Genomic DNA, 144,179 nt, shown 5'->3' on the forward strand with positions numbered 1-144,179 from the left:
TGTCAGGACAGACAGAGGTGTGTGAATGCATAACCTATGTGGGCAAATGTATACCAGTAGTTACGTGTTATACCCATCTACATGGCTGTTAACATCCACATTGTCAGGCTTGGTCCACATGTCTTGCACTAAGAGGTTCTGTGTATACCTCTGGACTGTCCAGAGTGTGTCAGACTGTCCACATATATTGGCCATATCTCTGCTGTAGTCCACAGGAGCATTACTGTGCTAGCAGTGGTACTGTAATATGATGTCCTTAGGATGTCTGTCAGTAGCCAATAGTGCACATGATAAAAGCAGATGTGACCTCACACACACACCATGTCTGTGAAGATAATCCCTATTACAGTAGCAATATTCTACAAATATAGCTGCAATACATACCTGACATCCCCTTGCACTACAAAGTTGGGACTATTGGGGCTGATGTAGGGCTCCACTCCGTGTTTAGGACATATGGTGAACATATATGTATATTTAATTTTATATATATATATATATATATATATATATATATATATATACACACATATACATATTGCCATACATAGATGGATATGTATATGTGCATAATATATATATATATATATATATATATATATATATATATATATAAACACTCAGATATATACATATACAGAGCAATATATGTCTACATATATACAGATAGGGATGTATATGCACATATACATATGGATATCTACATATATATTGACAGTAGTAGGTATATCAGAATAGATATGTATGCACATATAGTTGTACATATCGACCTATATACCAACATAACTAGGCATAAATGTGCACATAGGATGTGCATACATATATATAGCTATATATACATATATCTATATATACGTATATGTATATGTATATATATATATATATATATATATATATATATATATATATATATATATATATACATATGTATGTACATATGAAGAGATGTACATATGGCCATATAAATGTTGCACTATACAGATGTGTATACATACATATGTATGAGTATACATGTGTATTTACATGTAGACATATATAGACCTATTATATGTATATAACCATATCTCTGTCATGTGTAAACCTCACGGTTGTGTATACCCTCCCAGGTGTATCTCACCATATGTATCTGCTATGTGTACATCATGATAAAACAACATATGTGATGCAGTAGTCATATTAATAACAAGGACTACGCAATTTAAGAAGTAAAGGCAATTGTTCAGTAGTACTCAATATGTGTATTGACAGCTATATTGGTAAAACAACAGCTATTTTCACAGTGGTCATGGCATAGTGGGTAAGTGTTGTGACTTTAGTGTACAGGGTCCTGGGTTCAAAACTTACAATGGTTTTTCATTTTGTTACTGGGCAGAACAAGGGCTCTCAGATACTGAGTGGTTAAGGCAGTTCTGAGCAGCTTGAAGCATGTTTGTGCGGGTTTGCACAAAGCTAAGCAGTGCTAAGCTATGGGTAAACATACGGGCTCTTACACAATGTAAGCTTCACTTAGCAGTGCACAAATCCGCTCGGCTGTTATGTTGCAGCAATGCTTAGACGTGTTAAGCATGGCTTAGCCCTGGTAACCAGGTCACACCACCCAGTCTGATAACATAGCATGGTAATGACATCTGTAATGAGTGTATGTAATGCCATGTACATGACATGCGCCTATATGCTGTCATTATGGTAGCTAGGGGTGTGTGTGGCATGTGTTGGACACAGATGTATATGAAGCCTGTACAGCACTGTTATCTGTGTGAATGTGTTACATACAGGGGTTGTAGCCCAGGGTACATGCTTTCACACTGGCATGTAGTGTATCATGGCAGTACTACTGTTGACAGTGCTTACCCAGGCAAGAGCAGAGTGTTAAATGTAGTACTGACAACAGACATACCTGCAGGCATAGCTGGACTCTGAGGCCTCCCTTTTGTATCCCTGGTGTGTGAGCTGTGTCACAGTATATACCCCTTACTGGGTAATGATCCATCATGTGAAATGTAACTGTAAACTACCATCTGTACAGCAAATGTTACTGAGGGCTTCTGACATGTAGTTATGGCATACATATTGTTGTCAGACATCTAGCTGTCAACACACTCATGCTACTGCATAGCTACTTGCCAAGTTGATGACTGTCAGTCCCTGTACAGATGTGCACATGGCAGGTATTCTGCTGGGATATGTACAGGCAACCTAAGCCTGATTGTCACTGACATGTCTGCCTAGCTGTCAAAGAAGTGGCACATATAGGAGATGTCACCCTGTATGCACCACATGACACAGGTACCTCCCCTACACTACCACAGTCAACCAAACATGCTTGGGTACAGGTCACCATCACAGCCAATAACCATGTGTTGTGATGCATGTTGCATACATGTCAACTTGATCACCTCAGTGGCCATGTGCAGGAGGCACCTGGAGGATTGGCTGATGCATGTCATTCACATTCTGAGGGTCATGACAGTAGTGTCTGTCGATAGATGCCCGCTACCACCTGGCAGCTGGCAGATAACACTGTACACACAACCCCTACACAAACCATCTCCCCTTGGACAATAGCCAGGTACACAGCTATGACCACCTGCAGGGATGCACCCCTGTACTGACACATGTGCATGTGTGCATGACTGACTATAGCAGTGTCTGTGTGTGTGTTAGCACACCTGTACTTGGGAATTCCATGAGGGCCTTCACAACTAATGCAACACCCATTGCCATAGTCAGTTGTGGCTGCTGCTATATGGGACATTACATGTACCCTGTTAAGCTCCCCCCTTACTAGCTACATGAGCTTTGCCGTACCAACTCAACAGTGTTTTACAAATGAGGTGATAGACATGGGATACCCATTGTGTTCTGGCATGTGTGTGTAGGTGTGCATGTCCTTATATCTGTAGGGGACAGCATTCTGAGGCCACATACTCCAATTGTAAATACCCATTGCCACACAGTAATACAGATAGTGTTATTGATGCCCATAGGTGAGACATGACAATGCAACACATGGGGCATGTGCATGAGATGGATATCCCTGTAGTACCATTGTTGGGGTATACTATGGGTTGTATCACAGTCGCAGCCAATGTGTGATGGTGGGTATGGCAGAGTGTCTTCATGGGTTTCAGGGAGTACAATATCCACTGGGGGATGTGGGTGATGTGTACACTGTCATTGCACCAAGGTACACCCGGTATATGTCCCATGTACCACGTTATGGTTACCACTGTCACCATCAACCATATAGGTAACTGTTACCACAATCCAAGTCAGTTATGCATGTGATGTGTGCAGCCTACCTGTAACACATTGGACACATGGTCAGGTTAGTTAGCAGCGATAGGCCCTGGTATCTTGTATGTGAGTCTGGCTGTTATGTGTCTGTAAATGTGTATATGATAGTATGTCACACTACGTATTGTCCAAATACACCCATCACATCCCCCATTAGCATACTGTACATGTCTAGGGATGTTCTGCATGTAACATGTAACCTGGGACACGCCTCACCCTAAAAGCTGTGTGGGGTGTGCAATGTAAGCCACACACTTCAGTATCACTACATAGCTAGGTAGGGGGCTACTCTCAGTGTTGCCAAATAAGAGTGTGCATGCATCTTGATGAGTCTACATCAGGTTGCAGGGTATATATGCCTCAGCGAGTCACCCATCAATGTGACACAAGAAATAACCAGTTTAGTAACCTGTGACATGTGTTTATCTGTACCCCAGATATGTCACAGCCATGGTGTCACAACAGTGCCATAACCTGTTGGGGAATATGACTACAGACCATCCCCATGCTGACACATGTCCACCTACAACACAAATGGATAACATTATAGAGACCACATCCAACCGGTGTTACTAACAGCTATAAGGCATCATTGCTGGATGGCCACACTACCAGCCATATATGCATTACACTCTACTCCCTACAACATGTTACACTGAAGTACTGTGGTACACTGTAGTGCAGTCACCATGTGCATCAGGACCATATCAGCCTGTCCCTGCATTAATGGTATGAATGACATGGATGTGGCACAGGTATCATATGCATAGGGTGTGATGTTGGTTTGCCAGAGGCTGAGAGTGGGCCATACCTTTGACACCAAGTGTGTGGGTGAGGGGTGTACTGTGGAGAGCTGGGTGTGGTGATGTGATGTGTGTAAGTATGGGGTTGCTCTAGGTGTGTTTGCATAATGTGTGGGTATGCATGCACACAGTTCTGCCATGTGGCTGCCCAACACACGTGTTTTTGGACAGCTGCAGGCCATACCTGGCAGGGTGTGCAGTTCACTGCCACTGACTATGGAAACGTAGACTCTGCCTGCCAGGGGTTCCATGGACATGGTCAGGTGCAGGCCTTGATGTTCTACTCCCACCAGCTGATGACAGTTGTCTGTTGATACCAAGTCCCTCCTGGGAATGGCTAGGACCATGTACACATGGCCTGCTGTGGTGTGCTGTGGACTGGGGCTGCCACTGCCACTACGGGAGTCCCTTGGTATCCTAGCACATCCACGTTGACTGCCAGCTGCTGGTGTTGCTGGCCTACATCCATACGGACATCGCCGCATCCCCACCACACGTTTAAACACAGACACACCATATCCGATGAGGGCCATCATCTCATCATGCCGTCTATCTGTGTGCTCAGTATAAGCTAGGATGGCACCTGACAGTTCATGGAGGTTGTCGCCACTGATGGGAGAGCACCCTTCTGCAGCCTCAGGCCCTGTCTGGTGTACTATTCCATATGTGCCTGCACTTCCATGACAACCTGAAACATGCGCCTGCTGGTACCAGCTATGTCACCTATGCCAGGGGTATGATGCCCAGCGGCCCTACCATGAGCACCCTGAGACATCCACCTATATGGTGCCCTGCCAGACATCTGGCTATGTCTGCAGTGACCAATCAGAGTAGGCATGGTTACCACACTTCCCTCTGAACTGCCACCAAATGCCAGCTATTCCTCCACTATGGCCACTGGTGATGGGGTATGTGTAGGCACTGAAACTGTGTGCGGGACTGGGGTGGCTAAAAGGGGGATGTCAAATGTTGGCACAGTGTCGGCCCCCTGATAACCCCACCTGTGCCTCAACAGTACTATCATCTTCGGTGTCTGTAGGGACACCAACATCAGATTGCATGGAGGAGGGACCCTGACCCACCTTGCCACCTGTGAGGGAAAACAATAAGCACACTTTAAAACCTGCACTAACAACACTGCCTAACAGTAAGCACACACACACACACACACACGCACACACACACACAGACACACACACACAAACACACACACTCACATACACACACCTCCATAATACCTACCTGTCCATGGCTTTACAGACAGGCCCACGTATATGTCCATGTGTTACCCCATCCTGCATCACACTTGTTAACAAACACACATTGATACCACTCATTAACATCTCAGTCTTCTAAATGCCCACACAAGTGGCCACAACACAAGATCTGTTGCTACTTTACCTGCCTTACCTGTGTGTAGTGGTTTTACATGGCCACACTGCTGTCATTAGGTATGCACCCTCTGTATGTCTGGGCATGATGTGCATGGCCCCATATGTTGGGCTACTATTTTGTATCCATAATATCTCGCACTGGTATGTCATGTGTATGTAATGCTCAGTACATGCCAGATATGCTGCTCCTTCTCCCTATCATGTGCTAAGTGTAGTATTTGGATACACACCCTGGTGTTGACTAGTACTTCCCCAATGCATATGTAGTGCTGCATACATGGGTTGTCAGTGACCTCTCTGCTGACTGCGATATTAAGGGTGTACCTGGTGTCTACCTTCCCTCTGGATGCCTGTTCCATGCTACAGACCATATTATACTATTTGCTGTCCTGTGATTACACACATGCCAGGTATTCCTGGTGTGTAATGTGGCAGTCCATGTCCATCTACTGCACGGTCCCAAAAGGAGGTAAAGCTGTATGAACACCCCACAATCACACATGGGCATACATGGCCTCCCACACAAATACACACATGCACACACGCATCCTACATGCATCTACCTCCCTTCACTTCACCAGAGTGACCCTGCAGACAAACTAAATAACTACCAGGACGCGCACACACACACACACACACACACACACACACACACACACACACACACACACACACATACAGGTGAGGTTTCACAATGATAGTACACAAAGTCCTCTTATTACCCATCTGACAACATGCAGAACATATGGTACAAAACAGCATGCAGTTCAGCTATAATCAATCCAAGCTAGCAACAGTATACATGTGTGTGATGCATGTGCTGTGTCACTAGGTGATGCCCCTTCCCCTGGATACCACTGCACCCATGTACACAGTATTGCTGTGCACCCTGCCATATACTGTGCACCACAACTCACAGTTGTACAACCCATTGCGGAATGTTTAGTACTGTGTCAGTTATGTCAGCTTTACTTCTCACAGCCCCTATGTTTTTCAGCAACACATACCTGGGATGATATGTGGATAGTTGTCATTGGTGAATGCCTGATGCCTGATTTACAGCTGCCAACATCAACAGACCATGTATGACAACTCCAATACTTTTACACTGACAACCATCAGAACATACCGTGGCTGGGGGTGTACACACCTTTATTGATTTGACACACACATCCTTGCTCTGCCATGGGATCACATCACCGCATATCTTAGCAGTACATGAGCCCGATATGTGGCATATGTTCTGTACTTTCACATACAGTGTCTACAGATTGTATTAGGTTTGTGGCTGCTGACGGCAATGCATACACACCATGTGGGCATATGTGTGCACACCCTTATCATGACAGTTTATTGCACCTCTTGTTGTGTGTACTACAGCAGTCACTACTCCTGGCAGGGGTATACCAGCGTGGGCCATCTGCATTTGCCAGTGTATGTTCAGTCTGCCCTAGACTTGTCCCCCTATTCTGCATGATTGCAAGGTCTACTCATGTGCACATCCCACAGTGTTCACACACTGCCATCAATATTGTTGTGTGGGTAAGGTTATGGCTACCACAAGTCCTGAACCTGACTATGTGCAGATAGAGCCATTGCTAGCATCCTTAGGATCCCTGCTGCAGTGCACTGGTGTGTCATGCTGAAACCCCCCACTCCTTCAGCTATTACGGAGATGCATGACAAGTAAGCCCTACACATGTGTGTCAATTTGCAGTGTCCCATACACTGAACACCACATGTTGCAGCCTAGACCAAGCTGATAATGTGGACGACTGTAATGCCTTATGCCAGAGTGTATCTCTGCAGCAGTTGCCATTGTCCTACAGGTATATACACTGGTGTTGAACTGAATATGGGTGTTGTTCCGAACATGTCCCTACTGTAGGCCATGTCTATAACCAGTATGTGACTCCCTGTGGAAATATTCCACAATGACAGGATGTTAGTTATCATGCAGGTGTGTGACATACCCTTCCAATTCCCCATCATGGTCACCCCTGTGAGACCATGTATTTCACAGCAACAGTACATGCACATGTACAGCATGCATTCAGGATAGGTGTGTTAGATGTGTGCATGGAATATACCATCGCCACTACATGCCCGGTGTGTTAGCAAGCATCTACATAAAACATACTCACTGGCTACAGGCTTCTGCCTTGGTTGTATCCCAGAGGGACCTACATAAGAGGGTAAGAGATGCAATGTCAGTGGCCACACCTGTGGCAGTGCTACAGGGTGGGTGCAGTATTGCAATACATCAACGGTACATTCCCATGATACTACCACATCTGGACATCTGTTTATCACTAAAATGCAGCAACACACTATATCTATGACATTTCAGATGTGCATGATCTACCTATACCAATGCTGATGTATACACAACAGTGGTCTACTGATGTGCCCTGTGTCCTTACCTGCATGCTCCTCGGCCAGTGTGTGGGTGACACCCACCTCCACAAAGGTGTCCAGTGGTTGATGGCTGGCTGGACTGGCAGGTTTCACGAGGCTGGCCAGAAGCTCCTCCACACGTGTCAGGGGGGGGTGAATGGCATGGCCCCCCATGGTGAGGTGATCCCCTGGACTACAGCAGCACACTGATGGGCATTGCGAAGCTGGTCAGTACAGTGATGCCACACCTGTTCATAACTGCGGTTGTGCAGTCTGACATCATTGACCCTGCGGACTAGGTCATTCCACAGGGTGGCCCCCTCCTGCTGCTCATGTGCAGCCCTGCCAAACAGCACTGGCTAGTGCTGGATCACATTCGATTTCACCCCATCATTCTCTGCTTGTGAATAGGTGGGCAACTGTGCATGTGACATCTTGGCTGAAAGACATAAAGATGGAAACAGGTCTAAGCAACTCATTCAGCAAGGTTACCACAGTTCGTAATACACATCTCTGTCACCCTCCCACCATATCGGCTTCAACAAACTGGCACACAGCTCATTAGGTATGGCTACAGCTTACTTACCAGTGGGACAGATATTGTATTGTGCCACACTTTCTGCTATGTGATTGTAGCCATGACCCCTGTGTGGACACTGTCTTTACATACATATATGTTTGTGTGTGTGTTTGTACATATGTAGACATGCATATAGGTATATATCTATATATGTGTAGATATATGTGATGTATATATGTGCACATATATATGTCTACACGTGGGTATCTGCATATTTGTGGACATACATGGTGATATACATATATATCTTTATATATTTTATATGTAACATATGTACACATATGCATACCTATATGTGGGGTACATTCAGACATCAGCTCCACAATCTCACAACACCTTCCTGCACAGCTGCACTGTTCTGCCTTGCTACAACACAGATAGATACCACATATGGACACAGTCTGACATTAGAGAGGTATATGTAGGATCCGATTTCAGGTAACCCTATTACACACTTAAGGCATTCTGGCATGCTACATTACAGATTAACCTGAGTATCCTGTCAGTGGTGGGCCATGGGGTCTCATGTGTCCATCATAATGGCATTACTTCCACCACCAGCTATTGGCCACGTAATATACATACTTCCCATTACACAACACAGACTATGATGGCTTACATCTTGTCAGTCAGTGCTGACCTGCACAGTTGATGGCTATGGCCCACTACCCACAGGGACAGATGCTATTGTCCACAGCAGTTGTTCAGTTGAACATCATCACAACATCTGATGGCACATATAAATTATTCCACATCATCTATCCCCTTATTATGGACCAGGTACTACATTCTATTACATGCATATGTACTTCACATACCTGTCGTGGGAATGATGTCTTGATGAATGAATGCTGAATAAATGCCTTTGTCTTAGGTTTTATTCTTTGAAGTTATTTTTTTCTTTTGCCTCTCTCTCTCTCTCTGTCTCTCTCTCTCTCACAATGAGCTGCTTTGAATAGATTGCAGCATGGCTTTAGTAGGTGATGCATATGATCAGGTGATGGCTTCTGCATCAGTCAGTGTCCTCCATTTGCTAATTGCATGCAACTTGCTGTGTAGTACTTCCAATTACCACTGTCATGGCAACAACCTACTATAAATCCCTACATCATGTTGGCGTGGTCCCTTTACCTTTCCTGTGTGATGGACATCCTTCCTGTGTGTGGGCATCAGTGTTACAGACAGCAAGTAGCAATACCTCTTACAGGAGAACCTGCACACTAAGGCCAGCTACATATTTGTAGGAGGTTCCAGAACTACAGACAGAGTGTGAGTAGAGTTGTGTTATGCTTTGTATAGTACTGGTGTTACAGGGTTTGTGTGTACATACTAGTTTACCTTGGCATGCAGTCTGTCTGCATAGCTCTCAACTGTGGGCCTATCCTCTTGATGGCCAGAAGTGTGCCTATCATGTTTTGTCTATCCACCACACAGGTCCTGTGTCAGATATTTCATTAGCAGTGTGTGTGTTGAGTGCTATCAGTACATGGCTACATCCATTTATGTTTCTAACCTCAAATTCCTGACTAAGGGTATGTTGCAGACTATCCTGTAACACCAGTGACTTGCTTAGTGTATGGCAACAGTTTTCCACATATGGGTCTGTGTTCCAGCCTCTGTCCTCCACCTACATACCAAGCTTTGCACATATACATGGTGTCAGGGGTTGTTCTGTAGTGGGCTGTGAGTATATCACGCAGCCATTCCTTCCATCAGTCCTCTGCTGTTGTATCTACCACATACGGTAGGGCTGGGGCCATATATGTGTGGACTTTACCTACATGATACATGTGTGACCTGATGCACTCCAGAGGCCAGTGTATGTAACAGTGGTATATGGCCCTGTATTATTGAGTCTAGTGGAGATTGCAGCATAAATAACCTAGGCTGTTACAAAATGTGGGGGTATCAGGGATGAACTTCCTTAAGGTATCTGGATGTACAGTACCATACAATTCACCTATATTTAACTTCGTTACATAAATTTGGTTTATGCAGGCCTACTGCCTCCTGCCATACAGACTGTTCTGTTTGTCAGTGTGCTTGTGATGGCATCAGTTATGCCTTGTTAAGTAACAGTTGCATCCCATTGTGTCAACTGAAATCTTTACCACCTAGTGATTATGTACAGAGTGCAGATAGAGGCTGCTGAACTATATACCTGCATTACTTACTGTTGATTGTTTGGTATCCTGTGGCCCAGCCTGTCTTTACTATTGTACTGTTTGAAGGGCTTGTCCTGGACAGCAACATGTATTAGTATAACTGTTTCACAGTTGCATTACTCTGTTTATATGGATGTCAGTGTCTGAACAGTTATATGACATGGCATATAAAACTGTAATAGTACACAAATAAAGGTTTTCCATTTATGCAAACCTGTGTGTGGTGTTATATCCTATGACCTCTCGTGGGCATATGTTGCAGGACACGATTGTCATTTATATAGGTGGCTCATACAGTGTCCAGTTGTTAAGGTGTTAACTGTAGGCATAGAGGCTGTTCCATATTGTGTGTACCTTCTACATATGTATCTTACTGTACATCTGTGTGTGTATGTGTAGTCACATATATATCCATATATATATATATATATATATATGTATACATATATATATATATATATACATATATATATATATATATATATATATATATATATATGTATGTATCTGCATATATGTGTCTTATATGTATGTATCTGCATATATGTGTCTCTGTATATGTATCCTGGGGATGTTGATAGCTTCTACATTGTACATTTCCTATGGGAGCCAGACTGTACTGCATGATATGTTACCAATGCCAGCCTGACATCATACAGGCGGGATGTAGTACTGTTAACATAATGTGCCCATGTCATGTCAGGTCCTGGTTATGGGATCTGCAACATTTGGTAGTGTATTGCAGGGAGGACTTGTTTGGCTGTGGGGGGTATACCTATTCGTACAAGACGTATATTGTTTGGGGCCTCTTAACACCATTAACGGTGCATGTGGACATATATGTTTTACTTATTTTCCTATTGTTATCTACAGATGTATGCCCATATATACCTATATATATATATATATATATATATATATATATATATCTGCTTACATAATGATATGTTACCAATACCAGCCTGACATCATACAGGTGGGATGTAGTACTGTTAACATCTTGTCCCCATGTCATGTCAGGTCCTGGTTATGGGATCTGCAACATTTGGTAGTGTATTGCAGGGAGGATGTGTTTGGCTGTGGGGGGTATACCTATTTGTACAAGATGTATATTGTTTAGGGCCTCTCAACACCATTAGCGGTGCATGTGGACATATATGTTTTACTTATTTTCCCATTGTTATCTACAGCTGTATGCCCATATATACCTATATATATATATATATATATATATATATATATATACTTACATAAATATAACTATGTCTGTATATACCTACATAGATGTATATATCTGCTTACATATATGTAACTTGCTGTATATATTTAGACATATAGACGTAGACATATATATCTATAGATGTAGGCATTTGCATGTATACATGTTCATATATATTTATATATATGTATATATTTAAAAAAAAAAAAAAATATATATATATATATATATATATATATATATATATATATATATATATATGCTGTATCTGTTTAGATATTAATATATTTAGACACACACACATACATCTAAATGTTGGAATACATTTTCTGTACTGTTGACTGTCTGGGCTGGATGATATGTTTGTGAATGCATCAGGGTTATGTATATCTGACACGGCTTAGTGGTAAATCACTTTGTCTGTAGTGTACAGGGCCTGGATTTGAGCCTTGCAGAGGCTATTTATTTTGTTGCTGGGCAGAACAAGGGCCATTGGATACAGAGTGATTAAGGCACTTTTGATCAGTTGTAAGCGGGTTTGCGTGGGTTTGCACAGAGGTAAGCACTGCTAACTTCCAGTTACAGTTTCTTATACTCAGCTTCTAAATTGCTTAACCAGTGTAGGCATTGCTTACCCCCATGCAAATAGGCTTAAACCCACTTACTGATGCTTAAAAGTGCTTACTCTCACTTACCCCTGTGCTAATTTTTTTAAAAGAAAAGAAAAAGTGGTTGATAGGAAAGTGGTGAAAAAAGGGTCAGAAAGAGGGAAAGACAGTAGGGAAACTAGGGAAACTAGCCAGGGATGTGCAGGAAGGGTGTAGGGAAGGTCCATAGCTGCCCATTTCTTCTACATCAACAGCTGTATATATACATTGAATTTGGAGGTAGATTTGGACACTCACACCATTGGGAGGGGGTGAGAACAACAATAATAAGTTGTGATGCCAATTAGACTGGATTACATGTGTCCAGTGGACACGTGTGAAATGGACAGCTATGTATGTGGCAAGATTTTTTTTTGTGGGAACAGATTGCCCTTTTTTTTTAGGTGAGAGTGGGATGTTGGGGAGGGGTAGTAGGTATAGTTGAGGAGATAGGTTGGGTAGGTTAACAGTCAAGACAAACAAGTTGCATACAGGGTGGTATTTGACACATATGGGGGGTAAACACCTTGATGGGGAGGGGTGTTGGAAAATCAGAAGCTCATGAGCCCCCTAGTGGAAACAGTGGGACTGAGTCCCCACCCATGGGCAGTCACCACTGCATCTTCACAGCCCTGAAGGTGGCTGTGCTGGGGGCTGAGTTGCAGAGCCAGTCTTACCCACTATTCACGACACGTTAGTCTCGAGGTGGCATAGCAGGTCACCAAACTGCTGGTTGATCTCTCTACGCACTACGATCCCGACCTGCGACAGGTGACAGTTGCCTTTCTGCACCCGGTCCCGGGGGGGGGTGAGCCCCATCCTCTGAGGCAGTTCCACCTGAAGGTGGTGCAGGCCCAATGGACAGGGAGGTCCTAGGTTGGGCCCCAGACATGCTGGTGCCATGGCCAGCTGTGGTGGGACAGGTGGGTCTGCAGAGACAGGCCTTCCCAAACATGCTATAGTGTTTAGATGTCATCATCATATGTGGGTTAGTAATAGTCAACACGTTCCAGGGTTAGGTATAACAGCATGCATAGATATTCCCATTAACCCAGACACCAGATATGGAACAGTTGCATAGCAAACAGAACACATGCATATGTGGGACCACAGTGGTAATAAGAACATCATGAAGGTACATTGATGGTGCCATGCCACCAATGTTGGAATAATTCATTATAACACATGCATGGGAACCATTAGAATATTTATCAAACAATTGACATTATCAGAACATAGGTATCATTACATACCAGTTGGGGTGGGTATGCTGATTATTGTTGGAGATACGGTGGGGGGGAGAGAAAGATGTCAATTAACAACTAGTATTTTCCTGTAGTCCACATTACTTTCCTAGTCAGTGCTGTTATCTGCATCTTACAAGTCTTACTACACTACCCTATAGCCTTATTTTAGACAGTGATATGGCTGTCACCATCGTTACACATGAACTGGTTTTACCTGCAGTATACACCTCTTACCTTGTATACCTGTGAAGGGAATGTTTGTTAACACTAACTAACTATTTCTACACATACTCCCAGATTCCAGGTTAATGTTGTGCACATAGCTATCCAACTCTTTCTGCACAGACTCTGGCCATATGTTGACCACATGCTGGTGTGCCGGGACATATCTAGAATATTGCCCTCTTCTACCTTTAGTCACCTGACACACATATACATGCTTTCCTACACAGCTGTATTATGTAGTACAGTGTGGGTGACAGTGATCAGTGATACTTTATTACTCAGAGAAACTGTAACACTCACAATTCCCTAAAATACCAGAGTGAACAGTACCAGTACAGGTTATAATGGTCTGTGTTTCACAGCACAGTATTCGTATCCGATGTACCTGTGGGAGCAATGTTTGTTAACACTACCTGACTGTTGCCACACAAACTTCCAGATTACACATTAGTATTATGCACATACATCTCACTCTGTTACTGTATGCACTCTGGTCACAGCTTTATAACAGGGGAGTGTAGATAGGACATACATGAAATATAACTCTCCTAACAGTTTCAGCGGTTGCTGCAGTGACAGATTTGTTCTCATAGTTGTTTGACAATCACTTGTATTTACTGTTTGCTGGCTAAACATCTGGGATCATCCCACAGACTTACCAGGGGGTCGGGGAGACAGGCAGCAGATGTGGGCCCATATACTGGACATTCTGGCCTCATCTGTACAGTTATGGGGTATGATTCTGTATGCAGCCTACATCCACTCTCTGGATTCTGACCACAGCTGTGTCTGCTACAACTTAAACACCGTACATCACAGTTGTGTCTGCTATATAGATATTGCTGTATATCTCCTATCTGCTTTCTGTCTTATTAATGCCCTGTGCTTTTGCATTCTGACCTTGTATTACAACACTCTTATACAGATTTCATTATATGTTGTAGGACGGTATGGGCAACAGTGATGCGTGATACCTCATTATTCTACCAGTACTGGGTATCATTCTTGTATTTCTGGGCACAGTGTTGGTATCTGACAGACCTGTGGGAGAAATGTTTATTAGCACTACCTGAATGTTTACACACACAGTACTAAATTCCACATTACTATTATACACATACATCTCACTCTGTTACTGTACAAACTCTGACCACAGCTTGACAAGTTGGGGTGTAAATGGGACATACATGGCTTCTTAGTCTCATAAGGTATTGGGGAGTTTGTAGTGTGTTAGCTTTGTTCTCATAGATGTGTGTCAATCAGTTGTATTTCCTGTTTGCTGTCTATACTTCTGGGATCATCCCACTGATTTCACAGGGGAACTGGTTGATAGGCAACAGATGTGGATCACTTTACTGGACATATCTCTACAGTTATGGGGTATGATTCTGTATGCAGAGTACTAACACTGGCAGGATTCGAACTATGGCTGCGTGTGCTAAAAAAAACAACAGTTCACATCTCAGTTGCATGTGCTATTCAGGTTGTGTTGTCTACGTTTTCCCTGTTTACTGTCTATGTGTCTCACAGTTGTAGTACATGGCCTCTGGGGATAACACCTATCATATACAGGCATTCCTACCCATTCAATTTATGGTGCACGGTGTGGGTAACAGTGCTTACTACAACAGTACTATTACATGATTGTGAATCTACATTACCATATGATACCAGAGTATACACATGCAGTCCAGCAGCTAGACCTTTATTGTCAGGCTATTACACTTTTATTAACATACAAACGATATGAGACTCTTCCTGTCATATTCTCTAGTGTATGCAGTACTTGCCTTGAACAATACAGGATTTATACAGGCAACTAATTTATTACTGCTTTTAGTTTTATTTCCTATGACAGTAAATGCATGAGTATTACTGACCTGCCTCATGTCGCAACCTTGCCAGGTGACTGACGTGGGCCTTCTGCTTTGTGGCCTGCTCCATTACTGCTGTGGGGGACATAAGAGGATTATTTAGCCATACCTATCCATGATATACCTGAGCTGGCAATTATTACATACATAATGCGGTGATACTTGCACACAACTGGAACATCCCCTGCTGCTCTAGCCTCTTGGATCCACTCCTCCAAGTGGTCCCCCTTACACTGCTTTAGGTTGGCATAGTGATGCCTGACTTGCTTACCAGTTTGAGGTATGCCAGTGGCACTGGTGAGATCACATGCAAGATGGTCCCAGGCCTCTGCCTTATATCAGGAGCTCTGGTTCTGGCCTTGCAGCAGTCTCTGATCATGGTGTTTGACAAGGAGTCCTGCCATGACTTTGGGCTCCTGGATGCACCAACACTGTGCCTGAAAGCAGACACCTTCTCCTCTTACTGCCATTGTGCCTGCAAAGAGAAGCTACAACCAGTTATGAGATGTATTCTCACCTCTTTGGTTTAAGTAGGGCCGATTTCCCGCACTTTTCCATGATTGGCCAGTTTTGAAAAGGCTAGGCTATGGGCAAACCTGCTTACCTAGGGTTTGCATTGTTTAAAGGGGTATAACACTGGGCACATTGAGTTAGCTGGCCTACACATTGCTTACACCTCCTAAGCTGGCGAGTACAATGCTTAGCATTTCTTACATTAGACTTTGCATTATAATTCCTTTTTGGCATTGAGTTATTATTCATTACACCTTATATGTATGCCTGGTATCCATGATTCATGTATACATACACTGTATGGGGTCCTTGTGTTTTATTGGGGACTTCAACACTCTATAAAAATTACACCTGACTTCTGGCCTTGCTGCTGAACTCCGGTTCACATATTTATGTTATTTAGTGGTGGTGGTGCTGCGGTAGTGTTGTCGCCTCACAGTAAGATGCTGTCCGATTCGATTCTCAGTTAGAGTGTCTTCTGCATGGAGACATGCGTGAATGGGCATACCTTTGTTGAAGGTTGTGTGTCAGGGCTGGCAACTTGGCACATAAAAATCAACTGCCAATCATTAGTGGACTGGAGTTCTGCTGTGGCGACCCCTAACTGGGAAAAAGCCGAAAGACACACACACAGTGGGTTAAGGCACATATGTCTGCATGCTGACTCCTTTCACAGGTTCATTTTTGTTTTAATATTGTGAAGACTTGTTTTCTGATACCTAATTTTTCTGCACTTCTGTGATGGCTTGCTGATTAACTACTGTGACTATGGTGTATAGGGTCCTGGGTTTTAGACCTGCATGGCTGTTTATTTTGTTGGTGGGCAGAACAAGGGCCGTTGGATACAGATTCATTAAGGCACTTTTGAGCATTTGTAAGTGGGTTTGCACAACAGTAAGCACTGCTAAGGTGCAGTTACATCTGCTTACAGAGAGTTAGCTTCGGAACTGCTTAACTAGTATAAGCCTTGCTTACCGCCATGCAAACGGGCTTAAGCTTGCCTATTAATGATTAAATGTGCTTACTACTGCTTATTGGTGCTTAAAGCTACTTACTACTGCTTTATTCATTATGTCACTGACACCTCACATGTGCATTTACTGCAGTACTCCAATTCATAAAAATATATTATTTAGTGGATTATGCAACATAAATATTAATCACAACGTGCTTTGCCATGGAAAATGGAATGTGCTGCAGTTGGACTTAAAACGGGAATGCCTGCTCGTAAGGCAAATGCTGTGCCCACTGCACTATTGCTATGCTGCTTCATTTGCATATATCTTCCTTGTTATCATCTTCAGCCATTTAAGCTGCATTAACTGTAGCTAAGCGATGGGCACACCCACACACCTACGGTTAACTTTAATCGGATTTTAAAATAAAAATAAATACAGGGTTTGTTCATTTTATTTGTAATTACTTGCTGTTGTACATGAGGGGGAATATTGGTGGTGATATGCAGACACGTACAAGTGGTCTCGCTCATTTCTTACCCCTTTCTGCAGTTTCATTGCAGGGGCGTGTATATTCTGAGAGCTTTGCTCTCAGACATGCCACCTGCACTCTTACGCACTCCACGTAAGATTAGTAGCTCAGGCAGCACACCTCATTACTATGCATGGCATGCTGCCATCCTGGTTCTAAATGGTTGCCTCTGTGCAGGACTAAGCTAGTCCTGCACAGAGGAATAGTAAATCCGGGGGAATGTTATAATATGAAAGTTTTTACAATTTCTTTTTATTAGTCAGCAGTCAGATTCATTAAATTTATTATAGCTATACACTTTTAAACTGTAAGAAGAAATGTGTCTTTAATAAATAGCTAGGTATTATATCTTACAGTGTAAAAATGACATATCAAATGCAGTGAGAAGCTATACAGATGGTCAGAATTCCATTCGCCAACTTTATGTCAAGATGATTGTATCAGGTTTTTTTGGGGGGGTGGAGTGGGGCACAACATTGATTAGCTGTTCTATTTTGAGAAACAAGCTGTTTTAAAAAATGGAAGGCTGTGTTTCTTTTTTGTTAAAAAGATTGTGGTAAAGGCTGGCAGGATCTTGTTAGAACATGTACTGCTAGAAAATACTGCTACTTTTATAGCCATGTCAGAAATATTTTAGATGAGGGATTTGTGAGGCAGGATCCTTACTTTCAGTCCTTAAGGCTGTTAAGCCTTCTTAACTAGACTGATTGTCTAAGTCTTATTAAAAGACTGTGAGGATTTTTTGAAAGAGAAACAAGAAAGCAATCATGTGAGGTCACCTGTGTTGCCCATCATAGCAGTATATAGTTGTCCGCATTAATTTCTTACCAAGTATTTCTTTCTTCTGTCTCCCATTGTATGGTTTGTACTTGCTTGTTACTTGCCTTTTGCCCAAAATCTTAATGTTATGCTGAAAAATAATCATCTGGGTGAATACTGCAAGTGTGTCAGGTGGCACAGCGGCCGATCATGCCATGTGCCATGTAGGGTAAGGTGACAGGAAGTGTACTTTCTAGAAAGTCACCACTGAGTTAATGATGGACAAGACTGACCTGTATGGCATGCTTATCAGGAGAATCAGATAATCATTTCTTCAATGCTTTATGAAGAAAAGGAGTGAGTCAAAGTTTATAGAGTTTATGTTTTGAGACAGGTTCAGAGATATGAATGTATGGTCATCCCTGTAGTCTATCAGTCTGGTTGTTAGAGGCTAGCTGTGCTACCAATGAGCCATAGAGCATGAGGAAGGGGACAAACTATTGCCAAAGAAATTTGGAGTCAGAGTAGTGGTACCTGCATTAAATGGCATGCAAGGAATTGAACATATAGAAAAGGTAAAAGCAATATATTACTTGCGCAGGTAGTTACTCCATATTACCAAATTTAATTTCAATAAGCTGCTGTAAAGTTGTATTTCCATTTCTATCTTAAGCTGTTCAAAACATTTCCTATTTATTTAACTCCATATACATAAGTTATTAGTCTTCAAATTATGGTTTGTAAACCATCTGTAATATTCCCTGACAAAAAATGCAACATTTACAAATCTTGTGTATCCCTTTTTAAAGGGAAAACATGCTGAAGTATTTTGTTTTTTTCTAGTATATTATGTAAATAATGACTGCTACTATTGTTGCTTGTCTTTGAACTTCTAGTCCAAAGAGCTCACTAGGTAAGTAGAGCTTTTATCTATGCTAAGTGTGAACATACATTGTAACATGTAACCTTTGTCATTTTCTTGCAGTATTATACTTGCCAAATTAACTAAACAAAAAGAAGCTCTTAAAACAGAAAAACTGACAATGTAAATAAAAACAACCTGAAATGGCATGTACTGCAGATACTGAATAAAACACTTCTGTTCCACAGATAATACATTTCAATGGCACTATTATTCAAAACTCCAAAAGAAATACAAGTGCAATCTCAAGCACACTCAGCCTGAAGTAAAAGCAAATTTGAAATGATCATAAATGTGGATTGGATTCATTTAGAAAGCATTATGAAATCAAATGAATTTATAGATACACAATGCAGAGCACTTTCATAATTTTATTAATAGTTCAAGTCTACAAAATTAGAGATCAGGTGTACCTCATTATGTTTGTATTAAGTAGCATAGAGCAAGGTTATGTGACCTTATTAAATCCCTGAGTTCAGTCTCTGAATGAATTAGGGACCATTGTAATAATAAGTGAGATTTTATATAGCAGCCATTTAACGTAATGCATCTGCAGGTTCATAAAGTTTTGCATTATTAAACTTCTACTTGTAAAAATAAATTCAGAGTGGGCTACAAAATGATTTTAAGGACATTTTATGTACTCTGAGGATATAATTACTGTACTATATAGTTTAGACATCTGTATTGCATTGCTTCACTTGTAATATTTTCCAACAGATTCTAAAAGATTTGATCTCAATGTAAATCTATTCTGATTCCAAATTACTTGCTCTCAGTGAAAGTAGCTAACTTTGGTGTAAGACTTATCTATAAATAGGCTTAAACCAAGGACCAGATTCCAAAAGACCTGCTCTTAGCCTACACTCAGTGCAAGCTGTCACTTACACTGAGAGCATATCTATTAGAATTGGGCCCTTTATGTTAAACCAATCAGAATTCAGACTTTATTTAAAGAAACACGAGTTTTATTTGAATGATTCTTTTTTTTAGCAAGATGTAATTTGCTCCTACCCTTTTTAAAGATCCCATTTCCAGTTTTATCTCTGTTACTTTATTCATTACTTCTGGTACAGTTGGTTTAGAACTAGCAAAAAGTTCTCCAGGACCACCAGGACTTCAGGCAGAAACAAACCTTTTATTAAAATGTAAGCGCTTTCATGCCTACAACACGGCACTTCATCAGACATAAAACAAATGAATCACAAGTTTATTATATACTATAATTAATTAAAATCAATTGATATAAAACAATTAAATAATTAATTAATTAATCAATTTATGTTCCTTTAACAAAGATTTTAGAGGTACAAATGCATTTAAACCAGGATTTCTATGTGCTTGTTATTTCGTTACCCACCTACTCTCAGATTTCTCTAAGATATTGTTAAAATCTCCACGTCTTTTACTGGAATTAAAACACTGTAATACTAAGAACTCAAAACAATGATCATTAAAACTATAAATATGTTTAAATAAAGCACTATTCATGAAATGGTTTCTAATATATCCAACATGCTCTAAAATTCTCTCTTTTAACATCCTTGTTGTTTTACCAATATAAAAACTTTCACACTTTGTGCAGGAAACAAGATACACCAAACATTTTGTGGTACAATCAGCATAAAATCTAGGGATAAAAGTAAACCCATTATATGGGTGGGTAAATGTCTTAACATCTGGTATAAACTGACACGCTGAGCAATTCCTACATTTAAATGTCCCCTTTCTATCAGAAATGGGAGCAGTATTAGTTATTTTACCACAGCAAAGCTGTCTTTTAAGAGAAACCCCATTCTTGAAACAAAAATGAGGTTTGTCTCCTACAACATCAAAAATAGTATTATCAGATGTCAAAATAGGCCAGTTGCTACGTATAACATCACATACAATTCCTACATCATTTGAAAAAGTGATAACAGGTCTTAAAAAATCATTTTTATATTTACTAGAGGATGTAACTACAGCATGTCTACCAGAAAAATAGGGTCTGGCTGACCCAGTCCTATCTACAGAAGTCTCTCTTAATATAGGGCCCACTTCATTGTCTGAAAATCCACGGGCTAAAAACTCAGTCTTAATAGTACTTAGAGTATGCCTAAATCTATCATTATCAGTGTTCAATCTAGAAGTTCGACAAGCTTGATTTTTAGTAATGTTATTAAAAACGTGAGAAGGATACATACTACTATGGTGAAGCAGTTTATTTCTCCTACAAGGCTTCCTATTATACATAGATGTCTGTAAATTTGCACCATCTTTAAATAGATGGACATCTAAAAAGTTTATCTCAGTTTCATAAACATTAAAACTAAATCTTAAAAACTCTGTAGTAGACTCTAAATAGGAAACAATAATTAATTTGCTTTGCACAGTTGGTTTAGACTTTGATTTCCATTTTTTAGTTATTGCTTTTTCGGCAACAACCAGAATTAAACTCAGCAAGAACTTACTATGTTTAGGCAATTCTGATTCTGTTTCATAGCTAAAAAAATTATTTACTTAGTTGCACCAATTTGCTCACCCACCATTTCTGATAGAGTACCCTGCAGGGACTTTTTAAAGTATGCTAACTCATTACCCTCCCAAAACATGTTGCCAGTTACCTCTTTCTTCTCCATCACAACCTCCAGAATTTTCACTCTACCAGAGGAAAAATTCTTTGGAGTCTGCTTGAGGTATTAAAATACAATATGTATGCAAACATTTCCAAGCAAACATCTTAAATCTTCTAGACTTTATTGCATATTTGGGAACCGTAGATATATTCTCCCGTTGTTTCTTTGTGAACTGCTTATATAGTTTCTCTCTTTACAATCCTTTCTAAAGTCCTCTGATAGATTCCTATAGCTAACATGCAATATTTTATAAGTTCTGCTAATTAACCCTTTTTTAACATCAGCTTCTCTTCTAGATTCTACTAAAAAATCTACCAGTACTGGTCTTTCCTTTAGAATCCCCCTATTTCTTTCTCTTTGCCTATACTCTATCAATCTTTGATAGGGAAGGCACTCTCTAACCTTCAATCAAAATTAATTCTTGTCCTGTTCCCATTCTATTACATTTTCCTTTGCTCCCAATACCTTGATTCCTTTGCCAGTTTTCTCCAATAAATTCCAGATCCTTCTTGCCTATTCTCTGCACCCCTAATTGCAGTCATCCCTATCAGCAAAATCTCATTTTTTCCACCCCATGTTGACTTATTTCTTAGAATACTGTTACTTTTTTCATAAATTTTGATGCAAATGCTTACTGTCTTGTTATAAAGACAGACATTTTACTTCATGTAGAAAGTACCCAAAGAGTACTATTTTAATTATGGTATATTTTTTCAGAAAGTGTTTGGAATTAACTGTTTTTTTCAGTAATGTAGACTGAAACAAGGATTTGTAGAACTCCTCAGCATAAGTCTGTACTAAAGTGCTTTGCTTGTAGTCTGATGGTTTCCTGTGTGGTACAGACAACTGGGGATTCACCAGTATTAAGTCCAGGGTTTATATCACAAGATCGAAAGCGTAAAATATCAAATGCAAGAACATTAAACTTCTAACCTCAAAATCTGACATCTTTGAAAGCTGAGAACATCGAAAACAGAAACCCCAGATGCTCATAGTTGGCCTTCCTGAACACAAACACCCTTACGTCACTGTGAAATGATGCACATGCATAACATATGGTACAAACTGCAGTTGTATAGCACCAGAACCAGTAAAAATGTGCTAGTATACAAAGATGTCATACACATATTAGGATGTGTTCTCATTATACACCATAAAAGTATTAGTATGTGTTGTCAGTACACACTATAAAAGTAAGCCTTCCACGTCCACTCCCTGTGTGCTTAGCTGTGACCGAATAGCAACATGGCTGCTGCTGCTTATCATTCTGCTCCCGGAGTACTTGGGACAATATATGACTGTGTAATATCTCAGCAGACATCAGAACCCTAACCCTAAGCCTAACCCTAATCCTAACCCTAACCCTAATGGCCGACCATTGTCGGAGGTTCTGTTTTTGATGTTCTTAGCTTTCGAGGTTATCGGGTTTCGAGGTTTGAAGTTCGATGTTCTTGCATTTGATATTTTACGCTTACGATCTTGTGATATAAATGCTTAAGTCCATTGTCCCTCCCTCTTCATTAGTTTTAAGGTTGACGTTTTGCCCTGCCAAATGTGTGCAATTTTGGCTTTAGATGTCTACTCACTCATAGCCTCTCTACTTTGTCATTGCAAACTAGTTGAGCGATATCAGTCACGTGCTGAGTAGTCGTGCATGTCATCTAATATGAAGGAGGGGATTCTGTTCCAGAAAATTCACAAAACTTAAGGTTGATTGTCACCAGCTGGTTTTCTCAATTTTCTTACAGATGATCAATAGAAATGTATTTTGTAAAAATGATTAGTCATAAATGAGAAATGTGATTAGACAACAATGCCAATGTATTAGGAGTCAGTATAGGAATGTTCAAAAAAATTACCAGGCAGGGTTCTCTTTAGGCACTTGAGACCCAGCTGCTCAAATTCCGATAATTCACAGCCAGGGACTTGAATGGCTGCAAACACATCTGGTCAACTGCTCTTACTTGAACTCAAACGTAAGTTCATCAATGCAGCTGCAACACAATCTATTCATGTCCTAGGAGATGGATACAAGCGAGTGCTCACCATGGATCAGGAAAGTGGGGAAAGGGGGAAGGTGATCTTAGTTTTAAAAAGGCGGATGAGCAGTAAAGCATGGACATAAAGGTTAGGGGAACAGAGATTTTAAGTTTAGGGACAGATAGGGACTTTAGGCTTAGGGGATGGGGATTTTAGATTTAGGGTGAAATCATGGACAGTTGTGGTAGGGGATACGGCATTTCAGGATTAGAAATAGGAAAGGTGATTTTAGGTTTAGGGAGCCATACAGGCTAAAGAGCTAGGGAGGGAAAATGTGATTTTAGTTTTAGGGAGTGATAGGGGCTTAGTGTTGGGGATGGGGACTGGGATTTTAGTTTTAGGGAGAAATCATGAATGTGAAGAGGAAGCCCATTCTAGGTTTATGAACTAATAAGGACTATAGGGTTAGGAAGGAGTGAGTTCAGGGAGAGAAATGGACTTTAGAATTAGGGAGGGAAGGGAATTTTAGGTGTATGGACGGATGGGGGATTTTATCTTTAGTCACTGTGTGGGAGTTTCTAGGGTTAGGATCAAGATTCTGGGATTGATAGTTAATGTTACAGGAAATTTGTTAGTGGGAGAGCATTGCTGAAATTAGTGAGTGGCAGAAAAGATATGTTTTAGTATCTCAATTACATGTAGAAGACCTGATTAGGCAGACTGAGTTGTCAAAATAAATATAATTTCACTGCACTGCATTTTTTGGTTTGGTTTGTGTGCATGCATACGCAATATATTGCCATAGTAGAATTTCTTCAAAGGCAATATACATAGTAATCAAAACTTCAAATAAATCATCCAGCAGAGTAAATTGCTGTAGAAAATGAGAAAAAGTATATTTTGCTAAATAAGACAAACTGTCATGATATTCTAATGGCAGCTTCTAAGAGATCTTTCAATACTGCTGTTGCACTGAATGTGCCACAAATTCACAACAAACACACTGGGTTTAGAGACAATGGAAATTTTAAGTTTAGTGTTTTCATCCCTCAGCTGTACTGGGACTTCATCAGAACTGAGTACTGCATCATGGTCACTCTCTTTAAATGCAAACCAAATCATGTGGTCAAATCTCATTATTTTTGAAATTACACAGCATTAATATCTCAATAAGTTCTATTATTTAATACATTGTCATAAATGTGTTTAGTAAATATAAGAATAAAAATCAAAGATGATTCCTATTAAAAAAATAGAAAACCATTAAAAAACACTATATTGACTTAAGCCCCCCTCCAGTTTAAAGCTTAGCTCTAAGTTGTTTTAAATCATAATTTAAAAATACAGTATAATTTAAACCTAGTAACGTGGTCACATTAAGCATAAGCTATCAAATAACTTTGCGTATTTCAATTTTATTCTGCCATGCTCCTCACCATGGGTTGAAGGTATTTTTTTCCAAAATAGCAAATATGAATATATATGGGGAGGTACAAATCTAACTATGCCTGTATGAAACATTTATGATACTATTATTCACCATCTCATAATAGTGTTCATAGATCCTTTTTCTTTTGTTTTTTTTTCTGTTTTATCAGTGTAATATGATTGGCAATGTATGTATCTGGCAATGTACACTAGCCCATTAGTATTACAATTCCACAAATAGATCAAATTTAAGTTATATTTTCTGTCTTTAATCTAATTGTCTCACCCTTGTAAATGCATTAATGACAACTATCACAATTCCTGGTTCCAGTATTACTAATAGTTTGATTTCCTGTAGAACAGTGTCTCTTAAATTTGTTCAGATTTAGGCCTTTTTTGTATGTGCAAATAATGACTGATCACATAAAATATCCAGCTGGTTACCATTAGCTATAAAAAATATTCCAAAATTTAAAAATGATGTCCTTAACACAATTTGTCATAGAATTATATTCCAATACAATGGTTTCATCAAATGTAGATTTACTGTTAATCTTCACACTGTTTTTAAAGTTCATTAATCCCCTGCCTAATAAGGGTAAATATTTTGTCCCTCTACCCTCTGTGACTTCATTATTGATGTATAACATTGCAATATTTGGATATTCATGTTAAGACAGTGTACTCTCTACCACACATTTTAAAATCTGCTCCATAACCACTGCCAGAAGTTGATTTTGAACCTTTAATATTCACAGTTGGTCAAACAGTGGGTTGTTAATGTCTTTCTTAACCTCTGGTACACAAAAGGGCAAAAGAATTATAGATCTTTCTAACCCTGCAAATATACATGGCTCTTTACAAAAAAATCTTACCTAAATCCAATAAAGCAACATGTAATTACTTTTAAGCATATTCTGATCACCTAGGGTCTTTTATATTCTTTGAACATTTCCTTCTGCATCTGTGCTCTAATCTACTATCATATAATGATTAGATTTGTTTGCATTGATTCATTAAATTATAGTATCTGAATCTAGAATTGTGAGAAAATAGAATTCTTATTTGTCAGTCTCAAATGTCTTCAAACATGTTAATAGTAGATGCAATGAAGATACAAAATAACTGGATTATTTTTATATTAATCTTTCTGATGAAGATTTTTTTTTATCTCAGCTGTTCTATAGTTGAGTTTATGTATTTAAGGAAGGATGTACTGGATGCATGTGATGCACCCACTGCAAACATATTTTATTTCATTACTTTGACAGTTAATTAGGGGTATCACAGTTTCATAGCAGTTAGCATTGCTTCCTCATGGTGCTTTGTTCTCAGTTTCAGTTCTGATCAGGACTGGCTTCTGTATGGAGTCTGCAAACCCTTCATGTTGTACAAAGGGTACAATTGTGTTCTTCTAAACTGGCCATTGACATGTGCACATATGCTCTTGTGTGCAGTTGTGCAAATGAAGTGTGTGTGTGTTCTGTGAATGCATGTGTGTATTTTGTAATGGCTTGGCACCATATTTGGGATTAATTACTCTGCCTTATATCTGGTGTGTCTTTTGTTACTTGCTAAACAAAACAGTGTTTTGCAATGAGCCAGTGTCTTTATTTGTGACCATGTTAAAGAATTGATCATCTAGCTAAAATTACTTACTATCTGTCAAGTTAAATATGTGTGAGTATTCCCCATGTTGTAAATATGCAGATGATATATTAGAAAATAAAATGCAATTGATTCAATAACTTTACTGCAAACTTTCCACACATTATTTATAATAGTTGTCTTATAATTGTCGTTGCCTGTATTTTAGAGTAGTTAAGAGTAATAGGAGATTCAAGGCTACTAAACTTGTAACAATTATGCCTTGCCATTCATGCCCAGGGTGAATTTATGAATACCCATTCAATTATCCAGGTCTTGTATGAAAAGATATAATGCATCACACTGCATTATCTGTGAGGAGGAGTGTCTAATTCACAAGTGCAGGAGGCGCTAAGTTATATTATTCATTGTGCCCTGGTGAATGTGATATTATGTTTTTTTTATTTTGTATGCTGAGTTAAGACTCTCTCCCTCTCTACCTTGTTTCATTGATCTGCTGAAGCAGGTTTACATTCTTTTTTTCTGGTGTTTGTGGGACTGTTTGATTTGTGAAGCAACAAGAGATCCTGAAATTCTATGTCCCTAATTGCTAAGGAGGTAAGGCATAGGTTTTTTATAATAGCTTATTTTAAGCCTATGATCATCTTTGTTAGGAACCTCTGGGATCTTTATAGTTGTCTACTATTTATATTGAGCTACAGCTGAATGAGAAAACTGTATTCTATACCAGGTCTGATTACTGCTGTATACAAGAGGGACAATAACCTTTTTAGATATGGATGCTACTCCCTTGATTATCAGCTGCTCCAAGTACAAGGATTTCCTGACAACTATTGATCAGATTGTCAAGTATCTAACTACTTTTTTTCATTTTAAAGTAGGGTATTATGAATGCCATGAGGATGGTTGTCTGCCAAATGTGATAATGTTGCATTTTTTCAGCATTTAATTTAAGCACATTTTTAAAACACCAGTGTAAGTTGTTACTGGAAAGCTTCAGTGACAGAATTTTGACAATGACTTCCAGTTTGCTGTCATCCACAAACCTTGTAAGCCATATGTCTGATTTTAGTAGTAGGTCACAGAACTGATACGAAACAAAAATTGCCCTAGCAATGAACATTGATAGAAAATATTGGCCACTTTTATATTCAGTGATGCTGCCACAGCCACCCACATCATGTAGGTTCTGACATTTAGCCAGTCTGGTACCCATTTTACCAAATACAGACCTTTTAGTAACACATTTAATGACATTAGCATAGAGAATGGTGCCAAATACCTTGGCCAGATCAAGGTAAGCTGTGCATACAATGTGACCCGTCAGCTTTTGTTACTTTCTCAGAGAAGTTAACCAAGTTCATTAGACAACACCTACCTATACAAAAACAAATTGTTATGGATCTGGGCTAATGAGATTTTTAATATCAATATTAATCACATCTGTAATAATGCGTTCCATAATCTTAAAAAAGAAACGTATGAAAGCTGATGGGCCTATAGATTTTAGAGTTAGTTGTACGGCCACCTTTATGGATTGATGTCAGCATTGCTGTATGCCACATTTCTGGGACTGAACATGTATCCAAACTCAGGTTAAATAGCTTATGAAGAGGTTCCACCAGGTCACGGTTAGTTCTAGTTCTTAAACAGCTGGAAATGGCATCTGCTTCTATGCAGGAAGTGTCTTAGTCTTGACAACACTTTCAGTGTATGTTGTTTACTCATCATGGGGGGGATTGAGAGCTAGAATGATTGTGGTGCTTTAAATAGTTATCTTAGGAGTGGAATTTGCACTATATTTATTTGCTAGGGTATTGGCAATGTCCAATGGGATTGAATAGGTGATGTCATTTTGCATGGGTTCTATACATTGTTTCCTAGTTTTCTGATATAACCAAATAAGGATTTGTAATTGTCCTTGGCTTCAGATGCCAACCTCAATTCATGGGCTGTCTTAGAGCTAATACATACATATATATGTATAAATATATATATATATATATATATATATATATATATATATATATATATATATATATATATATGGGTCCCCTTCAGTGGATCGAATGTTTATAAGTTCGAACCACATATGGCCGAGACCATATGTTCGAACTTGTGAAAGTCCTATCTGCCTGAATGGAGATCTCTGTACAGAGCAGAAAGGGAATATTTCCCATTTCTGCAATGTAGTGCATTCTTGGAGTTGGAATATTTAAGTAAGGGGGTGTGGGGGGGTGCAGGGGGGCATAGCCCCCTGCTACAGATGTTTAGTTTTGTGTTTTTTGGTTTTATGTGGTTTTACATCAGTAGATTGAACTTTTACGAGTTCGCACATATGGTCTCAGCCATATGTGGTTTGAAATAGTAAAAGTTTATATATGTATATATATATATATATATATATATATATATATATATATATATATATATATATATATATATATTAATTTGTATTTAAATACTGAATATTTTCATTGACTTGGTGATCTTTAGATCTATTGTATATCCTGAGCTTTTTCCTTTTATTGTAGATTTTATTTATATTAGTGGGCTGCCAGGATGGATTGCTTTTACATTCCTACTTCATTTGAATAGGACTCCAGATTCTACACATTTATTTTTTGGGTGTAAACCTCCTTGGCAAATATATGTGCTGAGGCAATGACGGGGATAAAGTTGTTATAAATTAATTTCTCTGATTCAAAATAGAACCTGTTAAGATATATGTACTTGAAGTCAATGAATTCTGATATTTGTTTCAAGGGGTTTATTAGTATGAGGGAAAAGGTTACTAGATTGTGGTCTGACTCAAAGAGAAAAGAGGTAACTAAGGGAGTTGTGCAAAATGACACACCATTTAAAAATACCATGTCAAGAATATTTTGTCCCCTAACCATCTGATCCACTGAATTTTTATTTATTATGTTTAAAAACATATGAGTACATCCTAAGGTAGTGGTGTAGGTACTGCAGTAAATTGATGGATAGTTCAAATCTCCTAGAATGATGGAGTTCTTATTTACGGGGTGTTCATTCAATGATACTTTTGAACCTGACATGAATTTCTATAGTCAAGGAAAGGGTTCTTTAACAGGCATTAAACTGATAGTCCAAATCTGTAATTTGGAATTTGATAAGTTCGGTTTGTGGGTATTTGGGAATCTGTCTCAAGGCAATATGGTTGCTGATAAATATGGACATGCCACCACAGATGCTACTGGGTCTTAAGGCATTTAGGCACTAAACACAGATATGGAGGGGGTGCTTTATGAGCATTTAAACAAAGTTTTAGTGATTGCAGATACATGGATGCCTTTCAAATGCATAAGTATCTCAAAGTCTGTTAGCTTGCTGTTTAGACATCTGGAATTGAGACAGCCACCTTAATTTGATCCCATTTAGATAATATGTGTTTGGTATGTTAAAAGATCACTATGCATACAGCAAAAGCTTTAGTCAGAAATGATTAATGTAATAATATGTTAAACATCCTTTGGTTGTGTATGGCAAAGCATATGTGAAGGTCAACCAGGAAAAGCAAAATTTCACCAACCAGAAGAGCAAAACATTAGCAGCAAAGGATGAGAACCACAGGTGCAAAAATCCAGTAAAATGCTGTTTATTGGTAAACCTTTCATCAGGTTTAAAATCACCAAACTTCTTCAGACACCATATTACAAACATGCCCGATCATTTATACCAGTGTCATAACTACCAGCAGCCAATGACCTCAAGTAAACACCCCCACATGATTCATTTAAAAATTCAGGAACCTGCAAGTTTAAAAATACATGTTCCTTAAAGAGACATTCACAGCACTATTAATGTTGCATTACATCCATCTGCCATTTGCATTTATACATTACACCACATTTCTAGTGATAAAGAATGACGTTCAATTTATCGCAGGCTTTTAATTTAAACAAACTAAAAAGAGACACCATTTCATTTAATCCTGGTGGGCAACTAGCATTCAGATAAATCTGCCACCATACCTCTTTCTCTTCTAAATATAGCTTCCATGGTCCCCCACAAGCTTCACTTTGTATCTGCTGTAATACTTCAAATTTAAAAGTGTGTTGGTGAAATGCCTTTAAGTGTCTATATAAAGCAATGGTTTCCTTGTGTTGTGCTGTTTCATAGAAATGCTCATAAATTCTTTGTGACAGTTTACGTTGTGTTTTGCCCATATAGTATCCATTACATTGTGTGCATTGGGCAATATAAACCACTCCCTGAGAATAGCGGCTATATTTGCCCATTATTTTTATGGTCTTATCCACTAGAATTTCATTCTTTATCACTAGAAATGTGGTGTAATGTATAAATTCAAATGGTAGATGGACGTTATGCAACATTAATAATGCTATGAATGTCTCTTTAAGGAACATGTATTTTTAAACTTGTAGGTTTCTGAATTTTTAAATGAATCATGTGGGGGTGTTTACTTGAAGTCATTGGCTGCTGGTAGTTATGACACTGGTATAAATGTTTGGGCATGTTTGTAAAATGGTATCTGAAGAAGTTTGGTGATTTTAAACCTGACAAAAGCGCTTACCAATAAATGGTATTTTACTGGATTTTTGCACCTGTGGTTCTAATCCTTTGCTGATAATTTTTGCTCTTCGGATATGTGAAGGTCACACATCCTCTACATATAAGATAACAATGTGCTATTGAATGTTAAAACTATGCCATCATGTTATTTATTTAAGAGAATAAAAAAATGCATTACTTTAACTGTTCATTTTGCATGTAATTTCTGTCCACTGAGGCACACACAACTCTGTGATTCCTCATTTTATATTACCAAAGTCACATATGGCTTTCATTTGCTGACTTCTGTAACCTGATCAATGTACCTAAATAAGCTATCTTTGATGTTTTCTATGTATCCTTTAACAAAGTTGATTGTGATGTTGGGCAATAAAGAAATGGATTTCTGTTTAGAAATGGCTCATAAGCTTAGTTTTGCTCAAAGAATACATCCATTTTCTATGTTTTAGCTGCACTAAACAAAGCAAGGAATTGGAGAAGATACTATATTCATGTTAGTTTAACTGGAAACAAGAAGCTGTGCAAATATAAAATGCTCATTAGCCAGATTTCCCAGTGCTACTTAACTGCAAATTATAATATGAGTTTCAGTAACATATTAGTCATGGTCAGTTACATTTTTGTATTTCTGTAAAACTGCATTTATCAGTAAAATGCACCAGAGCTAAAGAATGTGGCAGTTAAATTATGCATGCTTACCACAATTTACAATGTTGTAATATATCTGCTTCTGTTAAATGCACTTTTTATTTTCATGTTACATGTATTGCATTCAGCAGTAAAATTCCATCAAAAGATATCTCAAATGATATTCCTTTTTATGGATTCCACAGGATATAAAAAACTACAGAAGCAGGCATCAATATGCAGGTGATATCATGCAGTCAGCTGTCACATCAGATTATTAACTTCTGATGTCAAGTGCCAGTGAAGTATCAGTGTTGATGGGATACAAAACTGACCAGCATTAATAATGTCAGTTTGCAAAAGATATATATATATGTGTGTATATATATATATATATATATATATATATATATATATATATATATATATATTTTTATATATACTTTGGGAGAACTGAATTTAGTTGAATCCACATATGGTTGTCATCTGTTTAGGCGACAAAAGACAAAAGTTGGTTAACTACACAGAGGATCGACAGGAGTATGAGATTTCTTAGTTCTCAGGGTTGGGAAAAATGCCCTTTTCCTGACATTGTGCAATCTTTGAGTTAGTATATGCAATTATCTGGAGACATGGAGGCTGCAAAGGGTATTGTCCTCTTACAAAAACTGATGTTTTTTGATGTTGTATTTGACTTCTGATTTTTACATGCACTAAGGACCTGATATATACTGTTACCTATATGTTGTGCAACATAGAATGAATTTTATATTATTTTAGTTACATGATCATCAAAGGCCAGATTGCTGTCCACAAATGCTCCCAGATCCCTTACTACTGAGTCAATTCTTGTGGGTGTTTTACTGATGGAGTAAATAACTTGGACTGACAGTTTCCAAAAAGGCAATGTTTTAGGCCATAGCTTTGGTACCAGTCTTTTGTCTGTATTAAACCCTCTTACAAAATGTTGGTGTTTGGGAGGGGGGAATCTATAACAGCTTCCAATTTACAGTCGGATGTGAACTTGGTGAGCCAGAGGCCATGAACATTAGCCTTGACATCTGAGATGTAGTTGCAAAACAGGAGCAGGCCCAGCATGTAGCCCTTGGCTAGTCCTCTAGTGAATGGTCTCTTGGTGGAGGTGGTCTCACCAATTCCCATCTTGTTGGGTCCTGTCTGTTAGCCAGCCAGCAGCCCAGTGAGTTATGTAGGGATTTATGCCTAGCTCAGAGAGCTTGAGAGAGCAATACCTGAGTGGGATACCATATTGAATGTTTTTGTAAGGTCAAGATATGCAATATGCACTGTTTTACCTTAATCCATTGGTCAGAGACCCTCTCAAAGAAGTCTGCCAGATTAAGTAGGCACAACCTTCCCTTAACAAGGCCAAACTGCACGGGTCTAGTATCTGTAGGTTGTAAATGTCCTTTGTTATAATTTCCATGATGATCTGTTCCATGACTTTGCATATTACACTTGTTAGACTGATGGGTCTGTATATCTGTAAAAAAATCACACTAAATGTAATAATGAATATACTGTAATGCATAAGTAGAGAAAAAGAATTAAAAGAATCTCTAGTGACATCATAGTAATGTCAAAAGTTAAACTTTTTTTCAAATGCTGCCTTAATGACAGTAATGTCACCAGTGCTCTACACGACTAACTATAGCATCAACTAAAAGGGTACAGAATGATATGTGAGTACATCGGATGTCAGTCTGTGAATAGATACAGCCATTAAATGGTATGTTACTGATGGGCTGTTATATTTAAGTATGTGATTCTTTTCAGATAGCATTAATGTGATGATATGTAAGATGCAATTAAACCATACGTATTGTTCTCATTTCTTTCTTTTGTTAGTAGTTGTCGGTATTAACAGAGATGCCCACATGTGGTTCTTTGTCAGGCAAGCATAAATTAATGTCATAAGCTCAGTAAACAGTATATGTTCCAGAATGTCCCACAGCAGTCAGGCAGCTTTTAACAGTTGATTGGGCAGATGATAGTGTTGCTGTTTGAATTCACACAATATACTCTTCAGCTAGATTGTCATGTTATTGCAGATTGCACAGTGTTAGACCTAGCAGGGATGCTTATGTTCCTGCAGTGCTCAACCTACATTTATGACAGACTGAAGACAGACTCAGTTTTGTTAGATGTTAGGAGCCCTACATTCAGATGCATTTCATAATGGATTCTTTTTTTAGATAGCTTACAGACTTCTTATATGAGAAGGTTATGTCAACAGCAGTGTGTGGAATAACCTAAAATAAAATAAAGTAAAAATGAAATAAACCTGAAGTATTTCACTGACTCTGTGGAACAAATTCAGAGATGGCCAGAAGTGCATCAATGTTTTATTGTTGTTTGAATGCATATTGTGCTTAAGCAAAAGAGAAAAAAATATCCTTGAACTCCCCAGTTTATGCATTGACCCAGCAGTCCTTGAAATGGTAATTTTACCTTCAAATTTTATAAAAAAATAAAGCAAAGTGCTGAGAATTAATGTCAAACTTTCATTACAAAACAATTTTTAGCTAGCTATCTGCAACTGCAATGAGTTGAATAAATGAGGAAAGTAACTGCTTATTACTGTTAAGGTTAGTTGAAGTTAGCACATGATGCATAAATATTTTGAGTTGCTATAGAACCTGACAATGCATTTGAGAAATAAGGCTTTTGTACATTATGTCACGAATGCAGCATATGTAATTAAATATCCCTGTATTACAGACTTAGTTAAATAATCACCTGATCCATTTGTTTGTCTAAGCAATAATTCATGATTGTGTTAAGCAAGTGTCTTGCAGTCTTTGCCTTTTTCCTTACAGAGCAGCTAAATAATATAGGCTACACATATACATTGTACTCTCTAATAGTACTAAGTATATGAAAAAAAGCTAAATATGTACTCATCATGTTAATTATATATATATATATATATATATATATATATATATATATATATATATATATATACTTAAGTATTAATTTGAATTTCTGAGTGAGAATTAGCTTTTTTCCCCATTTTTGCCCTGCTTCCAAAATAGGAACACATTTTGTGAAAATCTCTCTTGTTTATTTAATTTGTTTATTTATGTTCATCTTTCCTTACTTACTTACCTATTTGTTATTTGACTTTGGTAACTGGTTTATCTAACTGAGAAAGACTTTTTGACATAGTTAACCTTGGACTAATTCTTCAAGGAAAATCACGCTGAAAAAGCAAAGTGCAAAACATACCTACATAAAAATCAGATAGCATAATACCTGTCATAGAGGTTACTGAATTTATCTTTAAAGAATGCACACAGCACAAGATAAAGAGAAACATTATAATTGAACAGTCTTTCAAAAGTTCCCATCTTCTAGCTGTAGACGTTTCAACAGCTATGTGAAATAATATCCAGACGTTACAAATCATACTCATGTAAATGTATTGACAGCTTGCACTTGCATAGTTGCAGCTTCCATTCTAAATTAGAAATGGTGGACTGATATCAATGATAACAATATAGTTGTATCAGAGCATACGATATAGGAATAGTAAGTATGCGAGCGGAGTTCTCATCAGTGTGACAAAGGTAGCCATGGTACAAAGTGTTTCTTTTATGGGAGATAGAAGAATGTGGAGCTCTCTGTCAAGAACAGGTTGTACTTCAGCTTGGAAAGAAGAAAGCTCAAAAGAAGTATAACCGAAAAAGGACAAAACAGCATGTTCTTGACAGTCAGCTTACTGAAATGTAGTTCAATTAGCACCCCACAAAAACATGTAATTGATCTTGTATCAGAAGATCTCGAATAGATAGAAATCTCTTTCTCAGACAAGATCATATCAATAGGACAGAGTCATTATTCTACATTCATTGAATTACAGACACTAGTATGAGTAAAACAGATGCTTGATATAGCTATGGTATTCAAACTCTAAACTTCTGCATTTTCAGTCATTCAATAAAAACACCACTATGGGGCTACCTTCGTACTACATCTAATGTCAAAGAAGTACAATATTAGTTTATGAGGAAGATGTTGCTTTTCAGAGAAGCAAACCAAAAATGGAGAAAGCTGACAAATTACATGTGTGTGTGTGTGTGTGTGTGTGTGTGTGTGTGTGTGATTGGGGGGAGCAAGGTTTCATATACCTTTGGGATTTAAGATCCCATGCAACAGATTACATTTGTAGGGAGAGGGGGCAAGCCACCTTATACTTCAGTGTATAAGCTATACTAGGAGTGGGTAAGTCTGCTACACTTGTGACCTTATTTTTTATTTTAACTCTGAGATGACAAAGTATTAACAAAGAGATAATATGAGGATATTCAGCTAAGAGTTAAGTATTACCCTTTTTCAAAAATTCTGCAGCCTTGGAATTGTAATTTAGGGGGCAAGTAATACAGAAATGGTTACTCTCGTATTAAAGCATTTGAAAGATTAACTTTTTAGTTCATGCTTTGCTTTCTTCATGAGTAATATGCATGTAATGTATTAGTATCTGTGATTTTGTATTAGTGAGTTAGTAGTTTCAGGTACTTGGAAACAGACACCACTAGAGTAATATGGGTAGACAAAAATGTTTCCACAATAGGACAATAAAACAATAAATCTTGAAAAGGGTAAGGAAATAGAAGGTAAGATACACATATTGGGGAATGGAAAATAAACTTGGTAGCAGAAGGAAAAACAATGAGAGGGTGGTGATGTGTAGCACATATAACCTACAAAGCAAGAAATGCAAACTGTAGGCAGTGGAGGAGGAAGATGATGTAGAAACAGTGAGGGTGACTGAAACATATGGAATGAATATATGAACTAGGACATACTAGAATAAAGAATAAGCAGAACAGGCAGAAAAGGAACACAGAGAGGAGGTTTGGGGAGGTTTACTGATGTGCATCAAGGACAGAATAAAGTGTAGGTCAATGGGTTGGAGAATGGTTATAATGGAAGAGCAGATGAAAATAAGTATTTTAGCAATATGTATAGTTCAGTACTTAAATAGTTTGAAAATAACGACACTGGGGCAAAAGTCAATCAGAACGCAGACTCCAATATTAATGTAAAAGCCTTAGTACCCACCCAATTATAAGGATCTTTCGTAAATATCTATCTATATGTATATATATATATATATATATATATATATATATGTGTGTGTGTGTGTGTGTGTGTGTGTGTGTGTGTGTGTTTGTGTGCGTATCTGTCTATCTGTATCTATATATATATATATATATATATATATATATATATATATATATATATATATATACACATATATCCTCCCATTGTTTCTTTGTGAATTGCTTATCCAGTCTCTCTTCCCAATCCTTTCTAATCTTGATTCATATAGTTATTATGTGATATTTTATATGCTCTACTAATTATTGCTTTTTTAATGGCAGCTTCTGTTCTAGATTCTACTAAAAACTCTGCCAGTGCTGGTCTATTTTTTAGGACCCCCTATTTCTTTCTCTTTGCTTATACTTTGGTATCAATCCTTAATAGGGAAGACAATCTGTAACTTACAGTCCAAATATATTATTAGCATCTTCCCACTCTATCATCTTTCCCTGTCTAGTTATTTGCTCCAAATTCCTTTGTTCCTTTTCCAATTTACTCCATAAATTCCAGCCCTCTCTTGCTAGTTGTCTATATCCCTAATTGATGTCATCCCTATTAGCAGAATCTCCTTTCTCCGTTCCCGTGTTAGCTTAATTCTTAGGATACCTTCTGCTACTTTATAGATATAATACTCTGTATGATTATTGTTATTCTCCTTAAAGGCCTATATCCATAATCATAGTCTCTCCTTGTTTCTTGAGCTTCCCCCCTATTTCATCATCATCCCTTTCCACTTTTAATTATAGTTTTCTGCTTGTGCTATGTATAGCAGCTCTAACTGTGTAGCTCTGAAATACCCCTTCAAATCGGGTAATTTCAATCCGCCTTGTTCTACTGGAAAAATCAGCTTATACCACTTGACTTTTGCAGTCTTCATCTCCCAGATAAAGTCCTTCAGCTCTTTATTAATTGCTATCCACAACTTCTCCTCTGATTAATAAAAATATGCCTGACCTGTGTATAAGACTAAAAGGACTAAAAACACTTTGACTGCTTGTATCTTACTATCCATGGCCATATAACAAAGCTTCCATTTTCTTAGTTTTTTGTATTATATTTTGTTTAATCTCTTCCTACAAATCTTAGCTGCCACACTAGAATTATCCATTCTCCTAAATACTTCCTTTTATCATGTCTCCATACATATGGATATTGCTAAACTAACTCATATGTGGGTACATAATTTAACACTATTGCACTTGTTTCAGCTTCATTAATTTTGTATCAGTTAAAGATTAGAAACTGTCTCTCAGAATGTCCCACAACACTGTAATGTCTCTTTCTGGTTTTGTCAAGTATAAAATAATATCATCTATAAAACGAGTCAGCTTTTCTTGATTATCATGCCAATTATATCATTAAATTTCGGAGTCCCTTATTTTCTCTGACAGTGGTTCTAAGCATAATGCAAATAACAAAGGGAAACACTATACCCTTTCCTAGTTCCTTTGCTCAAGCAAAACATATCAGAAAGGACTCCAGCCTCTTTAATTTTTGTCCCCCGTTCCTCATATATCCCCCTAATCAACCAAAATCAATTTTTTTCAGTAAATGCAAATGTTTCCATCACCCTTCTCATAAAGTCCCAGCTTACTCCACCAAATGCTTTCTCTGCATCAAGATCCACCAACAACAATGGAATTTTCTTACACTGTGCTTCCCTCGAGATCATCAATGTTCTGTTAAAGTTGTCAAATGTTTACTTCCCTTCTACAAAACTACATTGATCCATTTCTGTCAACTTTGGCAATATGTTTGCCATTCGTTTAGCCATTATAGACATGATCACTTTATAATAATGGTTTAGTATTGAAATGGGACTGTGTAAAGTTGAATCAGATGGATCTTTACCCTCTCTTGGTATTACAGCTACCACTGCTTTCTTCCTGGATATTTGTACTTCTCCTCCTCTTAAACTACTGTTAAACAAAACCTTCCAGATCTTTATCCATTTTTCCCTCCTAGCTTCCAAACTTCCACAGGAATACCATCTATTCTTCTGGACTGTCATATGCATTGGTTATACATCACAATTTTTATCTCATCTCCTCCTGTCCTAACCATTAGTAACTGAGCCTCATCTACCTCTAGGCTTGACATATTTAATTCTTCCATAAACATTTCCATTTGTATCTTTTCTTGAGTTCCATATTTTTCTGCTTTATACAGATATTAACAGAATTTCCAAAATATTTCTAATACCTTTACAGGATCTCTTGTTACCTTCCTTGTTACAGGCTCCCTAAGCTTAGTGACAGCCCTTTCTACTTTCTGTTTCCTGAGTTATGCTAAAGTTTTTTGTGCTCTAGTGTTGTTATAAAAAAAAACAGTTACATAACAGCAGTCTTTCTAAACTTGTGTATATTTTCAAGGTAATACCTTATTTTCTGCTTAGCATTCTGCAGTTGATCCTCTTCTTGTTCTGTGAGATTCCCCCTATTCTGCAATACTTTAACATTTGTCAGTCCCTTATTACTTCTTAACCATAGTTCCCTATTTTTTTATTTCCACCCCATTTTAAACTCCACCTTAATTTTATCCCACTCTATAGCTATATTTTCAGAAGTAGTTTCTATCCTCTCAAATAGCTACTGAATAATCTCCACTGCCCTTTCATTAAATTCCTCTCTTTTCAATAGATAGGTGGGAAAGCACCAGTGTCTCATTTTGATTCTATTACCCTGTGTTTTTATTTTGGTTAGTATTGGTGCATGATCTGAAATTCTTATTGGGTGTATATCAAGATATTCAACTAAATGCACATGTTCTTGTGAAATATAAATTCTGTCTAGCCTAGCCCACTTTTTATAGCTTGGGGAATAATATGTACATTCACTCCAACTCTTACTGAATTCACATCTTCATTGCCAAATATTTTCATAAATTTCTTCAAAAGTCTACCCTCCTTTATTATACCTTCCCCTCTACACATCTTTCTTGCTGCAAATCAACTTCCAGTCCCCACTTTTAAGTAATATTCCTTGCCAAAAACTGAGTATTTCTCCCAGAATTTTCTGAAGCTCCATTATAGCAGTCTTAGGTAGAATATAAATACATGCTAGTGTAATATACTTCCCTTGCCAGTAGCCCCTTAGCATTACAAATCTGCCATTATCATAATTTTTATCCTCTTCTATCACTATTGCAGCTCCTCTTGCAACTAATATAAGTAGTTCTCTTTTCTTTTTTCCAAGATATTCTGCTGAATAACCATCCTGAAAATCTTTCTTTATCAAATTCACATGTTCAGTTCTTTCCAAGTTTGTCTCCTGTAACATAACTATTTGCTTTCTACGTTTTTAATATACTTCACTATTCTTTCTTTTTTGAATACATCTGTAAGACCTTTAACATTTAAAGACATTACAGAAAGCATTATTGTATTAAAAAGTTATTATCGCCAACTTTTAATTATAACACCTTTTTTGTTAAATGTCTAGTTCCAGCTTTTGTGTTACATGCATACATTGGCATGCTGAACTTCTATATAGTTGTTTCTTGTCATATCCATTTGAGCCTATGTCACATCTTGCAAAACATTTTGTTTGTTCCTTTTCTGAAACAATTATTTCTTGGCCAGTCCTGAAACTCTCCACAGCTCTTCTCTTAACCTATTTATTTACCACATGGTCAGATACATTTCTCTCACTACTTTCAGTATCATTCCTTGACCTTTTTTCTTTGATTTATACTCTCACTAGTATCCTTAAGAGAAGAGCGAGTTGATTCTGAAGACTAGACTGTGTTTGTAAAAAAGCAAAGTTTCTCCATTCAATGTGTTGCAGTTAAAAGTATAATCAGTTTGCATACCAAAATCTATAAATAAATTGTGAATGGCAGGCTCTCATTGGTTATTGACAGCAATTATACAAATATTATTAAAATTATGTAAACAATTACAACTATCCATTTGAGTGCTTGCTTCTGATATTAAAAGCACCAGGCATCCAGTATTAGTTTGCATGCACATGTTGTTAAATCTAAGCACATATTTGTCAGTGCCAAAGGTGCCACTGCAAACTTCTCACCCTTCATAATAATTTCATATCTAAACCTCTCACTTTCTGACTCCAAATTAGCTAAGTTAACTTCAGACAAAGACTGCCATATCAAAACTGTTGTCATTCATAATATACATTAAGCATGGGTTGTGTTGTAATACTGCTATTTCTTCTAGTAGTGATTGAATCCAGACATTGGTTAAATTGGTTAAATAATCCATGATTTTTAATGAATCTATATAAAGAAAAAAAACATGGCAAAGCTGGGAGATAAAGTTTGACTACACAGTTGACTGGATGCAGAAGAAGAATCATGCAAAACTGTTAGTGGAATAAGGAGCTGGGAGGGGGTAAAGAAGGGTGGTAGCCTTGGGGATCTGAACTTGTAAGAGGCAGACCTGACATTACCAGCTTTAAATCCAGGACATAAACAATAAAGATTGGTGCCGGAAATGTTTGACATCATGTAATTCTGAAAGCAAAGGAAATGCACTTGATTTTTCAAGTAGTAAAAAGGGATCAAATATGACATGTAAGAGTATCCCTGGCCATCAGTTATGAGAGTGATGTGGTTTCCTCTGCAGGGTGAGGCACGTAACTGAAGGAATGTAACAAGAAATCTGGGACTACAGGATAGATAACAAAAAGCAGGAGGGCCCTTTTGGGGTTCAGATAAAATGGGCTAAAACTAAACTCTAATAGGAGCAATATTGTTGCATTGGGGCAATGATCCATCTGCCCAGCTTATAGTATGGACAATCCCTAGCTTCAAATGAAGATGTGAGAGTCCTTGAAACTCCCTTTGCTTTTATCATCAAGTTGCAGCATTTGTTAGGAAATCCCTCTGCCTGGCACAGTTGATTGCAAAGAATATTTCTTCTAGATCAAATAACAGCCCTTACCCCTCATTATTTGATCATGTCTATACTCAGATGTAATGTCTCCTTTGGGATGGATATCATTAGACATATAAAGCAGTAGAACATACAATCACGTTTTATAATAAAAAAAATGATTACATGCCAAGAGAGACTGGGGGCTATGACCCTGTATTCAGTGTACTATAGACTTCATAGAGGTGATCTGTATCTTGCTTTCCAAGCCGTTAGTGATCTGTGTGCCCAAGACCTCTTATATCTCTACAAATCAAGCAGTTTTGCAAACTTTGGCATCACAGATCTGAACCTGCTTCAGCAATTAAACAAATCCTGGTGGAGAGAGAGAGAGATTAGTCACATAATGTCTACCTCTTCTCTCAAGTAAAATTCCCCCCAGATCAGGCAATGTGACACACTACCTTCATTTAAAAAGGAGTTATTCAATTGGATGGGAATTCACAAATTCACCTCAAGCATGACTGGACTATCACTCCTTGATAAAGGAGATAAAGTCTAAAGGTTGTACTAACAAGGCATAAATGTCCACATGGCCCAATTGCCCTATAATTTCTAGACATTCTGTGTTTTTCATTAAAGCACATAAGAAGTTATAGAAGATAAAGTTGTATAGTATTTTATTAATTAAAGTGGTCTGGAATGAAATCACAGGAAGATATAAAGAAATAAAAGAATGAGAAGAGGTCCAGTAATGCTGAAATTAGAAGTAAAGGAGGTACTAAAAGAGGAAAAAAGACACATGAGGGAATGAAGCTAAAGTAGAGTCAGACAGGCAGAAATAAGAATAAACAAGGAAAATGCATTTAAGATCAAAATGAAAGAAAAGAAAAATAAATAAAATTGATATGACCATTAGAATAAGGGTTGGCAAACAGCATTTCTCAGAAATGATTGTGAAGTGAGGAACATAGGAATGGAAAGATAGGAGATGTAATGTTGGGAAGGTATCCTTGGATTAAAGTTGAAGGCAGGTAATCTGAATAAATTATTTGCTTCAGTTTTCAGTTGAAATAATTGAGAAGACAGACAGCACATGAAAGGACATTGACATTACAGTGTGATTAGTGACATAGTAGTGTGATGAATGGCTCACTGGTAAGATCTGTGCCTTACAGCTCCAGAAAGCAAGGTTCCATCCTGAACTCTATTCTCTGTATGCATGTTTTCCTGTGTGGATTAAGATGCTGTCAATGAGCTGTTTCATTTGATTTAATAGTCCAAGGTTTTATTCCTTCAGCCTCCATTGCCTGTGTGACTCTGAGCAAACTTAACCAGACAACACTCAAAGGCTGAGTGTGAAAATGGTCCCTGGAGATCAGTGCTCAACCCCAGTCAACAAATACAAATAAAATAAAATGTGTGTTTTCCCTGGATTTAGATACATATCTATATTACATTAATCTTTGTCTTGCAGTAAGGATGATGATTGTTGAAAAGCATCTGAGAATGTCCAGTTCACTCATCTGGTTAACAGATTAATAATAATAATAATAATAATAATAATAATAATAATAATAATAATAATAATAAAATAATAATAATAATTATTATTATTATTATGAAGTGAGTGGAAAGCAAAGTGGCTAGAGAGATCAAGGTGGACCTGTAAGAAATGTTAAGGTATTGTACACAAGAACCTGCAGCATAAAGAAACTGTAGCTTGAATTTAACACAATGCAGACTGAGAGATAAATCAGAGCAGCTTTATAGCTTTAGAACTCTGAAAATGGAAGATGCAGTGACAATCCAAAAATGGTATGAATATACTGCTTGGATTACTGAAAAGTGACACTTCTACTATGGATAAAATTAATTAGCTATGGGAAGAAGAAGCAGCTATTTTGAGGAAATTGAAAGCTGTGTTTCAGCGTTTTGCTCTCATATCAGACAGTAGTCTCTACTGTTTTTTTTTTTTATTCAGAAATAGTTCTAACAATACATGGAAAAAGAAATGTTAGCAATATGGTACCTCTGTTGAGTACAGTGGAGCTCTGGATGTTTGTCCTCTAACTTCCAATGACTGCATCCTGGGCCTTTTGCCAACATCAAATTATATCCTCAAACTTTAAAGAAGTAATAATATCTCTGGAACCATAAGCCATAAGTGGGCTTCCTATTGAAATATCAGCTTGTGAAATGCTGATTGTCGAAAAGCCAAAAAAAAAAATAAATAAATAAGACCCAAAATCTGGACAAGAGCCAGTCTTGAAAATTGCTCTTCACCTGCAAGCCCTCACTCCCCTTAAATTTATATATACCAAGTTTGAGATCTCCATACCTTGGAGAAAAGGGAATATTCTGAGAAATGGCATCTCAGACTTGCTTTATAGAAGCCAATCTTTCAGCCAGTTTCTGCATTTCAGAACTCACTCTAGTGGGTCTCGACATTTCAAACAGTTACCCATAAGAGGGTTACCAGACAATTATAAATGAAAAATTGTTCAGTGTAATCTAATCTTTACCCTGTAGTATTCAAGAGATTCTAGATTTTATAAGCCATAGTAAACAAAGTAAATGTTAAGTTTTATAATATTTTTGTAAACAGCATACAATACAACAATAACCATTTAAGCTCCTCAAATCTTACCACTAGCATTGTTTCATCCAGCTGTGAGATTTCATATGAGTCTAAGATGTTCTATATGTGTGGGTATGTACTTAAGGTGCTTGGAGAAATAAGAAAGTTATAACAATATGAATAATTAGTTTACAGACAGCATTTTATTGGCCACATTCATTAAGGTCTACACTAAGTGTACATGATCTGTATTCAAAACATCCCTACCACATTTTTTGAGCTTTCTAATCACTCATAAAGTTATAATAAGTGTACATGTAGTTTACACTTTGTTGCAACCTTTATTAATCCCCCTCAGTACTGAAGGTTGCAGGAAAATCAGTAAGAACTAAAACTAGGAGGAAGAAATTAGTTATGCTTGAGCTGTCTGTTCACTCAGAACAGTGTACATGTAGTGTACACACTGTGGGTGTTAATGAACCCCAGGGAATATCTTTTCAGCTGCATTAGTCAGAGATCAAGTATAAATGCTTTTGTTGCTTATCATGTGGGGTTTAAGATAAAATCATTAAATAGCTTGTTGGTAGCATGATTTATTTTATTTTATTTGTATCTGTTGATCAGGGCAGCACTGATCTCCATGAATTATTTTCAGACTCAGCCCAAGAGATGTGTCTGGTTAAGTGACTTGCTCTGATTCTCAGACAATAGCGACTGAAGAGTATCAAACCTATATTACTTGATCAACCACAGCAAATAGCTCATTAGAAGCTCCTTAATGCTCTGTTTTTCTCCTTCTTTATATCTTCCTATGATTTCTTTCCTGACCCCTCCATTAATGGAATACTATAATACTATACCTTCTATAACTCCTTATGTTGTTTTAATAAAAATCATAGAACTCATAGAAAATATATGGCAACCGGACCATCTGGGGATTTATGCCTTGCTACTACTCACCTTTAGACTTTATCTCCTTTATAAAGGAGTGATAGCCCTGCCATGCTGGAAATGAATTTGTGAATTCCCATCCAATTGTATAACTATTTTTTTAAATGATGATAGATTGTCTCTTTGCTTAATGATATTCTACTTATTAATGTAAACCTAAACAGTCAATATTAGACAATATGAGGAATGACTGGGATGGTACTATGAAAATACCTGGAGGCATCACTAGCATTTATTAAGTTCCCCTTAAATATATTATGCTAGACTTTTTAAACTTTCTCTTAGAATATATGTTGTCATCCAAATCCCTAGGCATGTGTCCTGACCCTGCCGATTTTTTGGCCATATGTACACAAAAACAAAGAGGGAAAAAAATCTGCCAACAACTATTTTTTTGTATATTAGCTAAGAGGTTAAAGAACATATTACCCTCACTAGTCTCTACAGGCTTTGTAAAACATAGGGAAGGGAACTTGACTACAAAAGACTATGTTTACATGTCCATAAAACTGTTCAACATACAAAAATAGCTCTTTAATATATTTTCACAATGCCTTTGATATAGTTCATTGGCAGTATAGTTGCATGGTTATAGAAAAGCTGTAATTCCCAAGATGGTACATTCTCAAATGTATACTACTGCATTTCTACCTTCTTGCTTTAGTTTACTTATTTATTTTATGTTTGTTAACTGTTTGTGTGCTGGTACAGGAACTTTTTCACTGATTATCCAGGTGATAAGGCAATACAATATATATATATATATATATATATATATATATATATACAGAAACAAACATCTGTAAATACACATGATATGCAGTAAATGGAGTATGCAAAACAAAATGGAAGTGAGACAGGTAAGTAGAAGAGTTATAGGTTAAGGTGGGTGCAGAAAAGAAATGTCAGTAAATAGAATCAAATAAATAACAAGACCAGTAAGTATGAAGTTGTGAGATGGGGTTGAGAAATGAAGAATAGCATTTGTCAGAGTTAACCATTCTTAAGAAACATTTAAAGTCTTCAATTAGGACCTCTTTTAATTCTTTCTTAAATTGTGAAGGATATGTTAAGACAATGTAAACAGGAACACTAATAATTGCTGTAGGGGCAAGATTTTTCAAAGATGGCCAGAGAGAAAAGAGGTCTCTTTAGTTTTATAACAGTGAAGTTACCCAGATAATAGGAAGGAGCATGCTTTTTTAATCTGTTAGACATAGGGAGACAGTATATGTCTTTAAGAAGTTTAAAGGTGAGTGTATTGAGTGAAAATAAAGGTCCATCAGTGACTGGGACCAGTTAGCCCTCAAAATAGTAGAACTGTGCTTCTCAGTAAAATCATATTTCCATGGTATTTAGTGCTGCAATGTTTATACCTGATTAAGTGATAGTGGATGTAGGATGTATTAAAGCTGTGGGAGTAATACATTAATGAAATAACCTTGTGGACATGTGGGGTCTGTAGAGTGGAAAATGTAAAATTTCCAGAAATTATACCATGTATAACCCAACAGAACTTTCTCAGGGCACCAAACAAGGATGCCTGCTAACCCTGCTGTTGTTTGTGCTGTTTACAAACTCTTGCAGTTTATCTCAAGTATCATTGGCAACATATCATAAAACATACTTATGTTGTGGTTCACGGATGACTGTTATTAGGTTAGACCATCCAGAAATATAAATAAATATAATGGAGAGTACTGAGAAATTCTCACACTTGTTGAAACAAATTAGTAAGAGATCTTCATCAAATCAAACCTCCTCTTCTATGAAGGAAATCAAAGAAACTACCTTTTTAGGCATAAGGAGTCACTTTTAACCTATCATAAGTTAGGAATTTAAATACCAACCATCTTATCAAAAAACTTATTTGTTGTATTTATTCTTTGCTAAATGGGCTAGTCCCACTAGGCTAGTAGCCACTTTTTAAGGGAGACCTGAGGTGGTATTTATACTTCTAAGAGAAATTTTGCGAAGGCACTGGGGAACTTCCCCACTCTTGATAGTTGGGGCAGGCTTTGCATGTTACACATCCTGACTTCCTGTTTCCTGTCTAGTGACTGAGGCAACCAGGAGGAACAGGGAGAAAACATTGCTGATTCAGCTTTTTCTGAAAATGGAGTGAAAGTTGCTGAAAATGTAGTTGCAAAGGTAGAATCGCTACCAGAAGTTTTCTTTTTTTTCTGATGAAGTGGGTGCAGAAAAAAGTGACAGTGGAAGAAAAGAAGATTGCAGCTGTAGATGAGATGGACCCAGAGGAAAACTTTCAGAGGAGATTGAAGAAGAGACACTTACCTCTGAAAAATGCATAATTACAACCCTCCAACTGTGGGGAGTGTGGGCTGAATATTTGGGAGAAATGGTAAACCAAAGTGAGCCAGAAAGTGGAGCAACAGTTTTGTGGAGCAACATCATGGAAAGGACTATGCCAGAAAAGTTCCAGAAGAAGAAATAAAAAAACAAAAAAGAAGTATCCAGCATATGTGAGCAGTAAAAGAGAAGAATGTTTGGACAGGTATGAGGTCTGAGACTCTGTCATATCACCTCTGGGTGACAAAGGAAAATAGGTGTGAGTATTTATTTTCATTAATAAAGAGACTTTTGTGACTTGATATTTGAGACTGGGCAGGCCATAGAAAATTTTGGGGGTGTATACAAACAAAAGAAAATTATTTGTCCATGGTCAAAATATGTGGTGCAAGCTTTTTACAGACAAAAAAAAAATAATGATCCAGTTTAGAACTGAAGCTGAAACAAAAGAACTGAAAAACATTTGTTAACTATATGTAATGAAGTGATGGACACTACAAAAATATATGATGAAAGAGGACTGTGGACTGAGGGATTTGAATGTGGAGTAATACTGAAAATGGAAAATGATAATGTTATGCATGTATCTAGTATTATTAATGTTCATGGTAAGAGGGGTTTTGTGAAATATAGGGGTCAACCAACGATTTGTTATTTTTGTGAAAAAAAAATGATCGCAATCAATGAATGTGATAAAAAATATGCTATTTATGGGGGCGTACTGCAAAAACATGGGGCCGGATTCACGAAGGCTTGCACGGAGTCTAAGAGTAGAGTAAGACTCCATGCAGCCAACATGTCCGCCGAGTGATCCAGGAACAGCCAGTAGGGGCATGCAAAGAGCTCTCAAAACTAGTCCTACATGGACAGGGCTTGGATATGCAAATTACCTCAATTGCAGACAAAAGCTATGCAAATGAGGTAATTTTGCAATCCAGGAAACCCGAACCTGTCCGAGTAGGAGTAGTGTTATTTGCAGAAATGTACTCAGTTGATAACTGAGTATGGTTCTGCAAATAGCAAAATGGAGCCGTGACAGCTCCAAAAAAAGGATGCATTGACAGGAGGAAGCATGCCAATGGCCAAAAATATGGCCATTAGCAATGTTAGGTGATGCAAAATAAAAATAAAATAACTTTTTTTTTATCCTGATCTCCGGGGTTTAAGCATAGCTCAGCGCTGCACAAACGCACTGCGCCCTAAAAGCATAAAATCAATAATTAAGATCCACAAATGTGGATTTTATTGGTAATATGAATTTACAATGCAAGTGAATGGCAGGCTGAAGATAACATGGCCACTGAGTAGAGGTTGCTAAGGGGGGAAGCTCAGTCTAAGAGATGTAACCAAGCATTAGTAAGCAATCCTATGCAAAGGAGGGTTAGGATAGTGAATCACAAGTTTACATAGCAATGAGGACAGCCAATGGAGTGTAGGAGTAGGATAAGGGGAGTAACAGAGTAGAAGATAGGTGACATCACGAGTGGGGTATGTATGAAAGAAGTGAAGCTCATTGGAGCAGAGTGGCATGTGTCAGCTGTCATTTACACATCATTGAAAGAGGTGTGCCAACAGTTAGGCTAGGTAAAGGCAAAAAATTGAAGGTGTATGCTGTGGATAACACTAAAGTTTCTTGCTGAGCGGGTATGCATGCGTGTGAGCATCTGTAAACCCGAGTAAGACAGTGTGCGTGCGTGTAAGTGTGAGTGCGTGTGTTTAAGCCAGAGTGAGCATTTATAAGGCTGTTTAAAGAGTTGTAAGTGTGTTTGCGCTGGTGTGCACACGTTTTAACAAGAATAAGCAAGTTTTAGTCCGTGTAAGCATGTGTGTGCGCGTGTGAGCCGCTGTGAGCGTGTTTGCACTTGTGTGCGTGGTGCTGCCCCCTGAGGAAACAGAAAGGAAAAAGGAAGCACAACAAATAGTAGGAAGCTAACAGGGAGTACTAGCAGAGCTAGCAGGTGAAAACAATCAGAATCAGGCAATTACAGAGGCCAACACTAGCCCATCCCAACCCAGCACTTAAAACTCTGCAAACAACAGTCTATTATATTTCTCACAAGAGACACTGCAACACTGCAGTAAGCTAATAGAAGTGAAAACTGAAAAAGCTTTACTGAGACAAAGAAATGTTAGGGGCTGCCATTGCTGTTATAAGGCGATATATGCAGCATGCTGAGGGTGGTGACAATGCGAATGCTGCTGGGCAACCCACAGTGAGGAGACAGAGAAGAGTGTACAGGCCCAGGGTAACCTACCAGGGGCTACATGAGCTGGAGATAGTAGAGTGCTATAGAGTGGACAGAGACCTCTTGCAGAAAATTGTTGATCTGTGGAGGCCATGCCTCACACACAGAACCAACAGAGGGGAACCCATCCCAGTGGAAACCAAGGTATGTGTTGGCCTAAGAATATTAGCAACAGGTACCTTCCAGAGACCAACTGGTGATATGATGGGGATATCACAGGCATCAGCATCCAGGGTACTGCACCAGTTCCTGGATGCCATGTCAGCACATGCCGGTGATCATGTATATTTCCCCATTTCCCATGAGGTATTGGCCAGTAATATACGTCTATTCCAGCAAATAGCAGAATACCCTGAGGTAGTGGGTGCAATAGACTGCATGCACATATGCATCAAAGCACCAGCCGGCGATCAGGGTAGGGTCTACTTCAACCGCAAGGGCTTCCACTCCATCAACTGCCAGGTCGTGTGTAATGCCCAGGGCATAATACTTAATGTGTGTGCTGGCCGCCCTGGAAGCTACCATGATCCCCATATCTGGCATCTGACACAGCTGTACCAGACATTTGCCAATGGGGACATCCCACATGGTCACCTAGTGGGGGATGATGGCTATGCACTGGAGCCGTGGCTGATGACACCCATTAGAAACGCACACACACCTGAACAGGAATGCCATAATGAGGCACACGCACAAACACGAAATGTAATCGAGCGTGTGTTTGGGCTGCTCAAGTCACGGTTCCGGTGCCTGGACACATCTGGTGGATCCTTGCAGTACTCACCAACTACATGTACCCAAATTGTCATGGTATGTGCTATGCTACATAATATGATCCTGTGAAATCAGCTGCAGCAGGACCAGCATAGGCCTGGGCCAAACAGCCCCCCAAAATTGCAAAGGCCATCGCAGGCAGAGCGTGACTCGGAGGAGGAACAACCTGAGCCTGCCCCAGTAGGCAGAAGGAGGTGTGCCCAGTATGCTTTGGCCTTGGCAAAGAGGCAATGCATAGCACATACACTGGCTCATTAAGAACTCTGGAAATGATACCTCTCTCTGACTCGCACATATAGTAAAAGGGATGCCTAAGTTGGCGCTACCTGCTTTCAAACATGTATAGGGAGTGTAGTATGTGCATCCACCATAGGCAGCTCTGCAGCACCACCTGAGGCATGATTGCCATGTGTTAAGCAATACAAAGCAGTGCTAAACATCATTTACCACCATGTAGTATATGCAAACAAAATCGCACACACCAACTAGCACAACTGTGGTCAATGTTGAGTAATATTTGGCAACGTCCAGCAATGTTGGTGAATATTGAGCAATGTTGGACAAGCCTGGTCTAAGTAGGGCATAGCTGAACAAAAGCCAACATGCTCATATTTGCTCTACTGGCCCTTAAGCAGTCTGGTCTGCTCAGTATGAAAATATAAAGCAGTGATGGGCCTCGAACCCAGGATACTGTGCACTATAGTTATAGTACTGAACTATTAAACCATGACAGTATTGCAGTGGTCAGCCTGTATGAAGAAATGCTGATAAGTCTATGCAAAGTATCTCATGAAAACCTTGCAGGCACAGCATAATCCATGTGGAGTTATGACAAAAAGGTGAGTCCTGCAGTAAGAATAGACCCTGACTTCCAACACACACAGTATAAATGTTAATATTGGTCATGTTCACACACATCAACAAATGTAGTGGACCTCAGATAGCAACACATTGAAAGGTCACACTGGGCATGCTCATATACTTGAATAAATGAGACAAATGTCAGGCAACAAAACACGGAAAGCCTGAACTGGACATGCTCACACACTTAGGCCATGTCTGAGTACAGCAGTGGGCCACACATATCTGGCAGTTGCATGTGTTAACCCAGGAACCTTTCACTATCCAGCGATCTGCCCTGTGCACACAGTTATATGACAACAGACACATATATAATATAGTGGAACCCTGTCATAATCAAATATGTTCAGCAGATACCTAAGTTGTTCATAGAAACTGGGAAAGCAAAGACAATAAAAACCTGAAAACAGTATCAGCAATAAATATTGTGCATCCCGAACATTATCATAGGTTCAGAGGTCAGTACTAGGCTATCTGCCTTAGGGCATGTACAAGCCTAGCCAGAGTGTGTTTGGCTTTCGCAACCCTGTCAGATTACTACACTGTGCCTGTGAATAGTAGGTCACACAAGATAGCCCATGTACATTTAGGCTAGTGTGCCTCTGTCTAGCAGGGACCCAGAAGATATCCCAGGGGTAAACATACGATCACCCATCCAGTTGTCAAGATGTCTCCTGTAGGTGGTCAGTGGGTGGCTCTGCCTATGCAAAACCGGGATTACAATCTGGAGTGAGTGGAGCCTCTGGGATAAGAATCTGTCCCTCCAGCATGTCCTATTAACATCTGTGCTGAGGTGTATGTCCCTGGAGTGTGTTGCTCCAAGGGAGTTGGATATCCTGAGGTGGAGCATGTCCAGTAATTCTGGGTTGGGTATTTCCGTAAACAACAGGCACACTTCATATCCGAGTAGGCGGTAAGCAACTGAGTAGAGCTGGAGTTACTGTATCTGAACTGTGCAGGGCATCTGTTTGAGTCCCTAGATCTGCTTGGTGAGGAACTATTGTCGCCATTACAGCTGCTGCAGGTGTCGGGTAAGGTACATCCCAAATGTGGCATTGTAACCAAGCATGGTTGTGATGAGTATAGGGGCACAATGGCCTCACTCAATCTAGATGTGAAACCATATGAGATAAGATGGGCTATATAGAAGGTCTGTCCATCCACTTTGGCAACGTGATTGTCAAAGGCAACAGTATGAACAAGTCGTGTCCCCAAACCCCTAACAACTCCTACCATATGTAATGGATTACTACCTATGTTTTAATGTGTGGGCATGTTATTCCCAAAGGGGATAACTATGCAACTAATGGCATTTAGCTGTAGGCCATGGCTCAGGCACCAGTCATCCATCTCTGTGAAACCCTGTTTGAGTATGCATGTGAAAGCTGGAGAGTTGATTATGGCACCCAGTTTGCAGTCATCTGCGAACATGGTCAGCCATATTCCCCCTGTGTTAGCCTGTACGTCAGACAAATATATACTGAACAAGAGAGGTCCCAGGACTGAGCCTTGTGGGATGCCATGTGTAACTGGTGTATAGTCAGACATGGCACCTGCAATTCTGACCATGTGGGTGCTAACCCTGATCCAGGTAGCAATCCATCATGTGAAATATGTGTCCATATTGACGCTGGTGAGCCTATGCATAATGGCCGAGTGGGGTATTGTGTTGAAGGGTTTTGCAAGGTCCAGGTAGGCTGTGTGGACAACCGTCCCTATGTCGATAGACCTGGTAACCGTTTATAGAATACAAACAGGTTCAAGAGGTAAGATCTGCCCACAACAACACTGAAATGTGTAGGACACAGTGTCTGTAGGTTCCCGATGTCTATGTGTATGAGTCCCATGACAATACGCTCCATAGCTTTGAAGAACAGGCTAGTTAGGCTTATAGGGTGATATTGTCTGTGGTCCGTTGTGGCACCAACTCTGTGGAGCAGAACCACTGTCGCTGTACGCCATTCCTTGGGTACATATCCTGTAGTAACTCCGATATTGAACAGTGACATAATGTGAGGGTTACGTCTGTCATGAAGCTTGTGTAAGATGCAGGCCGGGACACCGTCTGGTCCCATATATGCTGTGCTGTCCACTTTGGGGAGGGCAGCACTCACCTTTTAATTTGTGATGTCAGGGAGGTTGCACTCTGTTGGGATGGATAGTTGCTCCGTAGGGGGGATGGGGGGGGCACATCTGCACTGAATCTGTTTGCCAGGATGTTGGTAATGTCAGTGGGTTCAGGGTATGTTTAGTTAGTATGCAGTAACTCACAGCATATCAGTGAGAGTCCACCCAGGTTCCTGACATAACTGAAGAAGGCCTTGTGATTGTCCTATATGTCTGGTGCAATTGTCCATTAGAAGCGGCCCTTAGATGAATTCATGAGTGATCGTAGCTGTCTGCTGGTACAGATCACAGATGCCTTCCCTGTCTGGGATTGTGCTCTATAATGTAATAGCTTCCTCCTGTCGTTGTATAGCTTATTAATGGCTGTGGTCTACCAGACAGGTCCCCTGCCATTGGAGGTGTGAGTTCTGCTGTTATTTGGGATAGCACAATCCATGCAGTCCACTAGTTGTCCATAGAATGTGTATGTAAAGGATTCAGCAGTCTGAGCCGTATTTACCACCGTCCCAGGGTCTCTGAAGGATACCACCTTGCTTTGGTGAAGTGAGACGTTGGCTTATGAGAAGTTCACCAAGATTACCCAGGATGGGTGTGGGGACAGGATATGGATGTCCAGTGAGATCAATGTATGTTCTGACCTTACCAATGAGGGGTATATAGCTGGTGTGGAACATAGAATCCCCATGTTGGTGATGATCAGATCCAATATGTTTTCCCCTCTTGTGGGTGTGGGGACCGGTTGTGCCATAGCATATGAATTTACAAATAGTAACGACTGTTGGGCAAGGGTGTTGGGGCTTGAGTAGTATCCCCAGTCAATGTTTGGGCATTTGAATTCACCCAAATATAATGGTGTTTGGGGGAAACCTTCATATTCTCCATTGTTCCCAGGAAAGCCGAGTGTGGTTCCTGAGTCTGGGAGGGTGGTCTGTAGCAGGCAACAAACTGAAAGGCAGTTTTGCACAATGTTAGTTGCATATGTATGGTCTGTGATGCTTCGTGCAGTGCTACTAACCCGGAGGTGTGTGTATCTGTGATGTATATGGATACTCCCCCTATTTGTGTTGTCCGTTCCGAGTCTTGTGGTTAGAAAGCATGGTATGAAACATAACCTGGTAGTGCTGGTGTGCATTTGTGAGCCTGAACCAGGCATCTGTTAGTGCACAGATATCGCTATTCTCCATAGTGAGGAGAGTCCTGAGTGGGTGCAATTTGAGGGTAGCACATCTGGTGTTGAGCAGCATTACCCTTTGTTTCATTTACTCTGTAATGTCTATGGAGGTGGGTTTGTCTTTTGAGCCCTGCTTAAAAAGGCACTATAGTGGTAGCAAGAGTCTTAGCCAGTATTCAAAAGTCCAAGGGTGACAGGTGCAAGCTGTCCATAGCGAAGCTACGTGGCATGTCGAACATGTCACCCCAGGCTGACAGACACTGGATCCCCTTTTAATGACACCAATATGTTAGCCAACTGTTAAACGTGATAAGTTTGTCTGTATACTGTGACCTCATACTTGGTGAGTGTAACATGCTAGACAAGGTCAGGGTCATACTGGCCTGGGCTACATGATCAGAGAGTTCCTCTATGTTTCATGTCATATGGTCCAGGGAGGAACGTCTGAGGTTTTATGCACCAGCCTGGACAATGCTGGAGTCAGTCCTGTACTTGCTTTGGAGTGACCTGAGTGCATGTGTTATGTGGTGGATCCTGGCACCCGACAGACAGCTCAAAGTGACTATTCCCTTGTTTGGCCTGGTGAGTGGGACTTCAGTGTGTCTGACAATAAGTGTCACCTATTACAAGTGTATTAGGTGTGTTGTTTAGCCTGAAGGGCAGTGACTGTGTGGCACACTGACATTGTGAAGTATGTGATATGTGGGTATTGTAGTGGGGTAGCAGTTGTTTGTGTGTCTGTTTTGGAGGTCTCTGCTGCTTAGGCAGAGTTTATTTAGAGCCTCCAAGTATGTTTTTGTGTGATAATGTGGTTTGATTGCTGCCGCTACAGGTTTATGTGAGACTGATATGTGGTGTGTATGGTAACCTTCACCACCTGATAGACTGTGCCAGTCATGGGTCGAGAGAGCTCAGCCTCCTGTATGTCTATATAGGTGCATCTCTCACATATATCTGAGTTTGTTGGGAGGAGGAGAGGGTTGTCTGTGTACATGAGGCAGATGTGACATTGTGTCAAATCACAATATTCACCAGCTGGACTGGAGAGTACACATGAAACCGACCCCTGGACATGCCAGGATATTATGATGACATACTCCTTAGCCTGATCGCAAAGGATCAGTAAGGTGTTAAGTGTGAAAAAGAGTATAACAGGGATTAGTGCTCAGGTTTGTTGGTGTTTTGTAAAGAGTAGCTGAGAAGGAGTCCAGACTGAATCATAACACCTCCTTCAGCTATGTCATAAATAGCAATGTACACTCATATATGTCCTGAGTCAGGGCCAACTGTACCTGACTGACAATGCCGACATCCTGTCAGACAGGCCCATATATACATAACCACCTCCCACTGACGATATTCCCTATCATCATACCAGGAGATATCACATGTAGAATGGCTAAACAGCTCCCCCCAAAGCCAAAAGCATGGCAGCAATTGGATTACATTGTTTCCCAATATGTGTCATGCATGAACTACAGAACAAACAAACCTTGCACCTGAACAGTCAGTTGAGCCTCACCCTCTCCATAGGATCTGGAACCATTGAATGTGTTACAGCAACATATGGCACTCCCCACAAGTGTTGGTGCACAACACACCATGGGAAGTATAGTCCAGTAAGCCTATGAAGTCTGATCTGCAAGGCCATGGAGTCCATCATGGTTGAAGTCATAAACAGAGCTATTGGAAGCTGACAAACACACAACCCTACCAACTGTGGTATGTTCATGTGCAGATCATGGTTACCAAACATGCTAGACTGTTTGCAAGGCAGCCACCCAGGACATGCATCACTGAACAGAGCTACACATGTCACACATAGACTTTGAATAGCCCTTTATGAACATCCCAGACACATGTCATATCCACAAAACCAACAATGTGTGCATAAATATGTGTTGACATATGAAGGAATGTCAATGTGTCCACAGATAGATCACACAAGGTAAGAATTATGAGGTCCTGTTCAAGCTGTTGACACCTGCCGACCCACATGGCTCATTCCTGGAATTGCATAAAACAAAGTGTACACACATTACCATGTCCAGTCTGATGATGTCAGCATCCTACAAATATAGCATGAGAAAAAAAATCACCCATTAAAGCATATAGTGTGCCATGTTAATGTGTGTCTTTCTAGTATCATGATATAGTTAGGTAGGGGTTTGAATCCTGTAATTGCTGACTGTGTGTGTGTGTACGATTTACTTTGAGAGGAGTGCCCTTTTTGGAGACTGGGAAAACACATTAAAAGAGGTACATTCCTCTTTGGAAAGTCTGATGATGTCAGCATCCTACAAATATAGCACGAGAAGTGAAACCACCCAGTAAAGCATATAGCATGCCATGTTAATGTGTATCTCTCTAGTATCATAGCTAAATAGGGGCGTGAATCCTGCAAACGCTGGCAGTGTGTGTGTGTGTGGGGGGTGTATGTGTGCGATTTCCCTTGAGAAGAATGCCCTTTTTGGAGCCTGGGAAAACACATTAAAAGAGGTACATTCCTCTTTGGAAAGTCTGATGATGTCAGCATCCTACAAATATAGCACGAGAAGCAAACCGACCCAGTAAAGCATATAGCGCACCATATTAATGCATATCTTTCTAGTGTCATAACATAGGTAGGTAGGGGCTTGATTCCTGTAAATGTGGACAGTTTGTGTGTGGGGGAATGTGTGTGATTTCCTTTGAAAGGTGTGCCCTTTTTGAAGACTGGGAAAACACATTAAAAGAGGTACATTCCTCTTTGGAAAGTCTGATGATGTCAGCAACCTACAAATATAGCAGGAGAAGAAAAGCCACCCAATAAAGCATATAGTGCACCGTATTAATGTGTATTTCATTAGTATCATAACATAGTTAGATAGGGGCTTGAATCTTGCAATTGCTGACTGTGTGTGTGACACAGTTGGTCAATGCGGTCTGAGTTTTGCATTTACTATGGTATGACATATCATGATTAAAACAGTATGTGCATTGCACACATCAGGTATCTGCGTGGCAAATAAATATGTGTACATGTGACCTCAATCAGTACATAGGTGTGAAGCCTGCATACTACATGAATACATTTGTTACCTTTAACAGATTGTGCCGCTGCTTCTAAGATCGTAGGTCACATATGTATGTATGTGACAAGGCCGGCCATTGTACTGATCTGTGGCCAAGGACATCTGTGACACACACACCCATGACAGTTACTATAGAGTAGTGTGAGTGAGGGTATATGCCTGGGGTATATGTCAGACATGTTCATACACAACAACGACTGGCAATAATGGACAGTCATTATATGTGTACAACAGCCTTTTGGATATGCATTCAGGCTCCTAATGTCTTAATTGATACACCGAGGGACTCCACAATACCTATGGATATGTGGATACCAAGGGACAGATGATATAACACATGGCTGCATGTACACATTGGTACCCAACATATATGATGAGGGCTACCACCTATGTGGTACTGTCGGGATAGTATGTATAGTAAATGTGGATGACTATGCCATAGTCGGCTTACTGCTATACAGCATGTATCGGACAACAGGTATCTGTCTGTATGATACCCTTGTGTAGGATATACGTCCCATCCAGGGAATGCATTGTAGGCCAATGCATGCATTTCCAGATGTGGATGGACATATCCCTAGTGTGCTTGCATGTACCTAAGAGGGCTATATGCCAAACAGGTGTGGTCCCAGGAATGGGTGGCGGTCAGTACCACTGGTTACTGTTATAGTATAGTACCGGAAGGATCCAACTGTTACTGAGTTCCCTACAACTGTGTGTCATTTGTCAGGGCATCATCTAATGATTGGTTATAGTCATGCTGTTGAGGTTGTGTATACTACCAGACTGAAAATCATTGACAGATATTAACAGTATCAGCCACAGCATAGTATCAACCCATGTCATACACACATGTGTACCCATGTTAGTACATATCTGTAGTAGAATGCATACTGGCCATCGAAAGATACTATGAGATGTTAACAATGTGTATAACAGGGTATGTCACACGTCCCATGTGTCCACTATGCACGTACATGTAGACAGTGCGCACCCACCATGTTCACAGATGTACACCTGCTAATCTGTACTGCACACATCACACATGTACTGTCCACTCACTAACACATGCTGGCAACACTTTACACTTCAGCCAAGTGGCACATGGGTGGACAATACATACTCAGACCTAACACTGGTGTAAACAAGCTACATTGACAATCAGAGCTTTGATGCATAATGCCTGCTCTGATATACCTACAAGGATATCATTACTCTTTCCTGTTGACAACTTGCTAATATTGCTACACTGCTATAATGTCACCCTGTGCATCAGCACCATGTTAGCCTGTTCCTGCATCAATGTTACAGATGACAGGAGGTGGCACAGGTGTCATCATATGCACAGGGTGTGTTGTTTGTTTGCCAGAGCCCGACATTGACCCATCCAATCGACATGTCTGTGTGTGTGTGTGTGTGTGTGTGTGTGTGTGTGTGTGTGTGTGTGTGTGTGTGTGTGTGTGTGTGTGTGTGAGGGACAACAGTACAGCATGGGCCAATGTTGATGTAATGTGTGTGTATGTGTGAGCCCTAGTTGTTTGGTTAATGTGTGTGTGTCTGCATGCACACACCTCCATCATGTGGCTGCCATATATGGGAGGTAGTGGGACAGCCACAGACTGTACCTGCTAGGCTGTACAGATCACTGTCACCGGCCACGGACATGGTACCTGTGCCTGGCAGGGGTACTATGGACAGTATTGGGTACCAACCCTGACTGGGTACTATCATCAGAGGCAGAGGTATGACGACTGGACCCATGTCCCTGTTAGGACTGGCCAGAGCCATGTGTACGTGGTCTACTAGGACGGTCAATGGACAGGCCAGCCCCAGCATTGCTGGTGCTGGTACTGCCACCACGGGAGCGGCTGTGATCTGTGGGCCATCTGTGACAACTGCCAGCTGTTGCTGTTGCTGGCATGCATTTGCGTCGATGTCTCAATCATCCCACACGGTCCTGGCTCATGGAAGACACATTGTGGAGGGCATCTAATGTCTCCCCTAATGTCTATCAATGACCTCGATGTAATTCCGGATGGCACTGGCAAGGTCACGGATGCTGCCATTAATAGCGGTGTAATGGGCCCTCTGCACCCTTAGTCCCTGTCTGGTGTACCGTTCCATGCGTACCTGTGCCTGCATTACAGCCCGGAATATACTGGAGGTTGTAAGACCTTTGAGGGCACATCTGCCAGGGGCAATATGACCAGCGGTGCTCCCCCGAGAACCCCTGGACATCCGCCTATGTGGTACCATTCCAGGAATCTGGCTATGGCTGCTGTGAGGGGATGCAAGTGCCATGGGTACCACACTCTCCTGGTCAATGCCAACTGTATGCTGTCCCTCGGCTAAGGCCATTGGTGATGAGGGATGTATTGGCAGTATGAGTGTGCGCATAGATGGGGTTGAACGCTGTGTACTGTCGACAGGCAGACCACATGTCTCATCATCTCCACTATTTGTGGCAGTGACTTCAGGTTCCCTGCTGCTTTCAGCCACCCCAAACTCAGCACCTGTGAGAGGAAGACAGGAAACACACTTTACAATTTGTACATGATGTTAGCACACATGCACACATGCACACATGCACACGTGAACACATGAACACATGCACACATGCACACATGCTCACATGAACACATAACACATGCACACATGCACACATGCACACATGAACACATGAACACATGCACACATGCACACAAATACACTCCTCACTACAGCACATACACACACACACCAGCAATCCAACACATACTCAATAGTGGGTGAAGGTGAGTGACAGTATCACAAGGCAAATAGTCACCTCACATGTGTCAGCATGCAGAATATGTGTTGCTCAAGACCATGCAGTGCAAGTGTAGACAGCCCTATTTAATGACAGTAAACATGGCTTTGATGCATGTGTGTAGTTGTTCAGTGATTGGCTACACCCTGGAACACAATGTGTACATGGACACAACATTGCTGTGCAAGTATTATTAGCTCTGCAATGTCCTGTGCACCATCACTCACAGGTATACATACCATGGCTGCATGTGTTATCTGTGTGACATATAGATTTCCATGTCTGATTACAGTGTCTGCATCCATAGCAGATAATAGTGGGCACAGGTGTAGCACATGCATGCTATGTACACACACGGGATGAGTGGTGCATGTAGACATAAAGGAATCCCAATGCTCGACATGGCCATTGTACAGTGGTTATGGTGAGTGTGGGACATATTACAGATATGTCAGTGCCAGCCATCACATGGCATGCTACATGACTGCAAAATTAAACACCACACATACCCAATGTGTGGCATGTGACCTATACACCCAATAGCATTCCAGGACATATATGTGACACTTTGTACAGATGGTGACTGCTGTGCATATTGTGTTTACTGGCATATGTAAGCACACACACAACATGCTATGCATATTGTGTATAGGTGCATATGTTTCCACACACACAACATTAAGGTGCAAAGCAATGACTGCTATGTGTAGTACTGTGGTCACTGCAACTGTATGGGGTGTAGTACCATGTGCCATCATCATCATGCATCTTGTGGTCACTCACGCCTACTAATGTGTGACAGACCACCACCTAGCATGCTGTACCTGAACTGCAGTGCCGTGGCTATGTTCACAATTACATAGCCACTTTGTACATGGGTGTGTGAGGTGCCAATACGGAGCATTGCCTAACATGACTGTGTTATGTATTGAAGAGTGTTGCACAGCCCCATGATAGGCCTCTACCCCTGAGGTACACCATGTGTGTGTGGATGACATGTGGGATACTGAAGTGTGACCTTACAGCGGGTGTGTGGTAACGTCATATGTAGCATGTTTTTGTGTACTGCATATGATAAACGTGTCATGTTGTGTACAGCTGTAGCAACTATGCCTATCCAATGTGCAGTACGGTGTTGCTACAACTGTGTCTGGTGCTCTGTGTATTGCGTGTCACTGAGGCAGCTACTGACATTACTGAGCTGTGCAATGTCTTACAGCAAACATGAACAGCATGCATTATGCGTAGGTGTGTTACGTGTACATGGCCTACACCTCACCTATGACATGCACATTTCATTACCAACATTGCAGTTATACCACACTCACCAGCATGGATCGTCTGCCCTGCTGTCACACCAGAGGGACCTACGAGAATATGAGAGAGTTCGTCAGTGGCCACAACTGTGACATTGCTACTGTGGGTATGTTAAACTACAGTAGAACAACAGTCAACAGTCAGAGGTGTACAGATAATATTCCAAATATCAGTACTGCACAACTCTAGGCAGCACAACTGCTAAACACACAGTACACATCTCATGTAGACATAATCTAACAATACAGTTAACTGTAGTCTACAGATAGGACATGTTACCTGCTCGCTCCATGTGAACATGCTGGATGGCTCCGGCCTCCATGACAACACATGCCAGTGGGATTTGCTGCTGTTGTCCAGGAGCCACCATGCTTAGGAGCAGCTCCTCCACTCTGGTGACGGGGGATGAATGGCCACCCCACCACCTGTGGCAAGCTGTTGTCTTTGGATATCAGATGCATGCCGCCGGACATGTCTAATTAAATCACTGCAGTGATGGTGTACCTGCTCATATGTCTGGTTATGCATGCCTATGTCATTTACCCGACGAACAAGATCCTGCCACAGTGCAGTCCTCTCCTGCTGTTGCTGGCTGCTTCTGGAAAACAGCATTGTGCAGTGCTGCACCAGGCTTTGCTGAATCCCCTCTTCCTCCGTTGCTGTGTAAGACGAGTTACGTTGGTGGGCCATCTGGCTGAAAGAGATATGAACAATATGTGTGAGCGAGTCCCGTGGCACACTTTACACCTTTAACCACAGATATCACTTTACTAACATATATACCATCCATTTGTCTGTCAGAGGATACACACGTTCAATACCACTTATTGGTTCTCAGGCCACAACTGACTAACAGTGCCTGGCACACTCTATATATCAAACCACTATACAACAGTACCCAGCACACTGTTTGTGACACAATGCACAACCTTGCCACAGGGGTATACATTACACCAATGCACGAACAGAGATGTCATCCATTGAAATGTATGTAAAGTACAGTTACAGTAGTACCATTCAACCACCTTAATCGTTGATGCCATAGCCCTGCCTAACATATGTGCACAGTTGTTATTATAGGTGGCATACTGCTGTAACAAAGCATATATGTTGCTAGATACACACGTATACCCTGTAACACACATATGATTGCAGCCATGGTACAGGCATAGTTACACATACATCAAACATACAACACACCACTGTATGCCAACACAGATGAGCTTTACCTGTGTACCATACAGTACTGTGTGCTACTACTTACAAACCCTTATGCCTGAGTTATGTCCTCTGTGCAGACTACAGGAAACACACAAGACAGTGTTTCCAAGCAATGTGAACGCACACCATACTGTGCTGTTTAGGCCTACAGCTTCAGGTAGTACTACAGTTCATATGGGAGTTGGATTCACCAGCAGTACAACTCAGTAAGCTTACATGTATTGCTTAAGCCTGCAATGAGACACCACGGTTGTCAACAAGGAACTACGTCACATCGTATGCCATACTACTATGTCTGCCTAACAGTACAATACACATCTTTTGCTGGCCTCACAGCTAGGATAGACACTACCATGTCAGATACAACTTCACACTAACCTATCACACCTTTACAGACCTTGCACACATTCAGTGTTACACTTATTCAACCTCACATAGCAGGTATTGCATTGAGTACATGTGTGAGTGCATAGTGTCATAGGTAGGTAATATGCTATTGGCCCTAGGGCCTACAGCAGCCTAGCCATATGCTACCCTGGCCTTTGACACACATGTACTTTGATTTCACTTGCCCCTGTCAACCAGAACCACAGAGGGGATTCCTGGGGTGTATTACCAATCTCCCAAACAATCATCAGGGGTATTTATGACAACTGCTAATGAGGAGCCTTGTTTGCTATTGCTAGGTGGTCTATTTCAGTGTATGGCATATGTCTGAGATAGGAAGCTATCCCTCCAGCATGTGCTGTTTAGTGAGGTGACGAGGTTTAGGGCCCTAGAGCATGTATCCCGGAGGGATTGTGATATGTTGCCATGGTGGTTGTCACCCAGCTATGGGTCTTACATACCTCTGTATGTCCGGCAGAGGTCACCTGTGTGTTGCCGGTATGCAATACAGTCTAGATGTGGTTTTGTGAGTCAGTCTGCATAGGGCATCTGTTTGCAGCCAGTATTACCCTTTGTGAGGTATGTCTGTGGCTTTTCCACCTGCTATAATTGTCATGAGAGGTACATACCACACAGGGCATAGTGATGAGTAGAGGGAAACACTGACCTATATTTCCCTAGATGACACACCTGTTGTCATGACACATACCACACAGACAGATTACAGGTCTAGTGTGTCACTGTCTTTATGAAAGAGGAGGCTACTGTCCACCTGTGTCCCATGTTCACTTATCACACCTTCAGTGTTAGGTAGATCTCTCCCTATGTGGTAGTTAATGGGTACAGTGTTTTGTAAAGGTGGAATGGCACTGCAGTATCGACACTTATCTACAGTCCATGCCTTGATTACCACACACCTGTTGCAGTACATATGACCCCATGTCGCTCTCTCTCTCTATATATGTATCTTTATATATATCTATATCTATATATATATATATATATATATATATATATATGTATATATATATGTATATATATGTATATGTATATATATATATATATATATATATATATATATATATATATATATATACATATACATATCTATACACATACATGTACACATCCATTGCTGTACACATAGATGTACGTATAGGCACATGCACAGTCCACCTTTCATGATGGAGATATCACTTATGTGACAGTTGCGGGATGTACAGTTATGTGATTATATTGCACAGTGTTGTGCAGAACACATTTTGATGTCCTCAGCCCATGTAGCTTTAGCAGGCCTCAATGGCTGTAACACAGCAGATCTGACAAATTAGTCCCACAGTGTTTAACCACCACATGACATATATCAGCACTGATTGCTGTTTTCTATGCCACACACTATGATCTACATAGATATATGCACATAACAACCTTCAACAACAGATATCTGTCCACTCTTCACTAACAGTTGCAGTATGTCCCTTGCCCTATGCACATGTGCAGATACAGATTGATACGTACTGCTGCCACACATGGATGATTTGCAGTGTGTAGAGTACTCTTCAGGAACATCCACTACATGCAAGCACTTACATATGAGCCTGCTGTGTGGTGATTGCAGTACTCACTGTGATTGCAGCCCACTGCTATAAAATGCTAGGTTAGGTAAGCATAGCCCTTTCAGCTTTCCAAGGTGGGGCCCATGCTTGTTTGCACTGGACACCGTTGTGTCAGTCAGAAGGTTGGTATATGTCTCTTATCTGAAGCTAGGGTTGTAGCCAGTGATATGCATGTTGTACTCAAACCTGAATGTTGCTGCTTCCAGTACACAATTCTCAGTGTAGACATGTACTCACCCCTCCAAATGCTAACACAGGATACATGGGAGTATGTACTTTCTTTCTGAATTAGACAATTAACTGCCATACAGATGTGGTTATTGCACTGTATTCCTGTGGCACATGCAGTGTTTGTGAACTGCTATACTGTAATTATTACGTGACTCACTTCTGAACAGTTTGTGGTTTGTTTGTGTTGACATTAGCACAGGCTGCTCAAGACAACTGGGCATATTTCAGTACTGAGTATGCCTACCTACATCCTTGTTTTTGCCTGAATACACAGGTGTGTTGTACCTTTGGGTAGGGTTGCAGAACTGCAAAGAACATTTTATATTATCATGTGAGGTTTATCTTGCTGAACATATAGGGTTGCTGTGTACCTGTTAGTCTATCAAGGCAAGTAGTCTGTCTGTGGAGCTCCCACCTGTGGACATATCCAGATGGTAGCTAGAGGTTAGCCTATTATACTTTGTCTGTGCACCACACCAGTCTTTTCAGCACTGGCACATTGGCATTGTCACAGTTGGTTGCTAGCAGTACATGGCTACATCCTGTGATATTTCTGTGTTGTACTCCTACATAAGGGCATGCTTGCGGAACTCCTTCCAAAGCTATTTGCAGAGTGTGTAATGGCAGTAATGCTGATATGCCTTTCTGTTTCTGCCTCTGCCAGGCCTCAGATACTCTCAGGTATATATTTGAACGGCCTCAGTGAAAGGTACATATAAGTGATATACACCTGCAATATATTACAGACATATTGCAGTTGAGACTTTCTTGGGAATCAGAGCATATGTATAACTACACCTTTTCTGACGTGCAAGCAGTGTCTACTGTCACCTATTGACATTATTCATTATGTGTGATTCCACACTACTCTGCCTAAAGTTAGTACTTTTCAGAGTGATTTAGTGGGGCACAGCTAACATTTGTTTACAAATCAGGGGCATCCCTGTAAAGCAGTCACAGTTGGGGAGTCTGGCCTCTGCCCTATTCTACAGTGTTTATCCTGGTCTGATGCTGTGTGGTGTTTGTAAGGTGCCACTGTAACATTATTCCCTGCTAGGATGGCTGGTTCTCTTTTCAGTCATGTCATGCAATTCCACAACAACTGCTGGTAAAGACCCACAGAACAGGATTTGTGTTATGCCATTCCTAATTTCCATTTATATTCCCTCATTGTAATGCATGATATATTTATTTCAGCACCAAGCTATTTGTATATTTGCTGTGGCTTAGTGGTAATTCATGCAATCTATTGTATCAATGGTCTGGGGTTTGAGACCGGCAGAGGCTTTTTCTTTTGCTGCTGAGCAGAACAAGGGCCCTGACATAGAGTGACTAAGGCACTTTTAAGCAGTTGTAAGCAGGTTTGCGTGGGTTTGCATGACACTTAGCGATGCTTAGCTAAGCGCACACATGCGCAAACTCGCTTAAACCCACTTACTACCACTTAAAAGTGCTTACTCCCGCTAACCTCACCGCTAATTTCTTTTAAAGAAAAGAAAATGGGGAGATAGGAAAGTGGTGAAAAAGGGGGCACAAAGAGGGACAGACATTAGGTAAACAAGCTCGGGATGTGCAGGATGGGTGTAGGGAAGGTCCATAGTTGCCCATTTCTTTACCAGCAACAGCTGTGCATATGCAATAAATTTGGACTGAAATTTGAAACCTTCCACCCCTGGGAGAGGGGTGAGGACAACAAAGTATGTTGTCCTGCCAATTATAATTATCAGTTTACATGTCCAGTGGACATGTGTGCGAAATGGGCAGCTATGTATGGGGCGTAATTTTTTTGTGGCTACAGATTGCCCTTTTTTTTTTTTTTTTCAGGTGAGAGTGGAAAGTGAGGTAGAGGAATTAGGTATGTTTGGGGAGGTAGCTTGGGGAGGTAAACAGACAAGACACACAAGACGCATACAGGGGTAGTGTATGACACATGGGGTGGGTGAACACAATTGATGGGGACAGATGTTTGGAAATTGCAAGCCCATGAGCCCACAGATGGTAACAGTGGAACTGACATCCCCACCCATGGGCAGTCACCACTGCACCTTCACAGCCCCGAGGGTGGCTGTGCTGGCGGGCTGCGTAGGATGGGCAGGCTCACCTGTGAGATGCACCACTCTCACCTTGAGCTGGCGTAGGGGATCAGCGACTGAATGCTGGATCTCCCTACGCACAACAGCCCGAACCCTTCAAAGGGTGACAGGTGGCCCTTCTCCACCCTCGCTTGCACGGGGGGGACGAGCCCCATCCCCTGCAGTGCTTCCACCCGATGGTGGCACAGGACCAATGGAGGAGGGGAGCCCGGGCTGGGCACCAGACCTGCTAGTGCCAGGTGCACTCGCCATCTGAGGTGGGACTGGTGGGTCTGCTGGGACCAGCCTTCCCATACGTTCTGTGATTAGGTGTGTTTAATTACAACATAAACAACAGCATTCCAGATTAGTTCTAACAGCATGTAGTAATATTGCCATTAACCCAACACACCAAGGTTCCAACAGTTGGACAGCAAGCATAACACATGCATATATTGAATGACAGTGGATATTCCAACAGCATGCAAGGATGTTTGGTAGCAACATGCCACCATGACTGTGGTGTTTGAACAGGGCACATGCATCAACATGAATGCAAATATTTATAGAACAATAGGACATATGTCCCAACAAATATTTAAGATAACACATACCCATTGAGGTGTGGAATTGCATGGTTTATGCACATACAGTAGGGTGTAGAAAAAAACCTCAATTAACATCTTATAATTACTTTTAGTCTACACTACATTCCTAGTGACTGCAAGTGTATATCCCCTACATGTATTATTACACTTGCCACCATGCATTAGGTTGTGTAATGTGTTTGGCTAGTTCAATATATACCTGACCTATATCTGACATACTAACTGTCCAAGATGCAGATGTTACTGCTACATATTTCTTGATTGCATTTATATTTCTTTATCTACATATCTGGATGCTGTCACCTGACATTTACACTTCAATTTGTATAGAACCCTGCATTTCTTGAAGCACACTCACATTTCTGGGGAACAAATTAACAAGCTACTCGTGTGCCAGATTTACTATATCCATGTCAGCCAGTAACTGACTGTTGAGGACTGTATAAAGCTACTAGCACTTCCATCGCCCACTTTAGATGGGACTGCACAACTCTGGGTTGCCAGCACTTTTTAAAACAGTACTATTTGTATAATGCAAGGGTACAACAACATTTCAAACTAAGTGACACAGACACACTCTGGGTTTTAGACCTTTATTAATGACATTACACACTTTTCCACAGGCTCACTCCTTTATTTGTTATAACAGTGCATATGGAAGACATATTCAAGACATATTTTACCTTTATTAATAGGTTAGAACAGTCTTTTTCAGGCTCACACTTATTTTATATGACAGTACCTGCAGAGATATTATTCTGGACATATTTTACCTTTCTTAATGGGTTACTACACTCTTTTTCTGGCTCTCTGACTTTTTTATCTGACAGTAAATGCAGAGGACTTATTCAGGCCATTTTATGGCTGTATAATTGGACTACAACAATTTATTTCATGCTCTCTCCCCTATTTTATATAATAATGCATGCATAATAATCACTAACCTGCCTGGTGGTGCAGCCTTAGCAGCCTATCAGCATAGGCTTGCTGATTCGCAGCACGGTCACCTGCAGCTGTAAAGTAAATGAAGGGATATTGAGACATACCTATCCGTTATACAAAATAAATTATCAATTCTGATATACTGCACTCCATGGCTACCTACTCAGTTGTGGGGCATCTTGCATCCCACAGGCCTCCTGTATCCATTGGTTCAGGCGGTCCTGCTTCCATCTCTTCAGGTCTGCATGGTGGTGACGGACCTGCTCACCAGTCCGAGGAACGCCTGTGACACTGGTGACGTCATGAGCTAACCGGTTTCAAGCCTCTGCCTTGTACTCCATCCCTTGGAACTGTTCCTGTAGGAGTCTTGACTCATGACAGTGGATAAGGAGCCAAACCATGTATTTCGACTCCTCGATGCCCCAACGTTGTGCTCGGAAGTGTGTACCCTCTCCATCACCAGCCATTCTAACTGCAGATGTGAGCTACAATCAGTTATGGCAAGTATTCCCGCCTATGGGGCTTAAATATGCCGCATTTCCCGCACTTTTTTGTGATTGGCCGTTTTTGAAAATTCTCGGCTGACTGCAGACCTGCTTAGTAATGGTTAATCTACCATTTCTAAGTATATGTATGTTAACAGTGGCTGTTTCTCCTAAGCTGTCATGGCTTAGTTGTTCTGAACTTTGATTATGATGCACAGAGTCCTGGGTTCTAACCTTGTCATTCATTTTATTTTAATACTGTCCAGACAGGCTAGGGGATGTGGCTGCTTTTAAGCAGCTTTGCTCTACGTTGCTCCATGGTGCCCTACGGTGCCCTGGTTGGCACGATGCGCACGTCCGCATAAACACATTGCGCTGGGTAAAGTGCTATTAAACTATGGGCACCTCTATTGCGCTGGGTAAAGCGCTCTTAAACTTTTGGCAACTGTATTGCACTGGGTAAAGCACTTTTAAACTATGGGCACCTCTATTGCGCTGGGTAAAGTGCTCTTAAACTTTGGGCAACTCTATTGTGCTGGGTAAAGGGCTATTAAACTATGGGCAACTCTTTTGCGCTGTGTAAAGCGCTGCTTAACTGTGGGCAATTATATATCAGGATCCTTTAAAAATATATATTTTGTTCACTGATACGTTGGCCATTTCACTGCTTTTTACTAATATTTTAATCATATATGTCAGGTATTATTTCATATACTGATTTAAAACATAAATAAGAAGGGGAGTGGTGGGACTTGAACTGTGAATGCCTCCTCTTTGTGTGAATGCTCTACCATTACACTATTGCATGTGATTTGCATAAACATTCTTTCTTATGCTCTTCCATGTCGGAATTGCTAACTACAGCTAAGCAATGGGCACACCCGCGCGCACACACATGCAAATACGGGCAGCTATTTCATGAAGTTAAAAAAAATAAAATCAATGTTTTACTTTTTATAACTGTGATGGGGGTTTACAATGTCAGGGAGTGTGGTGTTGGGTGCAAGGACATTTGAGCGGACTCGCTCTTGTGTGTTTTCATTTTACTTTTCCAACCCTTGCAATGGCATGGACATTTAGACTGCTCGGCAGTCAGACACACCCCCTGCTTTCCTACACGGTCCGTGTAAGACTTACAGTTGAGTCAGCATGCCCTCATGAATATTCATGGCATGCTGATGTCATACCATTCAACTGCAGCCTCCGAGTAAGACTTATTAAGTCTTACACGGAGGATTCGTGAATCTGGGGGATGTTATGTAATGTGCAAGAAATGTGGCAATACTGGCCATTCATGGCTAGAATGTGAAATGAATGGTCAAGAAAATGAAAATTAAGTTATACAAGAAAAAGAGATTGATAAATGTCTTATATAAGAACATGTACAAAAAGATGTGACTGATAAAGAGCTTATACATGAAATTAACGAAAGTAACAAGGAAAATGAAACATGAAGAAGGTGATTGGTGCACAGGAAAAATAAAAAAAAATCAATAGGGGAAAAGAGTTAAAGAAAAAAAAGAAATTTCAAAAATATAATGTTTAAATAAAATAAGAAAGGAAAGGGGTAAGCATTTCATTATACTAACTGTTATTAAAAGCTGAAAATAGCTTTAAATGTGAATAGTATGAAAAATCTTAAGAGGAGAATAGGTATATTACAATGGCGTGCTACAGTAGATGCACAAATTATTGTTTTAGAAAATATCAGATTATTAACAGAGAAAGAAAAAACACAAACTGAAAAACTTTGGAATGGTGCAGTAGTTTGGAACATGGGGAAGAAATGTGTTTGGGTGGGTCTACTACTGGAGATCAAAATTACACTGTTTCAAAATCCAGTAGTAGATGCCCACTAACACGAAAGTGCACTTCACCAAAAGTGTACTTTCGCGAACACCACTAGAACGAACGGACAATGTTCTCCACTGTGGTGCAGTAGTCACTGTCCTTAGGGTTAGGGCTTGGGTTAAAGATAATGGATAGCTAGTAGGGCTATCCACTATCCTTAACCCAAGCCCTAACCCTAAGGTCCATGACTACCGCACCACAGTAGAGGACATAAGTCCATGACTACTGCACCATGGAGAACATACAATTTCCTCCACTGTGGTGTGGTAGTCATGGACCTTAGGGTTAAGGCTTGGGTTAAGGATAGTGGATAGTGGATAGCCCTACTAGCAATCCACTATGCTTAACCCAAGCCCTAACCCTAAGGTCCATAACCATTTGCTCAAGTGCTGTTCGCAAAAGTGCACTTTCAGTGAAGTGCACTTTTACGTTAGTGGGCATCTACTACCGGATTTTGAAATAGTGTAATTTCAATCTCTGGTAGTAGACCCATTTTGGCATATATATTATGTCAAGAAAGCATTACAATATTAGATGTAATCATAGTGGAATGAAGACAAATTATGGTAATAGACTTGAGATGGAAAAATATATGCATAGAATTATAGCTTTATATGCATATGTTACAAAAAAGAGAGAGAAAGGATGTTTAAAAGTATTCTTAAATATGTTTTTGTAAATATGAACATTATGGTGGTGGATGATTTTAATTGCAATTTAAGAAAAAAAGAGCAATTGTGATGTTAAAATGGTTAAAGAAATTATGAGAAGTGGAAAGTTAAGTGTAGGGGAAAATAACCCCCAGACTTACAAAAAGAATGAAATTAGGACAGAAATTGATTATTTTTTAATATCTGGTAATTTAAAAGTTATAAAAATGGAATAAAGTATGCTGGATTTTCAGATCATGTGGCTATATGGGTTAAAGCACAGGAGAATTAAAAATATATAAGAATAGTAAAAGGAATAAAGAGAATTAATGAAAATGAATTAGATTTAGAAGAGAAAAAAAGAACTTATGGAACTATGGAAAAATCATATGAATATGAGAGAGTTTAATGAGAACTGGACTCTTTTGTGGCTTAATTTTAAAGAAAAATGTAAAAAATTGTTTTTAGATTGTATAGGGAAGAAAAGAAAGAGAGAGATATAAGATATTAAATCAAGAAACATTTAGAGACTTAGTAGAGAAGAAAAATATATTTTATGAAAAAGAAAGATAAATATATAAAATGGATCAAATTAAAATTAACAGCTTGTTATATAAACAAAATATTGTTTACAAGAAAAGAAAGAAGAGATAGCACCATATTTGAGTAAAATGATAAAAGAAGGAAAAATAATAAGATAATTATAAATAAGGAAGGTAAGCAAATAAGGCAGCAAGAAGGTATACATGAAAAAAGAAAGGTAAGCAAATAAGGCAGCAAGAAGGTATACATGAAATAATTGAAGAATATGTATTGGAATTACTTGTTAAAAGAGAAGAAAGCATAGAACAAATTTATAAAGGTTAAAAATTAAATATTGAGGATAATGAGTATTTAGAATAAAACATAACTATGAAAGAATTGAATTAAATTCTAAAAGATATTAAAATGAATTCAGTAACAGGATTGGATGGCATTGAATATGGTATGTATAAAGAAATGAAAGAGTGGCAATTTTTTTTATAGAAGTTATGAATGAAGGGTTAAAAACTGAAATTAAAGAAAAAGAGATATGTACAGGAGTTGTAAATTTTATTTAAAAAAAGAAATAAAGAGGAGATAAAAAACTGGAGACCAATAACATTGAATAATAATATGGATTATACATTTTTTTATGAGAACAATTACAAAAAGTTTAGAAAAAATGGATAGAAAATATGACCAAAATGTATTCAGAAGAAAAGGGAAAGAATGTCAAGAGTTATTATGGATAATACGAGAAATAGCTGGTGATATCATAAATAAAAATGTAGAAGCAAAGCTTATGATAGGGGATATAAGTAAAGCCTATTATAATTTTCAGTATAAATCATTATGGGGAGTTTTGCAGGTATATAATGTAAGCAAAAAGTATTACAAGCAAGAAAATCTGCTTATGAAAAGAACTATGTGAAAGTAAATGTAAATGGTTAGATTGGGGAAGAAATAAAAATAGAATGTGGAATAAAGCAGGGCTGCCCAGCTAGTAGTGTAATTTTCTCATTAGTTATGAATGTAATAGTGAAGTAAATTAATAAAATGTCAAGAGGCAGTGGATATGAAATAATGAAGGAAGTACAATTGCCAATAACATATAATTATGTGGAAGATATTGAATTCATTTTTAAAAATAAAGTATGGGTGGAAAAAGTAAATGAAAAATTAAGTATACATTTTAAAAAATGTTTAATTATAAGTAAGGAGAAAAGTAAAGGATTGGGTTTTGAAGGTATGATGAAAGGTATCGAGTTCAATGAAAAATATATAGATATATTGAGAATAATATTTGGAAGGAATGAATACAGACAACAACAATGGGATAGTGCACTCAAAGAAGTAAAGGATGTGATTAATTTTGGAAATCATATACCCTGGGATTCACTAATCCTCCGTGTAAGACTAAACTAGTTTTACACGGAAACTGCAGCCAAAGAGTAAGATGTCAGTGAGCCATGCATATTCATGAGGGCACGATGACTCAACACTAAGGCTAACATGGAGCGTGCATGAGTGCAGGGGGCGTGTCGGTCTGCCGAGCAGTCCAAAAATCCACACCCATGCAAGTCCCTCAATCGGCAAATGTCAACTGACATGAGTGAGTCTGCTCAAATGTGTACATGCCCAACACTACACTCCCCCACATTCTAAACCCCTGTACAATTAGAAAATGTAAAACTTTTATTTTGTTTTTTTTTAGTATTCCCGATATAGCTGCCCATATTTGCACGTGTTTGCGTGGGTTTGCCCATTGCTTAGCTACAATTAGCAGTTTAGACATCGAAGAGGATAATAAGAAACTTATATGCAAATTAAACCAAGTAGCAATAGTGTAGTGGTAGAGCCTTCGCACAAAGAGAAGGCATTCCTGGTTTGAGTCCCACCACTCCCCTTTCTATTTTATGTAGGAAATCTGTATATAAAAATAATTCCTGACATTTATCTGTTAAATTTTACTAAAAGCATTGAAATGGCCTATGTAGTAGTGAAAGAGATTTTATATGTATATATATATATATATATATATATATATATATATATATATATATATATAAGAAGGTGAAATGGTTATGCATACTGATAAATGCATAAGTAACATATCTTAAGCAATGTAAAGCACTGCTAAGCAAAGTTTACCAGTATTAAGCACATTTAAGTATAATTGCTCATAGCTTAGCACTGCTTTAACTAGCGCAATAGCTTTGCGCGGAGCTGCACATCGCGCAAATCAGTGCAAACAGAACATGTTTGCGCGTAGCTGCGCACCACACTAACTAGCACAATGTTGGGCAACATTGGGCACCGTAGAGCAAGGTAGAGCAACGTTGGGCAAAGTTGAGCAAAGTCACCTAAACACAGCCACACCTCCTAGCCGGTCTGGCCAGTAGTAAAATAAAAGCAATGACAGGCCTCGAACCTGGGATACTGTGCACCATAATCACAGTACTGAACCACTAAGCCATCACAGCTTTTCATAAGCATGCACTTTCAACACACACATACATATCAATGGAAGTTTACCCATTGCTAAGCAGGTGTGCCTTCAGCTGAGTTTTTTTCAAAACTGGCCGATCACAAATAAGTGCGAGAAATGATGCATATTTAAGCTCCATAGGCGGGAATACTTGCCATAACTGGTTGTAGCTCTCATCTGCAAGCAGCAATGGCCGGTGCTGGAGAGGGCTCCCATTTTCGAGTGCAATGTTGGGGCATTGAGGAGCCAAAAGTAATGGTTTGGCTCGTTGTCCATAATCATGAGGATAGTCTCCTGCGGGGCCAGTACCAGGGCACCCAATACAAAGTGGAAGCCTGGGACCATCTAGCTCATGAACTCACCAGTGCCACAGGTGTCCCTTGGACTTGTGAGCAGGTCAGACACCACCATGCAGACCTGAAGAGATGCAAGGTGGGTCAACTGGACCAGTGGATCCCGGAGGCCTGTGAGATGGAAAATGCCCCACTACTGAGTAAGTAGCCATGTAATTAAGTATGTAAGAATTGCTATTCTAGTCTATACTATGGATAGGTATGTCTCAATATCACTTCATTGACTTCACAGCTGCAGGTGTCCGTGCTGTGAATCAGCAAGCCTATGCCGATAGGCTGCTAAGGCTGTGCCACCAGGCAGGTTAGTAATTATCCAGCTTGTACTGTTACGTAAAATAAATGAGAGAGCATGAAAAAAGTGTTTTAACACTATAAATAAAGGTATAATAATTATCTAATAATTATTCTGCATGTATTGTTATATAAAATAAATGAGAGAGCCTCTAGAAAAGTGTTATAAGTCTTTAATAAAGGTATAATTCCTGGAGTGTGTCTGTGTCATTTCCTTTGATATGTTGTTGTACTCTTGCATTGTAGAAATAGTACTGTTGTATTAAGCGCTGTTAACACACAGTTGGGTAGGCCCATATAAAGTGGATGAAGGGAGTGCCAGTAGCTTTTAAGCATATTTACAGTCCCCAACTGTTGGTTCATGCCCATCATGTACAGGTTAATCTGACACATGAGCAGCTTTCTGCATCCCGGACAGTTTGTATGTCAGATACAGCCCATGTATGTAAAGATCTAGCAAAATCCATTTCCCAATGTAAGGACAATTGGGTAGTGTAATAATACATGTAGGGGACATATAACTGCAGTTAATAGGAATGTAGTGTAAACTAGAAGGATATACAAGTTGTTAATGAAGCTATCGTTTTCCACCCTACTGTATGTTCATAAAAAATGCAATTCCACACCTCAATGGGTATGTCTAATCTTAAAACATTTGTTGGGACATATGTCCCATTGCTTTCATAAATATCTGCATTTATTTCGATACATGTGCCCTGTTCAGATATCACAATATTGGTGGCCTGTTGCCATTAATTAAACCTGCATGCTGTTGTAATGTCCACTGTCATTCTATATATGCATGTGTCATGCTTGATGTTCAACTGTTGGAACTGTGGTGTATTGGGTTAATGGGAATACTTCTGCATGCTGTTATAACTAATTGGGAATGCTGTTGACTGTTACTAACCCATATTTTCATTAAATCCTCCTAAACATAGAACGTATGGGAAGGCCGGTCGCAGCGGACCCACCTGTCCCACCTCAGTTGGCGATGGCACCTGGCACCAGCAGGTCCGGTGCCCAGCTTGGGACCTCCTCCTCTGTTGGCCCTGTGCCACCTTTGGGTGGAAGCACTGCAGGGCATGGGGCTTGTCCCCACCATGCAAGCCTGGGTGGAGGAGGGCCACCTATCACCCTCCAAACGGTCCAGGCTGTGGTGCATAGGGAGATCGAGCTTTCTGTCGCTGATCCTCTATGCCAGCTTGAGGCACAAGTGGCGCAACTCACAGGTGAGCCTGCCCCTCCTATGCAGCCCCCAGCACAGCCACCCTCTGGGCTGTGAAGGTGCAGTGGTGACTGCCCATGGGTGGGGATCTCAGTTCCACTGTTGCCATCTGTGGGCTCATGGACTTGCGATTTCCAAACATCCTTCCCCGTCAATGATGTTCACCCACCACATGTGTCATATTCCACCCCTGTATGTGTCTTGTTTGTCTTGTCTATTTACCTTCCCAACCTACCTCCCCAAATATACCTACTTCCCCTACCTCACATTCCACTCTCACCTGAAAAAAAAAAAAGGGCAATCTGCTCCCAAAAAAAATTACGCCCCATACATAGCTGCCCATTTTGCACACATGTCCGCTGGACACATAAACTTACATTTAACTGGCAGTACAACATACTTTGTTGTCCTCACCCCTCTCTCAGTGGTGGAAGGTTTCATATTTCCCTCCAAATTTATTGCATATGCACAGCTGTTGCTGTTAAATAAATGGGCAGCTATGGACCTTCCCTACACCCATCCTGCACATCCTGAGCTGTTTTCCCTATTGTCTTTCCCTCTTTGTACCCCTTTTTTCACCACTTTCCTATCTCCCCATTTTCTTTTCTTTCAAAGAAATGAGCGCGAGGGTTAGCGGAAGTAAGCACTTTTAAGCAGTAGTTAGTGGGTTTGCGCGAGTGTGTGCTTCTCTGCGTTTAGCTAAGCATTGCTAAGCATCGCACAAACCTGCACAAACCCGCTTACAACTGCTTAAAAGTGCCTTAGTCACTCTGTATGTCAGGGCCCTTGTTCTGCTTAGCAGCAAAATAAAACACCTCTGTCAGTCTCGAATCCCAGACCTTGGACACACTAGACTGCATGAAGTACCACTAAGCCATGGTAGAAATACAAGTTGGTGCTGAAATAAATATGTCATACATCAGAATGAGTGAATGTAAAGGAAAAATAGGAATGCCATAACACAAAACTTGTTCTGTGGAACTTTACCAGCAGTTGTTATGGAATTGCATTACATGACTGTGATAAGAGAACCTGCCATTCTAGCAGGAAATTATGTTGCAGCAGCACTTTACAACCCACACACAGTATCATAGCAGGACAAACAGTGGCATATCTGATTAGGGCAGAGGACATACATCCCAACTGTGACTACTTTTTAGGGATGTCCCTGATTTTGAAACATATGTTAGCTGTGTCCCTCTGAATCCCTCTGAAAAGTACTGACATTAGGCAGAAAGGTGGGGTATTACACTTAATGAATAATGACAATAATAAGAGTTAGACATGACTTGTACTTCAGAAAAGGTGTAGTAATCCATATGCACTGGTTCTCCCAAAGTCTCCACTTACTGTCATTATTATTTTGAAGGTGTACCTCACTTTTATCTACCTTTCCCAGACTCTGTTCAAATATGTACCTGAGTGTTTCAGAGGCCTGGCAGAGGCAGAAACACACAGGCATATCAGCTTTTCTGCTGTTACAAACTGTGAAAATATCTTGGGAAGGAGTTCCACAAGCATACCCTTATGTAGGAGTACAACACTGAAATACCAAACGATGTAGCCATGTACTGGTAGCAACTGACTGTAACAATGCCATTGTACCAGTGCTAAAAAGATTTGCATTGCACAGACAAAGAATAACAGGCTAACATCTGGCTACCATCTGGATAGGTCCACAGTTGGGAGCTATGCAGACAGACTACTTGCCTTGATAAACTAACAGGTACACAGCAACCCTTTAAGTACAGCAAGATAACATTCACACAATAATACATAATGCTCTCTGTACGTCTGCATCCCTACCCAAATGTACAATATACCTGTGTGTTCAGGGTCTACCAAGGATGTAGGTAGGCATACTCAGTGCTGAAATTGTCCAGTTTTCATGAGCAGCCTGTGCTAATGTCAACACTAAAAAAAGCACAAACTGTTCAGAAGTGAGTACATTAATATTCACAGTATAGCAGCTCACAAACAGTTCATGTGCCAAAAGAATACATCTCAATACCTACTTTTGTATGGCAGTTAATTGTATAAGTAGAAAAGAAACTACATACTCCCATGTATCTTGTGTTAGCATTTGCAGGGGTGAGTACAATTCTGCACTGACAAGTCTGTACTGGAAGTGGCAACATTCAGGTCTGAGTACAACATTTAAATCACTGGATACACCCCTAGCTTCAGATATAAGAACTATACCAACCTTCTGACTTAAACAAGGGTGTCCACAGCAAACAAGTATGAGCCCCACTTTGGAAAGCTGAAAGGGCTACGCCTACCTGACTTAGCAATTTATAGCATTGGGTTGCTATGACAGTGAGTACTGCAATTACCACACAGCAGGCTGCATGCAATTACCAAATGGTGGCCACCAATTGGTGCAGAGACCATCACATGCACATGTGCAGATACCTTTAAAAGCATGCTGTACTTGCTGCCCACACACGCAATCACTCTACTGCAGAAACTGAGAGAGAGAGAGAGAGACAGAGAGAGAGAGAGAGAGAGAGAGAGAGAGAGAGACATTAACAGCAAAAGCAAACTCAAAAGCAAAAGGAACATGGAAATTAATAATACCAACACATACAAAGGAAAGGTTCATAGGTTCATAGGTTCATAGGTTCATACTAGGCTATCTGCCCTAGGCATTTATAAGCCTAGCCAGAGTGCGTTTGGCTTTCACCACCCATTTTAAATTAATTTTGCTATGCCCTTTTTCGAGGTTAGTATACTGCGCCTCTGTCTAACAGCGACACAGAAGTGATACCCAGGGTAAACCTACGATCTCCCATCCACTCATCAAGATTCCTCTTGAAGAGAGTCAATGCGGGACTCTGCCTTACCTGGACTGGGATTTTATTCCAGAGTGAAGGGAGCCTCTGCGTTATGAATCTGTCCCTCCAGCATGTCCTATTTATTTCAGTGCTGAGGTTCAAGTCTCTCGAGAGCGTAGCTCGATGGGATTTGGATTTTCTGAGGTGCAGCATGTCCATTAATTATGGGTTGGACATGGCTTTGTACGTCAGGCACAGATCGCCTCTGAGCAGGTGGTATGCCACTGAGTAGAGCTGGAGTTTCTTTAACCGGGCAGCATATGGCATCTGTTTGAGCCCTTTGATCCTCTTGGTGAGGTTCTTTTAGGGTCTTCCAGTTGCTGCAGGTGTCTGGTAAGGTACATCCCAAAAGGGGTATTGTACTCAATTATGGGCCTCATGAGGGATGAGTAAAGAGGCACGATGACCTCCCCTGATCTAGATGTGAATCTCTTCATGATTAGGTGGGCTATATAAAATGTTTTTCTAACTACTTTGGCCACGTGGTTGTCAAATGAGAGATTGCTATCAACTTGGGTCCCCAGGTCCCTAATTACTTCTTCTGTACTTAATGGATTACCACCTATGTGGTAATTTGTGGGCACTTTGTTTTTGCCAAAGGGGATGACTATACGCTTTTTGGCATTTAGCTTGAGGCCATGGCTCTGGCACCAGTTGTCTGTTTCTCTGAGGCCCTTTTGGAGGATGCTTGTGTCGGCTTGGAGAGTCAATTATGGCACCCAGTTTGCAGTCATCTGCGAACTTGGTCAGCCACAGTCCTTCCGTGTTGGCCTGTACCTCCGAGAAATATACTCCGAACAAGAGGTCCCAGGACTGAGCCTTGTGGGATGCCACTTGTAACTGGTTTGGAGTCCGACATGGCTCCAGCAATTCTAACCATGTGGGTTCTGTCCTTGAGCCAGTTTGCAACCCATCTAGTGACATAGGGGTTTATATTTAAGCTGGTGAGCTTATCTATAATGCCCGAGTGGGGTATTGTATCGAAGGCTTTTGCGAGGTCCAGGTAGGCTGTGTGGACAACCTTCCCCTCGTCAATGGCCTTGGTGACTGTTTCAAAGAAATCAACCAGGTTTAAGAGGCAGGATCTGCCCTTAACAAAGCTGAACTGGGTAGGATCCAGTGTCTGTAGGTCCCCAATATCTTTATTTATGAGGTCCATGATGATCCTTTCCATAGCTTTGCAGACCAAGCTAGTCAGTCTTATGGGGTGATAGTTTCCAGGATCCGTTGAGGCACCACCTTTGTGGAGAGGGACCACTGTTGCTGTACGGCACTCTTTGGGTACATATCCTGCAGTAAGACTGAGATTGAGCAGTAGTTTTATGTTTGGGTTTAGCTCTTCTTGGAGTTCATGTAGGATGCAGCCCGGGACACCGTCTGGTCCCATTGATGCTGTGTTTTTTGCTTTGGAGAAGGCAGCTCTTACCTGAGCATCTGAGATGTCAGGGGGGGCAGCACTTTGCTGGGATAGATATTTGCCCTTTTGGTGGGGAGGGGTGGAGAAGTTTGCGCTGAACCTGTCAGCTAGGATGTTGGCAATGTCTGTGGGTTCGGTGTATTTTTTGTCATTTTGGACAAATTCTGAGCATATCTGGGATTTCCCACCCAGGTTCCTAACATAACTAAAGAAAGCCTTGTGATTATCCTTAGTGTCATGTGCAATTTTTCTCTCGAAGCTGGCCTTAGACGATTTTATGAGTGCCCGTAGTTTTTTGCTAATACTGATCAGAGATGCCTTCCCTTTTTGGGATTTTGCTCTATCATGTAGTAGCTTCCTCCTTCTATTGTATAGTTTGTTTATGGCTGGGGTCCACCAGACAGGACGTCTGCCTTCGGAGGATTGGGTCTTGGTTTTATTTGGGATTGCATGATCCATGCATTCCTGAAGGTGTTCATAGAATGCGTTTATAAAGGATTCTGCGGTCTGGGTCATATTTTCCACAGGCCTGGGGGCTTTGAAGGATTCCACCTCAGTTTTGAGGAGTGTGAAATTTGCTTTAGAGAAGTTTTTCACTGTGGTTTTCAGGGCAGGGGGTGGAGTCGGGATGTGAATATCCAGTGGGATTAGTTTATGGACTGATCGTACCAGTGAGGGATACACTTCTGTTCTGGAGCATAGAGTTCCCATATTGGTGATGATTAGGTCCAGTATGTTTTCCCCTCTTGTGGGAGTGGTAACAAGTTGTTCCATAGCATTTGAGTTTATAAATTCTAGTATCCTTTGGGCTAGGGTTTTGGAGCTAGAGTAATGCTCCCTGTCTATGTTTGGGTAGTTGAAGTCACCCAATATAATGGTGTTTGGGGAGACCTTCATATTTTCCAGTGTTCTCAGGAAGGCGGAATGGGGTTCCTGGGTTTGGGAGGGTGGTCTCTAGCAGGCTATAAACTGGAAGGCAGTTTTACCCACTGTTAGTTGCACATGGATAGTCTCTGATGCTTCGTGCTGTGCCACCAATCTGGAAGTGTGGGTATCTTTGACGAATATTGATACTCCCCCTCCTTTTGTGGTTCGGTCCAAGTTTTTGGGCCGAAAAGCATAGTATGAGGTATAACCTCGTAGTGCTGGGATGCTCTCAGGAGCCTTGAACCTGGTTTCTGTTACTGCACAGATATCAATGTTCTCCATGCTAAGGAGAGGTTTGAGTGCGTGCATCTTGAGGTTTAGACTTCTGACGTTGAGTAGCATTACTCTTAGTTTCTTATCCCTTGTGATACCTATGGAGGTGGGTTTGTCTTTTGAGCCTTGCCTAAAAAAGGCACTATGGGGGTAGCAAGAGTCTTTGCCAATATCCGAAAGCCCAGGGGTGACAGGTGCAAGCCATCCCTAGCGAAGCATCATGGCTTGTCAAGCATGTCATCCCAGGCTGACAGGCATTGGATCCCCTTTGAATGACACCAATACTTAAGCCAATTGTTGAAATTGATCATCTTGTCTTCATATTGTGGCATCATTCTTGGTGAGGGTAAGATGCTACTCAAGGTCAGGGTCATACCGGCCTGGGCTACATGCTCAGAGAGCTCCTCTATGTCTCTTTTCATGTAGTCCAGGGAGGTACATCTCAGGTCATTCACACCAGCATGGGCAATGACTGAGTCATATTTGTACTTGCCTTGGTGTGACCTGAGTGCTTGTATTATGTGGCAGATCCTAGCGCCTGACAGGTAGCTCACCGTGACCTTCTCCTTGCTCAGCCTGGTGAGCGGGACATCAGTGTGCCTGACAATAGAGTCACCTATTACAAGTGTATCAGGTGTGTTGTTTAGCCTTAAGGGCTATGACTGTTCGGCACACTGGCTTTGTGAGCTATGTGTTGCACGTGTTTTGTTTTGGGGTAGCGGTTGCTTGGGTGTCTGCTTTGGAGGTCTCTGCTGCTTAGGCAGATTTTTATTTAGAGCCTCCGAGTATGTTTTTGTGTGTTTATGTGTTTAGTTTGCTGTAGTGGTAGGTCTATGTGAGACTGGAATTGTAGTGAGTGCGGTTTCCTTCTCTTCCTGACTGGTTTCGCCAGTACTGAGTTGCGAGAGCTTAGCCTCCAGTATGGCTATATGGTTGCATCTCTCACATGTGTTGGAATTTGTTGGGAGGTAGAGAGAGTTGTCTGTGTACATGAGGCAGTTGTAACATTGCCTCAAGATTCCCAGATTCACCAGCTGGACCGGAAAGGAGATTGACATTTGTAACAGGTATGTAACAGATATGTATTTACTGGCATGTAGTAGATGTTTTTGAAGAGTACTCTACATACTTTGAAACATCCATATGTGGCGGCAGTACGTATCTATGCACAGATGTCCAGCATAACTACTGCCATGGACAAATCAGTGTGTAGCTGTGTGCAGGGGGACATAACTGTGACATATGTAGCTCAGCATTAAATGTCAAACATCTGATCCATGTTAGCTGTGTTCTGTACTGTAGTGTGGACAATGGCTGTTTTAGGGGAGTAGTGCAAACAGCTATATAAACATGGATGTGACAGAGTAACACATGCATGATAGTCATATTAATGTGTAGCTTAGCATTGGCAACTGCTGTAACAGGCTAGTATGCTAATCTAGCATTTGTAGCTATATACACATCCTCTAATATTACTGTGTGCTCACATATGACACCTGTTCATGTTGCAGCAAGGCCCAATAGGTCAGCCGTGAGGTCCAGGGACTTGCAACAGTGTGGACCTTGTGTGTGTATGGCACACACATACGGAGAGATATATATGTGTCAGATATATTAACTTCTGTTCATGTGCATAGAGCAAGGGACATACTGCAACTGTACGTGAAGGGTGGGCATATATATGTTGGTGAAGGTTGTTATGTGCATATTTGTATGTAGGTTGTAGTGTGTGGCAAACAAGACAGCATACAGTTCTGGTATATGACATGTGGTGGTTAAGCACTGTGGGTGTGATTTGTTAAGTTTGCAATGTTGCAGCCAGAGAGGCCTGCTAAAGCTACATGGGCTGAGAACACCTTCAATGCATTTCTCACAAGACTGTGCGATATCATTACATTACTGTATACCTCACATCCTTTGCATAATTGATATTCCCACCATGAAAGTTGGACTGTATATGTGCCTATATGTATATGTATATGTACACCAATGGATGTGTATATGTATATATATATATATATATATATATATATATATATATATATACATATATATATATATATATATATATATATATATATATATATTGAGAGAGAGAGAGAGACACAGACTCATATATAGTGAGACAGATGCCTGGTGTCAAACCCATGCTGTAAAGCTATAAGCCAACAAAAGCATAGACATCCACTTTTACAAAACATAGTATCCCCACAGTACCACATAGGTAGTAGCCCCCAACATGTTGAACAGATACCGATGTGTATATACAGCCACGTATTACGTCATCTCTCCTTTGGTAATCACATTTCCAAAGGTATTTTGAAATCCCTCGGTAGATCACATAAGCAATAAGGGGTCTGCATGCATATCCACAAAGGTTGTTGTACACCTATAATGAATAGCCATCATTGACAGACTTTGCTGCATTTGAACAGGTCTGAAATATACCTCAGGCATAAACCCTCACTCACACTATTCAATAGAAACCATAATGAGTGTGTGTGACACGGATGACCTAGGCCAGGGATCACTGCAGTGGCTGGGCTTGTCACAAGCATATGGATGTGACCTAAGGTCTGGAAAGCAGCAACACACTCTGCCAAAGATAACAGATGTGTTCATGGAGAAAGCAGGGTTTCCACCTATGAAACAATTGAGGTCACATGCACGTATATGTATTTTCCACACAGCTACCTGACGTGCAATGCACATACTGCTGTCATTGTGATATGTCATACAGTATAAAAGCAAAACCCACAACAAATTGACCAACAGTGTTACACACATAGAAAACACAAACTCACCCAGTGCAGGATTAAAACCCCTACTTAACTACTTTCTGATATTAGAGCAGTACACATTAACACAATGTACTATACACATTACTTGGAGTTCTTCTTTCCACAGGTATATTTGTAGGATGGTGACATCATCAGACTTGGCAAAGATAAGTATACCACTTTTAAGGTGTTTTAGCAGTCTCCAAAAATGTTGCTTTTCTTCAAGGAGATACACACACAGTTGTCAAGTGCAGGATTCAAACCCCTACCTACCTACTTTATGATACCAGAGGAACACACATTAACACAACACACTATACACATTACTGGGTGCTCTTTCTTACACAGGTATATTTGTAGGATGGTGACATCATCAGACTTGACAAAGATAAGTTTACCACTTTTAAGGTGTTTTAGTAGTCTCCAAAAAGGTTGCTCCTTTCCAAGGAGATGCACGCAAACACACACAGACTTGTGAAGTACAGGAATCAAATCCCTACATAACTACTTTATGATACGAGGGAAGTGCGCATTAACACAGCGTGCTATACACATTACTGGGAGCTCTCTTTTCCACAGGTATATTTGTAGGATGGTGACATCATCAGACTTGACAAAGATAAGTATACCACTTTTAAGGTGTTTTAGTAGTCTCCAAAAAGGTTGCTCCTCTCCAAAGAGATACACCCACACACACTCATACAGTTGTCAAGTGCAGGATTCAAACCCCTATCTTACTACTTTATGACACAAGATAAGTACACATTTACACAATGCATTATATACATTACTGGGAGTTCTTTTTTCCACAGGTATATGTGTACGATGGTGACATCATCAGACTAGACAAAGTGGGTTACAATAGGTGACATTAGGTGGGCTACATAGAAGGAATTTCTAAACACTTTGGTCATGTGATCATCAAAGGAGAGTTTACTATCTACCTGGGTCCCCAGGGCCATAATTACTTTCTCTGTACATACTGGATTACCACCTATGTGGTAATTTGTGTGCACTTTGTTTTATCCAAAGGGGATGACTATGCATTCTTTGGCATTCTGCTTGAGGGCATTGTTTTGACATCAGGTATTTGTAAGACCCTTCTGGAGGATGTCTGTGTCAGCCATAGAGTTGATTATGGACCACAGTTAGCAGTCATCTGCAAACTTGTTCAACCATACTCCTCCCGTGCTTGCCTGTAAATCTGAGCAGTATCTACTGAACAGGTGGGGTCCCAGGACCAAGATCTGTGGGATGCCATTTGTGACTGGCTTAGAGTCAGACATGGCACCCGCAACTCTGAACATGTGTGCTTGATCTGTGAGCCAGTTGGCCACCCATCCTGTGACATAGCTGTTAATGTTCAAGCTGGTAAGCTTGTCCCATGATGACAGAGTGGGGAATGGTGTTGAAAGTCCTTAGTGAGGTCCAGGTGGGCTGTGTGGACTACTTTCACCTCCATCTATGTCCTTGGTAACTGTTTCAAATAAGTCAACTAGGTTTAGGAGGCAGTATCTGCCTTTAACAAAGCCAAGTTGGGTAGAGTCCAGTGTCTGGAGGTCCCCAATGTCTCTGTTTATGGGTTCCATGATAATTTGCTCCATAGCTTTGCAGACCAGGCTGAGTTGGCCTATAGGGCAATGGTTTCCAGGTTCTGTTGTGGCACCCCCTTTGTGGAGCTGAATGACTGTTGGTCTATGCCATACTTTGGGTACATAGCCTGTGGTAAGGTTGAGTCTGGACAGTGAATGTAGGTGAGGGTGTAGTTCCTTTTGGGGCTGGTGTTAGATGCAGCCTGGGACACCATCCAGTCCCATTGATGCTGTGTTCTTAGCTTTGGAGAGGGCTGTTTTTACCTGCATGTCCATGAAGTCTGGGGCTCTGCATTCTTCTGGGATGGACACAGGCCCGTTTGGGGGTGATGGGGGGGTTTGAACTGAACTTGTCCCCCAGGAGCTGGGCAGTGTAAGTTGGTTTAGTGTATTTCTTTCCATTTTGCAGTAGCTGACAGCATATTTGGAAGTTGACACCTAAATGTTTGGTATGGCTAACAAAGGCTTTATGGTTGTTATTCTTACATTCCTTGGCAATTTGTCTTTAGAAACTGGCCTTGGATTATTTTATGAGCGATCATTGTTTCTTCCTAATAATGATCAGTGATGCCTTTCCTTTTGTGAAGTTTGCTCTATCATGTGTTTGTTTCCTCCTTCTGTTGTATAGCTTATTTATGGGCAATGACCACCAGATTGGTTTCTTATTTTTGGAGGAGTGCATCTTGGTTTTATTGGGATGCCTTGATCCATGCATCCCTGTAGATGCTCATAGAATGCACTTGTAAATGATTTGGCAGATTGTATAGCATTATCCTATAGCAAGGGGGCTTTGCAATTTTCCACTTTGGTCTTGGGAAGTGTGCAGTTTGCTTTTGAAAATGTCTTCACAGTGGTTTCCTTGACTGGGGGAGGGGTGGGATGTGAATGTCCAGTGTGATTACTTTATGATCTGATATTACCAGCAAGGGGTTTATCTCTGTTGTGGAACACTGGTACCCCATGTTGGTGATGATCAGGTCCAGTATGTTGTCACCTCTAGTGGGCATGGTGACCAGCTGTTCCAGGGCGTTTGAGTTTTTAAACTCTAGGAAACATTGGGCAAAGGACGTTGTACACGAGTAATTCTCCCACTCAATGTTTGGGTAGTTGTAATCGCCTCATATAATGATGTTTGGTAGGACCTTTATATTTTCCACTGTTCTCTGGAATAATGAGTGAGGTTCCTGAGACAAGGTAGGTGATCTGTAGCAGGCTACAATCTGATAAGCAGCTTTGCCCAGTGTTAGTTACACTTGCATGGTCTCCAAGGCCTCATGCTGTGCCACTAACCTGAAGGTGTGGGTATCCATAAGGTAAATGGATACACCCCTTCGTTTTGTATTTCACTTTGGGTTTTGTGGCCAAAGAGCAGAGGGATTGTGAGTGTTTTACATGGAGCATGTCCAACAGCTCTGTGTTTGACATAGCTTTGTATTTTAGGCGGAGATCACCTCTGAGTAAGCAATATGTGAGAGAGTACATCTGGAGCATTTTGAGACGGTCTGTGTATGGCATGTATTTCAGGCCGCTAATGCTCTTTATTGATATTTATATTCACTGATATTTATGACATAGCGAAAGAAAGCTTCATGGTTCTCTATGGACTCTTTGACAATATTTTTGCCAGAACATGGATTGGATAATGTTAGGAGTGCTCATTGTTTATTGATGATTTTGATCAGAGATTTATTGATCTTCTTTGAATTTTCACTTGCTTTGAACAACTTAAGTACTTGTAGTACATAGTTTGATTATGACAGGAGTCGAATATATTATATGGGTTTATTTTCATATCACTGTGTGCGCAAGGTAGGATTGGTGAATAGTGGCAAGTTTCTGGGGTAAGAACTGCAACTGCCAGATATGTGTGGCCCACTGCTGTACTCAGACATGGCCTAAGTGCGTAAGCATGCCCAGTATGAAATTTCAGTATGTTGTTGATTGACATTTGCTTTCATTATTTAAGTGTGTGAGCATGCCCAGTATGACCTTTCAGTATGTTGCTGACTGAAATTTTCTAAATTTGTTTGTGTGCGAGCATGCCCAGTATGGACATATATACTATATGTGTGTGAAAAATCAAGTTGTTTTTTTATTTCAGGGCTCACCTTTGTGTTGTACATTGACAGGAAGCACGCTGTGCCTGCAGGGCTTCCATGAGTCACTTTGCATAGACTTATCAACACTTCTACATACAGGGGGGACAGCTATTATTTGTACATTTCTTCCCAGGGGGCATACCTGATTGTTACTGTGGGAGTACATAGGATGAGGGGTTCACCTGACACTTATACACATTTGCTAGGCCTGCACTGCTATGTCAGGTACTCCATTTCAGTCTGTACTGTTGCCTATCGTACTGGCTTGAGGCATACTACTGTACTACAGATCTTAGCTTCCAATTTCACGTATATTAGTTTGTGATTTCATAGCCTACCCAACCCACATCACACTGCCTGGCCTGCTGTTACCTGTCTGCATAGGTCGGGGGTGAAGTTCAGAGGGCATGATACAGCATTTGTTTGTGTTTCTGTTAGTCTACAATTATCCTGCTGTGTCTGTACCAGTGAAATGCTGTCATGGCTTAGTGGTTCAGTACTGTGACTATAGTGCACAGTGTCCTGAGTTTGCGCCCTGTCACTGCTTTTTATTTTCCTGCTGGCAGACCTGACTGGTTAAGGAACAGTAAAGCAGGTGTGAGCATGTTTACCCAACTTTGCTCGACTTTGCCTGACTTTGCCTAATGTTGCCCAATGTTGCTAGTTTGAGCGGTGCGCAGCTCCGCACAAATATGCTTAAATATGCTAAACAGTGGTAAAAGCTGCTTAGCACTGCTTTGCATTGCTTAAAACATGACAATCATGCCTCAGGTGGTGCTGCAGGGCTGCCTATGTTGGATGCACATAGTACACTCCCTATACATGTTTGAAAACAGGTAGTGTCAAGTTAGGCATCCCCTTTATTTTATGTGCGAGTCAGAAAGAGGTATCCTTTCCAGTGTTTCTACTGAGCCAGTGTATGTGCTATGAATTGCCTCTTTGCCAAGGCCAAGGCATACTGGGCATGCCTCCTTCTGCCTACTGGGGCAGGCTCAGGTTGTTCCTCCTCCGAGTCACGCTCTGCCTGTGATGGCCTTGACAATGGTGGGGGGCTGTTTGGCCCTGCCCCATGCTGTTCCTGCTGTGGCTGTTTTTGCAGGATCATATTGTGTAGCATGGCACATACCATGACAATTTGGGTACATGTAGTTGGTGAGTACTGCAAGGCAACACCAGATGTGCCCAGGCACAGGAACTGTGACTTGAGCATCCCAAACACATGCTCGATTACATTTCGTGTTTGTGCATGTGCCTCATTATGGAGTTCTTGTTCAGGTGTGTGTGCATTTCTGATGGGTGTCATCAGCCACAGCTCCAGTGCATATCCAGCATCCTCCACTAGGTGACCAACAGCTATGTCCCCATTGCCAAATGTCTGGTACAGCTGTGTCAGATGCCAGATATGGGAATCGTGGTAGCTTCCAGGGCAGCCAGCACACACCTTCGGTATTATGCCCTGGGAATCGCACACAACCTGGCAGTTGATGGAGGGGAAGCCCTTGCGGTTGATGTCGGCCCTATCCCATTCACCGGCTGGTGCTTTGATGTGTATGTACGTGCAGTCAATTGCACCCACTACCTCAGAGTATTCCGCTATTTGCTGGAAGAGATGCATATTGCTGGCCAATGCCTCATGGGAATTGGGGAAATATACATGATCACCGACATGTGCTGACATGGCATTCAGGAACTGGTGCAGTACCCTGGATGCTGATGCCTGTGAAATCCCCATAATATCACCAGTTGGTCTCTGGAAGGTACCTGTTGCTAGTATTCTTAGACCAACACATACCTTAATTTCCACTGGGATGGGTTCCCCTCTGTTGGTTCTGTGTGTGAGGCGTGGCCTGCACAGCTCAACAATTTGGTACAGGAGGTCTCTGTCCATTCTATAGCACTCCACTATCTCCAGCTCATGTAACCCCTGGTAGGTTACCCTGGGTCTGTACACTCTTCTCCATCTCCTCACTGTGGGTTGCTCAGCAGCATTCGCAATGGCACCACCATGTGCATCTTGCACATGTTGGCTTATAATAGCAATGGCAGCCCCTATAATTTTTTATTCTGAGTTAAGCTTTTTATGTTTTCACTCTTTGTATACTGTAGTGTTGCAGTGTTTTTGAGAAAAACATGGGGGAATGTTGTTTGCAGAGTTTTAAGAGCTGGGCTGGGCTGGGCTAGTGTACTGCCTGAGTAATTGGCTGATTCTGATTTATTTTACCTGGCAGCTCTGCTAGTTCTCCTTGGTTAACTTCCTACTACTTCTTTTCCTTCCTTTCCCTTTCTGTTTCCACAAGGGGCAGCTCCACACAAACAAGCGCAAACACGCACACATGAGTGCACACAAGCACACACCGGCTTACACAGACTTAGGCGGGTGAACATCTGCGCACACAGGCTTAGACAGGCTTACACAGGCTTAGACAGGTGCACACGCGCGCACACAGGCTTAGACAGGTTTACAGGCGCACACACGTACGCACACAGTGTAAGCATGTTTGCAAGAAATTTTAGTGATATCCACGGCGTACATCTTCGGTTTCTGGGTATCAGCTAGGACAACTGTAGACACGCCTCTTCCAATCCTGAGTAACTCACAGCAAACACAAGCCACTCTGCTCCAATAAGCTTACAGTCTTTCATACATACTCCTCATGATATCACCATTCGTCTATTCTACTACTCCCCTACTCCTACACTTACACTCTAAGGACATGGCTCACATGCCAGGGAAAATTGGGATTCACTATCCTTATCCTCATTTGCAAAGGATTGCCTACTAATGTTTGGTTACATCTTTCAAAATGAGCTTCCCCTCTTAGCAACCACTACTCAGTAGCCATTTTGTCTTCAGCCTGTCATTCACCTGCATGGCAGAATAATATTTTTAATAAGAATGCCTAATTTTGCCTATTTTTTATTTATTTTCTGGTTTTTAAAGCACTGCACATTTGCACAGCGCTGCGCTATGCTTAAACATCGGAGATCGGGGAAAAAAAATTTTGATTTTTATTAATTTTCAAATGATAAAAATGCCAATCGCCTTATATTTGGCCATTGGCATGCTTCCTCAACTGGATGCATCCTTTATTTGGAGCTGTCATAGCTCCGTTTTGCTATTTGCAGAACGGTGCTCCGTTACCAATGGAGTACATTTCTGCAAATAACTCTACTCTTCAACGGACAGGTTAGTGTTTCCTGGATTGCAAATTTACCTCATTTGCATAGCTTTCAGCAGCAAATGAGGTAATTTGCATAACATAACACTGTCCGTGCAAGAGTAGTTTTAGAAGCTCTCATGCATACCCCTGCCGGCTGTTGCTGGATCGCTCGGCAGACATATTGGCTCTCTGTCATCTTACACTACTCTTAGACTCTGTGCAAGCCTTCGTGAATCCGGCCCATAGATTTTCATAGAGGAAAAAACACACTTGTTGAACACCATGGTAATATGAAAATTTGCTTATGTTGCTAACATCTGTATGATTCCTATTAAGTAGGAAAAGGAACTAATGATGATAAAATTTTCTTTTATATGGGGCTCTAGACTGAATCCAGTCAAGAGAGGGGATTCTATATATGGAAGAAGAGCAAGAAGGCATGGGTTTAATAAACCCAGTAGTACATGCAGCATCTTCAATTTTGTACCAGGAATTATGAAGGAAAATAAAAATTTGATAGAAATGATATTATATTATAAACACAAAGAACTGTGGGAAGGAATGGAAGTTAAAAAAAAGAAGTAAAAGCATAGTGAATGAAGAAATAAGGCATTAAAACAAAATTGTGTTATGGAAAATAAAAAAGAATATATGTAAGAACAGTAGAAAGAATGGTACTTACGTGTTATGAAAACATTTTATTGCATTGATCCATGGAGATATTTAGAAATAGATAAGAAAAAGCCATAATGATGAGATATAATAACACTTAAAAGAGTAAAGAATGTAATGATTTTTTAATGGAGATTGTCTATTAGAAAACTGCCGGTTAAGGCCAATATGTCATACAAAAAAAAGCAAAATAGAATATGTAATAAATGTGGATAGTTTGAGACTACTGAACATGTGTTTTTGAAATGTGAAAGAGTTAATAATTTGTGGAAAGAAATATGTAAACACAATAGGGTTAAAATTTGAGCAAATAAATATAGACATAATAAAATGTGGTTATTATGGTGCATGAAAACAGGAAGAAGTGAAAAAAAATGAACAGAATAATATTTTATGTTTCATGTACTATATGGAACGAGAGACTAAATGAAATTAAATACAATGGAAAATGGAGTTTGACAAAGATTTTGGAGACAATAATGTTTTGTTTGTGGATAAAAAAGTGGAGATGGAATGCTTAAACTGAAGCTGATAATGTATGGATATTTGTAAATAGATGTAAATATAAATATGCAAATATGTAAATAATATGTAATGTATATATATCAATAAAAAACCCTTATGCATCACTGTTGTGAGTGGGGCCCATTTTAGAGGAGCACTTCTTGTTTTCATTCCAGGTGCAGAGGTGGCCCAAAGAAACAAGGAGACAGATGGAGAGAGAAGGAGATAATGGATTGGTGAAAGAAATGAAGGAGACAGCAAATATCAAGACGGGAGAGTGTGTGCAGGACTCTGAGGAAATGCTTGAAAAGAAACCTGTTTGATGAAGATGACTAGGCAAATGATAAATGTATAATTACAACCCTACTCTCTAGAGTGTTGTGAGATGATTTACTTAAAGAAATGGTGCAGAATAAGCCACAAAGTAAAGGAGATGTTTCCTGGAGGGACATTATACATAAAATACAAAAGGAAGATGTGACCCTTTTGAAGAATAGTGGTGAGATGCAAAAGAAAACATATGCTGAGAAAGTAAAAGAAGGCAAAAGTAGAGTAGCAGAAAAGAAAGCAGAAGAACATGTAAAATGGAAGTATTTTATTTTATTTTTTTTTTATTATTTTTTTTTTTTTATCATTTGTTGACGGGGAAAGTCCGACTAGGTTCCACAGAGCCTGTTTTTAGCGGAGGCCCGGGGAGAAATGCTCCAGATTATGTAAGTATGTAGTAAAGATTCAAAATAACTAGACAGGTAAGAAGTGTGGGAAAATTGAATAGCTACTTTGGGTGTAAAAGCACATGAGGTAAGAGTATTTATTGTTATTAACAAAGAGACATTTTATGACATTATATCTGAGACTGTTTTTTTTATTAAAATTTTCTTGGAGAATATAAAAAGAGACTATAACCAATGGAATATTTATGTGATAAAAGCATTTAACAGAGCAACAAAAAGAAAATGTATATACTGTTTCAAACAGAGGTAGAAAGAGACTTTGAAATCAAAACCTTATATAAAGTACTACTGGACATTGCAAACATTTATGACAAAAAAGGATTATGGACTGGAGTTTGGGATTGTAATATTGTATTCAAAATAGAAAAAGGAAAAAATATACATATACCAATGAGGAAAAATGTGGAGGGGGAATATGGGTATTGTAAAATACTGGAAGAACCCAAAACATGTTTTTTTTTCCTATGGAAGAGAAGGACATTTCATATGTAACTGTCACAAAAGAAAATGTTAAATTTGTGGGGAAACTGGACATGGCTCAAGAAAGTGAATTAAAATGTTATAAATCTAAAAAATTGGACATTTAGTTTCATTTTTGCAATTCATCAATAAAAGGAAGGAAAGAGAAAAACAAAAGAAGAAAATTAACAAAAAGAGGGCATCTTATAAGTAGCAGAAATAGAATAAAAATTTGTTGAGAAAAATAATAAATAGGACATAGAAGAAGGTCCTGAAATAAGCGATGAAGACAAATTGGGAGATAGTAAAAGAGAAAAAAATGATATTGGTAAAATGGTAAAAGAAAACGAATATTTAAATTGATAAGTACAAGAGGGAAAAAAGAAAAGAAATGGATGAAAAAAATAAATGCAGCTGATGATTGAGGCTTGGCATAATTGTTAAGTTCTTTGGCTCACAGACACAAGATACAGTGTTTGATTCTCACCTTGGGGAAGGACACTGGCTAAGCTTAAGAGTGGTCTATTAAAAAAAACTAGCCTAGTAATTAGCTATGAACTAATGAGATCATGAATGTAAGGAAATGGAAAAAATGAAAATGTTAGAGTGCTTTCTGCACATGTGAATTTTATTAAAAATATAGTAAGAATAAGAATTCTGGAGTGGTGAAATACATGTGATGTAGATGTAATTATATTACAAGACACAAGAGTTTTAGCAAATAAAGAAAGATTACAAATAGAGAAACTACGGGGAAGAAAGATTATCTGGAAATTGGGAAATGAGAGACTTCTAGCCTAGCCATTTTCTGTAGAGAGACAGAAAATATATTAGATGCAACTTTAGCAAAACTGGGAAGATTAACCATTGTAGATTTAAAATGAAAAGAATGAGTATATAGAATTGTAATATTATATGCTTAAATTAATTGTAAAGAAAGGCAAAGCTTATTTCATCAGATTTTAGACTATTTTGAGATAAATATGAATATTATAATAATATGATACTTTATTTGTGATCTAAGAGGCAAGCATAAAAAGAAAATAAATGATATAAGAAAAATGTTGGTTGTTATAAGATGTGGTAAGTTAAAACTTTAGGACAAAATTACATGGATGTACAAAAGGGTATGCATAAATAGATTATTTTATACTACCAGAATGTTTAGTTATAGGAGAAAAGGACGTAGTTGAAACTGGATTTTCTGATCATCTTACAATATGGCTGGAGATAAAGGAAAACGAGGTATGTATAAAAATAGGCAAAGGAATACAAAGGATAAATTAGAAAGAATGGACTGAAGAAGGAAAGAGATTAGTAATACAGTTACAGAAAGATCATATTACTATGAGAACACTTTATAAAATTTGTTCTGAATGGTGGATGATTAAGCAAAAAAAATTAAAAAAAAATGTTTTTTAAGTGGCAATTTGATGTGAGAAAAGCAGAGAAAGAAAAATATAAAGGAAAATATAATGGCGCAATGGAAGATTTAGAACATAATGATTGAAAGTACTTTGACAAAGAAAAAGAATTGCATGAAAGAAACCAAGAAAAAATACACAAATTGTTATATAAGCAGACATATTTTTACAAGGAAAAAGAGGAATCATCAAATTTCTTAAACAGTAAAGAAAGATGGTATTGTAATGAGAGAAATACAAAATATAAAAGGAGAAAATAGAAAGAACTCAGGAAAAGATTAAGAATAGTATAGTACAGTATGTGCAAGAAAGGTTTAAAGAAAAAAGAAGGTAGTAAAATAACATGGAAAGTAAAAACGTTAGCAGAAAAAGAAAATAAAGAGTTGGAAAAGGTGATTTCTTTAAATGAGTTAGATAAAGTATTAGGACAAGTAAATATAGATTCGGCTGCAGGACCAAATAGAATATGGTGAAATATATAAAAAATGTAAGGGATTGGCAAGAAAAAACATTTTTAATTATTTTGAATGAATGGTTAAATAGAGGTTTTATGTATAAAGAATTATGTAGTAGAATACTTAAATTCATATAGAAGAATGAAGATAGAAGACAATTAAAAAACTGTAGACAGTACAAAACATAGTTGAAACTAAAGGGGAAACATTATGGAAGACAACATATATAGAGGGGAGGGCTCAAGATAATTGATGATAGAGAAATTGTGGATGAAACTATGAACAGAAGAGAATAAGTAAAAATCATTATAGGAGACCATAATAAGGCATTTGACACAACTGGACAAGAAATTGTATGAATAATAATGGACAAATATAATGCGAGTGAGAAGTTAGGAAACTGTGTGTGTTAACAAATAGTAATAATATACTAAAATACTTGCAAATGGCTGATTAAGCCACAAGGTACATATGAAAAGTGGTGTAAGACAGGGTTTTCCAGTGAGTTGTATACTCTTTGCATTAGTTCTGAATGTGATAGTATGCGAAATAAATTACAAAATTAAGGAGGCAGGGTATATAACACCTGCAGGGTTAAGAATTCAATCTCTGTTAACATATGCAGGTGACATTATAATAATTGAAAAAAATAAAATTTGGATAAAAGTAATACTTTGTACAAATGAGTGTCTACAGATGATAGAGATGGCTTTAAATATAGACAAAAGAAAAGGTATAGGTGATGTAGTAAAGATAGGGGTTATATATTTTTCAATGAATGACATTTCTGTGTTAGATATAACATTTAGGAATAAAGATGTAAGTAAAATTCAATGGGGGAAAACATTAGAAGATATAAGACAAACCTGTCTTTTCTGGAGAACATATAAACTATCATTCAGAACAAAAAGGTTATTTGATAAATTCTGTACTGATGGGAAAAGTAGCATGTTTATCAAGTGTATTCATCTTGCTAACAATATTTGAAAATGAATTATTGCAGATATTTTCATTTATATGGGGTTCTATATTAAACCCAGTAAAAAGAGGAGTTTTGTATGTAAACAGTGGAGGTGGATTAAAGATAATTAACCCAATAGTATATGCTGCTTCATTAGTACTAGAATTGTATAATGAGGGTTATGCTACTCAACGCCAGGAGTTTAAATCTCATAATGCACGCGCTCGAAGCACTCTTCAGTATGGAGAATGTCGACATCTGTGCAGTAACTGAAACCTGGTTCAAGGGTCCAGAGACCACCCCAGCACTACTGGGCTACAACTCATAACACAAGTTTCAGCCACATTACTTGGACCGAAACACAAAAGGAGGGGTGTATCCATATTCATCAAGGATACCTACACCTCCAGGTTAGAGGCGTAGCATGATACCTCTGAGATCATCCATGTGCAACTAACATCGGGCAAATCTGCAATGCAAATTGTGGCCTGCTACAGATCATCCTCCATGACCCAGAACCACCACTCTACCTTTCTGGAGACACTGGAAAACATGAAGGTCCTACCAAACACCCTGATATTGGGCGATTTCAATTACCCTACCATTCACTGGGAAAACTACTTGAGTACAAATTCCCAGGCCCAGTGCTTCATGGAATTCATCAACTCAAATGCCCTGGATCAGCTGGTAAACTCCCCTACCAGAGGTGAAAATGTATTGGACCTGGTCATCACCGACATGGGCGACAGGTGTTCCACACCAGAGGTCAACCTGTCACTGGTTAGATCAGGCCATAAACTAATCACACTGGATGTCCACACCCCACCACCACCCCCAACTAAGGAAACCACAGTAAAAATCATTTCTAAAGCAAACGTCACTTTACTTAAGACAGAGGTGGTAAGTTTCACAGCCACCACGCTAAAGGATAACACTGCCCAAGATGCAGAAACCGTAACAAATGCACTCTATGAGCACCTACAAGGATGCATGAATCATGCCATCCCTAGCAAACCAAGACTCACTCCTCCATGAGAAGGAAACCAGTTTGGTGGACCCCTGCAATAAACAGGCTATACAATAGAAGGAGGAAACTAGTTCAGAAAAAAAGCAAATCCCAAGAAGGAAAGACATCCCTGATCAGTATCAGTAAGAAACTGAGGTCCCTCATGAAATCATCCAAGGCTAACTTTGAAAGAAAAATAGCCAAGGATTTAAAAGATAACCACAAAGCCTTCTTTTGCTATGTTAAGAATCTAAGAAGTAACTCGCAGATATGCACTGAACTAGTGCAAAATAGCACAAAATATACTGAACTTACTGATATTGCCAGCAGCCTGGAAGATAGATTCAATGCAAACTTCACCCCGCTCTCACCTCCAAAAGGGCCCACAACAATACCGGAAAAGTGTAGTGTCCCAAAAATCACAGACACACAGGTGAAAACAGCCCTTTCAAAAGCCAAAAACACAGCGCCAGTGGGACCTGATGGTGTCCCAGGATGCGTCTTGCATGAACTACAGAACAAACTAACCCCCCCACCTAAACATGCTATTCAACCTCAGCCTCTCCACAGGCTACATGCCCATAGAATGGTGCACAGCAATGGTTAAGCCTCTCCACAAAGGAGGGGCCATAACTGACCCTTGTAACTATCACCTCATAAGCCTTACTAGCCTGGTCTGCAAGGCTATGGAGCGCATCATCATGGAACTCATTAACAAAGACATTGGGAACCTCCAAACACTTGACCTGACCCAGTTCAGATTTATTAAGGGCAGATCATGCCTACTAAACTTGGTTGACTTCTTCGAGACAGTCACCAAGGCCATAGACAAGGGAAAGGTGGTTCACACAGCCTATCTTGACCTCGCCAAGGCTTTTGATCCCATTCCCCACTCGGGTATTACAGAAAAACTCACCAGCCTGAACATAAACTCCTATGTCATGAGATGGATTGCCAACTGGCTTACAGACAGAACTCACACGGTAGGAATAGCAGGCTCCAGGTCTGACTGTAAACCAGTCACAAGTGGTGTCCCACAAGGCTTAGTCCTGGGACCCCTACTGTTCAGCATATACTTCTCAGAAGTACAGGCAAACACAGGAGGACTATGACTAACCAAGTTCGCTGATGACTGCAAACTGGGAGCCATAATTGACTCTTCAGCTGACATGAAGATCCTCCAAAAGGGCCTTACTGAGATGGGCACCTGGTGTCAAAGTCATTGCCTCAAGCTAAATGTCAAAAAATGCATAGTCATCCCATTTGGGAAAAACAAAACACCTATGAATTACCACATAGGTGGCAGCCCCCTTAATACAGATGAGGTAATAAGAGATCTGGGGACCCAGGCAGATAGCAATCTCCTTTGACAATCATATTGCCAAAGTAGTTAGTAAATCCTTCTATGTGGGCCATCTAATTACTAGAAATAAAGAGGTTATAGTGCCCCTCTACTCGTCACTCATTAGACCCATCATATAGTACAATGCCCCATTTGGGATGTACCTCACAAGACACTTCCAACAGCTGGAAAGACTACAAAAGTACCTCACCAAGAGGATTACTGGTCTCAAACATATGTCCTATGCAGCCAGACTGAAAAAACTTCGTCTGTACTCAGTGGCATATCGCTTACTCAGAGGTGATCTCTGCCTGACTTACAAAGCCATGCCCAACTCAGAATTGATGGACATGCTCCACCTAAAGAAATCCAAGTCACTGAGAGCTATGCGCTCTAGTGAGCTAAACCTTGCCAGAACGATAAATAGAACATGCTGGAGGGATAGATTCCTGTCACAGAGACTTCCTATGCTTTGGAACAAAATTCCAAATTACATAAGGCAGAGCCCCTCACTAACACTCTTCAAGAGAAACCTTGACAAGTGGAAGGGTAACAGAAAATACACCCCTGGGATCACTTCATTGGCTCTGCTTGACAGAGGATCAGTTAATTAATCAATGGGGTGGTGAAAGCCGACGCACTCTGGCTCGACTTATAAATGCCCTCGGGCAGATAGCCTAGTACCTACCTATGAACCTATAAATTTTGGGGTATGATAAAAAAGAGTGAAAGAGAAACAGATTGTATAAACAAGGAAATAAAATATTACCAAGAAAAATGTGTTTGTGAAAATTAATTGATGATATAGAAAATGATAGAAAAGTATGTTTTACAAATGTAATGATAAAACATTATTATGCAAAACTATGGAAAAATCGAACAGATGATAAAAATAAAGCTATAAAAATAAAAAGCAAATGGTATAATCAAAAAGTAGAATGTAAAGATTATTTTGTGGAGACTGGTACTAGATAAAGTGCCAGTAAAGGAAATATGCCACATAAGAAAAAAAAATTATACAATGGCCGGGATCCACTAATCTTCCATGTAAGACTAAATAAGTCTTACATGGAAACTGCAACCTAAGAGGAAGATGTCAGCACACCATGCATATTCATGAGGGCATGCTGACTCAACTCTAAGTCTAACATGGAGCATGCACGAGTGCAGGGGGCATGTTGGACTGCCGAGCAGTCCAAAAATCCACGCCCCTACCAGTCTTTCAATCTGCAAATGTCAACTGAAATGAGAGAGTCCGCTCAATTGTGTACATACCCAACACTACACTCCCCAACATTCTAAATCCCTGTACAATTCCAAAATGTAAAACTTTCCTTTTTTTTTAATTATTCCCGATATAGCTGCCCGTATTTGTGCGTGTTTGCTCGGGTTTGCCCATTGCTTAGCTACAGTTAGCAGTTTAGAGATTGAAGAGGATAATAAGAAACATATATACAAGTTACACCAAATACCAATTGCGTAGTGGTAGAACCTTCGCACAAAGAAGAGGCATTACCGGTTCAAGTCCCACCCTTCCCCTTTCTCTTTTCTGTAAGGAAATCTGTATAGAAAAATAATTCCTGACATTTGTCTTTTAAATATTAGTAGAAAGCATTGAAATGGCCTATGTAGTATTGAACGATATTTTATATATATATATATATATATATATATATAAGAAGGTGAAATGGTTATGCATACTGATGAATGCATAAGTAATGTATCTTAAGCAATGTGAAGCACTGCTAAGCAAAGTTTACCAGTATTAAGCACATTTAAGTATAATTTCTCATAGCTTAGCACTGCTTTAACTAGAGCAATGGCTTTGCGCGGAGCTGTGCATCGCGCCAACTAGCACAAACAAAACATGTTTGCGCATAGCTGCGCACCGCGCTAACTAGTGCAACACCGGGCAACGTCGAGCAACATAGAGCACCGTAGAGCAATGTAGAGCAACGTTAGGCAAAGTTGAACAAAGTCAGCTAAACACAGCCACACGTTCTAGCCGGTCTGGCCAGTAGTAAAATAAAAAGCAATGACAGGTCTCGAACCCGGGATACTGTGCACCATAATCACAGTACTGACCCACTAAGCCATGACAGTTTTTGATATGCATGCACTTTTAATACGCACACATACATATTAATGAAAGTTTACCCAGTGCTAAGTAGGTGTGCTTTCAGCTGAGATTTTCAAAACTGGCCAATCACAAATAAGTGTGGGAAATGAGGCATATTTAAGCCCCATAGGTGGGAATACTTCTATAACTGGTTGTAGCTCCCATCTGCAGGCAGCATGACTGGTGTTGGAGAGGGCTCTCGCTTTTGAGCGCAACAGTGGGGCATTGAGGAGTCAAAAGTGATGGTTTGGCTCCTCATCCATAATCATGATGACAGACTCCTGCAGGGCCAGTTCCAGGGCACCGAATACAAAGCGGAAGCCAGGAACCATCTAGCACATGATCTCACCAGTACCACAGGCATCCCTCGGACTGGTGAGCAGGTCAGATACCACTACTCAGACCTGAAGAGACAGAAGCAGGACCAACTGAACTAGTGGATACAGGAGGCTCGTGGGATGAAAAATGCCCCACTACTGAGTAGGTAGCCATGGCATGAAGTATGTAAGAATTGCTATTGTAGTCTATATTATGGATAGGTATATGTCTCAATATCACTTAATTTACCTCACAGTTGCAGGTGTCCATGCTGCGAATCAGCAAGCCTATGCAGATAGGCTGCTAAGGCTGCGCCACCAGGTGGGTTACCAATTATTCTGCATGTATTGTTAAATAAAATAAGTGAGAGAGCATGAAAAAGAGCATTGTAACCCATTAATAAAGGTATAATACATCTTGAATAAGTCTTCTGCATGCACTGTAATATCAAATAAATGAGACAGCCTCTATAAAAGTTGTAATGTAATTAATAAAGGTATAATTCCTGGAGTGTGTCCGTGTCACTTTCTTTGATATGTTGTTGTACTCTTGCATTATAGAAATATTACTGTTGTATTAAGCACTGTCAACCCACACTTGGATAGGCCCATATAAAGTGGAAGAAGGGAGTGCCAGTAGCTGTTAAGCATATATACAGTCCTCAACAGTTGGTTAACGGCCGGCATGTATAGGTTAATCTGGCACATGAGTAGCGTGTTATTGTGTTCCCCAGAAATGTCAGTGTGCTGCTAGAAATGTAGCGGGCAGTTAAAATATAATTGATAATGTCACCTGAACACATCCAGATATGTAGATATATAAATATAAATAAAATATATAAATACGTAGCAGTAACATCTGCATCCTGGACAGTCTGTATGTCAGATACAGGTCAGGTATATAAAGAACTAGCAAAACCCATTTCACAATTTAACGGACATTGCCAAGTAAATGTAGGGGATATATACCTGCAGTCAATAGGAATGTAGTGTAAACTATAAGTACATATAAGTTGTTAATGGAGATATCTTTTTACACCCTACTGTATGTGCATAAACAATTCAATTCCACACATCAATGGGTATGTCTAATCTCAAAACATTTCTTGGGACATATGTCCTATTGGTTCAAAAATATCTGCATTTACTTTGATGCATGGGCCCTGTTAAAATACCACAATCTTGGTGGCCTGTTGCCACAAATCAATCCTGCATGCTGTTGGAATGTCCACTGTTGTTCTATATATGCATGTGTTATGCTTGCTGTTCAACTGTTGGAACTCTGGTGTGTTGGGTTAATGGGAATGCTACTGCATGCTGTTACAACTAATTTGGAATGCTGTTGGCTGTTAACAACCCATATTGTCATTAAATCCTCCTAAACCTAGAACGTATGGAAGGCCGGTCCCAGCGGACCCACCTGTCCCACTTCAGCTGGCGATGGCACCTGGCACCAGCAGGTCCCGTGCCCAGCCTGGTACCTCCTCCTCAATTGGTCCTGTGTCACCTTTGGGTGGAAGCACTGCAGGGGGTGGGGCTCGTCCCCCCGTGCATGCGTGGCCGGAGGAGGGCCACCTATCACCCTCCAAATGGTCCAGGCTGTGGTGCATAGGGAGATCGAGCGTTCAGTTGCTGATCCTCTACTCCAGCTTGAGGCACGTGTGGCACGACTCACAGGTGAGCCTGCCCATCCTACACAGCTCCCAGCACAGCCACCCTCTGGGCTGTGAAGGTGCAGTGGTGACTACACATGGGTGGAGATCTCAGTTCCACTGTTGCCATCTGTGGGCTCATGGGCTTGCAATTTCCAAACATTCTTCCCCGTCAATGGTGTTCACCCACCACATGTGTCATATTCCACCCCTGTATGCGTCTTGTTTGTCTTGTCTGTTTACCTCCCCATATATACCCACTTCCCCTACCACACATTCCACTCTCACCTGAAAAAAAAAAAAGGGCAATCTGCTCCCAAAAAAAAATTACGCCCCATACATAGCTGCCCATTTTGCAGACATGTCCGCTGGACACATAAACTGATATTTAATTGGCAGTACAACATACTTTGTTGTCCTCACCCCTCTCTCAGGGGTGGAAAGGTTCATATTTCCCTCCAAATTTCTAGCATAACCACAGCTGTTGCTGTTAAAGAAATGGGCAGCTATGGACCTTCCCTATACCCATCCTGCACATCCTGAGCTGTTTTCCCTACTGTCTTTCTCTCTTTGTGCCCCTTTTTCACCACTTTCCTATCTCCCCATTTTCTTTTCTTTCAATGAAATGAGCATGGGGGTTAGCAGGAGTAAGCACTTTTAATCAGTAGTTAGCGGGTTTGCGCGAATGTTCGCTTGTGTGCGCTTAGCTAGGTATTGCTAAGCTTCGCGCAAACGCGTGCAAACCCGCTTACAACTGCTTAAAAGTGCCTTAGTCATCCTGCATGTGAGGGCCCTTGTTCTGCTCAGCAGCAAAATAAAACACCTCTGTCAGTCTCGAACCCCGGACCTTGGACACACTAGACTGCATGAAGTACCACTAAGCCACAACAGATATACAGCAAGCTGTTGCTGAAAAAGATATATCATGCATCAGAATGACTGAATGTAAAGGAAAGATAGGAATGCCATAACACAAAACCTGTTCTGTGTAACTTTACGAGCAGTCGTTGTGGAATTGCATTACATGACTGTGATAACAGAACCAGCCATTCTAGCAGTAAATAATGTTACAGCAGCACTTTACAACCCCCACACAGTATAATAGCAGGACAATCCCCACCCAAATGTACGAAATACCTGTGTGTTCAGGGTCCACCAAGGATGTAGGTAGGCATACTTAGTACTCAAATTGTTTAGTTTTCTTGAGCATCCTGTGATAATGTCAACAATAAAAAAGCAGAAACTGCACAGAAGTGAGTACATTAATATTCACAGTATAGCAGTTCACAAACAGTACATGTGCCAAATGAATAAATCTCAATAACTACTTATGTATGGCAGCTAATTGTATAAGTAGAAAAGAAACTACATACTCCCACATATCTTGTGTTAGCATTTGTAGGGGTGAATACAATTCTACACTGACAACTGTGTACTGGAAGTGGCAACATTCAGGTCTGAGTACAACATTCAAATCACTGGCTACACCCCTAGCTTCAGATATAAGAAGTATACCAACCTTCTGACTTACACAACGGTGTCCACAGCAGACAAGCATGGGCCTCACTTTGGAAAGCTGAAAGGGATACGCTTACCTGACTTAGCAATTTATAGCATTGGGTTGCTATGACAGTGAGTACTGCAATCACCACACAGCAGGCTGCATGCAATTACCAAATGGTGGCCACCAATTTGTGCAGAGGCCATCACATGCACATGTGCAGATACCTATAAAAGCAGGCTGCACTTGCTGTCCACACATGCAATCATTCCATTGCTGATATGGAGAGAGAGAGAGAGAGAGAGAGAGAGAGAGACAGATACAGAGACAGAGACAGACATACAGACAGACACTGACATCCACATCAACAGCAACAGAAAAAATATATATAATTAAACCCCCCCAAAAAATATATATATATATGTATATACATTTAAACCAAAAAAAAAAAAAAGACACACAGAACTGAAATTTACAAACACATACAAAGGAAAGGTATGTAACAGATATGTATTTACTGGCATGTTGTAGATGTTTTTGAAGAGTACTGTACATACATTGAATCATCCATATGTGGCAGCAGTACGTATCTATGCACATATGCCCTGCATAACTACTGCCATGGACAAATCAGTGTGTAGCTCTGTGCAGTGGGATATAACTGTGACATATGTAGCTCAGCATTAAATGTCAAACATCTGATCCATGTTATCTGTGTTCTGTACAGTAGTGTGTACAATGGCTGTTTGGGGGAGTAGCGCATAAAACTATATAAACATGGATGTGACAGAGTAACAAATGCATGATAGTCCTATTAATGTGCAGCTTAGCATTTGCAACTACTGTACCAGGCTAGTATGCTTATCTAGCATTTGCAGCTATATATACTCCCTCTAATATTACTGTGTGCTCACATGTGACACCTGTTCATGTTGCAGCAAGGCCCAACAGGTCAGCCGTGAGGTCCACGGACTTACAACAGTGTGGACCTTGTTTGTGTATGGCACACACATACGGATATATCTTTCTGTGTCAGCTATATTAGCATCTGTACATGTGCATAGAGCAAGGGAAATACTGCAACTGTTTGTGAAGCATGGACATATATATGCTGTTGACGGTTGTTACGTGCATATTTCTATGTAGGTTGTAGTGTGTGGCAAACAAGACAGCATACAGTGCTGGTATATGACATGTGGTGGTTAAACGCTGTGGGTATGATTTTCTGGGTTTGTAGTGTTGCAGCCAGTGAGGCCTGTTAAAGCTACATGGGCTGAGAACACCTTCAATGCATTCCGCACAAGACTGTGCAGTATTATTACATAACTGTATACCTCACAACCTTCACATAATTGATATTCCCACCATGAAAGGTGGACTGTATATGTGCCCATATGTATAGCTATATGTACACCAATGTAGAGACAGGGTCATAGTTACTGCGACAGATGCCTGGTGACACAGCCATGGACTCAAGCTCAATGTTGATACTGCATTGGCATCCCTTCTGGCAAAAACTCTGTACCCATGAACTACCACATAGGTGGTATTGTACCTAACACTGAAAGTGTGATAAGAGACCATGGGACACAGGTGGACAGTAGTCTCCCCTGTGATAATCACAGTGCCACACTAGTCATGTAATCTGTCTACGTGGCACACCTCATCACATAAGGTGTGTCATCCAGGGAAACATAGGTCAGTGTTCCCCTCTACTCATCACTCATAAAACCCATTATAGAGTACAATGCCCCATTTGGTATGTACCTCACAAGACATCTGCAGCAACTGGAAAGGCCACAGACATACAATACAAAGAGTAATACCAGCCTCAAACAGATGCCATATGCAGACCATCCCACAAAACCATAGCTAGACTGTGTCGCATGCCGCCTACCCAGAGGTGACCTCTACCTAACATACAAAGCTATGTCAAATCCATAGCTGTTAAACATGTTCCAAGTAAACAGATCACAATCCCTACGAGCTACACACTCTAGGGACCTAACCTTGTCACCTCAATAAACAGAACATGCTGGAGGGATAGATTCCTATCTCAGAGACATCTCATACTCTGGAACAAACCACCTATCAATAGCAAACAAAGCTCCTCATTAGCAGTCATCATGAATAATCCTGATTGGATGGGAGATAGGAAATACACCCTGGGAATCACCTCTGTGGCTCTGCTTGACAGGGGCACGTGAAATTAAATTACATGTGTGTCAAAGGCCAGGGTAGCGTATGGCTAGACTTCTATAGGCCCTAGGGCCAATTGCCTATTACCTACCTATGAAGCGATACACACCCACATGTACTTGTTGCAATAATTGCTATGTGAGGTTGACTGAGTGTGATGCTGAATTTGTTGGTGATTATTATTGGTGGTGTCAAAGTTCTGTATATGTGTGATAGCTTAGTGGGAAACTTTTCTGTCATGGTATTTTGTGTCCTAGCTCTGATCCCAGCAAAAGATGTGTATGCTATTGCTAGGTAGAAAAAGCTGTATGGCATACGGTCTGATGTAGTCCCTTGGTGTCGACTGGGGTGTGCCATTGTAGGCTAAAGCAAGTACATGTATGTTTATTGATTGGTACTGCTGGTGAATCCAAATCCCGTATGAACAGTAGTACTACCTGAAGCTGTAGGCCTAAACAGCACAGTATGGTGTATGTCCACATTGCTTGTAACCACTGTTTTGTGTGTTCCCTGTAGTCTTCGCAAATTACATACCTCAGGCATAAGGTTTTGTAAGTACTGACACACAGTACTGTATGGTACACAGGTGAAGCTCATCTGGGTTGCCATTCTTTTGTGTCTTGTATGAATGTTTGATGTGTGTGTGTGTGGGTATGCCTGTAACATGCCCTCGGTTATATGTGTGTCACAGGATATAAGTGGGTATCTAGCAACATGTATAGTCTAGTACAGCAGTATGCCATCTATATTAATGAACGTGCACATACATTAGGCAGGGGTTTGCCAACAACAACTAGTGTGGTATACTGGTAATACTGTAACTGGACTTTACAATCATTGCAATGGATGGCATATTTCTTTATGCATTAGCTTGATATATACCTCCTGTGTCTAGGTGGGGCATTGTGTCACATACAGTGTGCCATGTACTGTTGTATAGTCTTACATACTGGTTTCTCTTTGTTGCTGTGCAGAACATGGTTTGATATATAGAGCATGCCAGGCACTGTCAGGCAGTTGTGGGTTGAGCACTGATATGTGGTATTGAAAGTGTGTATCCTCTGACAGCCAATAGGTTGCTATATATGTCAGTTCAGTGATATCTGTACTTTAGAATAAGTGTGCCTCATGACTTGCTCACACATATTGTTTCATTGTCTTCCAGGGTCATGGCTTACCATCGCAACCCTACCTATAGCCAAGCAGAGGATGAAGTGATAACAACCAGCCTGGTTCAGCACTACACCCCACTGTTCTCAAGAACCAGCCAGGACCAGCATGACCGGACTTCACTGTGGTAAGATGTTGTCCGTAGGGTAAATGACATAGGCATGCATAACCAGACCTATGAGCAGGTACGCCATCACTGCAGTGATTTACTTAGACATGTCTGTCAGCGTGCATCTGATATCTGTAGACAACAGCTTGCCACAGGTGGTTGGGTAGCATCCACCCCCCCCCCCCCACCAGAGTGGAGGAGCTGCTCCTGAGCCTGGTGGCTCCTGGCCAACAACAACAACAGCAAACATGTATCATCATGGAGGCCAGAGCCACCCAGCGATTTGACACAGAGCGTGCAGGTAACATGGCATATCTGTAGACTACTGTTACCTCTATTGGTAGATCATGCATATGTGAGATGTGTACTGTGTAGTTAGAAGATGTGGAGCCTGGTGTTGTGCAATACTGATAATTTGTAACATAATCTGTAGGCCTGTGACTGTCAACCGTTGTACTACTGTAAGATTGCAAACCCACAGTAGCAATGCCACAGTTGTTGCCACTGACAAACTGTTTCATACCCTTGTAGGTCCCTCCAGTGTGACAGCAAGGCAGCAGACCCATGCTGGTGAGTGTGTTCTATATTTAATATTGCAAATTAAATGTGCATGTCATAGGTGAGGTGTAGGCCATGTACACATAACACACCTACGCATAATGCATGCTGTGCATGGTTGCTGTGAGACTATGCACATCTCAGTAACATGAGTAGCTGCCTGAAACACATGCAATACACAGAGCATCCCACACAATTGTGGCAACACTGTAGTGGACATTGGATAGGCAGAGTCGATACACACGCATACAACATACACAACTTTGTCATACGCAGTACACGTTAATATGTTACACATGGCGTATTCAGACACCCGCTGTAAGGTCACACTCCAGTATCCCAGATGTCATCCACACAGCACACATAATATACCTGTGGGTTAGAGGCCTATCATGGGGCTGTGAGTCACTCTTCAACAGATAACACATTCATGTTAGGCAATGGTCCCTATTGGGCACCTTACAAACCCATGTAACATCTGGCTGTGAAATGGTGAATGTAGCCATGGTACTGCAGTTCAGGTACAGCATACTAGGTGCCGGTCTGGCACACATTAGTAGCCTTGAGAGACCACATGATGCTGCATGATGATGGCTCATGGTACTACACCTCACCCAGTTACAGTAACCACAGTACTACACATAGCATTCATTGCTATGCACCTCAATGTTGTGTGTGTGTGTGCAAACATATGCACCTATACACAATATGCATAGCAATCACCATTTGTACAAAATTACACATATATGTCTTGTAATGCTATTGGGTGTATAGGTCACATGACACACATTGGGTACGTGTGATGTTTAATGTTGCAGTTGTGCTGTAGCATGCCATTTCATGGCTGGCACTGGCATGTCCACAATATGTCCTATACTCACCATAACCACTATACAATGGCTATGTTGAGCAATGGTATTCCATCAGGTAATGCACCACTCATCCTGTTTGTATACATAGCATGCATGTGTTAAACCTGTGTCCACAATTATCTACTAAAGACACAGATGCTCTAATCAGAAATGGATATCTATGTGACACACAGATACACATCCAGCCATGGTATGTATACCTGTGAGTGATGGTGCACAGGACATTGCAGAGCTTTTAATACTTGCACAGCAATGTTGTGTCCATGTACACATTGCATTCCAGGATGAGGCCAATCACTGAACAACACACATGCATCAAAGCCATGTATACTGTTATTAGCAAGGGCTGTCTACACTCGCACTGCATGCTGTTGAGCAACACACGTCCTGCATGCTGACACGTGTCATATGACTGTTTGGCTTGTGATACTGTACCCCACCATCAACCGCTATTGAGTATGTTCTGGATTGCTGGTGTTGTGTGTGTGTGTGTGTGTGTGTGTGTGTGTGTGTGTGTGTTTGTGTGTGTGTGTCTGCTTTAGTGAAGAGTGTATTTGTTTGCATGTGTGCATGTGTGCATGTGTTCATGTGTGCATGTGTGCATGTGTGCATGTGTTCATGTGTGCATGTGTGCATCTTTGCATGTGTTCATGTGTTCATGTGTGCATTTGTGATTGTGTGCATGTGTGCATGTGTTCTGACATCATGTACAGGTTGTAAAGTGTGTTTCCTGTCTTCCTCTCACAGGTGCTGAGGTTGGGCTGGTTCACTGCAGCAGGGAACGTGATGTCACTGAGCCAAATACTGATAATGAGGTTAGGTGTGTTGAGGCACAGGCATGTTTGCCAGGGTCTGTCATTGGGCCACGAATCGACAGTACACACGTGTCCACACCATCCATGCACACAGTCATACTGCCAATACATCCATCACCAATGCCCTTAGCTGAGGGACAGTGTACAGTCGGCATTGGCCAGGACAGTGTGGTATATATGGCACATGCATCCCAACACAGCAGCCATACCCAGATGTCAGGAACGGTACCACATAGGCAGATGTCCAGGGGTTCTTGTTGGAGCACTGCTGCTCATCATGCCCCTGGCAGACATGCCACAGGTCTTACAACCTCACGCATGTTCCAGACTGTCATGGAGGCACAGGCACATATGGAACAGTACACCAGACAGGGACTAAGGGCACAGAGGGCACATAACACCGCTGTAATTGACAGTATCCATGACCTGGCAGGTGCCATCCGTAATTGCACTGAGGTCACTGATAGACGTTGGGGTGAAAAATTAGATGTCCTTCGCAATGTCATGTCCATGTGCCAGGACAGTGCGGGACGGTTGAGATGTCAACATGGATGTATGCCAGCAACATCAGCAGCTGGCAGTCACCGCGGACATCACTCAAGTCACAGCTGCTACCGTAGTGCCAGTACCAGCCCCAGCAATGTTGGGGATGGGCTGTCCATAGACCGTCCTAGAAGACCACGTGCACATGGCTCTGGACAGTTCCAGCAGGGACCTGGGTCCAGTGTACATCTGTCCTTCTCTGAGGATAGTACCCAGTCTGGCTTAGTACCTGATACTGTCAGTAGCACACCTGCCAGGCACAGGTACCGTATTCATGGCCAGAGATGGTGATCTGTAAAGCCTAGCAGGTGCAGTCTGTGGCTGTCCCACAAATCCCCGTATATGGCAGTCACATGGTAGAACTGTGTGCATGCAGACACACACACACAGAAACCAGACACCTGGGGCTAACACATACCCACACACATTACATCAACATTGGGCCATAGCAATACTCTTGGCCCTCACACACACACACACACACGCACACACACACACACACACACACACATACATGTCTATTGTATGGCTCAATGTAGGGCTCTGGAAAACCAACAACATACCCTGTGCATATGATGAAACCTGTGCCACCTCCTGTCATCTGTAACACTTATGCAGGAACAGGCTACCATGGTGCTGATGCACAAGGTGACTTTATAGCAGTATAGCAATGTTAACATGTTGTCAGCAGTAAAGTGTAATGATATCCTTGAAGGTGTAGCTGAGCAGGCATGATGCATTAAAGCTATTATTGTCAATGTAATATTGTTTACACCAGTGTTAGTTCCAATACTGTATTGTCTGCCCACGTGCCACTTGGCTGATGTGTGTAGTATTGGCAGCATGTGTTAGAGAGTAGACAGTATGTGTGGGATATGTGTAGCACAGATTTGCAGGTGTACATTTTTGAACATGGTGGAGGTGCACTGTTTCCATGTACATGCATAGCGGACACATGGGCAGAGTGACATGCCCTGTATTACCCAGTAACACTCCATAGTTCCTATTGGTGGCCAGTATGCATTGTACTACACACATTGTGGAACTTGAGTACACATGTGTGTATGACATGGTTTGACACTGTGCTCTGGGTGATACTGTTACTATCTGTCATTATTTTGCATTCTGGTAGTATACATAACCTCAACAGCCTGACCATAAACAATCATTAGATGATGTCTTGACGACTGACACACAGATGTAGGACACACAGTAACATTTGGATCCTTCAGGTACTATACTATGCCAGTAATCAGTGGTATTCACCTGCTCCCATTCCTGAGACCACTTCTGTTTGGCATATAGCTCTCTTAGGTACAAGCAATCACAGTAGGGATATGTACTTGCACGTCTGGAAATGCATACTGTGGCCTATAATGCATTCTCCAGATGACACACACATCCTCCACAAGGGTATCATACAGACAGATACGTGTTGTCAAACCCATGCTGTAAAGCTATAAGCTAACTAAAGCATAGTCATCCACCTTTACAAAACATAGTATCCCCACAGTACCACATAGGTAGTAGCCACAAACATCTTGAACAGGTACCGATGTGTACATGCAGCCAAGTGTTACGTCATCTCTCCTTTGGTAATCACAGTTCCAAAGGTATTTCAAAATCCCTCAGTGGATTACATAAGCAACAAGGGGTCTGCATGCATATCCACAAAGGTTGTTCTACACCTATAATGAATAGCCATCATTGACAGACTGCTGCGTTTGAACAGGTCTGAAATATACCTCAGCCATAATCCCTCACTCACATTATGCAATAGAAACCGTAATGAGTGTGTGTGACATGGATGACCTAGGCCAGGGATCACTGCAGTGGCTGGGCTTGTCACAAGCATTCAGATGTGACCTAAGGTCTGGAAAGTGGCAGCACACTCTGGCAAAGATGACAGATGTGTTCATGGAGAAAGCAGGGTTCCCACCTATGAAATAATTGAGGTCACATGTATGTATATGTATTTGCCACACAGCTACCTGACATGTGTAATGCACGTACTGTTGTCATACAGTAGTAAAAGCAAAACCCACAACACATTGACCAACAGTGTCACACACAATCACCAGGTGCAGGATTTAAATCCCTACCTAACTACTGTATGATAATAGAGCAATACACATTACCGCGACGTGCTATACACATTACTGTAAGTTTACCTTTCCACAGGTATATTTGTAGGATGGTGACATCATCATACTTGACAAAGATAAGTATACCACTTTTAAGGTGTTTTACTACTCTCCAAAAAGGTTGTTTTTTTCCCAGGAGTTCACACACAAACAGATGTCGAGTGCAGGATTCAAACCCCTACCTAATAACTTTTTGATTCTAGAGAAGTATGCATTAACCCGATGTGTTACACACATCACTGGGAGCTATCTTTTCCACAGGTATATTTGTAGGATGGTGACATCATCAGACTTGACAAAGATAAGTATCCCACTTTTAAGGTGTTTTACTACTCTCCAAAAAGGTTGCTCCTCTCTAAGAAGATTACACACAGTTGGCAAGTGCAGGATTCAAACCCAAACCCAACTACTTTATGATACTAGAGACGTACACATTCACACAACACTTTACACATTACCGGGTTTGCTCTATCCCACAGGTATATTTGTAGGATGGTGACATCATCAGACTTGACAAAGATAAGTATACCACTTTTAAGGTGTTTTACTACTCTCCAAAAAGGTTGCTCCTTTCCAAGGAAATCACACACAAACACAATTGTCAAGTGCAGGATTCAAACCACGAACTAATTACTTTGTGATATTAGAGAAATACACATTAACACGACGCGCTAGATACATTACGTGAAACCATCTTTTACACAGGTATATTTGTAGGATGGTGACATCATCAGACTTGACAAAGATAAGTATACCACTTTTAAGGTGATTTAGTAGTCTCCAAAAAGGTTGCTCCTTTCCAAGGAGAACACACACACAGCTGTCAAGTGCAGGATTCGAACCCCTACCTAACTACTTGATGATACTGGAAGAGTATGCATTAACACAACATGCTATACACATCACTGGAAGCTTTGTTTTACATAGGTATATTTGTAGGATGGTGACATCATCAGACTTGACAAAGTTAAGTATATCACTTTTACGGTGTTTTAGTAGTCTACAAAAAGGTTGCTTTTTTCAAGGAGATGACACACAAACACATGTCAACAGCAGTATTCAAGCCCCTACCTAACTACTTTATTATACTGGAGGAGTACGCATTAACATGACATGCTATACACATTTCTGGAAGCTTTCCTTTACACAGGTATATTTGCAGGATGGTGACATCATCAGACTTGACAAAGATAAGTATACCACTTTTAAGGTGTTTTAGTAGTCTACAAAAAGGTTGCTCCTCTCAAAGGAGATAAAAAAACAGTTGCCAGCTGCAGGATTCAAACCCCTACCTAACTACTTTATGATACCAGAGGAGTCCACATTTACACAACATGCCATACACATTACTGTGAGCTTGCCTTTCCACAGGTATATTTGTAGGATGGTGACATCATCAGACTAGACAAAGTGGGTTACTTAGGTGACATTATGTGTGCTACATAGAAGGAATTTCTAAACACTTTGGCCATGTGATCATCAAAGGAGAGGTTACTATCTCCCTGGGTCCCCAGGGCCATAATTACTTTCTCCGTACATACTGGATTACCACCTATGTGGTAATTTGTGTGCACTTTGTTTTATCCAAAGGGGATGACTATGCATTCTTTGGCATTCTGCTTGAGGGCATTGTTTTGATACCAGGTATCTGTCTCTGTAAGACCCTTCTGGAAGATGTCTGTGTCAGCCGTAGAGTCGATTATGGACCACAGGTAGCAGTCATCTGCAAACCTGTTTAGCCATACTCCTCCCGTGCTTGCCTGTACCTCTGAGCAGTATCTACTGAACAGGTGTTGTCCCAGGACAAAGACCTGTGGGATGCCATTTGTGACTGGTTTATAGTCGGACATGGCACCCGCAACTCTGAACATGTGTGTTTGATCTGTGAGCCAATTCCCACCCATCCTGTGACATAGCTGTTAATGTTCAAGCTGGTAAGCTTGTCCATGATTACAGAGTGGGGAATGGTGTCAAAAGTCCTTAGTGAGGTCCAGGTGGGCTGTGTCGACTACTTTCATCTCCACCTATGTCCTTGGTAACTGTTTCAAATGAGTCAACTAGGTTAGGAGGCAGGATCTGCCTTCAACAAAGCCAAGTTGGGTAGAGTCCAGTGTCTGCAGGTCCCCAATGTCTCTGTTTATGGGTTCCATGATAATTTGCTCCATAGCTTTGCAGACCAGTCTGAGTAGACCTATAGGGCAATGGTTTCCAGGTTCTGTTGTGGCACCCCCTTTGTGGAGCTGGATGACTGTTGGTGTATGCCATTCTTTGGGTACATAGCCTGTTGTAAGGTTGAGTCTGGACAGTGAATGTAGGCAAGGGTGTAGTTCCTTTTGGGGCTGGTGTAAGACGTAGCCTGGAACACCATCCTGTCCCACTGATGCTGTGTTCTTAGCTTTGGAGAGGGCTGTCTTTACCTGCATGTCCATGAAGTCTGGGGCTCTGCATTCTTCTGGGATGGACACAGGCCCTTTTGTGGGTGATGGCGGTGGAGTTTGTACTGAACCTGTCCCCCAGGATGTGGCCAATGTAAGTTGGTTCAGTGTATTTCTTGCCATTTGTCAGTAGCTGACAGCATATTTGGAAGTTGCCACCTAAATGTTTGTTATAGCTAATGAAGGATTTGTGGTTGTTATTCTTACATTCCTTGGCAATTTGTTTTTAGAAACTGGCCTTGGATTCTTTTATGAGCGATCATTGTGTCTTCCTAATAATGATCAGTGATGCCTTTCCTTTTGTGAAGTTTGCTCTATCATGTGTTTGTTTCCTCCTTCTGTTGTATAGCGTTTTTATGGGCGACGACCACCAGATTGGTTTCTTGTTTTTAGAGGAGTGCATCTTGGTTTTATTTGGCATGTCTCGATCCCTGCATCCCTGTAGATGCTCATAGAATGCACTTGTAAATTATTCTGCAGATTGTATAGCATTATCCTATAGCAAGGGGGCTTTGAAACTTTCCACTTTGGTCTTGGGAAGTGTGCAGTTTGCTTTTGAAAATGTCTTCACAGTGGTTTCCTTGACTGGGGGGGAGCAGGGATGTGGATGTCCAGTGTGATCACTTTATGATCTGATATTACCAGTGAGGGGGTTATCTCTGCCATTGAACACTGGCACCCCATATTGGTGATGATCAGGTCCAGTATGTTGTCACCTCTAGTGGGCGTGGTGACCAGCTCTTCCAGGGTATTTGGGTTTTAAACTCTAGGAAACATTGGGCAAAGGACGTTGTACACAAGTAATTCTCCCACGCAATGTTTGGGTAGTTGTAATCTCATATAATGGTGTTTGATAGGACCTTTATATTTTCCACTGTTCTCAGGAATACTGAGTGAGGTTCCTGAGACAAGGTAGGTGATCTGTAGCAGGCAACAATCTGATAAGCAGTTTTGCCCAATGTTAGTTGCACTTGCATGGTCTCCAAGGCCTCATGCTGTGCCACTAACCTGATGGTGTGAGTATCCATAAGGTAAATGGATACACCCCTTCCTTTTGTATTTCACTCGTGGTTTTGGGTCCGAAGATCAGAGGATTTGTGAGTGTTTTACATGGAGCATGTCCAACAGCTCTGTGTTTGACATAGCTTTGTATGTTAGGCAGAGATCACCTCTAAGTAGGCAATATGCGAGAGAGTACAGCTGGAGCATTTTGAGATGGTCTGTGTATGGCATGTATTTCAGGCCACTAATGCTCTTTGTGAGATATTGCTGCAGGTTTTCTAGTTGTTGTACATGTCTTGTGAGGTACATAGCAAAAGGGGTGTTTTTCTCCATTATGGATCTAGTGAGTGATGAGTAGAGGGAAACAATGTCCTCTTCTATTCTGCATGAGCCACCTTTTGTGATGAGGTGTGCCACATAGAAGGATTTCCTGACTACTGTGGGGATGTGATTATCACAGGTGTGTCCACTGTCCACCTGTGACCCAAGGTCTTTTATCACACTTTCAGTATTAAGTATACTACCGCCTATGTTATAGTTCATGGCTACAGAGTTTTTACCAAAGGGGATGATAATGCACATTTTGGCATTGAGCTTGAGCCCATGGCTTTGACACCAGCCATCTGTCTCAGTGAAGCCCTTTTGTAGGATGTCCATATCTTTAGCATTTACAGTTATGGCTCCTAGTTTGCAGTCATCTGGAAACTTCATTAGCCACAGACCTTCCATGTTAAAGTTTCCTTCAGGGAAGTAGATACAAAACAGGACAGGACCCAGGACTAGGCCCTGTGGTACTGCACTTGTCACTGGTCCAAAGTCATACTTAGAGTCTGCTACTTTCACAGTGTGTGTTCTGTCAGTAAGCCAGTTGGCAACCCATCTTGTGACATAGCAATTTATACCTAGTTTAGTGGGTTTATCTATAATTCCAGAGTGTGGGATGGTGTTGAAAGCCATGGCAGGATCTACATAGGCTGTGCAAAACACCTTACCCTTGTCTACAGTTCTGGTGACTGCTTCAATGTCATCTATCAGGTGTAGGAGACATGATATGCATTTTACAGACCCAACATGGTTGTGGTCCAAAGTTTGGGGATTGCCAATGTCTTTTTTTATAAGTTGTATGATGATACATTCCATGGCCTTGCAGAGCAGGCTCATCAGGCTAATGGGGTGCTAGTTCCTGGGGTCCGTGGTGTCTCCACCCTTGTGTAGTGGGATAACTGTCACTGTGCACCATTCAGAAGGCACAAAGCCTGATGTGAGGCTATGACTGAATATGGTACGTCGGTGTGTTGCCTGTTTGTTCTGTAGTTTGTGTAGAGCACAGCCTGGAAATGTTCTGTTCCCATGGATGCTGTGATACTGGCTTTGGTGAGTGGTTTTTACCTGTGCAGCCATGATGACAGCAACTTTGCAGTCTTCCATTATAGAGATGTGCTCTTTCATGGGTGAGAGGGGGGTAAGGTTAACACTGATCCTATCTGCCAGGATGTTGGCAATATCAGTTGGGTCTGTATATTTAGTGCCATTGAGCTGTAACTCAGAGCAGATCAGAGTGTTGCCATGACATGGACCTGTCTGTTGGGCAGAGATCTCCTGAGTAGACAGTATGCAATGGAGTACAGATTGAGTTAAATTCAGTCTTGTTGCATGGGGCAACTGTTTGAGGCCAGTAATCCTCCTGTTGAAGTACTTCATTGGTCTTTCCAGCTGCTGAAGGTGCCTAGTCAGATTCATCGCAGGTGTGTTGTGGTACTCTCTGATGGGTCTGATGACTGATGGGTAGAGGAAACCTCCTTTGACCTACATGCAAAGACCTTGGTGGTTTGTGGGAACACATAACATGATTTTCTGACCACTTTGTGAATGTATTTCTGGAAGTGCAGATGACTATCCACATTTATCCATAGAGCCCTTATTACCACCTCCATATTTAGGGTGTTGGCACCTATGTGGTATTTGTATGACTTTAGCTCGAGGACATACTTTTGACACCATATCTGTCTAACTGAGACCCTTTTTAAGGATGTCTCTGTTGTCCCAAACATAGATTATGACAACTTTTTGGCAGTCATCCACAAACTTTGCTAAACATAGCCCTTATGTGTTTGACTTTATTTCTGAAAAATATACACCAGACAGGAGGGGTCCCAGGACTGAGCCATGGGGGACAGCTGTTGTTACCAGCTTGTACAGGAGACCATGATTCTTACCTTGTGTGATCTATCTGTGCCCCAGTTGGCAATCCATCAGATGACTGACGTATTTATGCACAGGTTGTTGATTTTGTGGATACGACATGTGTCTGGGATGTTGGCAAAGGGCTTTTCAAGGTCTATGTGGGTCATGTGTAGCTCCTTTCATTGATCTATGTCCTGGGTGACTGCCTTGTAAACAGTCTAGCAGGTTTGGGAACCATGATCTGCCCATGACCAAACCAAAATTGGTAGGGTTGGGTGTTTGCAGGCTCCCAATAGCTCTGTTTATGAGTTCCAACATGATGGACTCCATGGCCTTGCAGATCAGGCTTAGTGGCTTATAAGACAATAGTTCCCATGTTCTGTTGTGCACCAACACTTGTGGAGTGTGTCAAATGTTGCTGTAACACATTCAACAGTTTCATATCCTGTACAGAGGGTGAGTCTCAACAGACTGTTCAGGTGCAGGCTCTGTTTGTTCTGGAGTTCACTTATGACACAGCTAGGGAAACAATGTAATCCCATAGACGCCATGTTTTCAGGTTTGGAAGGAGCTGTTTACCCATTCTATATGTGATATCTGTGCTTTCACAATCTCCAGGTATGATGATAGGGCCTTTTGTCAGTGATAGGGTGGTATGTATTTATGGGCCTGTCTGACAGGATGTTGGCAATGTAAGTCATTTACAGTTTGCACTGACTCAGGACATATATGAGTGTACATTGCTATTTATGACATAGCGGAAGGAAGCATCATGGTTCTCTATGGACTCCTTCACAGATTCTTTTGCCAGAACATGGATTGGATAATATTTGGAGTGCACATTGTTTGCTGATGATACTGATTTCAGGTTTATTGATCTTCTTTGCTTTTTCACTTTCTGTGAACAGCTTAAGTACTTGTGGTACATAGTTATATTATGACAGGGTTCCAATATATTATATGTGTCTGTTTTCATATAACTGTGTGCAAAAGGCAGGATTGGTGAATAGTGACGGGTTCCTGGTGTGAAACGTGCAACTACCAGATATGTGTGGCCCACTGCTGTACTCAGACATGGCCGAAGTGTGTGAGCATGCCCAGTATGACCTTTCAGTATGTTGCCTGACATTTGCTTCATTTATTGAAGTGTGTGAGCATGCCCAGTATGACCTTTCAGTGTGTTGCTGAATGAAAAGCACTACATTTGTTGAAGTGTGTGAGCACAACCGCTATACACATTTATACTATATGTGTGTGGAAAATCAGTTGTATTTTTACTGCAGGGCTCACCTTTGTGTCATAACTAAACAGGTATCATGCTGTGCCTGCAAGGCTTCCATGAGACACTTTGCATAGTCTTATCAACATTTCTACATACAGGGGGGACAGCTATTCTTTGTACATTTCTACCCGGGGGCACACCTGATTGTTACTGTGGGTGTACATAGGATGAGGGCTTCACCTGACACTTATACACATTTGCTAGACCTGCACTGCTATGTAAGGTACACCATTTTAGTCTGTACTGTTGCCTATCGTACTGGCTTGAGGCATACTACTGTACTACGGATCTTAGCATCCAATGTCACGTATATTATATTGTGACTTCATAGCCTACCCAACCCACATCACACCACCTGGCCTGCTGTTCTCTGTCTGCATAGGCCTGTGGGGGAGGTTACCCATATGCCTCTTTAGGGTCATGATACAGCATTTCTTTGTGTTTGCATTAGTGTACAATTGTCCTGCTGTGTCTGCACAGTGTAATGCTGTCATGGCTTAGTGGTTCAGTACTGTGACTATAGTGCACAGTGTCCTGGGTTCAAGGCCTGTCACTGCTTTTTATTTTCATGCTGAGCAGACCAGACTGTTTAAGGAACAGTAAAGCAAATATAGACATGTTTACATGACTTTGCTCAACTTTGCCCGACTTTGGCTGACCTTGCCCAACATTGCTCAATGTTGCTCGACGTTGCGCTAGTCAGCGTGGGCAATTTTGTTTACATATACTAAATAGTGGTAAAAGCTGCTTAGCACTGCTTTATATTGCTTAAAACATGGCAATCATGCCTCAGGTGGTGCTGCAGGGCTGCCTATGTCGGATGCACATAGTACACACCCTATACATGTTTGAAAACAGGTAGTGTCAAGTTAGGCATCCCTTTTATTTTATGTGCGAGTCAGAGAGCGTTATCATTTCCAAGGTTCCTACTGAGCCAGTGTATGTGCTATGTGTTGCCTCTTTGCCAAGGCCAAGGCATACTGGGCACGCCTCCTTCTGACTACTGGGGCAGGCTCAGGTTGTTCCTCCTCTGAGTCACGCTGTGCCTGTGCAGGCCTTGGTAATGGTGGGGGGCTGTTTGGCCCTGCCCCATGCTGTTCCTGCTGCAGCTGATTTCTCAGGATCATATTGTGTAGCATGGCACATACCATGACAATTTTGGTACATGTAATTGGTGAGTACTGCAAAGCTCCACCAGATGTGTCCAGGCAGCAGAACCATGACTTGAGCATCCCAAACACACGCTCGATTACATTTCATGTTTGTGGGTGTGACTCATTATGGTGTTCTTGTTCAGGTGTGTGTGCATTTCTGATGGGTGTCATCAGCCACGGCTCCAGTGCATATCCAGCATCCCCCACTAGGTGACTGTCAGGGATGTCCCCATTGGCAAATGTCTGGTACAGCTTCGTCAGATGCCAGATATGGGAATCGTGGTAGCTTCCAGGGCAGCCAGCACACACATTCAGTATTATGCCCTGGGCATCGCACACGACCTGGCAGTTGATGGAATGGAAGCCCTTGCGGTTGATGTAGGCCCTACCCCGCTCACCAGCTGGTGCTTTGATGTGTATGTGCATGGAGTCAGTAGCACCCACTACCTCAGGGTATTCCACTATTTGCTGGAAGAAATGCATATTGCTGGCCAATGCCTCATGGGAATTGGGGAAATATACATGATCACCAACATGTGCTGACATGGCATTCAGGAACTGGTGCAGTACCCTGGATGCTGATGCCTGTGAAATCCCCATCATATCACCAGTTGGTCTCTGGAAGGTACCTGTTGCTAGTATTCTTAGACCAACACATACCTTGGTTTCCACTGGGATGGGTTCCCCTCTGTTGGTTCTGTGTGTGAGGCGTGGCCTGCACAACTCAACAATTTGCTGCAGGAGGTCTCTGTCCACTCTATAGCACTCCACTATCTCCAGCTCATGTAGCCCCTGGTAGGTTACCCTGGGTCTGTACACTCTTCTCAGTCTACTCACTATGGGTTGCTCAGCAGCATTCGCAATGGCACCACCCTCAGCATCTTGCACATGTTGCCTTATAATAGCAATGGCAGCCCTTAACATTTTTTTGTCTCAGTTAAGCTTTTTAAGTTTTCACTTCTCTTTGTATACTGCAGTGTTGCAGTGTTTCTGAGTAAAACATGGGGGAATGTTGTTTGCAGAGTTTTAAGTGCTGGGCTGGGCTGGGCTAGTGTACTGCCTGTGTAATTGGCTGATTCTGATTGATTTCACCTGGCAGCTCTGCTAGTTCTCCTTGGTTAACTTCCTACTACTTCTTTTCCTTCCTTTTCCCTTTCTGTTTCCACAGGGGGCAGCACCGCACAAACAAGCGCAAACACGCTCACACGCCCGCACACAGGCCTACACAGGCTTAGGAGGGTGCACATCTGCACACACAGGCTTAGCCAGCCTTACACAGGCTTACACAGGCTTACACATGTGCACACAGGCTTAGATGGGTTTACAAGCATGCACATGCACGCAGACAGTGTAAGCATCTTTGCAAGAAACTTTAGTGATATCCACAGCGTACACCTTCGGTTTCTGGGTTTCAGTTAAGACAATTGTAAACACGCCTCTTCCAGTCCTGAGTAACTCACAGCAAACACATGCCACTCTGCTCCAATAAGCTTACAGTCTTTCATACATACCCCCTCATGATGTCACCTATCTTCTACTCTACTACTCCCCTAATCCTACACTTACACTCTAGGGATATGGTTCACATGGCAGGGAAAATTGGGATTCACTATCCTTATCCTCATTTGCATAGGATTGCCTACTAATGCTTGGTTACATCTCTCAAACTGAGCTTCCCCCCCCTTAGCAACCACTACTCAGTAGCCATGTTGTCTTCAGCCTGCCATTCACCTGCATGGCAGAAGAATATTTTTAATAAAATGCCTATTTTTGGCTTTTTTTTTTATTTTATGGCTTTTATATTACCGCACGTTTGTGCTTAAACATCGGAGATCGGGGGAAAAAAAATAAATTTATTTTTATTATTTTGCAACAGATATAAATGCCAATGGCCTTGTATTTGGTCATTGGCATGCTTCCTCAACTGGATGCATCCTTTATTTGGAGCTGTCATAGCTCCGTTTTGCTATTTGCAGAATGGTACTCCGTTACCAACTGAGTACATTTCTACAAATAACTCTACTCTTACTCGCACAGGTTAGTGTTTACTGAATCGCAAATTTACCTCATTTGCATAGCTTTCAGCAGCAAATGAGGTAATTTGCATAGCTTTCAGCAGCAAATGAGGTAATTTGCATAACATAACACTGTCCGTGCAAGAGTAGTTTTAGGAGCTCTCATGCACACCCCTGCTGGCTGTTCCTGGATTGCTTGGCAGACATATTGGCTGTCTGGAGTCTTACTCTACTCTTAGACTCAGTGCAAGCCTTCATGAATCGGGCCCAATATATTTGCATTTTCAAGAAGAAGAAACTATGGAACATATGTTTTTGAAATGTAAAGGAATAAAAAAGTCATGGGGACATCTTTGTAAAGAAGATGTTTTGAAGATATAAAAGAAGTGATACTACAAGTATGGATATGATTAAATATGGATATTGTAAGAACAGAAGTAAAGATTATTTTAAAAGAATAGATACAAAGTTATGTTACATGGGTTATATGGCATGAAAGAATAAATTAAATTTATGTTTAATGGTAAATGGATTTTAGCAACAATATTAAGTAAAATAAGGTGATGGTTATAGAAAAATGAGTGGGGCTTTAACAGAGATGAAAATTTAGTATGACTGTGTAAACAGATTTTTATACCCACACTTGTAAATATTTTGTGAATAAGAGATATTTTGTATATAAATAAAGGATCCCTACTGCCACAACACTTAGAGTGCATGCAGCTAATGAGTGAGAGTGTTCATTACATTCCTGGTGCAGTGGCAGTTGGGAGAACGGCATGCAAAATATCACAATGGAGGAGTGTGGAGTAGAGGCAAAATCTGACTCCCCAGATTTATTTTCAGTTTTGTTTTTGATTTAATAATCTAGCCTTTGACCATCAAGTGTCTACAATGGTGAGATAATCTATGTTGTGCAACTTATACACAAAGGTATGGCATCTAAGTCCAAAGAAGTCATTGTTCCACTGTATTTGGCATTCATCAGACCTGTTATTGAGTACAATGCCCCCTTTGGTATTTACCTAACCAGGCAGATCCAACAATTGGAACATCCACAGAGGTTCCTCACTAAAAGAATACAGGGCATAAATAAAATGTCCTATACAGACCACCTCATGGCCTTATCCCTGTATTCTGTCTCATGCAGACTTTTGAGGGGAGATCGCATACAGGGCATTTTCAGACCCCACTCTAATGGACCTACTGCTTATCCACAAAACAAACAGCATTAGAATTACTCATTCTAAAGACTTATGCCTTGCCTGTGATATAAATAGGTACCCGCTGGAGAGATAGGGTAGTCTCTGGGATACATACGTATCTATGGAACAGGCTCCTCATCCGTGTGAAGCAGAGTTCCTCCCTAACCCAAATGAAGTGCAATTTGGTCAATTAGATGGGAAACTGGAAATTCATCCCTGGTTTGGCAACTATATCTCTAATGGACACTGGTAACCTGTACTTGGTTCATCTCCCAAGCCCATGCTTACACTTATCAAGGGTATCAGAACTTGTCAGAGATTTGGGCTGCATGGCTAGGCTTAAAAAGGTCATTGTGGTCATTAGCCTAGTAAACAGCTATGAATTTATGAAAAGGAGAATGAGAGATTTAGCATGGAGAATCAGAAGGGATACCAGTTAGAAGAGATAGAAGATGTCCTTCAGCATTTGGAGGGTGAGGAAGGACAGCAGGAAGATATTATTACAACACTCCAGTCAGATGGTTGCAGGATAATTTATTGGTAGAAGTTGTAGTCCAGTGTGAGCCAGAGAAAGGGAAGGATGCAGTATAGAAGAGAGACAAGATGTTAGGTGGAGGATGTTTGCAGAAGAGGTCTGAGTACATAAGGAAGGAACAAGAGAGAGTAAGAAAGCATAATAAAAGGAAAGAAAGATAGCTGTACTTAGCAAGAATTCAGAATAGAAATGGACAAGTAACAAATATGGTACAAGATAGTTGTGCCTTTAGGAATCAAGGCATATTAGAGCTTTTTTGATTAAAAAGAGACTTGTGACATTTTTTGAGACTGCTTCAGTGTTAGAAACATTTTGGGAGACTATGAGAAAAGAAATGTATTTTTGTCATAAATATATTGTTAAGACTTTTTTCATGAAATATACAAAATAGTTATACAATTTTAAACACAAACTGAAAGAGAAACTATTAAATATATTTACAAAATAACTTTTGCAATAAAGTGAAGGACATTTCTAAAGAGGACTTTGGATAGAGACTTGGGACTGTAATGTGATTTTGAAAATAGAAAAATTGAACACATTCCTAATATGATTAATGTTAAAGTTCATAGAGTTGTTAAATATTGGAGAAAACTGAAAACATTTTTTTTGTGGGATGGAGGGACATTTTGTTAGTAATTGTGGTAAGAAATGTTATTTATGTAGGAGACTGGTCATGATGCTAGAAAATGTCAAATAAATGTTATTAATGCAAACAAACAAGACGTTTATGGATGGATTGTGAGAAAGAGAAATGCTCAGAATGTAATATAGAGGGACAGATTAGAGAAGAGGTACATAATAAAGAGAAATTGCAACAACATGAGCAAAAAGATAAAAGGGGTGTAATGACACTAATATACAACAATAAAATGTGATTAATGAAGAAAAAGGGGAAGGGGAGAGGGAAAGTGGATCAGATTATTGAGGGAGAAGATATAGATAAGAAAATGGTTAAAATAAAAAAGTTCTATGGAAAAAGGGTTAAAAACAGGAAAACATTAGGGGTTTAAATAAAGAAGAAAGAGAACAGACAGACTTTATGGATTGAAGGTATAGTATGGAATTTGGGTAGAGAGGAAATTAAACAAATAATTACATATGTGCATTATATAGGAAGGGAATAAAAATGTTGGATTATACTTTAGTTGAATTAGGAAATTTTGTTCACCTAATACATGTTTATGCAATATATAAAGAAAGAGATATTTTTCTCAAGAAACGCTGATTTTCAGGAGATTTTAATTGCAACCAAAGATGTAAAAAGCAAAAAGAGACATTAGATAAGGAAATAATGGAAGACATAATGAAATGTGGGAATTTAGAGTTATGCAAGTTGACAAAATATATATAGAAGAGGAACGCTGAGCACAGAAATATAGTTTTAGATATAAAAAATATATAATAATAGTGATAGATAATTCAGTAGAAACTGTTTTTTTTTTTACAAATTCTTTGGCTATGTGGATAGAAATAGAAGAGAAAGAAAGAACATATATAAATTGGGAGAGAAATAAAGAGAATTAATGAAAAGGAGTGGAATGAGAAAGGCAGAATAGATATAATAAAATTATAGAAAGTTCATTTGACTATGAGAGATTTTTATAATAGTTGGTCATAATAGTGGATAATGTTTAAAGCGAAATTTAAAATAATGTATTTAATTTATGAAAATAGAAAGCAACAGATAAAAATGAATATAAAGAAACACAAACATTTATTTTATACAGTCTGAGAGAAATGAAAGGGAATATTTCAGAAAAGAAAAGATTTATCAAAAGATTCCAGAAAAAAATAAAGCTTTATTGTATAAGCAAAAACATTTTTACAAGGGAAAAAAAGAAGTGCTGTCATATTTCAGCAAAAAAGTAAAGAAAGATAGTGGCTCAATGAGAGAAATGAAAAATAAAGATTGAGAAGTTGAACAAGAACAAAGGAATATTATGAATACTGTAGTGTAGCATGGTAAAGAGATGGTAAAAAGAGAGAGAAAAATATTGGAGGATGAATTAGATTACCAAATAAATTACAAAAGCATTGGGAAAACTAAAGTTATGGACTTAGAGAGGGTACTGAAGGAAATAAGCATAAACTTAGCAGCAGGACTGATGGCACAGAGTATTTATTGTATAAAAATTGATACAATGTCAGTAATTTTGGTAGAAGCGTTTAATTAATGGTTAAACTATGGTGTTTGTTAGGCAGAGATATGTAGTGGGGGGTTGAGATTTCTATGGCAAAAAGGGGAGAGGAATGGAATAAAAAATGGAGGCCAGTAATGTTGAACAATAGTGATTATAAGTTATTTGGGAAGATCATGCAAAAAAGATTAGAACATAAATTGGATTATGTAATGGAAGAAGGCATTTATGAGATTAAAGGAAAAGGAAACAATCATTAATGATAATTAAGGAAATGGTGGATGATATCATAAAACAAAAGAAGCAAAGTTATTGGTGGTTGATATAAATAATGCATTTGATTCACCAGAGCATGAAACATTTTGTCAAATAATGGAAGAATATAATTGTTGTATATGAGTCAGTATATAAAACATACTAAAAATAGAATCCTAGTAAATAACTGACTAAGAGACAAAACTAAAATGAATAGAGGTTTAAAATAAGGATGTCCAATGAGGAGTAATTTGTTTGTAATTGTCATGAATTATGCAGTAAAAGAGATAAATGAAGAAATGGAAAAAAGTAATTATGTATAGGAAATGGGTATTTCCTATCCAATTATTATGTATTGTGCTGATGATATAATATTAATGGCTAGAAGCAGAGAGGAAATTAAGGAAGTAATTACATATGTGTGTAAAAATTGCAAGAAGCAGAATTAAAAATGAATAAGGAAAAATGTAAGGGTTTTGGAGATGGGAACAGTTAGGAGGAATACAGTTTGGAAGAAATAAGATATCAATATTAGGTACTGATTTCAGTGAATATTCTATATTAAATGAACAATGGGAGAAAATCTTGAGAGAACTAAAAGGAGTTAATGTTATATGGAACAGGTTTAGTTTGCCTTTAAGAAGAAAGTACATTTAATTAATTTAATATGGATGGGAAAATATCATACAAAGCTAGTATATATATATGATATAAAGAGAACTGAAAATCAATTTCTTGGAATAATCTTTGGATTTATATGTGGTTCTAGGTTAAACCCAATTAAAAGAGTGGTATTGAACCCAATAGTATATGGGGCTTTGCTGAATCTATACAAGATATTAAAATGGATAAATGGAAAAGAAGATACGTTGGTAGTAAGAATGTTTACAAAATATAAAAGAGAATGGAAATTAATAAAACTGAATAAAAAGGAGAGAGAGAATAAAGAAAAGAAGAAATAAATATGTATTAAAACAAAATAAAAATTTGGAAAATAAATATTGAGAGGAAAGGAGAAAATAGGAAAATTTGGTATAAAAACAGAATGTTGCAAAAATACTGTGTGAACCACTGGACACATTTAACAGAAGAGAAAATAAAAGCAACAAAACAAAGAAATACATGATGTTTGAAGAATGTTTTGCATGCCACAATTTCCTCATGGAGGTTACAAATTAGTGGGTTGCCAGCAAAAGGAAATATGCTTTATAAAAAAGTAAAATGAAAGGCTGTGCCATTTCTGTGGTGAATTAGAAATAGCAGAATGAGTTTTTTTAACATGTAAAAGTATTAAAAATAAATCGGAAAATAATAGAATAGTGTGAGAGAATTATGGGATTATAAACAGATAAATATGGACATGATTGAATTTGGATTTTATGGGAAATGTAGTAAGGAATATTTTAGTAATTTGGAAATAAAAATGTTTTGCATTGTATGGGTAATGTGGAATAAAAGTCTGAATGTGATTATATTTAATGGAAATTGAATATTACTACACATAATATGGAAAATCAAATGATGGTTATGGAAAAAAAGAGTAGAGGTCTGTACAAATGTCAAATTTTGTTAGTGATTGAGGAATACAAATTTAATGTAATTGTTTTGTATATGCATAAATTATAATATAGTTGTATAATAAAGGATCTCTTACTTTTTTCAATGGATGTTGTGGAATCTTTTAAATCCACCTGAGCTACCAATAATATATACCAATACCTGCTAGTTGTTTGCAATGTCTCCAAAAAAATGTATAATCTACAAGTTCTGGAGACAGACTTTGCAGGAATATACTTTTTACTTTTAGAAAAGATTATCACGTTGAACAAACAACTGACTTATATTGATGTTCCTCACTGTTTAAGTTGAAGTTTCCTGGACAATGCTCTATTCTTGCTTTCCTCCTTAAGATGATGCAATGACAGTTATTTAGTATATCAATGTTGTTTTTATTACTAAAATGGCCTGTAATAATGTTCACATAAGTGACCATATATTTTCTATCTTTGGTCCTGCTATATCAGATAGTTGTCCATCTATGTATATTTAATAGTAAATTTAACCAGTATCTCAATGCACTTGACCAGTAGTGGCTACTTGTGGTTTTCTGCAGTCTTTTGATAGAGGTCTTATAATATATTGGATGTATTTTAATGCTATTTTTTGTCATCTATGACCCTCCTATCTGTTGATCCTCATCCCTCTCCAGGCAAATCAGCCCATCAGATCTCCATCGCAGGGGTGAAAACCAACTGATAGAATCCATCATTTATACAGCCATCAGGAGTGTTTTGAGCTTTTCTGGTTATGGTCCTACAGTGTCTGCACACAGAAATCAGGGATCCAATAATCCAACTGCAGAAGGTGTCCCCCTCACTTCTACAATGGACATCCCCTCAACCAGGATTGCCTCTCCTGCTGAAGTAGTTAGCCATGGTTTCTCATCTCCAAGAGGAAAACTGTACCTACTTTTACACACCCAAGTATCTGCAACTCTCCCCACTGGGGAGGTGAGGAGGCTATACATCTTTACTCTTCCCCTCTTTGACAGGCTCTTTTAGAGTCACAGCTGCTAACTGAATCAGAGTAACCTTTCTTTCAGTAAGGGCTCCATCCCTCTGCATCAAATAATCAGGCTTATTTTCATGCTAATTGCTAGTCTTTCATTATTAGCAACTGAAATTTTCTCATCCTTTTTGCTGTTATGCTGTCAGTACTTTGTGTTGGCAGGAGAAAATCATAAAGGACTAGAATGATGAATCCTCTGCCTGTGACAGGATCAGTCCAGTCCATTCATTATACAAGGTGTGAACTAGCTACCCACTAGCTACATGAGACATCTTTGACCCATTCACTGTAGTCCATTTAGTCAAATCAGCCCGTACATTTATCAACAGCAAGGCTCAGATAGTAGGGAGTTGGGCAGTTTGAATGTCCTGTGGATTAACCTACCCTTTCCCTGTGGAACACTTCCTCCCTTGCTGCAGTTCTCCAAACTCAGAAATTGCTGCCTTCTGCAGGAATGTTCTATTACTATATACACATTCACAGTGCCAAACCAAGCTCATAGACTTGTGCTAGATGACTGTTGCTACTACCCATTGCTACCACTAGATGTGAAAAAGCATCACTTCTCTACCCCATGAGGGTAGATGAATCTGCAAGAGTTATTCACTCCCATACTCCCAGGCTATATCTATCAGGTGTCCAAGGCACTAACTCAGCTTGGATCACCTGGGCCATAATCAGCGATCTATCCCTCTATGTACTAGAGTTGTATTTATGAGTCTATTTTTACCTGACTCTCAAATGTGTTTTTTTCTTTTTGCATTGTTGATAATTTGACTTTGAGTTTATGTCAGTTGTCTGACACTTCAAATAATGCCATAGAATGTTTCAAAATGATTATGGAAACCCATTCCAATATTTTATTTTTCCTACTGATTCTAGTGATATAATTTACAATCTCATATCTTAAATAATAAAATGCATTTAACATTTTTCCTAATGTTTTAATGTGACATCTTATTTGGAAATATTCCAAATGTATATAGGAGATTTCATATTATATGTATGACTGCACTGCATTTTATGTATGTATTAGCTTGCATTTTGTTTGCCTGTTTTATTCAGTGCACTCTAAATGGATCTTTTATTCTTATCCTATCTGCATTCAGTCTTTCTAATTCTGAATTTTTCTGAATTTTGCTATGTACTGATTTTGCATATAATATTGTGATTGAAACTGCATATTTTCTGTTGTATTTATTACTGCTTGTTTATAGCCTGTCTATATTGTTAAGTGTTATTCTTGAGTGTTATTCTAAGCTATTAGTATTGGTTTAAGCACTTGGGCTTTAGGCCCACCCCTTAGCTCTTCCTGGCCTTTCTTCCTCAGATTCTGACAAATATGGATAGACAATTTCCTGCAGTTTCTCCTGCCAATCTGATTGATATGGGCATCCTGAGACAGTGTAGTAACTGCCTCATGTACATAGAAACCAGTTACTACTACCACCTAGGAACACAATTTGTGAGAGATGCAGTTACGTTAGGAACCTAGAGTTCAAGCTCTGTCCCCCTCAAGCCAGTATATCTGGCAACGAAAAGGTTGTCAACACAATCACTACACCTCAAACACCACCCACACTTATGCAACACATACCTTCACATGCGATCTCCATAGCCCACCACACCACATACCATGCATAGTCCAAACACCTGTGCCTTACAGCCACTAAGGCTTCACCATAAATCCAACATATTAGTCATAGGAGACTCCATTGTGAGACACACAGATATGTTTCTCACCAGGCTGGATAAGGAGAAAGCCACAATTAGTTGTCTGTCAGCTGTCAGAAACCGCCATATCACATACTCACTCAAGTCTCTCAACAACAGGTACTGTTATGACTCTGTCATAGTCCATTTTGGCGTGAATGACTTGAGACATACATCTCTGGACTATATGAAGGGAGATATGATTGAGCTCACTGATTATGTGCCCTGGGCAGGTATGTCCTTAGCCTTAAGCAGCATTCTGCCAGCACCCAGAATGATGCCTCAGTACAAACAGAAAATTATTGACTTTAACAATCGGCTTAGTTTCTGGTGTCATTCCAGGAGGATCCGGTACCTGACAGCCTGGGAAGATATGATCAACAGACCACGATGCTTTGCCAGAGATGGCCAGCATCTGGCTCACCTGGGCTTCTTGGTTTTGGCAAAGGCTCTTGCCTCCCCTATAGTGCCTTTTTTTAGGAAAAGTGATGAGGCTGAAACTACCAGTATAAAAATTTCAACAAAACACAAATTTAAGGTCATGCTGCTAAACGCTAGGAGTCTAAACATGAAACTGCACTCATTGCAAGGATTTCTAACCCTGGAAAATGCTGACATATGTGCAGTCACAGATATCTGGTTCAAATCTGTGAAGGGCACCCCAGTCTTACATGGTTACTCATCCTATCATACATTCAGATCCCAAACTGTGGGCAGTAAATCCAAAGGAGTTAGAATTCCAATATACATTAAATACATACACACCTCCAGGTAGGTCAAACAGTATGACAAACAAGAGACACTCCAGGTGGAGTTAACCATTGACAAGATCTCTATTCAAATCCTAACTAGCTACCAGCCCCCAAATCTGACTCAAGATGCCCAATCCGCCTATTTGGACATGTTCGAATCTATCAAGATTCAACCCTTTACCCTGATCCTGTGTGACTTTAACTTCCCAAACATAGATTGGAAGAAATACTCATACCAGAACACAAATGTCCAGAGATTCCTTGATTTTGTCAATGCAAATATCTTGGAACAGCTAGTCAATACCCCCACAAGAGGTGATAATATCTTGGACTTTACCAAGATATTAACCAACGTGAGTAACCACTGCAGCATTCCTATCTTATCATCCTCCCTGGTAAGATCCAATCATAAAGCAGTCACTTTTGAAGTCACCATCTCCCCCAACGCCCCTCTAGCTAGGATCAGACATAAAAACTTCTCCAAAGCTGATTACAACCTCCTGAGGGATGGTATAAACAGCTTAACAGCCCCCACCCCGTAGGAACTGGCACCAATATCCAAAACTACACCAAAGTACTATACGAGCGTTTATATAGATGCATGGAGTCAGGAACACCCAGCAGGACTAAATCATCCTGTGCAAGGAAGAGTAAACCTGTCTGGTGAACATCCACAATAAATAAACTCTATAACAAAAGGAAAAAACTGCTGTCCAAGACCAAGAAGGAGCAGGTGCCCAACTGGAAGCAATGTCTCCTTAGCCTGAACAAGCAAATAAAAGCAGTAGTGAAATCCTCCAAAGCAAACTTTGAGTCCAAATTGGCCACATCTACTACAGACAATCATAAGGGCTTCTTCACATATGTCTGCATCCTCAAAGGGAGCACTCAGATCTGTACAGAACTGGTGGTCAACGAAACCATGTATACAAATGCCGTAGATATATCAAATTTGCTGGAGGGGGACAGATTCAGTGAAAACTTTGCCCCACTGTCCCCTCCATCAGTAAATCAGGACATCCCAAGTACCTGCCCCCTTCCCCTTATATCTAGGGAACAGGTCATTACTGCTCTGTCAAAGACAAAAAATACAGCCTCCATGGGAACCAATTACATCCCAGGCTGCATCCTACGTGTACTCAGGCAGAAACTTGCAGCACCATTAGGCACCCTATTCAGCCAAAGCCTGAGTACTGGCTTCATCCCAACTGAGTGGAGGACATCCACTGTCATCTGTTTACACAAAGGTGGAGCATCCACCGATCCAGGAAATTACAGACCTATCAGCCTAACTAGCCTGATCTGCAAGGGGTCTATATTATAGTTTCGAAGTTTCAAAACTTCGAATGCTATAATATCGACCTGTTTTTGTTGAAAACACAAAATAGCAAAGCCACGGAACTTCAAAATCTTACATAGGGTAAGATTTTGGTTGTCCATTACATGGCTTCGCTATTTACGAACCCAGTTAAGGTAAGTATGCGAACGGAAGTTACGGACCAGGTTAAGGTAAGTGTGGGAACGGATCAGAGTAAGGTGAGTGTGCGATAGTTAGGGACTTTAGGGTTAGGGATCGAGTAAGGTGAGTGTGCAGTAGTTACGGACTTTAGGGTTAGGGAGTGGGTAAGGTGAGTGTGCGGTAGTTAGGGACTTTAGGGTTAGGGTTGGGTTAAGGTGAGTGGATAGGTAGTAGTGTAGGGTTAGAATTATGGTTTTGTTAAGTGTATGTGTGTGGTTTATTTATTTTGGTGTGCTTGTGTTGTGTTTCGGAACAGCAATTTTTTTCCCTGGGAAAAAATTTGCTGTTCTGTATGTTCAATATTTTGTGGTTTAGATATTTTAGGTATGATGAAATAGCATTCGCTATTTAAATCGTATGATAGGGTAATATAAATGCATCTGCAAGTCCATGGAATGGATTATCATGGAACTCATTAACAAGGACATTGTCAACCTCCAAACACTTGATCCCACACAGTTTGGCTTTGTTAAGGGGAGATCATGTGTGCTAAATTTGGTTGACTTCTTTCAGGCAGTCATCAAAGCCATGGACGAGGGGAAGACTATGCACACCACCTACCTTGACCTGTCTAAAGCCTTTGACACTATTCCCCACTCGGGCATACTAGATTAACTCTCTGAACTAGGCATTAATCCATATGTTGCCATATGGGTAGCAAACTGGCTTGCTGATAGAACCCACGTAGTCAAAATAGGGGAAGCCACCTTGAGCAGTAGACCTGTAATAAGCAGTGTACTCCAGGGTTTGGTCTTGGGGGCCTTTGTTATTTGGGATATACTTTTCTGAGGTGCAGGTCAAAACCAGTGTGCTATGGCTGACCATGTGTGCAGATGACTGCAAGCTGGGTGCTGTCATCAATTCCCCTAGTGATGTGGACATCCTCCAAGATGGTCTCACTCAGACAAATGACTGGTGCCAGAAACATGGCCTCAAGCTGAATACCAAAAAATGGACCATCATACCCAGTGGGCAGAGTGACATCCCCACAAATTATCACATTAATAACAATGTCCTAAGCATGCAATCAGTCAAGAGGGATTTGGGCACCCAGGTTGATAGCAATCTGACTTTTGACCACCATGTTGCTTCCATTGTATGGAAAGTCTTCTACATGGCCCACCTCATAAGTAAGGGTATCTCATTCAGGGACAAGGAGGTCACAATATCCTTGTATTCTTCTGTTATAAGGCCCATTATTGAGTTACAATGCCCCTTTTGGCATGTACCTCGCAAAGTGCATGCAGCAGCTGGAGAGACCACAGAGTTTCCTCACCAGGAGAATCCAGGGCCTCAAACATCTGCCATACACAGATAGGCTAAAAGCCCTATCCCTCTACTTAGTTTCATACAGACTCAGAGGTGATGTCTGTCTGACATAAAAGGTGAACACGGACCCCACCTTGATGGGACTGTTGCATATCCGCAAGTCAAGCTCCACTCAATTAACCCGCATGCTCAGCCTCAACCTAGTCTGTGACATCAACAAGACTTGTTGGTGGGACATATTTGTGTCCAAGAGACTCCCCCATCTATGGAATAGACTCCCTCTCCACATCAAACAGAGTACCTTTTTACCCCTTTTTAAGTGCAGCCTGGATAACTGGATGGGAAACAGAAAATATACCCTTGGGATTCCACCCGTGTCCCTGCTGGACAGGGGCATCGGGTGCTGATTTGTCTAAACATGGTCTAAACTCTTGGCTAGGCTTATAAGGGCCTCAGGGCCAATAGCTTAGTAACCTCCTATGATCATATGAAAAACCATGATGTATCTTTTGCTCTTTGAGCCTGGACCATGGCTGAAAAGGGCCATTAGACTAGTTCACTAAACCCGTGAACAAACAGGAAATAAATAAATAGATAAAGGATTATCATCTGCTCACCAGTCATAGCTAACCTGTTAAAAACATGAATGTCCAGAAAAGCAGCTTGAGAGTGGAGCACAGATCAACTTGAAAAATAAATATTGACATCCTTTTTCAGAACACAGCAGCCTTGTTATGATAGGATAGGCTTGATCATAATTATTTGTAGTATATGGAGATTTTGCTTCTCCAGTATAGTACAAGCTAAAGAAAAAAAACAGTGGGAAAATAAAGTCTTTAATACTTTGAAAGCCAAGTCCATAAGTTAAGTATCTAAAACACTTCTCGCTGTCACAATTTTTAGTGAATAATGAAATGTATGGCAGATTGTAAAGCTGTTTTACATTCTGGCCACTGCTCTGAGATGGCTGCCAGTAGCCACTTTTATGTGTTTCTATGAAACTAACACTGAGAGGTGATTAGCAGAACTGTTTTTATTTTTACATCAGAATGATAATTAATGAATTTGTCTTTTTCCTGAATTCAGAGCATACTGACAGGGCTCCATGCACTAGAAAGTTATGTATATCTTATCTGATCTTGTTGAAGTAGACTGACTTAATACGTACCACTGCTTGTGTAAGCATACTTAAGCTGCATTAACTGAATATATTTCATCAGAATTTGTTCCTTGATTCTGACTGAATCATTGTTTTATAACATTTAACTTCAGTTCACTTATTATGAGTATTTACAAGTCTGTTTTAAACAGTTAATTTTCACCAATGAAGCAGGGGACATTGGTCTTTCTGGGATCAGTTTATTATTCCATATAACAAATACCAGCTGAGTAAATACAGTTACAAGGCATGTGTCAAACAGATTAAAATAATAAAAAAAAAAGTTGGAAAAACATCACTCTACTCTGCAATACTCTACCTTATACTCATTAAATGGAATATGACATTTGGTTAAGTTTAATATATATATATAAATGAGTGTGATAAGCATCGCAACCATGGCATCAGTGGCAAAGGCTTCCACAAAGCCATAAACTTTACTAAATACTATGTGTAGTAAATGCCTCAAATGCTCTCACTGAGCCATTTTAGTGAGAAGACATAAAAGCCGTAACTGAATGTTAGCATGTAATAGGATTATTAAAAAGGGGAGTGTGTAAGGGAGATATAGCATTGATAGGTGTGCACATATCCTACTTAACCACAATGGGGGACTAGTTTGGTCATTTGGCTGGAGGTTTTATGAAAAACAACAAACACCCCCAGAAATATACGTGATATATGTATTGCCTAAACACAGGCATGGAGAATCAAGAGTTAGAACGATGCAGTGCAAATGAATGACTAGCAAAGTCCACTGTTATAAAATGCCACTTCAACAGGTTCTGGGCTGAACCTGAAAATGGTCCATCTGGAGGCAAACAAATGGCAAATAATAATTAAAGGCAATATTAGCCCATAGATAATTAGTTTGACTTCTATTAGGACAGATTTGTTGCCTTTTGAAATTATTGCATACTAAGAAATTATTGCTCTACAGATTAAATATTTTCAGAGGCATATCTGACTCTCTCTCTCTGCTGGTCTGATGAACTAACACCCCACCCTTTCACTTCAAGTGAAGAGCAAAAAAAGGACATGGAATGCCATATACTGCAGAGAGTACCTATCCATACCCTGCCTCTGAACCTCCTGTGTCACATTTTAGTATTTTAAACAAACAAATAAATAAAAAATGAAGGTTTCTTGTTCCACTGGTACGCCAACTAGGTGGCCAAATAAATGACCCCCTCTCTCCTGTCCCAGATTATCAAGTAAAGAGCAAAAAATGTCCTTTCCTTGTATAGGCAGGATAGCCAGATAAGTGCCTCCTACTCCTGCCCCAGCAAGAGTAAATAATGATAATAATAAAATAAAAACATAAAAGACCCACTCGGTGCACTGGCACACCAACCAGATGGCCAGGTACACTTTCCCTCAGTCTGACCCCCAACTCTTCAGTAGAAGAGAAAAAAAAATAGTCCATGGTCAGGTACTTGGGGATCCTGAAATGCAGGATCCAGTCAGGCCCTGATTTTGTACTCAATCCTGGATCCCTCTCCTTCCTTAGTTAAAAAAAAAAGATAGAAATCTTTTTTTTTTCCCTATTCAAACTGTTGCAAACTGCATGCTGCAAAATGTAGCAAGCAGTTGCTACAGTTTATACACTGCACAGAGTGCTACAGTGCTCAGGTTTTACTTTAAAGAAACATTTTTTTTTTTACTTTTAAATTGTAGCAAACAAAACGCCACAACACTTTGCACCTGGAGAAGTTGCCCATCTTACACTGCCCTAGCTGAGCTACTTCATATTTTAGTTTATAACTCCTCACTGCTGTTTGTTTGCAATTCATATTCTTGTATCTTGCATATTAGTCAACTGTACTGTACTGCTGACTTTCAAGATCTAGTTGACTTGGGTCAGGATTTGTAAAGGTTTTTGCCAGTGGTAATCCATTTCTGATTCAGAGACAGCCCTGCTACAGTATTTTACCTCAAAGAAGTCCATCACCAGAGTGGGCAGTCACTCTGGCCTACCATAAACAGAAATAGAAGAAAAGGGCTTGTTAGTACTTGCAGTAATCAATAAGAAATTCAGAGACATGCAAATTAGATGATAATGTGGTATCACTTCATTGGTGCTAATGTCTCTGAAGCACTGGTCACTGTGATGACACTAAGAGGTCTTTTTGCTGCAGCTTTACCATGAGCAACTGGGCATGCTTCTGAATCCTGGTCTTGGACAGATATTAGAGGCCATGTTATTTTAGGCTTATATTTATTTAACATGTGAATAGCAATAAGAAATGTACTTGATGAAACCACACTTGGCTGATTAAGAGTCTGAAATGCCCTCTGTTCAGAGGTGGCCACTGCATGTTGATGAGACTCTTTTCCTGAGGTTTAGCTAGAGCAATGTTAGTTATATTATTAAAGGAGGTACTGGCAAAATCTCTTTTACCTTGTGATAAAGATGCTACTGCTCCTCTTCCAGAAGGAAGTCTCAAGATGGATTGTAAATATGGAAAAAATGCTTATATTGATATAACGATTAAAGAATTCTGAAATATTTTTTCCTTCTGGTCTTTTTTCCTCAGTTTATTAACAAAAATAGCAGATGACCACTTATTTGAAGCTATGCTCTTTAAACGACTTCATCTTGAAACATTTCTGCATTCTAACTTCCCCCAGAAAATCATTCTATAAAATAAGGGATGATTCTCAGATATCTCTCACAGTCTTAACCCCCATAAAATGCTAAACTACATTATACCCAACATTCGTTCTGTACTATAGCCCCTAACTTTTAACAGTCTCTCCTCTTCCACATTAAAGAAGTCTCCTCATAATCAGACCTCAGACTACAATTAAAGCATTACCTCTGTAGGGCTCATATCACCCTTCCACCTATCAACTTTTCCTCTCTCTCCACTAAATCAATTACTCATCTTTTTTTTTTTTTCAATCCTAGGAGACATTACCATAAATAGTGCTCATAGTTCATATCTTAGTGTTACAAGTTTAATGTAAATGCTGTTTAAATTACTATGTGGTGTGCAATGTAACTCTTGTATTATATAGTTTTTTTCTTATCCTTGTCTGTGTATTAACTGCTTATGTTGCTGTGCAAACTAGAATGATGCTTGTTGTATTTCCCTGATCTTACAATCTATATATTAAATTCTGATTACTTCACCCAAACAGAGTCAGGAAATGGTCAGGTGTGATCAGTGTAACACTCCAACAAACAGCAGACATAAATAAAGTAAAATAAACCCTATACAACCACAAGACCTGGAAGAACTACTCTGTCACTTTCCACATGGGGCCAAGCCCCCATCATTACTTAAGAACTTATATTAACAAATCAGTGGCTGACAGCATCACTTGGAATATTGTGTTACACATCCAATACCCTAGCACAAAATAAACTCACTGTACTTCCAAAAAGTAGGTAAACATTGCATGCTATTAGTTCTGGGTCACTGAACACTGTGCTGTATGATATTCAAAACTTTATTCATTTTAAAGAGGAATTGCTTTGCGACATCAGTGCATGTGCATGTCGTCAGTTCTGTGAATGTTGTCAAGAATGCTGTCAAGAAGATTTTTAGGATGAATTGGCCATTGACAAGAAAACCTGTGAGTAAAAAATGGAACCCGCGGGATCCCATTGCATTTTGTTATCCCAAAATCTCCTAGCCTGGGTAGCCCAGCTAGATCAGACAACAACTTACTAAATACTGTTCAGTTTCACAAGGTGCCATTATTCACACTGTCTCATCCTATCTCAAACTTACAATCTGTCATTTATATTTTCTCCCTTTTCTGAGCAGTAGTCATTTCCCTTAAAATATCATTCCTTTAAAACTGGTATTTTCTACTTTATTTTTTGTATATATTTATTTATCCACTATTGAGTCACTAGTCCCAGTAGGCTACTGGCCTCTTTTCAGGGGAGACCTGAGGTAGCATTTATACTACTAGTGGACATTTGTCCAGGTCATGAGGGGATCTCCTTTACTATTAATGCAACAACAGATTAAACTTAACTTGGACCCATAACCCCATCATCCTCTTATTTAGTTTATATTTTCTCTAATTACTACTCATGCTTTTACCTCTATCACCATCCCCTCATTGATTCTTCCTATACCACCTGCTTACAGCTATGTACTGGCCATTTTTCAGTTAGATAATTGTATTATTTTATCTCTAAAACTCACTTACTCAGTTTAGCACTCAACAATATTTAGACACAATCTCTTGTGCTAACTCATGCTGCTCTGTACATCTGTTCACTACTTACCAATTCACCCCCACTACCAAAACAGCCCACACCCCCCTACTGTATCCCTCCTTATACACACCTCTGAGGAGTCTTCTTCAGTTTTTCAACTTTTCTCCTCTGGGTTCCTCCTCTCTTTCATGGTACTTTTTCCCTGGACACTATTTCCCACTTTATTCACTCTGCAATAAATAGCAATTTACCTTTCTCTTGTCATTCCATCCATACCTTCTTGACTATCCATAGTAAATAGAAAATTAGTACTCTGACATCATTTTTATATAATTACATTCCCAAATTTTCCACACATTTCACCAGAACTCCTTTACCAGCAGCCATTATGACTACATGTGCAAGTATGTTTTGCTTCTGTATCTCTTCTTATCTGCAATAATGTGAATTTTTCATCCAATTTTAAAGAGCTTTTTTAAAGGTCAGAATGCAAGCATATAACCATTGTAGCTTTAGCACCCTTTCTACTCACCTCTTTACCTTATCTACCACTACCTTATGAAGCATGTCCATCTCTTGCTCTAACACATAATTTTCCCCTTTTTCTTTTCCAATTTTATTTCCTCATTTCACCCAGACCTCTCCCTTTATATACTACCTGCATTGCATGCCATCCAGGCTGAATGAACCTGCTCTTCCCACATATCCTGCAAAACAATATTTACCATCTCTATTGCATTGTTTTAAGGGTTAATTTAATACAATGGCAACCATAGCATATTACAGTATACATGATGAAGTGAGAAAGTAAGTGTGTGTGTGTGTGTGTGTGTGTGTGTGTGTGTGTGTGTGTGTGTGTGTGTGTGCGTGTGTTTGTGTGAGTGTGTAAGAGTTTCCACCGATATCTATATGTAACTATTTAGATATTGACGGAAGGTTGTTTTTTTTTTTCAGCTAGACATTTGATTGACTTAGAAGCTGCAGTGTCAGAATAATTCATAGATCCATGGATTCAGTAGATTGCTACTAAGCTAGTGACCAGGGGAGGATCTTTCTAAGCCTAGCCAAGTTTTCTCAAAAGAATAATGATGCCCTGTATCCAAACAGGACATTGAGGGCCAAGCATTTACAAGCTAACTCTGTCCATAAGGGGCATGGGTATCAGGTCCAGTGTAAATTTCCTATTCCCCATCCACTGGTCTAGGTTGCATTTAAATTCAGTGATAAACAAACTCAGCTTCACATGGATGGGAAGCCTGTTCCATAGGAGGGGCAGTCTGTATTACACATATCTGTCTCTCCAGCATGTTCTGTTTAAGTCACAGACAAAATTCAGGTCCTTAGACCTTCTATTTCTGGTACTGTTAGACTTATTAATATACAGAAGTTGATAAGTGGGGGGTTTGCGGATGCCTTGTAAGCCAGGCTTAGATCACCCCTCAGCAATCTATAGGAGATTGAGTAGAGGAAAAGAGCTTTAAGGTGCTCTGTATATGGCAGGTTTGTTATGCCTTGTATTCATTTTATAAAGAATCTCTGAGGTCAATAAATGCTGCATATACCTGATCAGGTGCCTACTGAAGGGAGTATTGCACTCTGTGATTGATTTGATAAGGGCAGAGAACAGTCGTATAATAACCTCTTAATGTTAATTAAGTTCATTCAAATGCAAAGTTAATAGGATAGTCAATTGCGTGACTGCATTGCATCTAATGCTGGCTGTAAACCATTGTTGATTATAGGGAGGTGAATAGGCAAGTGCACTTTACATGTAGGTGGAGCCTTACTTGAAAAAATAGGTGGTTAACCTGCTAAAAGGTGTTGTGTACAGTTTTGTATGTGTGATGTCAGGAAGATAACTGTGCATAAGGTATAACCAGAAACAGCACCAAGAACTATTGGGTGGTATCTACAGAGCACTAACATATCATGGGAAGGTACTGCTGCATATTGGCAAGGGTGTATGCACAAAACATGTCTAATAAAGTAAGGAATTATTGGACATGCAAGTTGAAGCTGTGGGACAAATGTTGTCGATATGTAGTTACTGTGTTTTCAGTTAATGGAGTGGAGCTTACCTACTCAGACACTCACCACTATTCCCCAGGCCCTATGAACTGGAGAATTATACTGTCTCTTCTAACCTGCAGCTGTATTCTGGTGTGCTAAGTATGTGCATACTGGTGGATGATATAATGGCATCAATATCCACAGACTGTGTTGTGGTGTTGTAGTCACAAATGGCACTGATGCCGAGAGTAAGGACTGCAATTCAAGGGTTGGTATGCAATGGAACCTGTATTTATGTTGCAGATGTCAGAACCCTGCATGAAATTCATTTGACCAGGGTTCAATTAGCATCCCTGGTACTGAAGGAAATAGACAAGCAGGGTCAGGTATGAATGATCATGGTCTGAGTGCCTATCCCAGGAGTAGCAAGGTTATTGCATGCACCCATGGGCACACTGGGCAGTGCTTACATTTTGGAGGAGACTAGGAGCATCACCACTCATGCCTCAATGAAAGATGCAGGGCTGCTTGAAACACTCCTTGTGAAAATGAGGGGATGTCTTCTACCAACAGCCCATTGCACCAGAGCCTTGTTGGGTACATGTTGATAGGGATGGAAGAAAATATGTAAAAAATCCTTAAGCTACCCTGATGACTGTCTGAATGATGGATGCTACCATTCAAACATCATGCCTTTGATGA

This window comes from Protopterus annectens, chromosome 6.part0 (genome assembly GCF_019279795.1).
Source record: "Protopterus annectens isolate FY-2018-M chromosome 6.part0, PAN1.0, whole genome shotgun sequence".
Taxonomy (NCBI): Eukaryota; Metazoa; Chordata; order Ceratodontiformes; family Protopteridae; genus Protopterus; species Protopterus annectens.